At 32.0% G+C, this 115,288-nt stretch overlaps 5 protein-coding genes and 1 pseudogene across 20 annotated transcripts; 3 read left to right on the plus strand and 3 right to left on the minus strand.

The window, feature by feature from the left end:
- Positions 1-276: 276 nt before the first annotated feature.
- On the minus strand, positions 277-14,842 carry LOC130451504 (MAP kinase-activated protein kinase 2). 2 transcript variants are annotated; one of them, XM_056790545.1, is made up of 8 exons: positions 14,502-14,842; positions 14,170-14,351; positions 13,774-13,913; positions 13,657-13,721; positions 6,472-6,678; positions 6,334-6,409; positions 3,190-3,400; positions 277-813 (listed from the first exon to the last, which is right to left on the minus strand). In XM_056790545.1, exons 2-8 carry the CDS (start codon positions 14,317-14,319, stop codon positions 601-603), a joined length of 1,062 nt encoding a protein of 353 aa, XP_056646523.1. In that variant the 5' UTR covers positions 14,320-14,351; positions 14,502-14,842; the 3' UTR covers positions 277-600. The 2 variants fall into 2 exon arrangements, with proteins under 2 accessions (XP_056646523.1, XP_056646524.1); XM_056790546.1 differs by having other exon boundaries at positions 14,170-14,360.
- A 1,372-nt stretch (positions 14,843-16,214) lies between these two features.
- LOC130451505 (single-stranded DNA-binding protein 3) lies at positions 16,215-99,275 on the plus strand. Of its 4 annotated transcripts, none has more exons than XM_056790547.1 (12): positions 16,238-16,572; positions 16,931-17,003; positions 17,058-17,119; positions 17,177-17,261; positions 38,572-38,613; positions 38,720-38,806; positions 38,861-39,037; positions 45,353-45,398; positions 53,012-53,041; positions 64,931-65,121; positions 65,927-66,298; positions 80,978-82,791. In XM_056790547.1, exons 1-12 carry the CDS (start codon positions 16,517-16,519, stop codon positions 81,080-81,082), a joined length of 1,326 nt encoding a protein of 441 aa, XP_056646525.1. In that variant the 5' UTR covers positions 16,238-16,516; the 3' UTR covers positions 81,083-82,791. The 4 variants fall into 4 exon arrangements, with proteins under 4 accessions (XP_056646526.1, XP_056646528.1, XP_056646525.1 ...); XM_056790549.1 differs by having other exon boundaries at positions 16,250-16,572; positions 81,227-82,791; XM_056790548.1 differs by lacking the exon at positions 53,012-53,041 and having other exon boundaries at positions 16,215-16,572; positions 80,978-99,275.
- LOC130451039 (tigger transposable element-derived protein 6-like) lies at positions 84,108-88,463 on the minus strand. The gene is made up of 4 exons (XM_056789836.1): positions 88,374-88,463; positions 88,130-88,319; positions 84,411-85,346; positions 84,108-84,142 (listed from the first exon to the last, which is right to left on the minus strand). The coding sequence occupies exons 1-4, from the start codon at positions 88,461-88,463 to the stop codon at positions 84,108-84,110; spliced, it is 1,251 nt and encodes a 416-aa protein (XP_056645814.1).
- Positions 91,124-91,921, plus strand: LOC130451040 (uncharacterized). Its single transcript, XM_056789837.1, has one exon. The coding sequence runs from the start codon at positions 91,124-91,126 to the stop codon at positions 91,919-91,921; it is 798 nt and encodes a 265-aa protein (XP_056645815.1).
- A 2,132-nt stretch (positions 99,276-101,407) lies between the features above and the next one.
- On the minus strand, positions 101,408-111,506 carry LOC130451506 (uncharacterized). Of its 12 annotated transcripts, XM_056790559.1 has the most exons (8): positions 111,068-111,506; positions 110,720-111,000; positions 110,585-110,637; positions 110,278-110,476; positions 107,578-107,769; positions 107,487-107,506; positions 106,914-107,381; positions 101,408-105,896 (listed from the first exon to the last, which is right to left on the minus strand). In XM_056790559.1, exons 2-7 carry the CDS (start codon positions 110,795-110,797, stop codon positions 107,318-107,320), a joined length of 606 nt encoding a protein of 201 aa, XP_056646537.1. In that variant the 5' UTR covers positions 110,798-111,000; positions 111,068-111,506; the 3' UTR covers positions 101,408-105,896; positions 106,914-107,317. The 12 variants fall into 12 exon arrangements, 9 of the variants coding, with proteins under 9 accessions (XP_056646537.1, XP_056646530.1, XP_056646536.1 ...); XM_056790552.1 differs by lacking the exon at positions 101,408-105,896 and having other exon boundaries at positions 106,918-107,506; positions 107,578-109,713; positions 111,068-111,129; positions 111,206-111,506; XM_056790558.1 differs by lacking the exon at positions 101,408-105,896 and adding an exon at positions 108,875-109,713 and having other exon boundaries at positions 106,918-107,506.
- Positions 104,276-106,912, plus strand: LOC130451041 (uncharacterized; annotated as a pseudogene).
- Positions 111,507-115,288: the final 3,782 nt, after the last annotated feature.

Consider the following 115,288-nt stretch of genomic DNA (forward strand, 5'->3'; position numbering starts at 1 on the left):
GGATCAATGAATCCGCTAGATCATAAAGCATACCAAACAATAGCTTCTTTTCATGTAATTGTTTTTTAATAACGGACGGCAGATTATATTCAACACAAATGCGGCAATTTACTAACGCACCCATTTAACTAAACCTTTTACATAACATTTCTCAAAAATCGGATTACACATCTCCGGTTTCTAAGAAGAACGCTGACGTCAGATTAATTAATTCGGGTCTTTCTAAATTTATTCTCAGTAGTGTACTTTTAGATCCATACCAGTAAAAAAAACACATTTTACTAAAAATAGTTTTATTAAGCATTAACCTGATTATCCCAAGAAATTTGAGGTAAATTTATCTAAATAATGACAGCATAAGGACACTTGTGCTAAATAAATTCATAACGCAAAAAGTTATGAAAGTTGTTCAAATGAATTTTTCTACATATATTTAAAATACTTGAAGATAATTGAAATAATTCATAAAAGATAATTTTCTTTTCAAAATAATACAATTTCTTGTAAATGCACTCAAGCTTATTATTAAAATTCAAGGTAATACATTAAACACTATGGCATACCATGGCAACGTTTTCAAGTAAAAATTAACCACAATATTCACATTTTTTCAGAAGTTAAAATTTTCTTGCGTCTCTTGTTGAGAAGGGGGTTGTTGGAATTTTCCAATGTTTTAATTTGTACTTGGTCATAGTCTACTCTCATGGTTGCTAGCGAACGGGTCATTTCTTCTTGCACTTCTGGCCAAATTTCCACACTTTCTTTCAACATTTTATTTGTATGTAATGGAGTTTGGGGAACCGCAGTGTATTGCTGAAAAACAAGCATTCATTAATTTTAAGAGTATTTCAAGCAAAAACTGTTTTCATGTTATAGCCTAAATCTACGACTGTGATATATAAGGATTCATTGTTGCTATCTTTTGTATTTCACATTATCTAATTAAACAGGTGTTTCAAAATTCAGGAGGTGATCCCTCCTATGAAATTAAGATGGGTCTTTCCTAGAACAAAATTTCCTCAACCCACCCCTTTCCGAGATCTATAAAAATTGAGTTTTTTCTAAAATTTCAGTAATGCTAGAAACTTAAAATTATGTAATTTTCGTGCACTCGCACCAATAGCTGCAAAGAAAAAAATAACACTATAATTTATAAATTAAGTGGATTCATAATAAATGCTGGAAATTAAAATTGTGGTAGTAATCACCAATCGAAGTTTGTAGGTTGTTATTTTTGCGTTATATGTGTATTGTAACATGTATACAAACGCTGAAATGGCCGACATACATTTTGTGTATGGTATGGCAAATGGCATTTCTCGAAAAGCTAAATGTCTTTATGTTTAAAAATATCGCAACGAATGACTCATTATTCCGTATTTGCAAGTGTTCACTAACGCTTATCCGAAACTGAAATGAAATTCAACCAACAATAGTCATTTCTGGATAGCTAGAAATGTAATGGTAGAACAAGCAATTGATGTACACCCGGAAACAAGCACTAGAAAAATTGCTATCAGCCATTCATCTGTGTGGTGAGTTTTAAAAAAGCAGCAGTTATATCCTTACCACATCCAACGGGTTCTAGCTCTTTTACCTAGAGATTTTCCTCCAAGAGTTAGACTTTGTGAATTTCAGAAGTTTACAGCATTACTGACATTTTAGAAAAAAATAAAAACTCAATTTTAGTCACCATCTTTCAAGGGTGATATCTCGGAAAAGGATGGGCCGAGGAAATTTTATTATAGGAAAGACCCATCTTAACTGATTATGAACACCTCCTGAATTTTGTTGCATGAATTTAGCTCTGTATATAGCATGAACATTTTTTTCAGTAATAATACAATATGACTACATCATATACCATAATTATGTAGTTCCAAAAGTAAGGTATTTTCTTAACAATCTGTTCTAGATCACTTCATAGCAAAATGATAAATTCAAAAATCCATTTCATTGGTCTATATCACTGCTAATTACACAAACTCTTTGACAAGTTATATTGAATAAATAGCAATACATTTTTTCATAATTTAGTAACTTATAAATACAACAAAAATGTTACACAACATGTGAATAAACACAGACAAATATAAATACTTGTTGCGAATAAAAGGTCTAATAACTGATAACAAAATTACGCAGATATACAGTCATAATTTAAAATACGTGCACTTAATTCAGTAACAGAACTGTTACATCTAAAAGAATAATTTATCAACTTTGATTTTCTGTTAATGCGATAGCCTTAAGAATGGTTATATTTTAATAACAATTATTTAGAAAAACAATGATGTTTGTAGGACATCATCAATATAACGCCCAGTTGTCTTACTGCGTCAAATAAACACAAGTGAAGATCGGATACCATCAGCAATAGACCACAAACCATTACTCCGACAGACCTGTGCATATGCCTTCTAACAACAAATCCGATATTACGTTGATCTACATGGTGGCATATTATCCTTTGACGGCAGTGATGCAAAGGCTCTAATGCTAGGGGATTCTTAAAGATAAGAGAAATAAAAGAAACATTTATTTTTGTAAAAATGGTCGAAAATGAAACGTTGATTTTGTTATCACAGCCAGCTCTAAATATGGTCATTATTTTACTAAAAAAATCAAGGTTAGAAAATTATTACTTCCGATATCACTGAGGATATAAACACGTCTGTTATTTTCTTCCTCTAATCTCAGATAATATTTTGAGCACCCCAAAATAGTACCATCAATTGAACAGGTTGCTGGTGAAATTTCAATGAATTTTGGTATCAGCAGAATGGTGCATCACACAATTTCAGTACTAAAGTTTTAAATGAGTTTAATGGAAAGGAATTATTTGGATTGAAATAAGTACCATCCTAAATTTACTAGTTTCGGACTTTAAAAATTGATTTCATGTTACTGGGATTCTAATTTCAGTTGACTTACTCTTATCTTGTTATATCAATGAACAATTTCTCTTTGTTTTTGTAAGAGCATAATTAAACCAATCATATAGAAATATTTATCCTTATCAGTTAATAATAAAAAAGACTAATATTAACTGATCTGAACAGAATGGAAGTATCACTAGTTTATCTTACAAATCACTATCGTTTACAACTAATTAAATAATACAAAATATAATTAATAGCAATACAATTTAAGTATGAATTGTAAAGTTCATGACTTATGTAAACTTACTGCAATCCATCTATTGCCCATAACTTGATCTATGGTCATTCTCTTAGAGGGATCAACATTTAGCATCCCACTGATAAGGTCTTTAGCATCTTGGCTAACATTCTGCCATTCTGGATTGGGAAAAGTATACTGTCCCATTCGAATTCGTTTTTTCATTCCTGGTGAAATTGCCAGTCCGTGATTGCTGTAGAAAGGAGGAAATCCACATAACCTGGAAAATAACTTTTAATGATAAACAATATTTTTAAAGTGACTACCTACAGAAGAGATACAGGGTGTTTTTATATTCGACCGACAACGCTCTACCACAGAGAGATCTCAATAAATGATTTCATATCGATATAGGAATACGAACCCTTACGGGGCCTAGTTGTTCAAATATAGGGTGTTCAAAATTTTAAATCAAAATCAAAAATTTGCCATAAATCAAGAACGCTTTTAATTTTTTTTTTCAAATAAAGTGACCAACATGCTAATAAAGTAATATTTTGACATGAACAAACTTTGGAAAAATTTAACCAGTGGGGCGCTGTCAGAGTTAGTTGTCATTTTTATCCTCCTATTTTTTACGCCACGGGAGCAAATTTTTTTTAAATTTTGTTTTAAATTGCCTGATTATTTTTAGTTACAAAACTAATAACCTTTTATGGAACTAAAATGAACGGTGTTGTAGAAATTTGTCTCACTTGCAAAAGTCTGCAACCATGTAAGTATTTTACAAATTAATTAATTACTCATTTAATTTCGAATAATGATTAAGAGTAAGTAGTTCAAAACAAATAAAAATTATTCATAATCTCAATTACAAATTAAATTTAAACAACACTTTATTACAACAATAACATAATTGAGAAAGTTACAGTCAAACTGTTGGCCGCTTATTTCAATACACTTATTAAACCGTTTTGTCATTGAAAAACGTGAAATTGAAAGTATTAATAATTTTTAATTGTTTTGAACTACTTACACTTAAACATTATTCGAAATTAAATGAATAATTAATTTGTAAACTACTTACGTGCTTGCAGACTTTTGTTTATAGGCAAATTTCTACATCATTTTAGCTCCATAAAAGGTGGTTTTTGTAACTAAAAATAATCAGGTAATTTAAAACAAAATTTAAAAAAAATTGCTCCAGTGGCCTAACAAATTGGGGGATAAGATTGACAACTAACGCTGATAGCGCGCCACTAGTTAAATTTTTCCAAAGTTTGTTTATGTCAAATTATTACTTTATTAAGGACCATATTGGTCACCAAATTTGAAAACAAAATTTAAAGGCGTTCTTGATTTATGACAAATTTTTAATTTCGATTTAAAATTTTGAACACCCTATATCTCAGCAACTCGTTCCCGTTATGGTTCGTATTCCTATATCAAAATGAATCATTTATTGAGATCTCTCTGTGGTAGAACGTTATCTATCGAATATAGAACCACCCTGTATAACAGAGATATAGTACGCATGCTATAGATGCCCATGCAAGTGGGAATGTTCGGCTTTAGAAAAAGAGAGTAAATGATTTATATATCCCAGTCTTTTTCTAGATAGGCATATCTAACAGCAAATGTTCAATAATCTTCAAGTTACTGTTTTATGTTCATTGAATAAGTCTGATATTCATTTACAGACGGATAAGTTAGGTACGCTTTTTTACCATTGAATTTGAGTCACATATACACAGTACGCAAAGAATAAGTTGATTTGTGTGCTTTGAACACCTTCGTGCTTGTGGAAATCGACACCTGGGCAGGTACATGTGAGAGTTAATTAAAACTAAAGGTTGTTGTGTGACCGATTTTTATACATAGTTTGTAGAATATTATTTGAAGTCGTATCCAGTGTCACACATTTATTATGGACTAGAACTTTTGTCAGACGCTATACAGCTCCACAAAAAAAATCAGAATTATATGACACTTAAGCAATTCAATAGGTTCAGACATAGGACTAGATGGGCTTGAGTTTGATACTACATTTGAATACAGAATTATTCTGTTGACTTGGGGTAGATATTGTACATGTTAACAAAATTACTTGGTATGCTTGATGTCAATACAACTTTGAAATAGTTACTTAGATAACATATTTCAAAATCAGACATCTAAAAATAAGTAAGTTCATTGATTTTTTTGTGAAGCTTTGAAGAGTCTGACAGAAGTTCTAGTCCATAATAAGTGTCTGATACTTTGGATACGAGTAGACGAGATTAATATTCTACAAACTATGTATAAAAATCGACCATACAACCTCAAATTAAACAAACCTTATTTCAAATAAATTTTCTCAACTGGTGCCTACCCAGGTGTCACAAGGCGAGCTTCACAAGCACGCAGGTATTCGAAGCACATGAAACTCTACTGAGAACAAAGGTTTCATGTATGTGAAAATAAGTTATGTATTATCGCTTCTGGGATCTTGATGAATGACATTCAATACTAAAATAATTTTTCTATTAAAATCTGTGAATTCTGAAAATAGTACGTTCAATTGAAACAATCTCTTCAGCTTTATAAAATAAGTATAAATTGAAAGAATAACAAAAAATAAAACATAATGATTGTCTTGGATAATCAATTGACTTTTTTCGTCTATATGTTTATGTCATCATTTCCATTTTATCGGTATAGCATGTTCCACTAAATAATGTGCTTTATAACGTTTTTCATAGTATCTATTAATTCAAAAGATATATATTCCACACGAATGGATAATTCGTGCGGAATATGTATATATGTATTTTATGTTTTGAGTAACGTCTAATAAGCCTCGATAAAAATCAAAAAAAGTATCGAGACGTTGACAATTTAAAAACAGTTTTATTTTGAATCCTCAACCCGTAGCACCATTCGTAATTTCGTATCAAGAAGGACAATAACATCAAAAATATCTAATTAACTTTTGATAATATATTTCATAGTAATAACTTTACTGTTACTGTTTTCCATGTTAGCACAATGATAATTACTTTCAATGTGTCTAGTATTAGTAAGTTATATGTAATTTTATACTATTTATAAAATTGTTTAATCACCTATTACTATAAAGAAATGAAATTGTCATCTGTTAAAATCAATAATATCATTAATTCATTTACAATTGATAATTTGATAATAATGCAACTAATGTTATTAAATACTTACAATATGTACATAATTACACCTAATGACCATATATCACAGCTTTTATCATATTTTTCAGGTCCTAATACTTCAGGAGCTACAAAATATAGAATATGGAAAAATAAATACAATTGGGCAACTAAAAGAAAAATAACATACCAACATAATAAGGTGTATAGCATGGAGTCTGAAGTGTGTCCTTGGTTAAAGTTTCTTTAGCGAATCCAAAGTCAGTAAGTTTAAGTACACCAAAAGCCCCTTTCTTTGAATAAAGTAAGTTTTCAGGTTTTAAATCTCTGTGAGCTATATTATTATCATGTAGATACTTGACAGCTATACATATTTCATGCATAACTTGGGCGGCCTCTGTCAAAAAATAGTAATTCACTAAATACTTGGTTGATCACTATTAAAATATTTTACGAAGTGTGTGAAACAATACGGGTTCATATATATAGGGGAAGTCGGGTCAAAGTTGCTTTTAATAATTTTTTCTATTTCCCAGCGACATCTATGAGCAGTATGCCATGCAACGGTTCTCTTTAGCGTCCTAAACTAACCAGTATGTAGTCAGCAGTCGTTAAGTGAATATGTTTGTTTATTTGACCTTTCAAAGTTTTTTAGCACGTGATTGTAATATTTAGATTTAAGTTCGTAAGCATTTTAGCCTAATCTAAAATTAATTTTCTAAATATTTTATTTTCTTATACGGCATAATGTATTGTATATTAAAGTTAACCTTGGGGGCAAAGTGGTTTTTTAGTTGTGGGGTAAAGTGGCCATAACTTTGCCGCAAAGAATCAAAAATATTTTAGTTTATAAATTGTTCCTTCTAGCCATTGTTAAACAATGGTGAGAAAAAATATGGGTTTCCTTTGACAACACTTCGGGAAAGAATCAATTCAAATAAGGATCCCCACAAAGCCTAAAAAAAGATATTAGGCCGATTTAAACCATTTTTTTGTAATGAACAAGAGAAAGAACATGTCGATTTTGGCTTACACATGGAGAGTAGGCCTTTTGGGCTCGGAACTAGAGAACTAACGACACCTTTTATTCCAGTTCGCCGAAAAAAATAAAATCCCTCATAATTTTAACCAGGAAAAAAGTCTTGCTGGGCGTGACTGGATCTACTACTTTTTAAAAAGAAATCAAAACATTCCTCTGAGATTGCCAGAATACACTTCAATAGCAAGAGCCTCGTCTTTTAATAAATATAATACACAATCATTTTTTAAGCTATTGGGGGAATTACTTGAAAAACATAAATTTCCACCCAGTAGGATATTTAACTGCGACGAAACAGGGGTTTCAACGGTTCCCAATAAGCCCTCCCGAATCTTTTCATATAAAGGGAAAAAAACAAGGTGGCTTATCTTCGGATGAAAGAGGAATATTAACCACTGCAGAAATTTGCTTTAATGCTTCCGGATATAATATTCCCTCTCTATTGATATTTTCTCGAGTAAGGAAATGTCCAGCTCTTGAACAAGGAACCACTACATACATCTTACCGAATACAACCTTTGGATGCAGCCTTTATGTTCCACTCAATACTTATTAAGACCAAAAAAAAATAGCTTATTAATAACCCTGGAAAAGATATAACAATATATCAAGTCGGAGAACTTTTTGGTATTGCAACTGCACAAAATGCTATTAATGGCTTTAAAGCTGGAATTTATCCCTATAACCCCGATATTTTTCCAGAAAGTTTATTTGAACGTTACAGAGAAACCACCAATTGAAGAACGTTCAGAAACTTCTCAAGAGATTAATACTTTGTACTTTATAGTTTATTTTGTTATTAAGAAGTTTAGAGGTTATGTTCCTTATTAAAATTTGACAATAACTTTTGTGTTTTGCGTATTGAATTTGTCATTTATTCCGCCCCAACCTATGTGCCACTTTGCCCCTAACTATAATACCGCTTTGCCCCACATATGGGGTGGATAATTAAGTTAAAAGTTTTTTTTATCTCTATTTCTGAATTGTTTACCTAGAAAAGCCAAAATATATTTCAAAACTGTTACTTGTTCTTCAAGTAAGCATTATGTGCAACTGAATAGAATTTTCTTTTGTTTAGACATGATTTGGAGCAGATGTCTGCTATGGTGGCCACTTTGCCTCGACTTCCCCTATATATATATATATATATATATATATATATATATATATATATATATATATATATATATATATATATATATATATATATATATATATATATATATATATATATATATATATATATATATATGTTTATATATATATATATATATATATATATACCAGGTGGATAGTATTTTCCGACATTAATTGATTTTTAAAACAGGTGAAAATATTGACATTTTCACCTTCATTTTAGGTCTATTTTTATAAAAAATTTAGTTTAAAATAACAGGAAAAAATTGGCGTGTCGATTTATTTCAGTTTCAGTATTCATCAAGGGATGAAGTGATATTTAATGACTTTTGTTGAAATAACATAAAAAACAGAAAACTTTTGATAAAAAACAGATATATACGATTTTAAGTCTAATTCCACAAGAGGAGATTATTATTAGATTTATTAAAAAAATGACAAAAAATGGTTGCCAGGAAAATGAATTTCTGGCTATCTGCAAATTGTTAGTCCAAGAAACGGTACCATTGAAAGTCCCGTCATAGCGGAATCAAAAAATTTTTATTCAAATAAATAGAACATAAGTATAGGAATAAATAAAGCTTGGTATGCGTGGATTCTTATTGCCGAAACGATGTAAAAAATGGAAAAATGATATAAATTTTTTTTATGTATTTGACAGTAAATTTTATTGGATTTTAGAAAAAAATCACGCAAACCACTTTTTCTTGCCGGAAGGGTCTGGCATACCTATTTGAAGTGTGTGATGAGACTAAAATTTCTCGATCATGTCTCCATCATTTTTTTTATTTCATTCATTTTTATGTAATTTTTATAAAATATCTTGGTATGCACACTCAAAACCTGCCGGAAAAATCCCGCACACCATCTTGAAGTGCATAAACTATATTAGCATCTACTCCAAAATGTACGATTTTGGGGTAGATTTTTCCGGTAGGTTTTGAGCGCACCTACCAAGATATTTTTAAAAATTACATAAAAATGAATAAAATGAAAAAATTTCCGGCATGATAGAAAAATTTTAGCCCTCATCACACACCTCAAATATGTATGCCAGACCCTTCCGGCAAGAAAAAGTGGTTTGCGTGATTTTTTTCTAAAAGACAATAAAATTTACAGTCGAATACATAAAAAAAATTAATATCCGCTATGACGGTAAAACATTTTTCCATTTTTTTAATAATTTTTTTTTACATTGTTTCGGCAATAGGACTCCACGCATACCGAGCTTAATTTATTCCTATACTTATGTTCTATTTATTTGAATAAAAATTTTTTGATTCCGCTATCACGGGACTATCAGTGTTACCAGCTCCCCGCCTATGTGCTAGTATTTGATAGAGATTCCTTATCATAATGCTCAAAAAGATGTAGCATTAAATTAGTTTAACAAGTAACAAGTTATAATATCCATCTAAAACAATTTACAGTGATCCTAGCTTGTTATAGTTTCTGAAACCTTTCATAGACGTAATAACTTGCACTGTCTATATCGATAATAATGACATTGAATAGGCTATTTATTTTTTAAATAATTTATGACAACAACTTATCATATAAATACTGCACATATTATTTAAAGTTGTTTTTACCAAAATAGTATATTTTTTAATATTAAAATGGTAAATAATCAAATCAGTTCCCCCACCGGCCAAGTTTTGTTCTGTTAGTTGTAGACATAGAATATAAAAATTGAAAACATTTACAACCAAAAATATACTGAATCTTCATAAAAGTTGAAATAAATAATTCTATGAGATAATACGATGAGATTTGTTTTATAATAGTAAGGTTGTGAATTAATATTAAATTACTCATTGATAAAATAATAATTCATTACATTGATACCATAAAAAGCTTTGTCAAATATGATTTACTACTATTTGAATTGAAACAAAATGTAAACTGTCATCAAGACATACTACCTAGTACTGATTTGGGATGTAATCTTGGATATAACCTGCTTTATTTACAATAAGGAAGGAATATAGCAAACCAGTAAACATATCAATAATCTTCAAGCTTTCATCAATAGGCAATATTTATTGTATAATTTTCTTCAACTTTTTACTATTTATATGTTTTTCGTGATGAATCTTGATTTTAGGAATCTTCTGATAGAACATCAGTTTAAAATAACATGTAAAAATTAACGTTTCCACATATGTTGAAGTTGAGAGTTTGTGTAGTTATATGTATGAATATATCACCACCTACAACATCAATATCAAAATAAAATCTGTTTTTACCAAAATAATAAATTTTTTCTTGGTTGTTCATATCAAAATATATAGCAGCCGTTAATTGAATTACTTGTAGTTGTATTAAATATATATATATATATATATATATATATATATATATATATATATATATATATATATATATATATATATATATATATATATATATATACGTAACTAACATTTTTACTCAAATTGTTCAGGTCTTTTTTATCACAGATAGCTTTCTCGTTTCTACGTATGTGAAGCATTTCTAAAGTTTTTTTTCTTGTATTTGATTACGTTTCAATAGTTCACATTCATAGGAATGAGAAAGCTGTCAATGATGAAAATGACACAAAAATTTTGAGTAAAATTTATAGTTCTATTTTTTAAATTTTAATGCAACTGCAAATATTGATGAATTGATGCCTACTCCATATTTTTGAATTGTAACAACCAAGGAAAAAATAATTTTTCTGGTTTAAACAAATTTTTATTTCAGTATTCATGATGTAGGTCTACTTATTAATATAATCATGCAAATCGTCAATGACAATTCATATTTTGATAAAGACCAAAATAGGTCAAAATGTCAATTTTTTCCTATCATTTTAAACTGATTTTCTATCAAAAAAGTTCTACAACTAATAAGATTCTTCACGAAAAACATTAACCATTTTTATACCAAAGTAAAATCAAGTGGAATTAATATTTCATATTCTTTCCTCAAAAAATATATAATTGTTGCATATGTATTTTAGATCTAGTTGTCAACTAAAAACTTAGATTCTGATAGTGTAAAGAATTAACGTCGTCTCTAGTAGAATTCCTAGAAGTAATCTACCCAATTCGAGTCATTGAAAAAACTAGAAATCATTAGAATACTTTTCTCTGAAAAGATATTGTCAAAAAATTTTTACTACAATCTTTCCTCAAAAAAAATATATTTGTTTGCAATTTATTAGCCAGGCGGTTGAAAAACAGTACAGACAATCCCGTAGTCGAGATTTAGTTAAAATTAATATTAATTAGTAGTTAGTAGAGTTGTTCGAATAAATGAGAGACTTTTTTATAATAAATACATTACAACATACTAAAATGACATAGGTATTTTCAAATAAAATATAATTTTGGTATAATTGGTAAGATACTTAATTTAAACCCTAAAGAATTTTTTAGGGTACATTTTGATTATAGATTTTTTCAAAAACAATGTTAACTACAATTATTAATTAATGGTTTTTCATGTATATGTCATTTGAAATTAGTTTATTAATAATAAAAAATAATAAGTAATGATTAAGTATTTTTTATTCCTTTTGACGACAATTGAAGAAAATTAAATATAGTATTAAAAATTTTTATATCTGTATTGTATAATCCAAGCAACTCCTTTGAAAAAAGTAAAAGCTACATAATAAAGCATAAGCCTTAGATAAAAGTACAGGGGATATTGCAATCAGATGAGTCATCATGAATGTTGATTATTACTCTGTTAAAATATTTTCAGTATCTGAAAGGGAATACACACTTGATTTTTCAAACATGCATTGTATTTTTAGAAACTAACATAAATTCAATGTAATTTGCTTTGAAGCGTCATATGTCCAATGGTTCCAGATTTCAGCATTATGTTTCATTGCTTTCAAATAGTAGCCCCATTTGTTTTCAACATCATTGTATTCTATGCTTGAAGCCTAGGGTTTCATTTTGATATATCTAAATTGTAGAAAGTTGGACGAAGTAAATTTAATAACAAAAATTATTACATTTGTTAAGCAATTATGGGAAATTAATGTGACAGGTTATTAAAAGAGCATGCAATAACTTCCTATCGCAATACTCAGAAGTCATACACCATTGAAAACATTTTAATTGAAATGAGATAAAATATTAGTAATTTCCAATATACTTCATATAGATTCAGATCATTAAGTAAACCATGTTTATTAAAAATAAATTAACTAAGATATGAAAATATAGGACAATTAGAAAGCATAATTGCTTGATGTTGAGAACATAGTAATTTTCAGCTTGCAACTTCATTTGATATGGTTTTCTATGATAGCTCATGATTGAGAAGAAATTGCTCAGCCATACACAGAAATATAGTTTAATTATTTTTGAGATGTTTCAGAAATGTTCAAATGTTCAAATATTTTGATAATTCAGATGAATTTTCATACATATGAATCAAATCACAATAAGCATTACATGACTCCAATTAATTTTTCTGTAGTAAACTTTTAAACTCAAGCCTCGCTTCAATTCAATGTATAATTATGTATTCAATGTAAAATACAATTAACTTTTGTGGCATATATACATATATAAGTAATTTTCCCACATATCAGAACTCACTTCAAGTAGATGTCTACTACCTAGTACACAATTGCTAAATATGTATTCAATTCAAAATTCTAATATGCCTTTTGTTGTAGATTCAAGGCATTTAACACTAAAAGAACTTTGGCTTAATTTCTGCTAGTGCAAACTGTTAATATGTTATTAATGCATCAAAAATAATCAATTGAAATCAATTCACACTAAATTCTGGAAATTATTTAATGGCTAAACTTTTATGGACCGAAAGAACGCTATAACTAATTTACAGCAAGCTTGTAATGGGCTCAATAGCTGTTAACATTAATACATACCAACAAAAATGCTATGAACTTTTTGTGTTACAGTGATTGCAGGTATATATGGTGTTAGCTGAAATTGAAAGATTAATAAAGAAATAATAAAGAAATTTTACAAACAGGAAATTGGTTACATTGAATAAGTAGTTTACATCACAAACACACAGAGTTTCAAATAAGTAAAATGCTAAAGACCTGTTAAAACATTTTAGTATAGAGAATATTCCAGTGAGTACATAAATAAAATCTTTGATACAAACAATTACTCCAAGTTCACTGTTATTAACAGTAGTAAACATTTTTGTAAAAAGTTTATGACCATAACTACATACCTCTTTCAGTAAAAGCACCATCTGTCCGATCTTGAATTCTTTGGAAAAGCTCTCCTCCTTCCATACTAAAGAAATTTTAATTATAAATATAATATAATATTGTATTTTAATATTTACCATTCCATTACTACAAGCAAACATGTGCTGTTATTATACTTATTTTCATAAACATCAATAATGTTCACAATATGACGACAGCCACTAGCTCTCCAATGTAAGTCAACTTCTCTTTTTGCTTTTACACTATCAACTAAAATCTGGAATTAAAATCAAGTCTGTAATAGTTATAGTAACTGATCATAGATTATAGGAAATTTTTTATAAAAATATGCATCATACTTTCAACACATGTTTAGTTGAAAAAAATAGATTGTAAATTAAAATAAATATTGTGCAATATTGATATGTACAATTTACATTTTTAAAAAAGTATTAATGTTAAAATAACACAAATCTAAGGTGATTGGAAATAAGTTCAATCAACTTTTGAACAAATTAATATTATTTACTTACCTTCAATGCATATTTTTCTTTCGATTTTTTACAGAAACATTCTACAACTTTTCCATTTATTCCTAACCCAAGCACTTGTTTAGTAATTTCATAATCATCTGTTATTGGTGTACGTTTGGGAATACGTATAACTTTTGTGTCTTTACTCATGATAATTGGAAGCTTTTCTTATATTCAATAATCTAAAATAACTATTATATTCAGGTTTGTATTGCACAAGTTGGCCAATACTATTAGTTTGATAAAATATATATTTAACATATAAATAGTTTCAGATATTTAATTGTACCCTAAAATTAATATATAAAATGTTTATAAAATCCAAAATTTACCTTAACTGATAAGTAGTCATACACCTGAAATACTTGACGTACTGTTTATCTCTCGTTCAACTTGCTAAAATATTTAACCTGAAATTATTGCAGATCCATTCAATAGCTTGTATGAAAATGAGAATATACAAAAAGTTATACAATAATTTATTATTGTTCCCAAATATTCACAAAAATATCATCCCTTATTACATTTTCTGTGAGTTACTTTTAGAGCAATAGCACTAAACAAGAGTAACTTAATGTCAATAGTTAAAAGACAAAAAAAGCATTCTATTGTAAATCAAATTGATGAAATACCATTAACTTTTTATGATCCTTGTCTGATACAGCTCATAAACAGTAAAAGTGAGTGATAAAACTGAAACTATCATAGATTTATTTGATTGGAGAATGATTTTTGTGGTGGCACTTATCACCATAGAATAACCTTTACATTTGCTAGATAGTACTATCTTCATATATATCATATGTCATAAGATAAATCGTATTTTAGGAGAAACTCCGAAAAGTTTATGTCATCAGTATGCCAAAAAATGCTAAAAACCGCTATCCAGAAAAATAATTTATTTATCACAATTGCAAATTTACATGACATGACATGAAAAAATTGAGCAGTGACGTTATAGTTTCAGTAAAGCTCACGTCAGGTTAGGGATTTAAATAATCTTCAAATCCAGCTCTGTAGCAAATACTATATTGAATTTCACTTAATATTTAGATAAACTATAAATTTATTGAAATTATGTAAAAGTATAGTCTTCATTGTTAATAATCTGACAAGACAAAATTAAAATGCTTTTCTTTGCATATTTGTTTATCTCCTTATATATAAAAAAGATTTCATAACATTAATGTTAAGAACGGAGTAATATTGATTTACGTTCAACTTTGACGGTAGTTAGTGTACTGGTGACATTAAACTGGACTGATTGTTATTAATTTTTTATTCCAAAATACTTTGACAAAACGACTTATCAAAAATGTTCTACAAACACTTATACAAGTATTGAACAATCTATGGCAATAATTGAATTGAAATGTCTCTTCACTCATTTTTGAGATTGACAAACAGGCTCGTTGCCATTACATGCTTTACGAAACATACCATATTGATTCGTATAAATTAGTCAATTCTTCATTTAGAAGATTATGATTTAATATGATAGTGAAAACGTTTCACGATTTTCTCAAAACTCCGTTAAGTACACATACTAACAATGGAGGCAATGAAGCGTAGCAAAAGCAAAATATAATCATAACGGGACTACGTGCTAGGTAGAGAGAGGTAAATACATACACATAGACAAATGAAAATAGATATTTGGTTCTATAAAATAAATTTATTTTTCACTAGTGCCTCTCCATCTTAACGGAATTTTTAGAAACTATTTTTCTTGGCGGCGTATTCAAAGCACTAGTATTCATTTTAAATATTAGTAATACTTCAGTATCAAATTAATAGTCATGTAATGAAATTAATTTTATGATATACGTTATATAAAAAAGATTTTACTGATTTGTTATTTGATGACAATAATATAAATACACCAAATTTAGGTAAGTGAACCCATAAAAATATAGTTTATACATTGGACGTTTTGGTCAAGAGGCGCTGCCATGTTTTACACGGAATGAAAAAGACGTTTCTTATTTATCTATGAGATAACTAGAAAGAGGTAGTTGTTTCAACGCTTGCGTACTGGGAATTGTAGATAATTACTAGTGATAACTTCGTGTAGCGGCGTCGAAAACGTTTTGATTTGACGTGTTGTGATGTGAATCTAAAGATTATTATAAGTGTTTTCAACATGCTATTTACAAGTTTCTTACAAGTCGAACAATGAATATTGCAGACAGTGATGTGAATTTAATAGTGTATTTGTGTATAGGTAATACAATGAACAGCATCTTTTATGATGTAGAAGCAGCGTGTTCCATCAACTAAAAGAATTCCGAACATTACATTATTTCAATGTATGTAGGTTACGTTCATTAAATAAGATAATTAAAAAATGTATGCAAAAGGAAAAGGATCATCTGTGCCGTCCGATGCACAAGCGAGAGAAAAGTAAGTACATTCATTTTTATCTTGAATTTCTTTTACTGTCATGAACTCACTCCATGTTTTAAAAATAATTGAAGCAACTAGTTAACGTCTGTAATAAATTTGATAGTTCTACGTAATGTCGTCTAAAATAATGTATAAAAATAGGATAGTTAATCTCGAAACGTCTGTATTTACATTTATTATTAGTAATATGGGTACATGCTGTTGCTATTTTGAAATTTTTTTAGGCCTTGATAGCTAATATTTGTACCTGTTTTGTTTACATTTATTCTTTATATCAATAACTGATGTTTATATATTACGTGAACCATTAAAGAGACTCCAAAATTAGTCTAAAAATGGAAAAAAATTGTTGCAGATTAGCACTGTACGTGTATGAATATTTATTGCACGTTGGTGCACAGAAAGCTGCACAAACGTTTTTATCAGAGGTGAGTTTCACCTTAGTAATAATATGCTCTATTTAATTAATAACTTTATTTTAGATACGATGGGAGAAAAATATTACTTTAGGAGAACCTCCAGGATTTTTACATTCTTGGTGGTGGTATGTTGACATTTTTGTTGAAAATTTCCATGATGTACTAATTTGTTTATATTTTAGCGTATTTTGGGATTTATATTGTGCTGCTCCTGAAAGGAGAGATACTTGTGAACATTCATCAGAAGCAAAAGCCTTTCATGATTACGTGAGTATTTTTTACTTCTGTTAGTATTTAGTGCGATCAATACTTCATAGTTGAAAATGTGGCAACATTGTACGGGTATACGCGTTTGACCAGGTACAATCACACAATTCGTTATTGTAAGCAGTTTTTTCTGTTAGGTTTCTTTATTATTAATTCTTGTTTGTTTTTGATATTAAATATGTAGAAATATGACGTAAAATTTATCATAATACACGAAAAGTTATCTTACAAAACGTATTATGTTGATTTGATACTTGATTTACTTGTGATTGCAGGATTAAAGAACCTTGAATATTTATCTCTCCCCACTTCAATTTAATGTACCTGTTTTGACCTAATTAATTGAAATCTTTCAAGTAATTATGAATTTTATTTATACCATTATTAAAAATTTTTCCATCTACTTAATTGCTTGACTTTTTTAGAAACTTCAAAATAATCTGTCAGAAACTACTACACTGCACTTAAATTTATCAATTAATCCTATGAATTAAGAACAAATAACTATTTTTGAAATCTTTTTATGTTGATTTTTTTCTGTTTTTGATGTAGTAACAATAATAGTAAAATTGCGAAAATTCAATTGAAGTATTAGACATTTTGAAGATAGGTGTTCCAAAAGTGATAAATATTTCCTGTTTAAAACAGATAAACCATTGATAATCACTTTGTACTAATCAGGTTATCTGAAAATACCTCAGATATAAATATTTAGTGACTGTTTCCAAGCCTTTATTCAGCTTATTTCAATTTTATGCATTCCTTAATTGTTTCTGTTACAATGTATTATTACAGTATTTGAAGGATCCAGCCAATTCTCAAGTATCTGGCACTAATTTTGAAGGATTACTTTATTTCTTGATATTCCAGTTTAAGTAATTTAGAATAAATTCTTAAAATTTTCAATGATTTTTTCATTCTATCTATGAAAAACTAGAATGGGTTAGATTTATGAGAGGCCAAAAATTGCTTTATCAGATAGTCAATATATTAGGAGGTAAAGTACCCACTGTAATCTTTGCCTTATTTATTTATTTCTGGATATGAGTTATAGTATTTGGTAATAAACAATGTAACCTCTGTTCCAATTATTGTCTGTTCACAAGTTCATATATTTTTACAAATATGATGTTTCAATACAACTTATTTCTATATAGTTGTATTTATAAGTGTAGTACTCAAACAAATTGTAATCATCTATTTTAAGACATGTGTTATGAAGTGAAGTTATTGATTTTAATTTCTTCACTCTATATAATTTCACACCTCATAAAAATTCATAATTAACTCCTTCCTCACCCAATATTAATGTGATAAAAATGAAAATCTAAAACTCAAACTGTGAACTTGATTGCTAACAAAGTCAGGTCAAAATATTAACTATGCGGATATAAAGAAGATATTTTTGCAACTTCCATCATTATTAGATACATATCATTTTATAAGGTCATTTATATTAAATACTACATTATACTTCTAATCTAGAGAAAGCATTCACAAATTGGGAGTATATGTACACCTAGTATATAATATCAGTGCTACAGCTAAAGGATGTGCACTAAAATATTTGAATTAACGGCAACCTAATTTATGATAAGATATATTGGAAAAAATTACCTTAAATGAGTAATTTATATAACATATAATATAAAACTCCATCCTACAATTAATCTTGCAAACATTATACATTTTCTTGAAATAGAACTGCAGAAACAAGTCAAATACTTCTAGTTACATAGACATCCACTCATTTTCAAAAATATATAATTCATAGATTATTTGAAAGAAGTAGCTAACATTTCTTTAGGTCTTAAAGAATTCAATGTGATTTTATAGAAAATTTTTTTTAATATCGAAAATATACTATCGAAGGTGATACAAATTATTAGATAAAAGTGTAAGTAATAGCTTCAAACATTCTACATTGTATTCACGTTTTTCAAATGACTGTTTTCTAAGCTCTATCTAAATGGAGTTTGTTCCTAAATTGATAGAGCACATTATGATACATAATACATTCAAAAATTACTCAGCCATTGAATCGGAAGAGGTAGAACTATACTATGGCATTCCAGATCACTTAAATTTTTTTCTTCGATTATTGTTGATGTAGTAACTAGTATTCGTTGTGTTATTTATAGATGAGAACATGCTATGAATTAATTTCTCTTTTTATAGTAATTATTCGTTTTAAATTAAGTTTGGAGATTATTTTTTATAAATGAATCAAGAACCAAGGATGAAACATTAAAATTTTATTTTTACAATTGAATAATAATAGAGATGTCTTTTACAAATTATTTTGTACAGATTTTCCTTCCACATTCCTCTTCATCATTTATCAATTTCATTTATTTATGGAAACTTTTTTAAAAATAGATTTTGAATATTTTGATCTTTGGTTGACCATCCAGTTAGACATAATATTGTCTTGTAGTAAGGCTTAAAATTTCAAACTTGTTTATATCTCTAGAACACCAAATACATTTTTGTTTTCAATAAAAAGTATATACAACTATTGATTTTTGACAGAAAATTCTTATGGTATAAACCACAAAATAAAGAATTATATTGATGTAGAGTTTCAAAGGTTTATAGCACTTTGACAAATTTTAAAAACTATCAACTTTCAATCATTCAGTTTTCGAAAATCTATAGAAACTTTAAAAAGTAGCTGTATGAATTTTAATTCAAAAAACTTTTAACATGTTCAAAATGATTTTGGAATAAGAAAAATTGAAAGTAGATTTGACATTATATAAAAAATGTGACAATCCTTTTCTAAACAAACTCCAATAATAATATAGGACATACCGAAATTAGGTAATTGAGTTGTGTGATTGGTTTAAGTTGTTATAAGAAATCACAGGCTTGCATTTTTTTGAATGTTAATTGCTTTCTAGCAATTAAGTAGCGCTTAATTCAAACTTGCTTTTAGTTTTTTTGTATCACTGGAGGTTATTTTTCAAAAAAAACTGAAATCCAAAAAAATAGGGAAACCTCTTTATTTCATATATAATCTAGTTTCATAATATATTACAAAGAAAAATACAAATATATACAAAATATCCACCAGGGACTAATAGAAATATTTATTTAATCTTGATGCTTATTAAAATAGAGTTCTCTTTGTTAAACGAAACTTTTCTTTGGTTGTTTTATATTATATTTAGCTAAAGAAAGATCTCTGTTGGTATGTATTTTTCATCTCTTGAATACCTTTCACCTTGCTCTTCACTCACGTCACCAATATACTCTGCGAATTAGTCCAAATGGGAATGTAAAAAGTTAATTTCTATGCTCATATTGCAACCAAGAAATCGAATTATCAACGATCTCATTATAGTTTGGGTTCTATTAATTTCCTTATATTTAAATGTACAACTCCTTTAAAAGCACTTCATGCATCTTGCTTCTCATCTTTCATTACACTCGCAAATTCGGTATCTTACAAATCATGTTATTAATCTGTGGCACTAAAAAGATTCTCTCCTTTAATTTTGCTTCTATTAGAGCAGGAAATATTCAACACAAATATTTCAAACAATTTCCTTGTATGTTTAACGCCTTGATGTGAAGTGGTGAAAGTAAAATTTTTTAATGGTCAATAAGGCTTTTGCAAATTATAGTTTTGGTTACAGGTGTTAAAATTGCTCTTTGTTGGCAGTCTCTTTTTTTAATGTTGTTTTCGGTTTAACTATTCTACTTACACAGGAAACATGCAAATTTTGTAATTCCAAACTACCGACCCACAATTTTCAGCACTCTACAAATTTCTCAGTTTTGATTTTCATACCTTAAAGTAATTCCTATAAATATGCATATTTTTCCATTACGTAAACTGAATGGATGACCGGAACAGAAGCAAAAATACTGCAATTATGTAAAAGAACATCTTTAAGACTCTGTTTTGAAGAGTCGATGCAAAGTAAGAATTTTGTTTGAACCTAGACGCCAGTAATAAGGAAAGGTCTTTTTGAAGTCCCACATCCCTTACTAAATCATTTAGTTTGGCTGGTGAAAATAGTTGTGGCTGGTTTTGACATGTGGTTGATGGTTCAAAATCACTACCCATAGAATATAGAGAGCCGGCAGTTGAGCCGGAAATCAGTATCTTCTTTTAGTATTTTGGGGATTAAAGTATAGATATATCAAAATTATGAGGAACTGATCTGATAGGATCTGAAGGGAGAGATATACAATTAAGTATTTATCTCATGTAAAATGACTTAACAAATTTATTGAAAAGCACAACAGGAAATTGTTTTTTGGTCAATTCCTATAATTCAAAGGACTATCTTGGCGGACAGAGGAGTGGTGAGACAATTATTGGGTGGTCAAGGGGTATAGTCATTTTAATCGTTATTTAACCAACAAGTACATTAATGAAAGGGGTTAATGTTCGACATCATTAATCACATTATAATGTAAGAGTTTGTTACAATTTTTTTTCGTAAACCATATATTTTTTTAAAGTCAAGAAAAACAGTTACAACTTTTATTTATTACAATTATTCAAACTAAATGGAAACACATTAGAACTTGTGTGATTTTGTGAGTGTTAAACTTCGCTACTTTGGATATTTGTCACAGAATTTCTTTCAGCGGCGGTAAAACGAGCGGGATGACAAGCATGTGTTGCTGTTTCACAAAGAATTTTTTATTATTAACTTTATTTTGTAACGGACTCTCACTATATCCTTCGGTCACGGCAGTAGATTTCCAACCAGCAAGTCGTTTAATGGCTGAAAAATCTGCACCCCTGTCTGAAAGTATCGAGGCACGAGAACGCCGGAAACTATGTCCCGTATACAGATGCGGCTGCTCCAATTTCAAAAAAGTATCTATTATGGACGATATCTGCAAAAATGTATTTACACCAATTGGCTGCGTAGAACATTTACCATTTTAATAAAAAATAAAAAAGCGTTTGTGTTGGGTATGTACTGGCCTCAATGAGATATAGGGTTTAATTAAACTGAGGAGGGTTTTTTGTTCATTGTCTATTATGGTAAATATCCTGTTTGTGTGTGTTTTAGATGCTTTAACTGTTACAAAATAATTTGATACTAATCCTTTGACGTCATCCTTTTTTAATTTCCATAATTTATTTTTTCTCATTGCTCCAGATGCCGAAAATTTCTTTGTCACTAAAAACAGGTTACCAGAAGCATTAGAAATAAATGCTTGTACATGTTGCTGAATTAGCACTTTCTGCCAGTTCCGACGGAGTTGATGTAAAATTTTCATTCACCTTCGTTTCTTGGGAGAATTAAACATTAATCACCACCAAATTCCACAATTATAAACACAAACTAAACATAAAACACTAATAACGGCAGCCAACAGCGTTTTAGCTTGACGTAGTTTTATTAATTTTGTTGATTTCCCTGGTTACCATGGAAACCATCAAAATCTTTCAAAATCAATTGAAAATCATGACTTACTTAATAAGGTTTATTAATGTAAGATTTTGAGAATGTTAATAACGGATGTTATAACACGATCTACGGAAAGATATATTAAAAAGCCTGTTATACGATTTTTTTGTATTTTTCCTTTTCTTATAAAAAATCTGTGGGTAATGGTGTAACTGACCTTAACCATCTAAAATTACCTCATCACAAATTTCGTGCAGGCCTGTGTTACCATTTTTTTTTTGTTGAGAATTCGTAATGGTTGTGTTATTACGAGGTGGATTGTCAGCACTACGCTTAACCTGATCGAGGATTGAGAGGAAGAACGCTGGTTGGAGGACGTTGAGGTGGACCTGATCTGGCTAGGGGTTCGACGTTGGAGGTACCATGATTAGGACAGAAAGGATTGGCAGTCGACTGTCGAGAGGGACCTGGTTCTCAAAGGGACGCTAAAGAAGAACTGTGTTACTATTGAACAGTTATAAGCGATTTGCCAGTATATGCATAATTCAAAAGAGTTTTCTAAATTAATAAGCTGTTATGTCTAAAGCAAAAAAGAACAATATTCGCAAGTCCCCAATAACCAATCAATTATGCTGCTCATAAACATTAATCATGACTAATTAACTGTTTCGTGTTTACCCACAATATACTAGTTAACGATGAACGACGGCGAAAAGGATTCGGATTACTTTCCGAGCATTCAGGTAATGATCGGTTAAGCCAATCATAATTTCAGAAAACCCCTTATGTTATTAAAGTGTCCATATTGAAAGTATAGTTTAATGAACCCACAGATATGGTAATATTTTTAGAGAGGAAGGTGTTACAAAGTCAAAAGCAATTATTTGTAACGTACAATCTTCATTGCCATTTTTTTAGATGATTTACCATGATTTATGATAAACCAAAGTATAATTTTGAATTCAATATGAAAGTAACATTAATCTGAACATCTAGGAGTTACCGTTACTTATAAACAATATTATAATAAATAATTATCGATTATTTTAAATTTACGTTCAGAGCTTTCGCCAATTTTATTGTTTGTGTTTCATAATGATTGCCGACATCTTACGCCTCTGAGCCAGTGTAATCATAATACCATATTATAGTCCTTCAACACCTTGACCTTGACCACAATAGGAACTTTATATCTTTACAATTACCACTTATATGAGTTTAAAAAAATACCAACCTTACCGTTTAGTGTAGATATTGCAACTGCGCTACTTCGGACACGTTTGTGATCGTGACTGTGAAGTATAGCAGTTTGTAGTGTTTACAGTTTAAACAAAATGTATGCGTAGATATAATAATAATCGCGACGTCTAAATAAAATTGAATATAGTCAGTTGTTCAGTGTCTCCGCAATACAGGGAAATTCATTCCTGTAGTAGAGTTTGCAGATATAGTACAAGTTTCATTGAATAAATTTGCGAAGAATATCATTTATGGTTGCCATCATTATAATTATAGAAATAATAGGTCATTGGTATAGGATTTGATTTTGAAAAAACCACAAAAAATTTGAACAAATTGATGAAATCTTTATTTGAATCGATAGAACTATCAGTATAATTTAATGTTTAAAGATGATTTCATACAAATGCTGACCGCGGCTCCGCTTTAAGTAGCCCATGCGCAAGCTCCAATTTTAGCACCCTCTCTCCAACTTATTGGCCGGTATTTCACGAATAAATGCTTCAATATTGGCTTCCAGTGCGTCAATCGTTGCACAAGAAATAGTCTAAAGGCGTTAAATGATACGATCTAAGCGGCCAATTGATGTGAGATGAACTGTTCACCAAAGACGGCTCTCAATGTGGCCATTGTTTCGCGTGCTGTGTGACATGTGGCACCGTCTTGTAGAAACCATATGTCAGGCATGTCCAATACCTTTTTGGTTTCATGACAATGATTACTCCCACTCCTGATGCTGCATCATAGTTTACTTTATAAGAGTGTTTGCTCCAGGCTCCATCAGCTATAACGGTGATGTATGGAATGGAATCTTTACCTATGTGTCCCTTTTCGATAGAAATTCTGCGTTCTTGTACGCCAGCTTATTCTATTATTTCCCAAGCTAACTCGTGGATACTGTCGGCCAATTCATTTTGTATTTTTTGGTACAAATGTGAACTCATTACAGGCAAATCGCAAAACCCCAATTGTTCCTCTATTTGTGCTAAACCACCACCAGTGGATATTGCACCTAAGACAATTGCTTGATTCACATTTAACATAGTAGGATCGGGATCAGTGTCCACCTTCTTAGATTCAAGACAGTTAGTGCACTTAATTGTAAAAATACTTCGAAATCCCTGACGATATTCACTCACTATTTCTAAATTCTCATTTCTACAATTGAAGATGTCTACATGTTTAAAGTTTATAATGTCATTGAAAAAATGTTTCATTTCTTGAGGTCCTTGCAGTAGGGTGGGGGTATGTAAACTTTCTCGCTGATTTGGAACACCATCTTCTATCTGCAAATACGTGGAGCTTGTTGCCGCAACTTCGACTCGTACGTCCTCTCTAAAAGGTAGTGGTGTAGCACTACTACTACTAGCCGAAACTTCTTCTCGTACATCCTGGTGTGGTGGTTGTAGCACTACTACTAGTACTTGGAATGTTTATTTCTTCTGTGGCCACGTTTATCGGTATGGGAGTTACATTTTCGTCACAAAGTAGTGCCTTGTTCTGCAAGTAAGTGAGTGGAATGTACTCACTGTATTGTTTTTAATCAGTTAAAATACATTGAAGAAATTTTTTCGGAATCATTTCCGTAATCACATTATAACAAGAAAAGTGGTATTATATGTATAACTGAAAAAATAAACTTATAAAACAGGTGTTATACCAAATCTGACATATGTATCAAACTTGGCGTTAAATTTTTTTTGTGAAAGTATTAAATTTACAGTCAAGGTGCTAACAAGTACCATAAATAAAAGAGTACAATTCCAAATCATTTGGAATCTGATTTTATTCGTACCAATTCAAATGCAATTTTCAGAATTCAGATTCAATTCTTACCAACTCAAAGTCAATCTTTACCACTTCAAATGAAATCTTTACTAATTTTAATTCAATGTTTAACAATTCGAAAAAATTCCACCGTTGCATAAAAATTTACTTCATTTCAATTCTTTGTAATCTAATTCAAAGCAGTTCATTACAATGCAATAATAATTCTTTTCTGAAGTGATAATGAATTAATCTCTTTGTGACTGTACCAACCAATTCTTCAGTTCTTAGACCCCCGTTTACAGTTTTTCGGAAATGATTACGAAAACTCATATTCAAAAGTTGATAAACAAGTGCACCTTCAAACCTCGCCTTCTGCTCGCTCGGCTTTTGACACTGCGCTCGGTTTGCAAGAGAGATCACTTTTTTATTTTGGTTTGAAGCACTTTCACCTACCTTTTGCACGAATTTTTTTCATTCTCTGACGTATACTTTGCTTGCGTCCACTGGCAGGAGTTAAATTGGTCTTGTATTTTGGCATATTTGCTTGAATAAGTCTCGCCACACAAATATAGTCAAATTCACTTTTGTGTTTTTTGCACTGCACTGAACTGTAAGATAATTTCGTGAAAATGCGAGAATGAAAAGACGTGTTTTCAAGACAAAGTTCACTAAACGACTGTCCCTTATAATACAAGTTCAAAATCTCTCCACTTTATGTGGGAAGTTTGTTTATATTACGTAAAACACTTCATCTCTTATCATTATAGCTTTGGTTCTCACCCAAGTGCTCAGCTAAGGGTGGTTTACCACCAAAATCGTGCATTCAGACTAAACAACCGGCCACGCTTCCCTTCGCGTTGATTTTACAAACATTCAACGACCACTTTTATTCGCAATTTATCGGGTTTATATTGTTAATAGTAACGGACACCGATGGGAAATAAAAAACTGTTTAATAGTATTAAATTTACCAAAAGGTGTATAACAGAAAATTTTAAACGTTAAACATATTATTGAGAAACTATATGTACCTAGATAATTAGAAATATAATATTTTTAAACTAAGTAAATATGAATTTTTGTTTTCTGTCCAGTCTGTTTAGGCACCACCCTGATATTTCTAGTATATTTAAGGAGTAATCTTCAGCATTTCTAAATTACTCAATTCTGTGAGTAATTATCAATAACAGTGTAAGGGACAGTTGCGCGCAACAAAAGTGAGTCGAACATCTGTATTTCAGTTAAAAGTGTCTCTACGTCGTCTCATGTCTTTAGCTACACAACGCTCATTTACACTTTAGAGCGGTATTTCTTTCCGAACTTTCGTTGTGCAGTCGACGAAAATATTCGTCGGCCGCACATTACCGCCTTAACGCAAGTCCTTTCTTAAATTTTCCACGTAGTGGAGTAACAGAGGCTCAAATGGCTGTGAACAGCGGCAAATCGACATTTCACGATCTTCAGTGACACTGGCGGATACAGCCGTAATATTTTCTTCGGTCCTCACTGTACGTTTGCGTGTTAGTGGTTTACTGTCCAATAGTCGAAACTGGGTTCGAAATTTAGTCTTAACCGAGCTTGAATTTTAATATTAAAATTCAATAATTTGCAACCGTTGTTCGTTCGTAAGTCGATTTATGATGAAATTATAGACCAAATAGAACAAGTTTGACAACGACACAAGACACGATTCACGCGTGGTCTGTCAACAACAGCAAAAAATCGCTCGTTACTTAAGTGAACACAAAATAACTTGAAATTGAATTTAATTATCAATATACTTGGGTATTTTAAAATATCTGCATTTGCATTTTATAAAACGGAGTCTTCTTTTACGTTTCTCAGGATAAGCTCTAAAACTAACAAACCAATTTTCATAAGGTTGTCACATAGAGTGATTCATAAAGAATGTTTAGGTATATACGTGGTTTATCTGAAAAGTTTCCAACCTTACAAATAAACAAAACGTCGTGAATTTTAACAATGACTATTACCGCCTTTTGCAATCCACTGTCTTCACTGTTTTTACGTTTCAGAAGTACATTGGTGTATCCAGTTTTCATCTACAGTTTTGATACGACGCCGCACATAGATCGGTTTTCGGGATTTAGGCGGCCAAAATTATTTTATGTTATATTTATATTAAAAAATAGTTACATAAAAAGAATTCTGTGTTTGGAATAACTTATCGAAATTATTTGTTGGTGCACAATGATTAGGCGCACCTACTTGTGTTTTTTTATCAAAAAATATTTTATTCGAGATCATAGTTGATTTCAAAGTGTTTTTCAATATTATATTGAAAATACATATGACATACTCACGGCTTTCCCCAAGAAGGGACAGCTGTCTACGTTTTAGTAATACTTTCAGGCATGTATTATTAAATAAAACAAAGTTTATTTTGTTCTAATAAGTAAGTAAATATATTATATTATTAAAAGGATCTTTACATTCGTTATACAATATTAAAGTTACATAAGCTAAATAGATAATCACTAAAAATAATCAATCATACATTGGAGACTTATTCATCTACATTTAAATTTTCGCCGCTTTCATCAATTTCCATTGGTCGGTTTGGCTCAGCAGGAATTAACAGCTGCATTGTCTCAGGCAAAAATAATTTTGAAGCAGTTTTTTTAGTCTTTCTCATGGAACTAGTAAATGGGTCGGATGTTAATAGTAACCTATGATAAATATCTAAGTTGCATTCTTCCCTCGAAAACTTGTGAGCAAAGTTTAGGCGATAAGACCTAAAATGTTTATTGCGGGCCTCAGCAGCTTCTTCCGAAAGTTGCCCTATCGGCAACAACGAATTTTCTATCATTGAAGCTCCATGAATTAAGACCTTATGCATCGTTGGAGTCATAGGATGCCAGCCATATAACTCAACAAATAGTTTCGCAGTTTCCATGGCGTATTTATCATATTTTGCTACGCCAATCTTATGGCCGCTTGATATGGCTTCTAATATCACTTTTAATATAATAATCAAGTCATAACTTATCCCAATGATTTCTGCAGCCAATTCAGGGTTCTCGAAGAATCTTCTGCTGGTATTTCCATCGTTTGTGTTTCCGAAGTTACTTTTTGGCATATCGACTAAGAGACCTGTCTCCTCTCTAAATCTTTGCTGAATATCAAGTTTCTTCTGCTTTTCTAGATTTTTTTCTTCTTCGGTTCGTCTCTCGCGATATTTTTTCACGGGCAATTTATATGCTAAATGCAGCACACTTTCGAATATCCGGATTCTTGCATGTAATACGGAAAGGCCAAATTCAAGAGCTTCAGGGCATACATCATTTTTTTTTGTTAAATCATTAAAATATTTTTGATGTAGCTCCACATATATAACATCTGCTGGTCGATTTGGCGTCTGTAGCTGCATTGCAAACCCTTCCGTCAACCATAGTCATTTTAAAACTATGTTGAAAAAAAATTCTCTCCATTGAGGTCAAGTTTACACTATTCTTTACATAATTGATTTCTTCTTTTGTGATGTCCGTAGATTCTTTTACGAATCTAAATCTTATTGGACGGCAATATCTAGGTGAAGATGAAGTTGGATTTTGCCACACGATTTTACTTTTATCCTCACCACAAACAATTAGTAGAGGCACAAATGAGCTTTTAAAAATATTAGCATCAGATTCATCTTCGTTTGAGAGTCTTTGTTTAAACTGGGCTTGTTGAGAGCCGTCACAACCCCATTTACAGATTAACAGTAACGAGTTCTTTTCAACGGCATCAAGTGTGAGTAAGACTTCTTCTAAGAAGAGGGATAATCTGGTTACAGTACAGAATTCAGTTTCAATTTTGTATTCTGTTCTTCGGGAAAATACTTCTCAAAAGATGCGCGCATCGAAGTGATATATTGGACCAATTCTTCAAATACATCATCTTGAACTCATTTCTGAGTTGTTATCGCTAACAAACTCACTGAGTAACGTGAAGCTTTCTATTTCTCTCTTACTAACGCAAATAATCCAAAAATCTAATTTTCTTTTAAAGGCAGTTATTTTGTCACAGGCCTGGAACACTGTTGTCTGTTTACCTTGCAATGATAAATTTAATTCGTTCAGTTTTTGAAAGATATCCGCCATGAAAGACAGTCAGAACAACCAAGTTTTATCATACAAACGGTCTTTCAAATTAAAAAAAGTATCTGAAAGAAACATTTGTAACTCGGTTTTAAGTTCAAATAGCCTTGTTAAAGTTTTACCCCGAGACAGCCATCGCACTTCTGTATGGAGCAGCAGTGTTTTATGTTTGCTACCATAATCTTCACACAATAATGAGAACAATCGGGATTGTAGTGGGCGTGATTTGATAAAATTAATAATTTTTACCGCTTCATCCATTACTAATTTTAGGTTTGACGGCATTTGCTTCATTGCTAGTGTTTGTCTATGCAGGAGACAATGACTGGAACTGAGATTATTTTCTTCAAAAAATATATTTATTTTAGTAAAAATTTCTTCTCCGGTAGTGTTTGTGGGCAACGGTGAACACATAAGCATGTCTTCTTCAAAAGAACTTTCATATGGATATCTCACGATAACCAGCAAGATAGCCAGACCAGCGACATCAGTAGACTCATCCATTTGCAAGACGAATCGTGTTTTTTGTAGACGTGTAACTAGTTCTTGTATGACGTAGCTTGCCAGATCATGAATTCGACGTGAAACAGTATCGTTTGATAGTGGCACAGTAGAAAGATGCTTTACAGATTTTTCATCGAACATACATTTTGTTATGTCTAACACACATAGTTTTATTAAAATCTCAGCGATAGTGTGCGCTTCACCTTCTTGTGCAATGCGATAGCTAACTGTGCCTTTGTGACCTTTTCATTGATAGTTTGGGTTACTTGCATCATAGTTTTTTGACTTTCCAATAACTGTTCTTTTTTACGTACAAAAAATTCTCTATTCTTGTCTTTAGACTCGGGGTGTACAGTTTCTAAATGTCGGCGCAACTTGGCAGGTGCCATGGAACTATTAGGAAGCAGTTTACTACATAACATGCAGAGAGGTGAGCCGTTAGAATCAACAAATCCGAAACTGATATATGATTCATCATACTTCCTTTTTTTCGCCTTTGAAACCGTGGAACTTGACGTCGTTGCATCATTATCATCGATAATAGCTGTACACTCCGCGCGTACTGCTTTTGAACATTCGGCTTCGGTAGAAGATGTAGTTGCAACACGTTTAACGCCTTTAAGCCAACGTTCCATTCTTCTTTATTAATAATTACTTGTCAGGGTGGTGGGATCAAATTAACGCACGATAGAGTAGAAGAGCTTAGTCCAAAGAAGATATGTACAAAACTGATACAATCAAAATACAGCAGTAGAACAAAAATACTTCGTTTCTAGCAAATAGGTACTTATCGCTCCGAACGCTAATCGTCGACTGACTCAAGTGTCGAAGCGCGGTCGTCGCTTTTACAGTCCTAGCCTCGATCTCGAACATTCTTAAAAATACTCGAGTCGGCGCCTTTGATAAATAAAAAGCCGAAATAAAAATAGAAATACAAAAAATGCGGTGTAAACAATCTCGATTTGTTTTGAAGTTATATAGCCGAAAGTTGCTTATTTACAACTATAGCGTCTATTCTCAGCGGCGGCTTTTATCAAAGTGACTGCGCGCTCACAAGTAGATATCGGCAGTCGGTTTTCATCAAGACAAAGGCTAAAGCGGCGTGCGGATCTCATTGGTGAGACATAAAGCATCATTTTTCTCTAGGTCTTGTGTTATTTCGTAAGGATTTTGGGATTCATCTAAATTATATAATTCTTCTGATACAAAGTTTTATTGAGGTGAATATTGGTTTTTAGGAGGTTGAAGTTTGAAATTCCGCTCATAGGAATAGACATATATTTAATACTCCTACATTGCTGATCCCTGTAAATGGTCCACTAAGAGATACAGCAATTATATTCTTATATCTCACACATTCAGACTTGATCCGTTGTGCACAAGCGTTGCTACTGTAGCAGGGAAATAATCTAGTGCAGCGTTTCTCAAAGTGTGCTCCGCGAAAAATGCGGAAGGGCTCCACGAGTGGCTCCTACCAGCGTAGTGTAAAAATCCCTATTCCTAGTTGCCATCAAAAATTCCTTAAAAAGGGTGGAAATTTTAGAAATTTTATTTAAGGTGACAACAGTGGTTATGCCAACTGTCACCGCCCCACACAGCAGTTCGGCTGATACCGTTGGGGTTGGTTTGCCGATCACAAGGGTCAATCGCTGGCTTACATATAATTCTTTATCATTATATCCATATTTTAAAGTCATTTGATACGCGTCGCCAAAACTCAAGTTACTGCGGATTGAGCAGGATAATAAGTTGTGCTTTGTAAATCGTATTTACAATTACTCACTTATTCGTAAAAGTTTAATTATCTGCAATGGACCATTGGTTACAAACAGGAACATGCAAAACATAGCGTACAACGACTTTGGAGGCACCAATAGAACCAACGCCTTGGCCCTCCAATGCAGGTATTGTTTTATAATCAAATTTTGTAAAGTAATATAAGCTCACGTTTCTTCTCTCTCTCTCTCCAGAGTAATTTGAAGTCGATAAGTCAGGTGGGCATAAAAGTAAATACATCAAAGAACACCATACAAATGAGCCATGCACAACGCACAAAACAAGGCGATATGAAAAAGTTATATATCCTTTGGATTTATGGAAGTAGACGACTATCACCCTCAATGTGTTCTATGTAATAAAATTTTACCGAACAGCTCCATGTATACTGCCAAACTGCTTCGCCATTTCCAAACTTTGCATCCAGAATACAAAAGACAAAAAGGTAAACTTTTTTGAACGAAAGCGAGAACAATTGTTAAAGTCAAAAACATTCATGCGTCAGCATCACAGACTGTTAATGAAAATGCAACTTAGGCATCCTATATTGTTTCATACAAAATTGCAATGGCTGGTGAAGCTCATACCATAGCAGAGAAGCTCATAAAGCCGTGTGCAATTGAAATGGTGATATGTATGTATGATGAAAAAGCTGCAAAAGAGTTGTCAAAGATTCCACTTTCAAATGATACAGTTGCTCGCCGTATAAGAGACTTATAGAGAGTTATTTTCCCGTCTTAAAAATCGTGATTTTGCTTTACAAATGGACGAGTCCACTGACGTAGCGGGGCTGGCAGTATTGCTTGTATTTGTACGGTATGAGTTCGAGCGTTCTATAGAGGATCTTTTAGTTTGTGACGCGTTAGAAAGTAACACTACTGGGGCTGAAATTTTTAATTTAGTTGATAAGTATTTTATTAAAAATGATATTTCATGGGACAACTGTATTAATGTTTGCACTGATGGGCGAAAGCTATGGTTAGAAAAACTGCCGATGTCGTTTCAAGGATTAAAAATATAGCTAAAAATTGCAGCAGTAGTCACTATAATTCATCGTCAGGCATTAGCCGTTAAAAATTTGCCAGTTTCATTAAAAAGTGTCCTCGAAGAGTCTGTTCGAATAATAAACTTTATAAAGTCTCGACCGTTGAACATGAGACTGTTTAATATCTTGTGCGATGATATTTGAAGCCTTCATACTTCTCCACTACTTCACACAGAAGTTCGATGAATATCTCGGGGTAAAATACTACTTCGATTGTTTGAGTTACGAGCTGAAGTTCACGATTTTCTTGTGGAACATCCTTTTGATTTACAAAGCAGATTAATTGATAAACACTGGTTGTTTAGACTTGCCTATTTAACAAAAATATTTTCTGAACTCAATGAAGTTAATTTGTCACTTCAAGGAAAACAGATCACAGTGTTTACAGCGAATGATAAAATAAGATCTTTTAAAAGGAAATTACAATTTTGGCTAAGTAGCGTGGAAAGTGAGAAACTTGACTGTTTTCCGATATTAAAGGAATTTTGTGAGGAGATGAATACAGAAGAATTACCTCAAGAAATAGTTACTGATATTGCTAATTATCTTGAAACATGGGAAGCTCGGTAACACATTAGTTTCCTAATGAATTGGGTACCAATCTGGAAAAGTATTTATGGGTTAAAAATCCTTTTCTTATAAATGAAAAGCCTCCAACTTTATGCTGTCAAGAATACGAAAAACTTATAGAATTGACTTCCGATTCTTTACTAAAACTAAAGTTGGAGAATCAACCACTAGCAGAATTTTAGTGCAGCCTTAAAGAGGAGTATCCAGAGTTGACAAAAAAAGCTATTTCTGTCCTTTTACCATTTGTAAGCACATACCTTTGCGAAACGGAATTTTCTTCATATATTTTCACCAAAAGCAACTACCGCAATCGCTTGGATGCCGAACCAGATATTAGGTTACAGCTATCTTTAATAAAGCCAAATATTAAAGATCATTCATCACATTAGTCTTGTTACATACACACTAAAAGTAAAAATGCATTTTTTACTTGGTTTTATTATTTTAATTTTCCTTCTACTTATTTTTATATTTCTTCAACTAAATACCATACGGGGCTTCGTCAAATTTGATCAGACTATATAGGGGCTCCGCCATCAAAAAAGTTTGAGAAATGCTGATCTAGTGTAATGGGAGAAGCTCCATCCTTCTGAAGTTTATAACGCAGCTGTAGTGACCGTTTATGATATACTCTGTAGCTCAGCGGCAAAGCTCTAGGCTTTGGATGATAGTCATGAGTTCAGTTATTTTTTTTTCCATTTATTATGAAATGTTTATATGTATGTAGGTATATGAATATTATTTTAAATAATTAAAAATTCCTATTATACATTTAAAATGTTTAATTATTACATTCAATATTTAACATCCAAAGGATATAGATATAAAAGAAAAAGCGAATTAAATATTGTTTGCAAATAATAATGTATTGTATACATATATACATTCTTAAAAATCATAATTTATATTGTTGGTTTTTGAATAATATGAGTTGAGAATGAGTGTTATAATGGAGAAAAAAGTTATTAAACTTATTTGTGTAATCATATTCTTGAATTAACAGAATTAGAAATAATTTGTTTAATCCAACATACCCTAATATTTCATTACTATTTTTTTTTTAGAATTTGTCGAGTTAGCTAAGACCTCATCCGATATAATTTGTTTATTCTAATGTAAATACTGATACATTGTATGTAGTCTATCTTAAAGAGGTTCATAACTTCTCCTCTGGGGAAGTTTTGTAAGGGACGAACAAAACTTTGCTGTTCTCTTCGTCTTTTTCATTTATTTGGATTTCTTACGTTCTTTTTTCTTTTGTTGTTTATTTTTCAGTTTGGCCGAAAATGATCTTTTGGCATCTATGGTTTGGTTTTGTAACTGGTGTGTGGAGCTCCTTTAAGGCTGCTCTATCTATCTCAGATGATTTGAATTTTGTACATTTTTTAATGTTGTTTTTCTGGCCGTATTGTAGTTCTTTTTGGTATTGATTAAATAGTTTTGATTTCTTCTCTTCTAGATTGTAGTTCAGAAAATGTATGTGTTACATATCTTTGCTTGTCTCCGGTTTTGAATTAATCTTTCTTTCGTGTATCTTTTTATGTTTTTCTTATGTACAGTACCTGTCGCAGTGTCTGTTATAGTATTATCTGTTAGTACTGTCTTTGGTATAAATATTGACAATAGCTTATTTTTTTTTAGTGTAAATCTTAGTAGAGGGTTTCTATGAAATAGGAGTTAATCTCCTTTTATTTCTATTTCCTATAATGGTCTTTTTACTTTCGGAAAGTTGCTCGTTAATCTCTTTACAAATTTCCTTCGTTTGACTACGACGAAAATGCCTCCGGCAATCTTAAGTCCTGCTAATTGTGAAGTATGGGCTGTTATACGATTTCTTAGTGCTAAAGGCGTAAAACCGATCGAGAACTTTAAGTACCGTGAATTGTGTTCACGTTGGGTTCCAAAAATGTTGACGGATTTGCACAAAACTCAACGTTTAGGCAGTGCTTTGACTTTCTTTGAGCGGTACCACAATGAAGGTGAAGATTTTTTAGACCAAATTGTTGCTGGTGACGAAACATGGGTGGCCTACGTCACACCAGAATCGAAACAACAATCCATGGAATGGCGACATTCATCATCACCCAAAAAAGTGAAGTTTAAGCAAACAATTTCTGTCCACATGTGGCTAATCGGACCAAAGATCTCATCAAATCTTTACAATGGGAAACTCTAGATCATCCTCCCTACAGCCCCGATGTGGCGCCCAGTGACTACCATTTGTTTCTGCACTTGAAGAAACACCTGGGCGGTTAGCGTCTTCAAGACCATAACGAAGTCAAAACAGTTGTTATACAGTGGTTAACAAGTCAGGCGGCAGAATTTAATGAGGAGGGTATTCAAAAACTGGTGTCACGTTATGACAAGTGCCTCAATATTCACGGAAAATATGTAGAAAAGTAGATTAAGGTACAGGCTTTCATGTAAAAATAAAATTATTGCGAAATATACCTCGTATTACTGTTAAGAACTTCTGTCCATTAGTTTAAAATAGATCAATATGAACGATTTACATGGGTTTGGTATGTGTGGGAGTGACCATCAATATTGGATTGGGCGATAATATTTATTTTCTTGACAGACTCCGCAAAAATTGATGATGTCTTCAAATTAGGACAATAATAACGTTTCTTATTTGAAGCTCTGTTTCAGTTATTCCTCTATGATTAGTTATACTTGGATGGCATCTTTCTATAAATTCTTTCGCATCTTCTAACTAAGTCGCTTTCAAAAAGACATACATATTTCTTTTTTGGCTAGAAATGGTTTTTGAATAAAACTATAATACTGGATTCTAGATTATTCCTTGAAAGTTGGACGTACATGTATTAATTATTTGGAAACATATGTGATGTTCCGGGAAGTCTGTTCTAAAGACAATCTGGTTGTTGAAGTGGTTTCTCGGATATAGGGATACCAAGGATTGGATTCTCATGTTCATTATCAGAATCTTCGCCTACGATTTGGTTCTTCATTGGAAATTTGGTTTGTCGCGTCTAATAGGATTTCGTCGATATATTCATGGGAGTGGACCCTCGGTCGGGATGACCAGACGTTCGGTTGATTAGATGTTTTAAACGGTTGTTATATTTCGTGTCTTGGTTGGTTGAATATAGGCCTTTAAAAATTTTCGAACGATTGTCTTGGCGGAAATTGTCCAGTTTATTGCCATTGGGAATTGGAAAACACAGATTGTTGTTGGACCTGGAATTGAAGATTGAGCTGAATAATTACCCTTTTGTAAATATCGGAAGTTGTTTCCTTGAAAGTTTTGCATCACGTTTGCTAAATTATTCGGTCTCATTGCCCTTATAGTTGAGCCTAAAGGTTCTCGTAATCCTGTTAGGAATGATGTGCCTGTGGTCTGAAGAATTTTATTTTGATTCGTCTTATTTCTGGGTTCTGACTGTGAACTTTAATATACTTGGTAATAAAATTTAGAGGTTCTATTACTTTCTCATTTAACTGCACAGGTGATTCTTGTGGCCCCTGCCGAAGGTTAACTAAATCCCTAGTGAGGGAATTTTCAGTTATCTGATCTCCGCAATTTTGAATCAATTCTTTTACAGTTTCCCATATTTCCATAAATAGAAATTACTTCTTTGACTCCACCAGTTAATTTTCTTAAAATACAATGAAAAAGAATTTGGTTCTGAATATTCGCTGGATTATTTTGGTTATTATAATGTTTCAGTAGTAGTTCAAAAGTCGATATCTTGATGAATACAAATAGTTCATTCGGATTTTCATCAAAACAAGGGATGATGCATAAATTCTTCTCGTCAAATAGATTCATTATAGTGTTATCTCTGGGTTATGCCTTGTTATTAAGGTTTAAATCGTCATTTGATCATTCTAAATCTTTTCTAAATGCTACTACGCTAGGTAGCGTGTCGTTATTACTAATCTCTGAGAAAGACGATTCTGTGGCAGAGTAGTCTGACATAATTAAAATGGCTCACAAGATACACATGATACTAAGGTGCATTCTTGAATCTTTATGTTCCGGAATGTAATATCATGATGGTTACCCCTGGACCTGGTTTTTCCTGTGATAGTGGATAAACGCTTGAAAACAACGGGGATATCTAAGGACTCTTCCACTATTCTACTAACAGCTATTCGAATATGAAGCCACGTTTAATAAAAATGGTTGTGTTAACAGGCAAAACTTTCACTATTATTCATCAACTAATTCATATTACATAGTGACACACAGTATAACTGAATAGTCATTCAATATGTGGGGATGCAATTGTTGGTGAAAGGACCATATTTTTTGAGGAAAATTTACATGCTGAGATGTATTTACCTTTTCTAGTGAACCAATATCATCTTTTTGGAATAATTCCGTTAATCAATTAATTAATGGTGAACTGAATGAACTATTTTCTGGAAGATGGATTGGAAGAAATGTCAATACAATGGACTCATTTTTTGGGGTTATATTAAGAATGTAGTGTACAAAATACCAACAACAAGGGAACAAATTCGCAATCCACTTTCTTGTTTTCTTTCCTTGTTTTTTTATTCAGAAGTGTAGTGGTGGATCCAGGTTTCATTTACAGTTATGAATAAACGCAAAATATCGGATTCATTTTGCTTGAGCAGCTTAGAAAAGGCGAATGCGATTTTGGTCCAAAGTGCGGTTACCTTACGCATGCATAATTCTTTAGTCAGTATGCCGATAACCTTTCTTATCTGTATATCCAATGATGCCTAATACTTACATACATTTTTTTACTCGAAAAAATTTTTTTTTATTTTAAAATGTGCCCTGTTATGTCGTCTTTGGGGGTGTTTCACATAAAAAAGTTGATTATTGCAGTGAAACTATTTTAATTATACTATATTTAAATAAACAGTGTTGCCATATTAACTTTTTTTGAAGACATTGTTTACATTGGAATTTTTGTTTTTAGGGTTTCGTAAATTCAGGTTATGGAGTAAATGGAATTGCTCACGTAAGTTTATAGTTGCAGTTATAAGTTTTCTTATTTAGTTATACTTTGAACTATTATTATATAACCAACAAAAGTTATACTCAGAATTACTTTTTTCTAATTTTAGAATACAGGACCTGCACCCAGCCCCTTGGGACAGATGCCCCCTTCAGATGGCATGCCTAGCGGTCCATTGCCCCCAGGATTTTTTCCAGTGAGTGAAATTGAATTTAATCAAATCTTGAATAATGAACAACGTTTGTTACAGAATTCTACGTTACGTCCGTCACCGCCAACTCATCCTTCAAGTCAGCCTTCACCACATTCGCAACCACCACCTCCACATTCTCAAATTATGACATCCCAGCCTTTTATGGGTCCACGATATCCAGCTGGACCCAGACCTGGTGTCAGAATGCCCCAAATTGGCAGTGACTTCAATGGAGTAAGTATAATATTTCAGTTTTTTCTGAATTTCAATATTAGATTCTAGGAAAAAGTTGTTTGGATGGACAATTAGTATCATACAGGCCTATTTTTCAAATTATCCTTGTTATTATTGACAACTACATAATTTCTCTATTTTTCTAATGTAATTTTTCCCATGTATTGCTTGTGAAAAATTTTCTTTCATATATGTTTCATCTCCAATTTTTCACCATTATCTTTCAATTCTATGATCTTCACTAAATTTCGCTTTGCAGCTTGAACATGAAATGCTTGCGTGGTATTCATAAAATTTAAATAGACATTGTTCTATGAAACTAATTTTTAGTATCAGTAATTTTTTGCCATTTAGTGTGTATAATTGAACAACACTTGAAAAATGTTGGAGCATTCAGACAATATCTCCCATTTTAAGTGATTAATACTCATATTCTGTTGTGCAGTGCTCTCTTCTATAATCATGTTTGCTGTATTATTTTTTGACAAGTACTAAGCAATTCAAAATGAAGAATTCTATTAAAGAACAAAATGCCTGTTAACGCGTACAAATTTGGCGTAACTGTACTCGTAGCAATTTATTTTAAAAAAATCCCAGTAGACTTTCCATTCCAGCAAGAGTTCCAAATTCCTAGGAACAAATCCTGGAATGACCTTCTGTTACGAGTCTATTCAGGCTTGTATTCACATTATTTTTTTATAGAAAAATTGTTAAAACTATATGTTAGGGAAATTTCACCATAGCGAGGTGGTTTGTTGGCAGCACTGATTCATGATTGACACTTACGTTTTGACATATTTGAATTTAAACGTTTGCTTGAGTCAGAAAAAACTCATCCTGTAAGCGGAATGTCGGGTGAAGAACTTCAATTTACACCGTCAGAATTGCGGGATGTGGCCTCTATCGCCATAAGTAATTTACCTCTTTAGAGAGTGACACAATGTCAAAATGGAACTTTTACTCAGGGGCACCAACCCACTACAGAAAATTACCAAAAATCGTTTAAGAATGCGGTCCATTCTTACATGAAAATGCGTGCGAGAATAACGTCGTTTCGAAACTGAAAAAGTACCCATAGAGGAAAGTTCCAAAGGCCCAAGCTTGGCCCAATCATGTAGAACTCTGGACCAAGCTTGTAAGCCAGGTTTGGCCCAGTCTTGGTAAAACTCTGGAGTGATAACGATGGGCCAAGCTTGGTCGCCAAGACTGGGCCAAGCTTGGTCACTAAGACTGAGCCATGCTTAAATGCCAGGGCTGGGCCAAGCTTAAATGCCAGGGCTGGGCCAACCTTAACTGCTAGGACTGGGCCAAGATTAAATACCAAGACTTATTCATTACATAACTTTTTCTTCTTTATCTTTATTTCATTTCGTTGTTTATTTTTTAATCAATATGATTTTTTTTATTTTAAAAATAAGCAAACATAAATTTTTGTATTTAATCTTACTCTTACTGTAATTAACAATATAAAAATATTAGTTAATTAGTTAAATAAAAATATTAAACACTTGTAGATTGCACAAGTCCGTACCACTACCGTTAACCTCACTCACAGAGCTGATGTTCACAATTAAATTATTTAAGCTTTACGCGTTCACAATTGAGTTTTTTTTCTCTATTCAACGTACGCCATATTTGAACTCGAAAATAGGCATCAGACATAGTTACTTTTAGTAGTAATAAATAATAAAAAACACACACTGAATAAACCTAGAGATCGGAATGATCAGACACATACTAAAAAAAAGTATGGCTGCCGACGGACGAAAATATTCGAACCACGCCGTATGTGACTGAACAACCAAAGCTTGGGTCCCCTGTGAATGGCCAAGGCTGGGTTAACCAGGATTGGCCCAACCTTGGGTATTCATTGGTATGGCCAAGGCTGGGTCAATCAACCTTGGCCCAAGCCTGTGTGGCCAATGAATTCCCAATGCTGCTTGGGTATTTATTGGTATGGCCGAAGCTGAGTTAAGTAGCCTTAACTACGCATGGGCCAACACAGGTACGCCGAAGCTAGGCTTCCCAAAACTGGCCCAGGCTTGGCCCCTTTGTCAACTCTGGGGTTTCCTGAATGGATAGCATTCTGGATTTTGTCGTCAGTATAAAAGTTAAATGTGGTGAATTGATTAGTTTCTTTTCTATGCTTCCCCATGTTCTAAAAATATTTTTGAATGGTCGGTTAAATGTGCTTCAATTATTTGACATGGGTTTGATTTACTACCACCTTCAACATGAAATTTATTTGTCTTCCTTATGTGTATAAGTAGGATAATCAAAAGCTGTCTTTGATATTCATAAACGTCTAATGCATTCTGACAAACATTTTAAGCGGCAATTGTTGGGAAATTCAAAAACTTATTTATTTTGGCACTATATGGTCATGCATTGTCATGGATCAGATTCACGCCAGATGAGAGCGTGCATCTTTGTTTTCTGATACTTTTTAGAGGCGACTCCGTTTGATTTGAGAGTGAGTTTGCACCCATTGCTTTGATTATTCTTTCGTATTGTTGTATGCTAAGTAACAATAACTGTCCCTTATTGTTATAACGTGTAAGAAACGTTAGGGTTGACACCACGCATATATAATCAAGTGCAAAAGCTACATTACATTCCGGTTTTCCTTGGTATTATGATTTTTTTCTTTATCTGTATGTAGATTTATAGTGAATCACATAGTAACATTAGAAATCCGGTAACTTAATTAAACAATCCAAAAACTTCTTTGTCTAAAATGGCAATAAAGAAGGATTAACAATTCGAAGCTAATTTTTCGTAGTTAATATTGTTTCTTGTTATAGAATCAAGTTCATGAATGTTAAATTTGCAATTATTTACCTATTTTGTACTTAAAAAAGCTGCTATGAACTAATATCTGTTGGCGATTGCAAAGCTGAATTTAATTTATTAGTGAGTTCATATTTTTATTAAAAGGTACTCTAAAATATTACAGACTTAAGTTAGATTGTTCCTCCTTGAAGCTTATAAGAAGTGGCTTGCACATTTAAGAAAATTTGTGATTAAAAATTCATTAAAATCTATTTTCATACACACTGACTAAAATCTTAAGTTTATTTGCCCGTAAATTATTAATGTTATTTTCTTTATGAATAGATTAAAGATAATTTTCCATTCTTAATCATCTTTTCTAATTTTAATGCGTTATTTTTATTATTGTCATATAAAGGGTGTCCCACAAAGTTTTGACAGTCCAATTTCTCGGAAACTGTCCACATGAGAATTCTAAAATTTGGCTGCCTCAAACACTTGAAACTGATGCTCATTTGTATTATAAAGAGACTATCCAAGACCCTTATAGAATTTATTTCAATTGAAAGACTAGCATAATTTTTTTATATGTCTACCAAACATACGATCATTGATACCACACTTGTCACCATTCAGTAGTTTAGTTATAATAACCGGAGAAATTTTTTATAATTATTGAAGCAACAAGTAGGAATTCAATGTAAAGTGTATTAAAAAAATCATAAGTACCTACTGTATATATATCAAATACGAGAATATATTGAAAAATTCTTAGCCTACTATAGAATCAAACAAAATTTCAATGTCAAAATACTTTATTACTCAACATATTCTCTCCTTAATTGGATACATTTATTACAGCGAATCTGCAATGTCTCTAGACCTTTCAAAAAAAAATTTTCTTCTTGCTCTGCAAACCAGACCTTCACAGCTTTTATTACCCCTCGTTGGAAGAAAATTTACGACCTTTTAAACTTTTTTTCAGTTGAGGAAAGAGATGATAGTCGGACGGAGCCAAATCTGGTGAATAAAGGGGGTATTCTAGTAATTCAAACTCTAAATCAAGAATTTTTTGCATGGAAACATGAGATTTATGTGAGGGGCATTGTCCTGCAAAACAAAACACTTTTGGATAGCTTTCCGCCTCTTTTCTCTTTAATTTTTTCCTGTAGAGTGGTCAGTAATGCTGAATAGTAATCTCCAGTTATTATTCTACCCTTATCTAAAAAATCAATCATGATTACTCCATGGCAATCCCAAAAAACTGAAGCAAAATGTACCCAAGTCTCATCCATAGTAACAATTCGGTTTAAGAAGTCTACATCGTTTCAAATCAATGACAGATCGAATGCGATGCTTCTACCCTTGCACGCTTTTGGCCAATATACAAACATTTGTAGCAATTTTCTCATGTCCAAATTGACGTGAACTATATGATGAACGCGTTCGTATGAAATATTCAGTGCTTCAGATATCCGTTTTAGCCCAATTCGACGGTCTAATAAAATCATGTCATGAACTCCATCGATATTTTCGGGGGATGATACAGAAACTATCATTCCCGATCGGTGATCATCTTCAAAGGAAAATTTATTTCTTTTGAAGCTTACGGTCCAATTTTTCACGGTCGCATACTAAGGACATTGATCACCAAGGATATTAAGCATATCTTCGTAAATCTGCTTACCCCTTAACCCTTTTAAATAAAGGTACTTGATGATGTCTCGATACTCCAATTTTTCGATTTTCACAATTTCGGTGGAGATCATTTTTCTTTAAATTATTGCGTAACTCTGGTTTTCTTTTTTAACGTCAAACTTTACACTGACTCTTCTAATAATTTATCGTTCGTTGCTATGGTAACGTCATATTTTGCTTATGCATGGAACTGGTCTAGGCTAACTAGATATCAATACATCCTCGTATGTTTAACACAGTGGTGTTTATTAATCACCAAAATTCTCATTAACGGTCATAGGAAGATCTAAAGTATACACAAAAACTCAATTTTTATATATGTAGGGATTTCTTGGTTGTCTAGGGTTCTTTTATTCGCCAGTTAGAAAGAAAACACATTTACGACAGAATTTAAACAATGAAAACACTTTACTTATGTACAATGTAAGTAAGAGAACTAAGGTTGATAGTAAAAATATTCGTGTATGTGGTTTATACGCTAAATGAGCGGGAGACCGTCTTGATCACGCGGGAAGCCGTCTTAGTTGCGTGATCTTTACCCTCTACTTTTTACTCCCGACTAACTCGAATGTTATTGTCGGCTTTAGGCTGCTGAAGAGAACTCGTGTTTCGTGCGTGGTTGTAGGATGGAGTAGAGCAATAATCTCGATCCTACATATATTATTGGAAATTACTGTCTGGTGCGCTTTTTTTAAGTTGATTGGCCCCTTTTTTATGAAAATCAACTGGACAGATATTTATCTCAAAAGACTCTACTAAATATTACTTTAAATGAGAAGGAAAGCAATATGATGACAGCGCAATGAAGCATATTTTCACATTTTGGACAAGTTAAAGAATACCTTAAGAGCACTTTTCTTTGGTTACCTTATTTTCTGAGTACCTATTTCACCTTTAAATTTCTTGGATAACTTATTCTGCCTGATTTAGTGGATTTAAAGGATAAAATAAGAGTGGTATGGGATTGCAGGGACATGCACAAGAATTCTTCTAACAACGTTCAAATATTGTGTCAATGTTCATGGTCGCATTTTAGAATATTTTATTATTTTTTTGCACAATAGAATAACAAATGTGGTATCGTTCAATTTAAATTCAATTTTGACTGTTTATAACCGCCAAATTTTATACAGTTTTTGAATAACTAGAGACTATACGTCGCGATACATCCTGTATACCTGCTTTGTGGTTTAACAAGCAAAAAAAGGCGAATTTGATTAATAATTAGATTTCTGTGGAATATTATGAATGGCAGTTAATAAAAACATTACATTCCATTGCACTACCTCCTCGTATCGGTTATAGACTTTCACATACACAAGGTGATCTATTTATATTGTCCAATCTCTCTAAATCATAGAATCTAGGGAATATGATTTGGATTTATATGTTCTATACAAATATTGCAGGCTTCTTCGTAAAGTATGCTTCTTATTTTGGTAGCTTCTTGATTGAAAACAGGTATTTCTATCTTCAGGTTTTTTTGCAACGGATTATGAATTTAAATTGTAATTCAACATTATCAAAAGAGAGCAAGTTACACCTTGTTGCATTAGTAACACTTATGCATTTGGTCAGTGGTAGCGAGCTTACCAAGTCTTGGTTATAATTTTACAGTTCGGTCACGAATTGAGAACATAGTTTACGAAGAAAAACTTTCAAGCAAAAAAAAACATGAAACCTGTACAATTTTCAAGTAGAAACACTATAGTGATATTCAAAATTATATTTGAGACACATCGGGCCCAGTCCTATACAATGTAGAGATTAGATACTATTAGTGAATTCTTTTGCAAAAATTTCACATCTACTGAATTTCATGCAACTATTGATATTTTTTTCAAGCCTCCCGGTCAACCAATAATGAATAATATGGATCCCACTAGACAAGGTGAGTTTAATTTATATATATATATCATTAATCAAAACCCGTTATTAATATTTTTCCATAATAGAAATTAATTTTTCAAAGACGGTTTTCAAAACGTCCAATCAAAATCAAATCCCTATAAAATTTATTGGATTACTTACATTCAACCATAGTTAATGTGTTTTGGGAGTTTGCATGCTTTGACGAAGTTGATTAATTCATATTTATCGATGTGTATTTTTAAATTTTTATAATTTAAGCCGAATTATAGGAGAAAGTTCCTAAACAATAATTGATTAAAGTTAGCGTTTTTTCACATATTGTTATTAAAACTTTCTCCTATTATTAGTCGCTACACGATGCGTGGAAGCAGTTAAAAAATAATTTCCCCGTGAAATTCATAATAAGTTTTGTATCTCAAGCCAATTAACGAAGTAGGTAATAGGTATCATTAGTTGAACATTGATGGCTTAATCATCTTTAACTATCTAACCTGAAAAACAATAGTTAGCCTGGACTACTATTTAAAGACTAGATCCTTTTATACTTTACCATTTTTAAAAATTTAAAAAGTATATAATAGGTATATAAATTCTGACTGAATATTAGAACACCTTTTAATGGCAACTTTTGAACATACTATAGAAACCATATTCAACGATTTATTATTACATTTTATTCCGACTATCAATATCAGTTAGATCCCAATTGGGTCTGCCTTACTTATTCTTGGAAAACAGTATAATAGGTGTCGACCAGGTTACCAAACCTTGGTTAAAAGTATACGACAAACAACCCAATAATATTCGGGAATTGAAAGAGAGGATTTATGAGAAAATCATATCATTCGACCTGATAATAATGGTTCATTTAGCGCATATTTAACTAGTTAGTAGTGGCGGCTCGTAACTTCAAAGAAACTGGTGCCAAAAATATAATAATATTCAAAACTCTATTTTTTATCATCTCTAAAAGATGTTTAGATGTTTAGTCTGCAAGGACTGTGGGTTTTTTACCGAACAGTCACAATTGAAAAAAAAATTTAAATACCAATTATTAAATGACAATAGCTTGGTTCGTAGGTGTGGAAGTCAAGACAAAAAATAGTTCACAATTTTCAATGTAACTCTACTATAGTAAATAGCTTTACTTTTTACTTTTTAATCGAAAAAACGTCAATTACTCGTTTATTGAAATTGTCAATATTATTGGTATATTGTTTTCGTCAGATAACATTCTCAAAGCAGGAAATATTTCTCAAGAAAATTTTAATTCTTTACACCGTCGGTCTATTATGTCGACATAGGTGTGTTGACTAAGGTGTATGAGTTCCAATGTCTCTTGAAAAATAATCATGAAAAAGCAAAGATAAAAACTAAATGGCACCAGAAACAGCTCTGAACTCTTCTCTTTGAAAAATAACTTAAAGTTTTGTTTAACTTATTTTTATCAAGAGACTGATAACATTTTACTATTTCATATGAAAATTTACGAGAACGGTCGTTCATACGTCTTGACAAGACGACTGTATCGTTCAGAATATGGATTAAGACATATTAATGAAGCTCCGAGTCCAAAGTTAATTAAAATATGGGTTAAACGTTTTGAAGAGACCGGTTCCACGTTTAAACCATCAGCAAAAGGTCGTCCAAGAATGTCTAGGACCACTGACAATATTGATAGGGTGAAGGAGTCAGTTCAAAAGAATCTGCATGTGTCTACTCGGAAGCGATCGGCGGCTTTAAACTTGTCGCGAAGAAGTTTACAGCGAATTTTGAAGTTGGAGCTTAAACAGCATCCTTATAAGCTCTAGTAACACAGGAATTAAAAGATACCGACTTTGGAGCAAGATTGGCATTTGCTGAAGAAATGCTTAGTCGATTTTCCACTTTTGAGAAGATCCTTTTTCAATTTAAACGGTTTCGACAAAAATTATTGGCCCTTTTTTCTTTGAATATTCACGAGGACGAAAACTGCAATTAATTACCTAATCATCATATCTTTTATTTCAACAATACCTTATGCATTTATTTTTTTAGCCTATACTTAATAAATACACGTTCTATTGCGCCACCCTGTAGTATTGCAAACGTTCCATGCTTCTCTTTTTTTGTTTGAGGAGATACTATCATTTAGACGTTTTTTGCGACTCCAATCTTTAATTATATTATCAATTTGGTTGTGAATTCTTTATATATGTTTTTCAAAACTTTCTAAACCCTGTTTACCCTTGATTAAATTTGCCTTGTAAATTGTATTTGTTCAATTGTAGATGTCATTTTAATTTCATCGTCATTTTCAATAGTTTCCATAACGTTAATCAATTATTTTCTATATTTATAAACACTACTCTTTAATGAAAATTCCTTCTAGTTGTGAATTTTTTGTGTATGTTTTTCAAAACTTTCTAAACCCTATTTAACCTTAATTAAATTTATTGGTTGCAACTGTGAGAAAGTTATGTCTACACAAGGCATAATTTTGTGAAAACTTGTCGATCAAAAGATTAAATTTTTGTCTATTTTTTAAATTGTAGATGTCATTTTAATTTCATCGTCATTTTCAATAGCTTCCATAACGTTAATCAATTCTTTTCTATATTTGTAAACACTACTATTTAATGAAAATTCCTCCTAGTCTCTGACAATCGTGGTAATCTCTTGTGGACGATTTCATTTAGTATCTGAGTTCTTTAATAGGATGTTCAAAAGAAAGTACCATCGTTTTAATATTGAACTATTAATTTGTGGGGGTTTCAATAATCAGGGTATCATTAAAAAACATTACGACCATCTGGATTTACGAAGTTCCAAAACCTCTCGAGAACGAGCTAAAATTTGTTGATTACATCATTACATTTAATTCGCAATTTCTTCGGGGTGGGCGTGAGGAAGGTCATTTTGGTTTTCTTGTTCCTTTAAACAATATCGCTTTATTAAAATGTTCTTTCAGTTCCCGTATCTAGTCCTGAACTAAGTTTTTATAAACTATAAACTTCTTAGTTTTGTCAAGATCTATCAAAGCTCAATCATTTACCACAAAAGCGAATATAATTAATTATTATGTATTAAAATTTATCTATTCTTATCAACTTTATCATTATGCGATGTTAACTAAAAACATTATCCATGTGTTGTTTCGATTTTTCAGTTTTTATTTTTTTCGTAAATATGATCTAAATCTTTCATGCCAATTTTATTCCACATAACTTCGCTACCAAACAAAACTCAAGTTAAACTTTGGGTTTGGTTTCACTGTTCTTGAAGTATATATTACACTTTTAATTTTGTCCTCCCTAAATCTTCAATGTTTTTCAATACGTGGAAAATGTTTGAAACTTTATTCATGATCGATATACTTTACAATTCGCAATTAAACACTGGCTCCAATAATTATCAATCGACACGCGAGACTCATTTTCTGTCCTTAAATTGAACCCATGTCGTCTTACTGGCACCGATCAGCATACTTCGAAGCTACATTAAAACACCCCCTAGTTTCCCGTAGAGAGAAACTCGTTCTAAATCGTGCCAACTCCGAGCTGACCCTAAGGTAATGTATTAATGAGAAAAACTCAATGATATGTTCACAAGTTGAAAATGTCCAAAAATATTTTAATTTTTGGGATAATTGTACGGCGACACTTAATGACAAGCCGCTACTGCTAGTTAGTACTTTTATTTCTGTTAGTAAAAACTCAACCAGTTATTTTTTTGTATGAAAGTTCCACATTGCTCAATTGGTGGTTGATTTACTTATCATCTATAGTGATAGTACTAATCTTGTGTACACGTGTTATTCAGTATACAATTTTTTTAAATTATTTATAATTATAATTAGTTTTGAATTGAACGTTGTTTAGTTGATCTTGATAGACAATTGGAGAATAATGCTCCTTTGAGGCCTGAATATTAACTTGATTACATTTCAGTACTGAAATGCGGGAATAATGGTTTGATAGTTACTTCAGTTTCTAAATATGTGGCGATTGATGACTACAGTGCAAAATATCAACATTATTTATTTCTTTGTTCATATATATCGGGTGATCCAGTCCAAATTTGCACCTTCAAATTTTTCGAGTTCTCTTTAATTTTGAAAAAAATTTAAAATAATTTAGTTTTTATTTACAAGAGGCTGAATTTTAATTCAATTTCCAAACTTCTTTTTTTTATTCATCTAGCGGCCAGTACCACCACTCGAGAAACTTCAGACGGCAATTACTTTCAAGCTGTTTTTATTGTTTATGTAAACCTTATTATTTTTTTAGAAATTCTCTTTTGGAAAATACGAAATTTCTCGGAGATCTTTCTCATTCAAATTTTATGGATGATGTAAAATACGTTTTTTTCTACAATGAAGAGATTAATTAGTAAAACTGAACCGTCAAATGATTAACGTGTTAGTGTTGCTGCTGGATTCTTTAACTAACACTCTTTAGTTATTGGAGTTATACCAATCCACATTTTTCAGAGAAGATCATGCACAGACGCACCAAACATTGAATTGTTGGACTACTTCTTATTGTTGGGAATTTGACTCGTGAAATTTACTTGTTCGAAGACTTTATTGATCCTTTAACGACCCAATACTAAGAGATGAAAACTAACTATTTTTTCCAATAGGGTAAAGAGCTTCCAGGCTATGACAGCACTTAAATATTTTCTACAGTGTTCCAAAAAGACCTCACAACATGTTCAATTGAATAAAACTTGGAGGGGGACACATTAGCAAATTTGGCATAATATTTTGTAAAAAGTCTAAATAGACTTCTTAAAGGACCATAAGAAAAGTGATGACCTATCAATTGGTTATTTATCTAACCAATCCACACGCTAACTGAAAACATTAACTGGGAATGACATTTTCGAATAGCATGGGGATTTGGCTTCATCTGTGAATAGTGTCCTGTACAACGTTGGTCGCTGATTGTTGATCTATCTACGAACTTCCAACCAATGGATTTAATCTCCAGGATGTAGTCGCCGAACCATTTGAATATGATGTGGGTATAGATGATTTTTTTGTAAGAATTTATTTACTTTTGATTAAGTAAAATTAAATTCTCGATTTACTTGTCCAGTGCTTATTGAAGGGTTTATATCACAAGGTGTTGGACAATTTTGATTCTTTTATACCCACAAATGTAATTATTTCCAATATTTGCGATAATAGTAGGATTAGTTCTAATGTCCTAAATTGTATTTGCGAATCACATTATTCCTCTCACATGTTTATTTCTACTGACGCTTATAAAGGCTTTCTGAGAGTGGGAACTGCTTTTTGTGCTCTATATACAAATGTTTCCAAAAATTCAAATTTTGTAGAGATCTTTCCATATATCATGCGGAGGCGCTAGTTATTATTCAGGCTCTTAACTTTATATAATAGAATCCAATTTCAAACAGTGAGTGCCGACTTTTTGTCCGTCTTATAAGCAATTGAAAATATATAGAAACTAATACTTATTTTATCAAAAAGAGGTATTCAAATTACATTTTGAAGGGTCAAGGCTCATGTTGGTCTAACTTTCAATAAAGTAGTGACTAAATTGGCGAAATCTGCGGTCACTATATCAACTGTAGAATAAGTGTCTCCGACTTTGTTTCTCGCACCAAATCCAAACAAACCCAACTATTGTAGGCAGTACTGGGAATGTTATACAAACAACTCATCACAAACTGCTATCCTGTACAAATCAAGACCAACCATTGCGATGCGATTACTGTGATGATAAGGGCACTTTGGAGCATTACCTTTTTGAGTGCTATTCAAAAGATTGAGAAATTCTTTCATCAGCACCTTAAACATAATTTGTATTTTTCTTTCCATTCCGTGGTCTAGTATTTATCGTACAATTAAAATTCCTCGATGGGCTCCTAGATGAGAAGAGTGTGTCCTTGCTATACTTTTTTGTTAGATTCAGTGGATAAATAATTGATTGAAAGAAATGCACATATTACAGTTGAAACGATGATATAAGATGATATGGAACAATATAATGTGAGAAGAAAGAGATGTAGTAAAAATGTAAAACGGGCGAGAAGGTAGAACTAAATAGTGTAGAACACCGTAAACTTTGCGGTAACGTCAGATTTAAGACTAAAATAAATTGTGTAAATAGAAAATATTATGAGAAGAATGGAATTATAAGGCAGAATACTAACAGTTAGAGAAATAAAAATCTGTCACAACAAAGCAATTTGGAACTAAGTAGAGCGGTGTCCGACCTCGATAAGATAAGAGAGATAGAAGAGGCTATCAGTACATCAAATGAACGCATTTGCCATCTAAGTATTGAATAGAATTATGCATGTGTTAGATGTTGTTCTCACATGTCTGTTTCTTAACCTTCCAGCTTCACTTGTAGAAGAGAGATTTTCACTAGACGAGGAGCTAATCGCATACGCAGATGCCTATTTTGAGGAGAAAGGCGAAAACTATTATGTGAAGGGTTAGAAAGGTTAGAAAATCGCTGGACTAAGTGTACAGATTTCAAAAGAGACTATGTTGAGAAATAAAAATTAGTATGGAAACAAAAGTTTTTGTTTCTTTGTTAGGTCGAAAACTTTTTAGACAACCCTATACTACTGGGCGACAAAATATCCCTCTAACCAGCGAAATTATCCTTTTTCACGTCAACTTTAGATTATACAACGAATTTTTGACCCTACAGCAAATCGAGGTGTGTCTGACAGAATGATAATCAATTATTAAGTTGGAATTTCTGAAACAGTTGGTGATATTTATACTGAAAATACTGTTTAGTGCTACCACTATATCAACGCCCACAATTACACTGTCTAACGCGTGTTTTCAATTTATTGTCGTCAGAAACCGAAAGTAAACAGTGTGTTCACAATAAAAGCAATGTTATAAAGCATATGAAAATGGGAATGGTGAGATCCAGGTGCGAATAGGAAGCTGGTTGATTGCCATGAAAAATGTAATGTAGTAATGTTTCGCTTATTTATTCACACTCTTTCTATTCGTGGGGTGAATTTATAAACACTTCACTAACTTATAAAATAATTAACTTATCACTAATACTTAACCAACTTATATAATTTATTTAAATTCTTCGGTTACTTTTCTATTTCGTTCCGTTCCCTATGAGTATTTATTATAAACTATTTAACTCCGCTAAAGAAACTCGTTTATATACTCAAAAAGAAATTCTCAAAAATTATAGAAAATAAACCACAATAGTGTAATTGTAATCAGTGATCCACAGGGATAATTTTTTTTAGAGAATAGCATAATATAACCATTTTTTTTTCAGTTTATAGTAAAAAAGAGACTATTTATGATCACATTGTATATTTACTGCTACCTACCTACCTTACAACTTTACAGCATATGTTTGTGTTATCAAGGATAAATTTCCTTTTAACTGAGAATATCAGAAATATGACTAGGGTTTTAGTATAGTTGAAAGAAATTAGTTTTTCACAGTACATGGTTGTTCCTGTACACACCACGTTCCACCTAATTTCTATCGCGTATTTTTTGGGTGTGACGAAGACCACACTATTCGCAAGAAAATTATTACATTGTAACGTTTTGTAATGGTTTCTTATTATTTAAAATATTCAAATTTAAGCCTCATGTAATGCATATATTTCTGTCTCCAGGTGAAGGCGGAGAATTTGTAAGTTGGCAAGGTAGGCAATTGCGCTCCTTCACCATCACACATATATCATAGCCATTTTACACTTTTTTATTGCTTTGCTTTAAAATTATTTATATTTATTAGAGCTAGACCAGCTGCCACTAAGGCAATAATATGAGCTCTTACTTTGTATTTCATTTAGGGATGGAATACTCACTTTAATTGGTTGGTCAAGCCCTGGTGAATGTAAAAAATCGCGGTAGGCATTACTCAAATCGTGGTGCGGATAGGAACAACCAGTATCGCAAAGGAAATAAAAGCAAACCCCTTAAGAGTACCTAATTATTGCATCTATTTTATTTGTAAATATATTGGTAGTATGTGCGATGCAATTGGTATTTGTCTGTACTTTTTAGTGTTTGAGGTGTTTGTCAACATTATGTTCACTGTGTAGATACGTGAGTCAGGTACTCTTAGGGTTGTTTTGTTTTATTCTTCACCACTGAAGGGTTTTGCCACTAGTACCGTCGCTCCATATATATTTCTTAAATAATGGTAAATTTATTATCTGTTTTACAATAACTGAATTCGTTTAATTCCATTCTTCGGAAACATCATTCGAGTTTAATTTTCATAAATTCAATTGAATTATGAAATTAGGGTAACATTATCGTCTTTACTTTTCGTAGTATAATTTAAAAAGCAAATAGAAATTTTTAACTATAAAAAATTAGTTTGTCTTATTGTTGCGATACTAGCTATCTAAATGCACCACAATTTTAGTAGACTTTTTCTATGAATAAAAATGTTGGTTATTAGGTCTATATTAATATTTAAAATATCCGTACTCATAGTTCGAATATACATAAAGAACCAGTCTTGGTTCAAAAGTATAAATATATATTCCTTGGGAAAGGACTGAATTCGCTGTTTTCCACAACTATTTTCCAAATATATTGAGATGGGTGATATTATTTAAAATGACATTGATGTCCGTTTGACATTTAAATGCGAATTTTGTCGTAAATAGGCATGTTCCAAAACCCACGTTCACATTCGACACTTCTGTCACGACATGAATGTAGACTATCAGATACAAAATCTTACTGACTGTTTATATACGAGGCATATTTTTTAAGTAAGTACAGTTTTGGAATTAAAAAAAGAAGTGCAAAGATATCGCAATAATTTTATTTTTACATGAAAACCTGTACCTTAATCTACTTTTCTACATAATTTCCGTGAATATTGAGGCACTTCTCATAACGTGGCACCAGTTTTTGAATACCCTCCTCATAAAATTCTGCCGCCTGACTTGTTAACAACCACTGTATCAAAACTGTTTTGACTTCGTCATCGTCTTGAAGACGCTGACCGCCCAGGTGTTTCTTCAAGTGCAGGAACAAATGGTAGTCGCTGGGCGCCAGATCAGGGCTGTAGGGAGGATGATCTAGAGTTTATCATTGAAAAGATTTGATGAGATCTTTGGTCCGATTAGCCACATGTGGACAGAAATTGTTTGCTTAAATGGATGATGATGAATGTCGCCATTCCATGGATTGTTGTTTCGATTCTGGTGTGACGTAGGCCACCCATGTTTCGTCACCAGTAACAATTTGGTCTAAAAAATCTTCACCTTCATCGTGGTATCGCTCAAGGAAAGTCAAAGCACTGCCTAAACGTTGAGTTTTGTGCAAATCCGTCAACATTTTTGGAACCCAACGTGAACACAATTCACGGTACTTCAAGTTCTCGGTCACAATGCGATACAAAACACTACGAGAATATTGAGGGAAGTAGTCGCAGTGATGAAATTGTAAAGCGTCTGTTTTCTCTCACCTTTTCGTCCACTTTTTGCACCAAATCTTCATTAACGACCGAAGGACGCCCACTCCGGTCTTCATCATGCACATTTGTGAGGCCATCTTCAAATGCTCTCACCCATTTCTTTACCATTCCATTACTCATAATGTTTTATCCGTAAACTTCACAGATCTCACGATGAATATCGATCGGTTTTACGCCTTTAGCACTAAGAAATCGTATAACAGCCCATACTTCACAATCGGCTGGACTCGCGATTGTCGGAGGCATCTTAAACACTCAGTAAACAACGTACACAATGAAGAATCAAACTGTAATGGCGTTAGTGCGTAGACAAGAGATGTAGGTAACCAGCGCGCATGTGCGGAACGCTGACCTTGGGGTTGCGGTGGCGTAATCGCAAAACGGTACTTACTTAAAAAATATGCCTCGTATTATCATAGAAATTACGTTTACTTTACCTTCAATATACGCGAGCGGTTTGACCGAAGAGTGATTTTTTTCCGCCATGTTTCTCATGTCATCAAAATTTTATATCAATCTGGTTAGATAAGTTTTAATACTCATATAAAGAAAATTATTTCTGTTGCTAGGTAAATATGGAGGAAACAACTCCGGATGTTGATTAAATATTATTTTTCATGTGGAATAACAAAGAATCCAAAAAAAATATGCTAACCTCAAAGTGCTCCATCCCATGGATGATTTGTAAGTGGCTTTTTGCTTTCAAAATGGATGATGCTGAACATCCGAGACATTGTTTGATGCTGAATAAAAGCTTGTTCTTGCTAAAAATTTAATGACTGTATGAATATCTTCAAACGTAATAGCCATAGTGTTTTGAGATTTCAAAAATATAATTTTTATTGGTTTATTGGAAGAAGTGATGACAGATACAAACGCTCATTGCGTAAGGTGATTCTTTTAATATGAAATAATTGAAAATATATGCGGATACCACAAAAAAAGCAATTTCAACTACGTTTTCAACATATGCCTCATGAACTGATTGCACAAATGACGTTGAAGGTCGTATACTATGCGTTTCTGTTCCCATAAAATTCAAGCATGACACTTATTCATGGTTGACCTTGCATTATAATACGTATGGTTGAGCGCAAACAAAACAAAACGATAGTTTTATTAGTCTTTTGAGAAGGTCTCGAGAGTTACGCATGTGAATATTTATACGTGCGGACTTTGAAACTGACCATGCAGAAGTGAGAAGATTCTGGACTAGAGAAGTTGTTTTTTTTGCAGTAAATTCTTCGACTTCCAAAGGAGAATATATGCAGAAGCTTCACAAATATAATTATTTGCCTCGTTGCAATAAAGACACAGGTTACATTGGTTTAAAATTCATCCTTCTCAATTTTCTATTTTAGTTTAGTGGCAAAGAGATCTAAGCGTACTGGAGGAAATATTCTCACGTGCTGTGTTAACTATAAGACAATATCGTAATTGCCTTGATGATAAATCTTCACAATGTATACCTAAACTTTACTTCGATTTTGTACTTATTTTTTTTTATTTTGTTTAGATGTACGAGATCGATTTGAAGGAAAAGGAAAATATATTTAATTTTCTCAAATTTCGCATCATAATCAGTGATCGTTTTCCTTTTTTTTTCTAAATAATGTCCGTCCTTGACTGTGACCATAACCTCATTAGCCGAAAAAATGTTTACTTACTTGGAAGCACTTTCTCGAACGTTTCGAGGGTTATTCTGTTTCTGGGGTGTAATGATAATGATAGAGTTTTATCTTCTGCAACATATCGATGGACAAATTCACTTGGACTACGTTTGAAGATATCCAAAAATTCATTCGAATATTTCAATGCGAACTAGCTTTTGACTAGCATTAATAATCCAATAACAGGAGAAATCAAATTACCATACAAAAGGTATTTTCAATAGTTGATTTTAGCGTACATATAAAAGAATGATAGTTAAAAAATTTCATTTGGAGGTAAAAATAATGTTTCGAAGGACTGAATAAATTTCGATCGTTTTTTGCGAATATCTTGTTTGCAAATACATGGATTCGAGACGCTTTTATAGTTTTTCTCTTACTATTTAAGCTTTTGAGATTTTTCTAAAAAAATGATGTTTGGAGTAGTTTTCAATCACTTTGTCTCCCCGAATGAAATTCAATATTTTGTAAGCTTTGAATTTTTTAAATGTATGCTAAAATAAACTTTAGAAAAATGCAGGCTTGCTTTTTAGATAGCAATTTGTCCCTTTATTTTCTGGGGCTATAACCAATTGCGACATCCATCTTGTAGGCATATGTAACATTTCACGAAAAATATTGCAAACCCGTTCGACTAAAATATTTATCTGTCTCACATACTTTTATTCGACGATCGCTAAGTTCATAATTTTATTAACTATTAATTTAGTAGCTACAGTAAATGACGGCCCAAACGTTTAAAATCATTCGTGTTTATATGGAGCACTTTCAGGTTAATATATAAAAAACTTTTTCTGGGTTTATTTTTAATACGTTTAATCAACACTCGAAATTCTGTTTTCTTCGCATCTATGCCATAACGAATACAATTTTCTTTATGAGCATCAAAACTAATTTGGCAGATTAAACTAAGCCGCAGTGATAAGTCGCTCTTACGCCAAATTACCTTAGTATTTCTGTCAATTACATGGGTTATATTTATATATATATAGTTATTGCTTTATCATACGATTCTTATATTCTAATGAGTATCAATTAAATGCATCGAAATAAAAAGGTTATGTCTGACGAGATTTCGAAACTTTTACGAGAAAGGAGACAACATTTAACCGGCCAGGCAAGACTATGAAAAACAATTATCAGACATAAATGTCAGACGCAAACGTATATTAAATCATTATAATTCCATTTGAAATGTGTAGAATACAGCTAACAACATAGACAACTGGTAGATAAATACACGCGATGTGAAGATACATTTCAGTATATCAATCACATGAAAGTTATTTTGAATAATCACATTTTGGTTCTCTTAAGATTTCATAACTATTTCAAGTATGTTTCAATAAAATCTTGCCGTGTTTTTGAAAATCCGCATATTGAATCTATTTTGATCAAGTTTCATCTTAGTGATGTCTTGATTTTACACATAGCATATGTTTATTTAGAAACAGTTAATAGACTCTATAAATGATATTTCTTGTGGACTTGCATCAAATATCGCTGTAATTTCGATTTTCAATCGTGTGGATAAAATGAGAAATGAAAAATATGAATGAACTTTTATAAAAAATAGTTTATCACCATTGATAAATGAATAAATTCAAAATTCATATCAATCGGAGCCGCCGACAAGTAAATTTCTATTATTGAATACAAACTATTTGCAACATCACCTGAATAGTTGACTTGAGACGATCACTTAAATTTATAATCGGTATATCGATACATTGTTGATCGTGTTGGAAACAATTGAAGCCATTGATCAATAGATTTGCAGCGATTAGAGTACGATTGACGCTAGCAATTTATAGTCTGATCGAGCGATTGCCAATCGCTCGGTTAGTTTCTTGACGGCCACGATAATGAAGATCTTGTAAGTCCCGTGGGCTCCGAAAATATCGCTGATAAAGACTTACAAAAGTGTAAACCAAAGTTTACCGAGGACAAGTTAAAGAAGACAATCAATATCCTACGAACAAATTTTAATAGACTTTTCCAAAAGATAAAGGTAAAAAGAGATCAGGTGCATCTGGTGATGTTAATTCCAAAAAGCCCAAATCGATCTTAGAAACCATAACGTTCACAAACAATAAACGGACTGAAGAGTTTCACTGAGCAACTGACAGTTGATAGAAAATTTGTTCATTGAAGTCCCATTCATCGTGATTGTCAATGTGATTAGTCTACTTTGAGTTTTGTACCAAAAGTATGAAGTCCATCTATATCTCCGAGTTAAAACGAGCGACCTCTATGGGGCATAAGTATCACCAGTAAGATTTCACGAACTTATTGTAGTGCACAGCTACCGACTGGAAGTGTTCGGAATCATTGTGCACTGGCTTTCAGTGTCTTCTTTTTGTTCATGGCATTGTATTATTCTGCAAAATTGCAACAAATTAGATTGATTCAATCTTGGGAAATTTACCTTTATTATTACTGGTGATGGATCGTCTATAATGTAGAAATAAAAACCCAGTTCTCTCAATCGCCAAGGCTAAATAAACAACGTCAGAGTCGGAATCAAAAAATTATGCAGCAATAATTAATAAACCAACAAATCGTACAACGTTCTCACTCTTCGTACAGGCGTAAAGTAGCTTCCTATGGCATTCGATTTTTTTCTAGATTAAAAATTTCAATTAAAGGACACCCGTTGGCAAGGGGATGTTGAAACTAATGTACTAAATAAAGGCTGTTTTCTTTGAATATTGTCCGAGAGATCTCACGATCATCAAAGAGTTCGACGAAGCAGATGAAAACTGCATTGGACAAATGATGATTGACTTAATCATCACGACAATGCACCAGAGCATTCATCGAACTTTGTGCAGCAATATTTAACAAATCACCCTCTCCTAAAGTCTTCCCACTCTGTACAGTGATGTAGAACATCTTTTTGTAGAAAATACAAAGAAAATATTTATAACTGTTATAAACTAAAGAATAAAATAACCTCTACTAGCTTTAAACGTTGTGGAATAAAACATTTTTTCGTAGAATCGTTGGTCCTTGTTTTCGAAATAGAATTCAGTTTCCACAATTACTGAATCAAATTCTTCCCTGGAATATTCTTTGGAGATCAGTTATTGCTAACCAGATCTGAATTTAAGGATGATGCATATATAATTCGAAGTTAAAATTGTTCAGTTTGACACACTTTCCATTAATTTGTTGAGCTTGGACCATTCTTTCATTACTTCTACATTTAAGAACTTTTTTTCTTAATTTTCATCGGTCGATTCCAATTGTACAATCCAATATTTAAATAAAGAATTGCAAAAACCACTTATTACATCATTCAAAAAGTCGTGTCATCGACAGACAGATGGCACTGCCATTGCTAAATTCATTCAAGCTACTTTTATTATTTTCAAAACAATTTCGTGTGTTAATTTATCATTGCTTCTTGATAAGAAAAATAATGTATAAGCTCATCAATGGCTTTAAATATGTTTTCCAGACTCTGCTCTATCGAAAAGAACCATTTGATATTGGTTCGCTGAATTTAAACGTGGTCGTACAGTCGCCGATGATGGTAAATTTTCTGGTCGTCCAATTGAGGGGTTACTCCAGAAAACATAAAAAAAGTTCAAAAATTTTTATAACCAATCGAAAATTGAAATTGCGTGAGATAGCTGAAGCCGTAAAGATATTAAAAGGCAGTGTGTTTACAATTATGCTTGATCATCATTTGACGATGAGAAAGCTTTTTCAAACTGGGTGCCGCGTTTACTCACCGTCGATCAAAAAAACAAAGTGTTGATGATTCAGAGTAGTGTTTGGCCATGTTTACATTAATAAATCAGATTATCTGCTTTGGTATGGGACGATGGATAGAATATGGTTCTATCACTTCACTCCGGAATCAAAACGATCATCATCTGAACGAACTGCAACCGGCTTCAGTATGTTGGGATGCGCATGGAATATTTAGTCCGAGAGCCGGCTGTATAAAAGTCCTATGGATCAGATGCATCAATCATTTATGAACAATAAAACCATAGGTCTAGAGGTCGACACCCCTGAAGTTGCTTGATTTTGTCCGTATGCAAAATTGCGACGTCACTTCCGGTTTTTATTTTAGGTGTAATTGTAATTTATGAAATACACCAAGAAAATTTATGTCAAACGAAAGTTTTTGATGAGTAGAATAGAAATGTCAAGGGTCGACAAGCTCTATTTATTCGCTACTCTGAGTCGACCTCCGTTAAAAATTATTTTTTTAAAATTTATCTTAAGCCATCGAATACATGGATTTGCTTACGATTTTCTGAAACTAGAACTTCTTCAATAACTGAAAAAAATTGGTCGACACCTTTTATTTGCCCGGATCTAACTGTCGACTTAGTTTGAAGAATTAAAGAGCCTATGCTTATACATTTCACCTCTATGTATGTTTAATTATTTAATTATCTATATATCTTTTTCAAATACATTAATCATTTTTTTTTAATTAATTCTGTAACTCTAACATTACTAAAAAATTGGTCGACACCTTTTATTTGTCCGGATTTGACTGTCTACTTAGTTTAAAGAATTAAAGAGCCTATGCTTATACAATTCTTCTCTATGTATGTTTAATTATTTAATTATCTGTATATCTTTTGCAAATACATTAATATTTTTTTTTAATTAATTCTGTAACTCTAACATTACTAAAAAAAATTGGTTGACACCTTTTATTTACTCACACCCAACTGTCGACTTAGTTTAAAAAATCAATGAGCTCTAACTCATACGTTCCATGTCTATGCATGTTCAATTATCTACATATTTTTTCTAAATACATTGATAATTTTTTTTAATTAATTCTGTAATACATTTCATCTCTATGTATGTTCAATTATTTAATTATCTGTATATCTTTTTCAAATACATTAATAACTTTTTTTTCATCAATTGTTGAAAATTTCATTTCCTTGAAATACTTACTGTACATTTCTCCATTCTTTACCACATATATTGTGAGTTTTGGTGTTATTCATTAATTCCTGTGAGATGGAACGAAAGAAATTAAAATCTTAGATAGTGGAGTTAACACATGAATGAGTTTTATTACATACAAAAATGATATACAATCATTAACTATTAATTTTACATATAACTATCGTCATTAAAATCTACATCATTTTTACATCATCGCTATAATTCGGAATATTAACATTATCGTCATTGTTGTTTACAATGCTATTTCTATCATTATTGAAGTCGTCAGTATTATTGTTATTACAGAATTCATTGCTACTATTAGTTAAAATGATTTCTTCTATTTGAAGTGGTGTAGGGCTACCATTAAACATATTCGGCGTTATGGTAATATTATCATGATCATATATCCAACCACAATCTTCGTCATTCATTACAATACATTGTTTATACAAATAATTTTACCACATCGCATTAACATAAATTGTTCTAATAATTTTTTGTTTTAGCGGTTCCCAGAAAGGTGGCATTAGGCTGGAATCATAATTCCTTACTTCATGCAAAAACGCCTCTTGAGTAGAAACAGCAGAAAAATTATTTTGAAAAATGATTAATTGTGATAAATTAACATCCGTGCAATTTTTTATACCATAAATTTCGCATGTATACTTTTGAATTGTTTCCTTCATCTCCTTATCTTCGATCTTACCAAGATTATTAAGTAAAGCAAAAATTTCTTGATATTTTACATTATTCATTAAAATATTGAAAGGTCTGGCTTTACCTTTTTTGAAGAAACTACAGGTATAGTCACAACCTGTATACGCGTGAAACCCGGGCAATGCGTTGCACATTTTTTCACCTAAAAAGTTCGCTAATTTGGTACAATTAATACATTCATCACCGTCTTTACTGTTTGTTAAACTTAAGAGCCAAATTTCAAAACTCAGTAATTTAAAAATATTTCCTAATAAAATTATTAAAACATCTGTATCTGATGATTTTATCATTATTTTAGAGTTATCAGCGCACTTATTTATATGGTAAATTATTCGAGTGTCAGCTTCTTCATGCAGACATTCTAATCGTTTTTCTTCTGTTTTAATAATTATATTATTACTTACAGAATACGAATAGCATTTAATCCCGACAGTAAGAAAAATTGTTTTTTTTTTTTTATTTATAACGGATGCTAAGCTTGAATTTTCCCAATATTGGCCTATAACTTCTACTAAAGCTTCTTTAAATTTTTTATTTCTTAAAGCTTTATAAAAATCATTTGGTCGACTTTGAGATGGCCCAACAATCGTATATAGAATATCTGTTTCAAAGGTGTCGACCAATTTTTTTTAGTAATGTTAGAGTTACAGAATTAATTAAAAAAAAATATTAATGTATTTGCAAAAGATATACAGATAATTAAATAATTAAACATACATAGAGATGAAATGTATAAGCATAGGCTCTTTAATTCTTCAAACAAGTCGACAGTTAGATCCGGGCAAATAAAAGGTGTCGACCAATTTTTTTCAGTCATTGAAGAGGTTCTAGTTTCAGAAAATCGTAAGCAAATCCATGTATTCGATGGCTTACGGTAAATTTCATTTCATTTCATTTCATCAAAAACTTTCGTTTGACATAAATTTTCTTGATGTATTTCATAAATTACAATTACACCTACAATAAAAACCGGAAGTGACGTCGGAATTTTGCATGCGGGCAAAATCAAGCAACATCAGGGGTGTCGACCTCTAGACCTATGGTTTTATTGTTCATACCTCAAAAATGATTGATGCATCTGATCCATAGGACTTTTATACAGCCGGCTCTCCGACTAATTGTTATCGACTATCTCCAAAAGTGAAAAACAATCATTAGCGATACTACATAGAATTTTTGGATCGTTTGAATGCAAGGAAAAACAGCCTCATATGTCGAAAAAAAAAACACTGATCTCAAAAACTGCTCGCAGGTAAGAAATTCAGCTCAATTGAAGAAGCAATTGCTAATACTAAAGCCGATTTTGAGGCAAAAGACAAATCCTTCTACAAGCACATCATCGAGAAGTTAAAGAAGCGTTGTAATGATTGTATTGCTCTTGAAGGAGATTACATTGATGAACAAAATCGATTTTTGACAAAAAAATGTCTTTATCTTAGTTAGTCACACGACTTATTGAGTCATTTTGGAACTATATTTGCATAATAATCACCTGTAACAGTACCTGCGTGTTTCTGTTAATGTAATAAAATTATGCCTTTAGTATCCTCAAATGAGATTAGCCATGTTTTCGGTGAGGATAAACCTCAATGTTTCAACTCCTTACAAAGCAATTTAGGTTATCATATTATAGTGTTGGATCTATTGTTACCGATGTTGCAAGAAAATTTTGTTTTTCTATGTTATCTTGCAAAAAAAAAGATTATGGACTCTTTCAGCTACTCAACGACTATCTACTATATTTAAAATTACGATACCACATTTTCACTTCGTCATATGATGCTGCAGATTCCCCCAATGTATCCACAGAAACTTTATGAAATTGCGTTATACTTCTTTAAACGCAAATATTTAATCATCGTGCGTTGCTCACACGATCCATTATGGTACTTAACAATGACTTTCCAATTCGGGCTTCCATTGTAGATACAAATGTTTCAAACTTGTTAGTTGCATGTCTGAATCTCAACACTCTAGGTTAATATTCGACGTGATAATATATAATAGTTTTTTTGGCGTAGGGAAGGAACTCTCTGGGTCTGCTATGGTATAACAATTTTCAAAAGTGAATGTTGATAATACAAATAGAATTATCCTCTTTCATTTGTACACATTAAAAAAATAAATTATGTAAATCTGCATCTCTATCCTTATCGCAAGAAATATATTTAAAATGTAAAACTAATGGGTGTTACTTATTCCAACAGTTCTAACTGTACTCACTAAAATCCAAAAAATTTTGTTCCAATATCCGTATAATTAGCAACAAAACTGGATGAAATCTATGACAGCAAAGAACGTGAATAATCAAAGTCACAACAAATTTCTTTTTTTCATATGAAAGATCCTTTAAATATAAACCTCTACATTCTAAAATTTGTAAACAGTTAATTATTATCAACAATAACCTTACTCCATTTGAATTTAAAAGTTTATAAATATTGCTCGAATTGGTTAAGCCTGTTATTTTCATTGTCGGTGTATTGGTGTATTTCGCTTCGGTTGTTAAAGGTTTCCAAAAATTATCAAAACGCAATAACTGGCAACTCTCTTATTTAGTTAAGAATAAAACTCTATATACAACCTATAATTAATTTTTAGATATACAATTAGAATTATACTGTTTTTTAACACTATGCTTGTCACTTTCACACAATAAATGTTTACAATATGTTGTGGAAAGTAAATTTTTCATTTCTGTAGTGCTGGGCATGTGTGTTTGTGACGTTATAAATTACTTGTTTTGTGGAATATTAATTATTTGTTGTATTTAGGTCCTCCAACAGCAATGAATCGAATGAATCCACCAAGGGGGCCTTCTATGGGTCCATTGGGGCCAGGTACTTATGGTCCAGGGTTACGAGGACCACCCCCTAATAGCAGTCTGGGTCCTGGAGGTCCTATGCCACCTATGACTATGACAGGACCAGGAGGGAGGCCTCAGTGGCAACCCAATACGTCAACAGTAAGTTCATTATTTATTTTCTTTATCCATTTTATTACTATAGTTTATTCAATTTAATTCCTTAAGGTTACCAAGTACGTCAATTTGAGTTTAACGATTAAAAATATTTAAGATTTAATATTCAAAATTTAACTAGTGATATACATCAAACGCTCCTTATAAATTGCAGTGCACCGGAACTGCATTTTGTTTAAATACTTGAAACAGAAATTTTCCAATAATGCACCAACATCAAAGATAGGTATTCGTAAAATTTTATTAAATATAGTTATATTACTATCAATAAATTGTAATATTTGTTAGGTTTGTTTCAACTCAATGAGTACACTTCTAATACTCCTACACACGCCCACACCTGTATTTCTGAAATAATAAGCTTCCTAGGATACAATAATTTTTTTCTAGTTAAAATGCGTTAATCTTTACCCAGATCGAGGGAATTTGAAATATAGCCATAAAATAATTCATATCAGCATAGCTTATTTTTGGGCAAAAAAAATGGAATCTAAAAAGTGTATGCAAACGATTTATGAAGAATAACTAAGGAAATTAGACCTTATAATGGTTTTACTCTATGTCGTTAATAACTTGAAATGTATTAAATTATTAATGTTATTAACTAAAAAATAATAGTGTTGTTTATAAAATTTTTTTATCTAAATTATTTTATATAGTCCATATTTGAAGATTCACCTGTAATAGATAGAAATGGAAATATAAGTTTTACATATAACTTCTGAACGAGCTTTGTTTTTTTGTTGAACGGAAATAGATTTTTAATTTTTGAATTGAATTAATTTTTCAGCCCATGAATTATTCCTCTTCATCGCCGGGTAATTATGGAGGTCCCCCGGGATCTGCAGGACCCGCCGGACCTGGTACTCCAATAATGCCCAGTCCCCAAGACTCGAGCAATTCGGGTGGGGAAAATATGTACACATTAATGAAACCAGCAGTAGGAGGTAATATGCCAGGAGACTTTCAGATGGGGGGAGGACCAGATGGTTCAGGGCCTATGGGACCGATGGGACCCAATTCAATGGGTCCAGTATTAAATGGTGATGGTATGGATGGTATGAAAAATTCACCTGCGAATGGAGGTCCCGGAACGCCGAGAGAGGATAGTGGTAGTGGAATGGGGGAGTACAATATAGGCTTTGGCGGTCCGGGTGAAAATGTAAGTAATGAAAGGTGATTGGTGCTTATGCTTACAGGAGTCCCACTAAAATTCATGGTGAATGTATTACAAAAATATTTTTTATGGTTAGAATACAGCTTATTTTGTTTCTAACTCGTGGATCATAAATAAATATACATTTATTTGTATGTCTAGTGGAATTACATTAACGTTGATCATAATTTGAATAAGTATTTCATCTTTAGTCTGAAAAACCTGAAAATGAAATTAGTCAGCTACTTTATCAATACCGAAAAACAATAGAATCACTAATTAAACTAATTACGGAGGGATTATTTATAATTTACTAATTATAATTTCAATTATTGGTTATGATTTGTTTTCTGCATCTTTGCTGTATTTGGTATTTTACAAAATTTCTATAGTAAAGTAACAGCTCTTAAAATTTTATTCACATGATTTAATCTACTTTTATTGATATGAAACTGCCACTATTTTTGGTCCTAAAATAAATAACAACTTATTTGATAAATGTATCCCTATTTCCCCTTCCAATGACTAACTTTTTCCTATTCAGTATATAGAAGACGCTCATCTTCTGCAATTTTCAATTCCAATTAGTGTTACGCTATGTAATCTGTCTGTACCCAGAGTGAAGCTCGCTACGATAATGGCCGACATAAAACTGTAACACCGCGTTCATGAGACATTTCATTAACAACATATTCTGTGTAATTGACTTGATATAGCCACATAATTGTCGTTAACTCTGCCTAAATTGCAGTATCATCATATCCAATCTCCTTTTTGCATAGCCACTGTTGCATTTCCAGTTTTACTACTGTTTGAAATGGTAATATGTTCTCTGGTAACTATGTTATCCATGACAATAATATACTGATCTTCGACACTTGCAGAAAAGACTTAAACCTCTGCGTTCATGTCATGATAGTCGCAATTTCGAAGGATACGAATTTTATGGTACTTTCCTCCAGAAATTAAATCTCAATTCCAATATGATTGTTTCCAGTAAGCCATTGTCCTCTCAATATGACTGTTGGTACTTGGAAATGTGTCAATAAATCTTCATGAACAACTTTCTGACTGCTTGTGATGGTTATGTCAACCCATACTTTTCCAACCGTTTGTCCGGCGTTTACCCATGCCTCGTCCAATCCTACTAAAAATACTCAGTAATTATTAATGTATTACAAGAATATTTTGTATACCTGTGTCTTAGGGTTAGACAAGTAATCGATCAAAACTTGAGAAAAATCCAACTGTAGAAAAAAAAGGAGACATTAATGTGTTGGACCTTCACAATGTCTTATGCGCTCAGACACACAAAGGCATACTTTTAATAAGGTGGTCGATTTCTTCTGAAAATATCTCATACCAGGCAATACAGTTCCAAACAGCAATGATAAAATGTCAGTTTTTTACAAATAAATCATAATCAACTCACAATCAATTGTTGAATCATTAGATATAGGTACAATATCATTGTTTTGACAAAATATCTCTAGAACTAACAATTTTAGGTATAGGGAATGCTTGATCAAAGATTAAGTATGTTGGTAGTACTTTTCGATATTCATTTGAAAAAATGGAGAAAGTAATGTAATAGGATTTTAATTCGCCCTGTATCAGATTCAATGGATAATAACGAAATAAATAATTATCCATAATTTTTACTACCATTTGAATGCCTTTACCGCAACAGATCTTCATTTTTCCACATTGTACAGGGTATTGAACTAATAAACATGCATAATTGGATATAACATTTGTATACCCCGAAGAACAAATCACAACCTTTCATTATTGTTATGGGAAAGGCAAGCTGATTCCAAGTATGCAATAGGATATAGGGAGTTTCTTTTAAAAAAATGTTACTTTGATATGGCACAGCATTCTGGAACACCATGTAAGAAAAATTTAAAAGGTGAAGATTGATGATCACTATAATACTTCAAATTTTGAAATTGATATCTCAAAAGACATAGGAGACACTAATCAATCACCCTGCATGCAAGTTAAAAAATATTAAAGCTAGACAACATAAATTTCGCGTAGTTACTTTTTTTGTGAGAACAGAATACAAAAACAATTTTGTATATATGGTTCAAAAACTGATGGTTTCATATCTATAGAAAATTTTTCTACTAAAATTTATTAATCTGTTTTCTATGTTAGTATAGTTGTTTTGCTTATCAACGGTAAAGTTAGAAATTACATAGACGCATAGACATCTTTGATCACAGTAATTATTTTGCTTTCTTTATTAACCTTCCATTAGACGCGTTGCATCTGTGAGGTGCACGCCCTTATATAATCATGTGCTGAAAACAAATGAGTGAGAGTGGTGGGACGAGCTTTTCGCGATTCTCCTAACTTTCTACGGTCTATCGAACAGTGATTGAGTTGCAACTATATGATAGATACATTTTTGTCAGTGAACGAAAAACAGGTGACCGCGACAATCGATGTAAGTTTTTTACTTTTATCATATATTAATTTTGCGTTTCTTAATGTTATTGTTTTTTAACTACTGAAACCGCCTGTCGATTTTTAGTTGTCAAAATTTGTTATTTATACCAAAAACTTCCGTCACCTGTGAGGTGCGCGCGACTATAATTGTTATAATGTTGTTTTAGACTCGGTATAAGTTCCAAGAAAGAGTCTTTTAATTTGGAAAATAAAAATGATATCGCAAAGATTCATCAAATACTCTTTGATAGTGAATCAGAGGACAAACACGACGAGTTTACGGAATCAGACGGGTCGATATTGAAGAGGAAGACCAGATTGAGGAAAGAGAAGAAAATTCAGATACTGACCAAAGTGATGCAGAATGTCACTTTGAAGAGTCACACAATGATAATTACATAGCAAGTCGGCGAAAAAAAGGACAAAGTAATTGACTCTATGGCTTGGAGAAAAATACCATTTTCCACAAGAAAAAAGTTGGGGAAACAAAATCCATTAGTTCATCTTCCCAGAGTAATAGGTGCCGCCAAACATGCAAAAACAATCATTAATAACTGGCATTGCCTAATGAATGATGCAATATTGAATCAAATAGTTGAGTGCACCAATCAATGCATAAAACTTATAGCACCGGAATATGCTAGGAGTCGAGATGCCCATTAGATAGACCTAATTGAGATCAAGGCATTTATTGGTCTATTATATTTATCCGGTGTGTATAGAAATTCCCGATTGAACCTTGAGGATTTATGGGGATCAAATGGGGATGGTATTGAGATTTTTAGGATAACAATGAGCTTATCCCGATTTAGATTTATAATGAGATGCCTTAGATTCGACCACAAACAAACTAGAGTAGAATGAAACAGCTCGATAGGCTTTGCCCTGTAAGAGAGATGTTCGAGAAATTTAATGAGAATTGTAGAAAGTCCTATTCCGTCGGTGAGAATGTTGTAATAGATGAAAAGTTAAAAGCCTTTCGTGGCAAATGCATATTTCGCCAGTATCTGCCATCCAAACTTGCAAAATACGAATTAAAGATTTTTGCGTTAATTGACTCACGAATATTTTATACATCCAATATGGAGATATATGCAGGTGCATTTTTGCTTTTAGACAGGAGGGTACAATGGTCTCTTATATTCCCAAGAAAGGAAAAATGTCATTTTAATTCCTAGCCTTCATTTCGACACTTCAATTGATGATAAAAAACCCGAAATTATAACATTTTACAACCAGACTAAAGGCGGCGTAGACACTGTTGATAAGCTATGTGCATCGTACAATGTTTCTAGAAGTACCAGACGATGGCCAATGGTGATCTTCTCTATGTTAAACTTTGCTGGAATAAACATACAAATCATATTTACAGGAAATGGCGGTGTTCTAAAGTATCGACGATTGTTTTTACGCCAGCTTTCAAAAGATATAGTGCATGAATATATGGTTCGGCGTACCTCAAATAATCAACTTCCTCAATCTATGCGTACCGGATTATCAGAAGTCACATTTCTTCCGAAAGAATCTCCCTCTACATCCGAGGTTCCTGAAAATGTCGAAAATAGTAGGAAAAGAAAATTGTGTAGCCCGTGCCAAAAGAACAAGCAAAGAAAAAACACTAAGTATTGCTGTAGAAAATGTGGTACATACGTATGTTTAGGGCATGTTGTTATTACGTGCATCTCCTGCTACGTATCGATGAGTAAAGTAAATTTTGAAAATGAGGACAGTCTTTAAAATGTTAAACATTTTAAAAGATATTTTTATTTTATTTGTTCTTAATGTAATTGATTTTTTTACTTTGAATTTAACTTTATTTTGAAATCAATGAATTCGTGCGTTTTGTTTATCTTAAAAGTAAAATATGATTTCTTCCTTTTTCTTAGTGTAACTTGTTTGTATTTTAAATTTATCAATAAATACATTTGTATTGCAATTCGTACTTGTGCTTTCGACTTACAATCTATAGAAAACATACATTTAAGATTATATAACAAAATCCACGTTCTAAAATGGAGCGCGTCTATTGGAAGGTTAAAATAAGAATTATATACTGTGCGATCTTGTTAATATTATCAAATTTAATAACTTTCCGTCTTCGTAAATGTGTTCGTGGTAGTTGAACCTCGCCATGTAATTTTAGACGTACGATTTTATAAATAGTGGGCGACAGTAGTAATTCCTGTAATACTTTTACAACGACTTAATTCCGTTGCCTATGAATTTTTTTTTCTGATATTCAACAGCTTTTGTATTGAACTTATTAATTGCGATCACATTTTAATGTATTTTCATAGTCATAGTCACTGCTAACAGGGACTTGGAGTTCCATCTTTATTGGATAGGTCCTGCGAAATATTTGTATTTACTGTTATAATCACGCTGTTAATATTAATATTCACCTCTTATTTTTCACAAAGACAAAATTAAAATATAATTATACCAACGAACATACCACAATATAATCATGAACAAAACAGTACCTATCTCTTTTACTTTACAACACACTAATAGTCGCGATCACTTTGTCGTTGGCGGTTGAATTATAATTTTTTTATGACCAAGTGATGTAGTGAACTAATTTCATTTGTAGTTTGTTACGAAACTTTATATATATTCTTTCGATCTTGTTAAGAATCACTTTAAGTCTCTTAACTACTTGAATAGAATTGGGCCAAATTTTAAAATATAATTCTGATAGTTACAAAAACAACAATTCCATCGACTATTGTGAAAATGTTAACTCGTAATAGTTTTCAAGAATATATAAAGAATGGTTATTAAAAATGAAACGTTTATATACAAACCAGGGTTCCTAAAAATTAAAAAAATCAAACGTAAGTAAAAAGAATTGAAAATATGCGTTACAATTCTGTTATAATGTTATGTTCAATCTTTTGGGATGTTAAGGTTTTCAAAGGTGTCCAAAAACTCAATTTATGACACATTTTAGTTATAATGTCGTTGATTGAATAACCGCAAATATTCAAAATATGAAAAAGTGATTTTATGTTAAATATATTTCTATTTACAAACTAAAATTTATGAAACCAATTTCCAAATTCCATTGTGTCTATTATACACAAGTTAAATTGAATCTTTTGGCTTATGACCAATTCATCAACAGTGTAGAGAAAAAACTAGGTTCATTCGTATTATTCTGAACTATAAATTTTGTTTTCATATTCTTATTTGTGTAAACATTTTCATTTTATAGTCTTGTTTTTTTTATTATATCCCTATTTGTTTTGGACTTTTATCATAAAATTAATTACTTCAAATTACACTCCAACTTTAATTAACTACGTTTCCAATTTTTGTTACATACAAGTATGAAGCTTTTGGTTGCAAAGAAGTTTTAGATCATGAATAATTTGAAATTATTTTGTAATATGGGTTTCAATTTGATAGGACAGTTTTTGGGCACTTTTTGTTTGAGACAAGTAGTAATTTTGGTAATTAGTTCTAATGTATTAGATATCTATCCACATTAACCTAGTGCTTCAATCATATTGTTATTTACATTGCATATGTCATTACAATATTAAAATGCGAGTTTTCATGTTAGGGTACATTAACATTGATAGTAATTTTGTACAGGTTTTTTGGTAGTTAGTTATTTATGTAATAAAACTTTGTAACAGTTGTGAAAAATTCTTTATCTCGTTAGATAGATCCAAGTAATGACATCATATATTCGTAAAAAATCAGTATTGTCCGGTACGACGCGATTCAGTTTCTGCATCTACATTGATCATTCATATTATTGTATACATATCATATCCGAAAATGTTTCGCTCCTAAATCTACTCCATCGACTACTATATTGTCGGACAAATAAGAAATGGTATATTTATGTTACATTAAAAACAGGCTTAATTGATTATTATACAATATCCAACCAAACTATAATATAACTTTTTTTGATATTGTACAATGACACACTGAAGTACTATCGAAATCTGACTGTGCTGGCTGCAAATTCACATAATCTGACACGTTCTACCTCAGCGTTCTTTCTTTCTAACAATTCTTGATTGAAACGTTCGTTGCTTCAACCAATATGCCCTTTATCATAAATGCTTACATTTAAAATAAGTAGTACAATATTTTATGGTGCTGAAACGCTTTGAATTGTGTATCAAGTTATATGAATAAACCTTTACATTTCTATCTGGAGAGGGTAATGAAATGTGAAATTTCAATAATAAATCAAAGGGAGTGAACAAATAGGTATTCAAGTTCTAAACACCTCGAATTGATTCTAAATTAGTCACTTCAATTTGCATGTATCTCAAAGACAAGTTTGGTGAATGAAAGTAATTTTATTATAGTATATATTAATTTTTCTTCTTCTCATGTCGTCTTCTCATTAAAGGTTGCCGACCACGTTTTTAAATGCGTGTCTGTCCCTAGTAACATGAAACAATTATCCAACGCTGGGATTTGTCAATTCAGTCATGTTACGCAGTCAGGATTCTTTTTCCTGCCGATGCCTTTATTTGGCGACCAATGCGTCTTAGTTCTTCGCTCGCCGTTGGTCATTCTGTCAGTCCAGGATGCGTCTATAGAGTCACATCTCAAATGTTTCACGTTTGAGCTTTCAGGGTCCAAGTTTACACACCGTACAGCAGTACTGACCACACATTAATATTTTGGTTTTTACTTATAAATTTAGATTTTTCAATATTTATGAGTCCTAAATTTTCACATTCTCGGTTGATTCTCTCTAATAGGATTTGAAAATCTTCACTCTCAGCCAGTATAGAACTATAATAGGCGAATCTTAAATTGTTGAGTAATGTTCCTCCGATGTTTACCCCCTCATGTCTCTCCTTCAGCACTTTCTGAAATACAAACTGAGAATATAGATTAAATAGTTGTGGAGAAAGAACGCAGCCTTGGCGAACTCCCTTTTGAATTTCGACTGCCGTTTGATTGTAATAGATATTTTTGATTAATCGTATATCGTTTGAATCTAAGTTAGTAGTTGTTATATTCTCTATAAGTTTATCGTGTTAGACTTTATCAAAGTTTTGTTGTATTCTCTGCACTTCTTTAGTAGTACTGTGATAGCAAATAATGCTTTTCTAGTTCCTAATCCTTCTCTAAAGCCAAAATGCGTTGCATCTAGTTGTTTTTCACATATTCGATATATTCTCGGCAGGATTATTTTCAAGAGTACTTTTAGTGCATGGCTCATCAAACTGATCATCCGATATTCGTCACAGGACTTAGGGATTAATTATTCACATAATATTAAATCAAAACAATTATTTATCATATTGTAACCTATTACAAGTCTGAACCTACAGTAGAGGCCGAATTTGAAAGAGTCACATCTCGTTATCAAAATGATTATGTCGAGTAAAGAAGAGTCAATTAATAGTGGCGTTAAAAGAGTTGCTCCTAAGCTAATTTACAAAGGATTGGTGGATACATTAGAAACATCTGCAGCGTCATTTGACATAGTGAAAAGATGGTGTAGTAAATTCAAATGTGCAAGATCCACGAGTGAATATTTAAAAAATAGTTGAAGATACCAAGTGGTGTAAAAAATGCTTACAGCCGAAATGAACATGAAAAAATGGTTTACACGATGGGTAACCACAAATGTTAACAGAGTATTTTAACACGTTGACCGCCGTAATGACAATCATTTTTAACATTTCTGGGGCCGGAGCTTTTTTTGTTTTAAACCTAATTACCAGGCTTTATTTGGTCTGTAAGTATATTTTTTAAGTGCGAAGCAAGTGTGCATCGCGCGGCCCTAAAGATAAAATTTCCATGCTGGCGCCACGCGATTCATCCGTGCTTCGCGGCGAACAGGAATAGACCTGCAAGACTTAAATTCGTGTTATAAAATTTACGTCGTCAAGTTACGTTTATCTTGATCATTCGCGAAAATAACTTCGATTGTGTAAAAAAGTAAATAGATAGTGATATTAGTGAGATGGATGATTATGATAATGAACAGTTACGTTTACAAGAAATGATGGACGATATTTTATCAGATGAAGAACCGTTTGAATATTCGTCTGAAAGTTACAAGGCAAGCACAAGTTATTCTGAGTCTTCTGATTCATCTTATTCTCCTGTACAGACAAAAATTGTCAAGAAACATAAGTACTAATCCTGCTGGGATACCTAGTACATCGTCCGATCAACTGTCTACCGAAAATGTACCAGAAAGTGAAAGACCTATCAGCTTAGTTCACATATTGGTGGCGTAACACGTGTTGAAGAAACCATCGAATCTCTTATAAGACGCTTTCAGCGGAGTAGCGATTCCTCGTCTGACGAAATTCTAGTACAGCCTACTGATCTTCAATGAAACGAAGTGCCAGGAGACCATCTGAAATATTTTGCTGCTTATGCACAAGATTTGAATATAAATATCGATATTCAAAATCTACAAAACAAAAACCCTATTGATTTTTTTTATTGTTTGTAGACGACGATCTTCTAAATCTGATAGTACAAGAAACTAATATATATGCTTCTCAACAGGTTAAAAAATTTACTTTACCCAAGGCTAGAATTAGAAGTTGGAAAGGTACTAATACTGAAGAAATAAAAAATTTTTTTGGGACTTCAAATCTGGATAGGCTTAGTTCAGATGCCTAGGCTTGTTCGCTATTGGTCGAATAATGTTCTTTATTGCAATGAACTAATGTCTCGTAACCGATTTGAACTTCTTTTGAGCAATTGGCATTTCTCTAACACTGAAAATACGGATACTTCGGATAGACAAAATCAAACCACTTTTGGATGGCATAAGCCAAAAATTTAAAGATGCTGTGCCTCCCTCATGTAATGTGTGCATGGATGAAACTTTAGTGCTCTTTCAAGAACGACTCGCTTTTTTAAAGTTTATAAAAAAACAAATTTGGCGTTAAAAATTTTAAAGTTTGTATCGAAGAAGGCTATACATATGACTTCAAAATTTATTGTGGAACAGAAAAAAATATTGCTTCTGGCAGTGTGCCCACGTCTATTGTGATGGAGCTTTGTAAAAGTTTATTGGATAGCGGGCGTACAATATATGTAGATAATTACTACACAAGCCTTGAACTTACTCATAAGTTATTAGATAGGCAAACTCATTTAGTCGGAACCCTAAGAAGAAACCGAAAAGGAAATCCAAAACAAATTGTAGACAAAAACTGAAAAAGGGAGAAAGTATTGCCAAGGAAAGTGACTGCAGTGGTAATAATAAAATGATGTGATAAATGTTCTGATGTTGACAACTAAGCATAGCAACAATATGGTCTTAGTAAGGTCACGCAAAAACCCGAAGCCATCAAAGACTACAATGAATAAGAATTTCATCGATCTATCCGACCAAATAAAAGCATATGCTTCTTGTCTTAGACGCAGTATCAAATGGTACCGTAAAATGGCCATCGAAATTCTCTTGGGCTCAATAATCGTAAATGCATTTATTTTGTACAAACGAGTTACAGGCAAAAATATTAGTATAACAGAGTTTAGGGAAGAAATTGTTAAAGATTTGCTTCAAATTACACCAAAGGAAAAGCCCTCTCCAACAGAAAGACATTTTATTGAAGAAGTAGGTACAAGTAATCGTCGTAGATGTGTAGTTTTTACAAAAACTTAACTGAACTGCATGGTAGAAAATATGTAACTTCAAAAGCTCCTCCGTCTCGTTATAAGTGTGTTCAGTGTGATAAGTTTTATTGCATACCTTGTTTCACTTCTGCCCATACTTGTATATTATGAATGGATTTACACTCTCACAAAGTAAAATATTATTGTTAAAAAAATTGAAAAAAACCAATAAAAACGCATATATTCAATACCAGGTATAATATTATGTATTTTAACCTTTGAGGCCAGGCCAATAATTTTTTTTTTCAGTGGGCCGTATAATTTTATCCTTCATAAGATTTCTATTATATTGCGATGCAAACTTGAGCAGCGCGGCCTCAAGTGAAATACTACGTGCGGAGCATATGTGAGTGGCACGGCTCATAGTGTTAAGGGCCATGCGAGTCACACGTGCATCACATGGCGGTCAACGTGTTAACACAATATAGACAATACTAAGAAAATTTACTTGCAATATTAATAATAATGAATTATTCATGAACCCTATCGCCATAATTAAGGTATCGAAAGGAGGTTTATCAACGCCGATAAAGTTCAAGATGCAACCTTCAACAGGGATGGTCATGCTAACCGTATCTTGTGATGCTGAAGGCGTAATTTTAGTAAATTATGTGCAAAGCTCTTAAGGTTTCAATTTTTTTTTTAATTCAATCACACAGTTGCTATACTTTATTTATTGCAATCTAAATTTTCATTTTATCTTACAATCTTAACCGTAGTTCACTCAAATGTCAATATGGCTTTTCAGTTTTAATACATGTAATACTTTTTTCGAAAAATTGTTCTATGTTTCCTTTTTCATCCTCTCTGTATTCTCTTGGTTGTTCTCGAATGCCATGGATTCTGATTAGGTACATCATTTTCCATTCTGGTGACATATCCAACTCATTTCAACTGTTACCTCTATATCTGAATTAAGATTTTTTTTACTTGCATCTTCAGTAATTCCATAAGCAGTAGCTCTTTTTTTGTCTTTGATAAAATTTCTGATTTAAAGTAATTCAGGAATAAATCGTTGCTATTCTAGGATTTCTTTGAGTAGTAGCGTATATATCCGTAACTATAACAAACTAATGAAGAACTCAAAACTACATTTTGCTATACCTATTCTTGGACGTCAGGGTTTATACCTTGATGAAATTTTATGAAACATATCACTTTGTGCGGCATTACCTGAGCATTTCATAGTTTTCATAGAGTTCCCCATGTAAAACAAAAATTTACCGTATTAATATATCTGAATTTATCTGAATAATATGGACAATCTACAGAGTTTTAGATATGTCTCATTTGTATGACCTATTACCCATTTGTAGATTACTTTTCTAGTTTAGCATATGTTGGTTATGTTAGGGGATATATTCTTTGTCGCATTAGGAAGTAGACTATGTTACATGTTCTGCCCACATCTTTTTTTCAAGCTAAATTAGATTAATCCATATTTATCTCACTATTTACACCACCATACTACATATTCGTTAGGTAAACTAAAACTTACTTAACTTAACCTACAGTATGGTGTAAATGAAAGGAATAAATTCGTTATTTCGTAAGCCGGCGACTTTTAGGAAAAATCCCGAAATCCGTCGATTTTTATTTTGGACGTCATCTAAGCGATCGAGATGACGTCATTGTTAAAATTTTTTAATGAAAATGTGGTTGTTGTAATACATTATTTGAAAGGTCTTTTAAATACTCATTCAACTATATTAATATGTCTGAATAATTGATATTTGTATTTGTTTAAAAAATGAATAAATTTTTATTATTACAATATACAATAGTATCATAGTTATATTGTGGATGGCCAAGGGCCGTTGAAGACATAGGCTTTTAGATAGTCCCGTCATGCCCAATAAATGTTGTCATTCATTAAATACAACGAAACATAAATTAGGTGCTCGAATTGTTTATCTATCTAAAATACAATGAGAAAGACGTGCCGCGAATTCTACTCGAACCTTCTCTTTAACTTCCGTAGTTAGTTGTGCAACTTCAATATGTCACCCAATGTGTCTTTGAGTTCAATGATATTTTGTGTTCTATTTTGGTACACTTTACTCTGCAAGTATCCTCTTGAAAAGAAATTAAAAGCAGTCAAATCATGTGACCTAGGCGGTTATTCTATTGTTTGCTCACCGACCTATCCACCGATTTGAAAAGAAGTGGTGCATAGTTTGGAGTCGCTGCAATCATAAATCATTTCTCTTTGAAAACAACCGGATCAATTCTGAGAGCAAGAAATTTCGAAGAAATTCTAAATATCGAGGACCTGTTAAGGTTTCTTGGAACTTATATGATCCAACAAGTCTATTATCTATTATTCCCGCCCAAACAATAACTTTCACTGGGTATTGAGTACGGTATTCTGGAGCCAGTGTGGATTTTTCGTAGGCCTCTACCGATAAGTTTGACAATTGACATGACCGTTTGGTAGAAATGTAGCTTCATCAGAGAAAAGAATCTTTTTGAAAAACATCGGATATCAGTCATTATGTTCCATAATAATTTCACAAAATTCAAATCGTCTATCAAAATCATTTTCCACTAGTTTTTGTACTAACCTAACCTAAATGGTCTATGTATTTGTGTAATGCTACTTGCTGTGAACTGTTATTAGAATTATGGATTATTTGCTAACAGAATATCTAGATTGTTGTTTTCTGATATTAGTTTTTCACTACCTTTAGGTTCTTAGACGTGATCCGTTTCTCTGGATTTTTTCTCAATTTTGCTTACAGTTGATTGTAGAATTGGTTCTTTCTGTATACGTGTTTTTATCTCCACAAACCATTACTATTGGGATTCAATTTTTTGCGTTTCAGTCAGCTTCATGTTGATAGATACAAATACTTTTTGAATTCGTCTACTACAATAATACTATTAATCACTTGACAGAAAGTCAAGTTTGTTCAAGTATCAATATTGATGTTAAGGTAACTACATTTTTAAAAAAGGTAAAAAATAGGTAGATAAGACATTTCATTACCAGAGACGGCCTTTACAAAATTTATTTTTGTGTGTCAATAAATACATCTTAGCAAGACTTAATACATTTTATTAATAAATCTGTTGTAATTTCATCAATAATATTTGTGACAAATTGAAAATCAATTACTGGAAATATTGATATGGTTAAATGAGTATTTAAAAGACCTTTCAAATAATGTATTACAACCCCACATTTCCATTGAAAAATCACGTTCACCTAGATAACGTCAAAAATAAAAAGGTATCCTTAAGAATAGCCCGTATAAAAATAAAAATCGACGGGTTTCAGGATTTTCCCTTAAAGTCGCTGGTTTACAACATAACGAATTTATTAATTTCATTTGCACCATACTGTATATTACGAAAGTTTTAGCTTACTTCTTATTTAAATGTACCAAATCAATTAAAATTAAAATATTATTTTTGTTTCCAATACTATGCAGTACTTCCAGAGAATATATCCATCAAATAAGTTTCACAAACATGGAGTAAATTGTAGATATTTCAACTATACAAAATAAATGAAATGCTGGATGGAATTAAAAATGTGAATTGATTCTGTACCTCCCCTTTTCTCCATATTAGGCACCAGCAAATATCGGCTGTTAGTAGATCGAAAAACTTCTTGCAGAAAACTACTTGGCTTGAATAGAGAAAATGGAGGCTAAAACGAGCCCATATTTTGAGCCAACAAATAAATTGTTTGCTAGCAAAGGTATAGAAATGCTAAAATAATTGTACCTCTGTGACACTTGCATGAATAAAATTGAATTTTATCCAAAAAGTTTCATTCTTCCTATTAGATAACTTATATGTTGAGTTATATTAGACACACTCATTTATTTTTATTTTTTTCATTTTATATGATTCAGTTATAATTCTTGATCTGGGCACAAAGTGAATGTTCCAATTAATTTTTCTGATACATAATGTATATTGTATAATTGCTTAATACTCATCTCAAAATACAGTGATTTTATAATTTTAAACTAATACCGATCTATTTGCTGTAATCTAGTTTAAAATTTGAAAAAAGATTGGCCCTTTTCTCAAGTATTACATTTGAGAGACAGTAATTATTTTAAACATGCACCAAAACCTGAATTTTTTTCAAACTGATATAACTTGGCTATTCTCCTTGAGAATGGTTTGACAAATACAGAAAAACTGGTAGTACCATTTTTATTAAAGTACCGATAGCTTTTCAACTAGTTCAAAAAATGAAAATTTCTAGATAATAAAATGTCTAAAAACCATTGATAATTGAATTACATTTATTACTATAAATGACACAGTTCCAATTTCATTTCAAATATATAGTCCACAATAAAAATCTTACTTGTCAAATGTGTTTTGATTAGACATGAAAGATTTCATAATGAAGATTACATAATTTAATTCAAAATTATCCTGTTTTCTTCATTTTATTTTGCTTAAGTAACTGGCTTAATTGAATGTTTTACCACAGTAAATTGGTAGCATTTTTGGTGTTATAGTATTAGTTGATGGCATTTCTAGATTAGTTTGTATTAGGTAGTAATTTGTGGTGGGACCCCTGTGCTTTGTAGGTTGACACTTACCCACTAAAGGTCGCTTTCCTTGCAGGACCAAACGGAATCAGCTGCTATTTTGAAAATAAAAGAGAGCATGCAAGAGGAGGCCAAGAGGTTTGAGAAAGACTCGGACCATCCTGAGTATTTCATGCAATAAATTGCCTCGCCTCTTTGGCTGGTGGACGCCTGTTTTTTCTACTTAACCTGTACTAACACGGGCGGTGGTGTGCTCAATACTCAGCTCTTCCATGCGCCAGGGCCACCGACTTCACTAGTCATGAGTGTTCTGTTCTGTTTGCAGATATTCCTTTGAGGCTGAGCTGAGATAGAGCAAACCGGCCCCACCCCTGGACTGACCATCATTCGAATACATGTGCATCTCAACGTTATGGTTCTTCAATTTTCCGCCACTTTTGTACACCATAGTCACAAGACATGAAACATTCTAATGTCCACCAGCCTAGGCAAGGTTGGATATAGTCATTAGGGATGCATCTAATATTCGATTTGATGTCCAGTTGGATACCCAGTGCGGATATCGGATGACAATGTATTATAAGTTCAAATTTTTAATTTGTGAGTACTCTGTTCCTTTATAATAGGAGTAACTGATATATGTAAATTTTACTGATGATGATAAAACAAAAAATTCTCTATCATTAAATTTATTATTATATTTCGCAATTTTTCCCAGTCGTATTATTCATTAGCTATATTTTATGAAATATTTTTGGAATTAGTGAAAACTGCATTATAACACAACCAGTTTATAGACCCAATGTATATAATATATGTAATATTTTATAAAAATATTCGTATAAATCATAGATGTACTTATGACTCATTAGATGAATGTATATTATTTGATTGTTGATAGAGTTCAACAAATTATATAAGCTTATCCCTTCAGATATCTCATTTTGCAACGGAATCTACACATGTTTACTAACTAATTTTTAGAGTTTATAAACTCACTTAAAGATCATATTCTGCGTCAATCCAAGCACTTATATATAATGTCTTGTCCGAAAGCTGAAAACATATAAAAACGTTTCCTCATTAATAAGTGTCATTAAATAAAAAATATTGAGTTTTAGATTACTAAAGATTATCATATCTAGACAATTCTAGTTTTTTATATAACCTCTAGAATTCAATAAGATCATAATTTCTCGAGTTTTTTTGGAAATAGTTACTTACCAATTTTCTGTAAATGGGGTTTTAACGATGTAGGAATTTCTGCATTAATTGAATGGAATTAACAGTTCGTTAAAGTTTCAAAATGATTTATGATGATCATCAGGACATTATAGTCAAAATTTTTGCCAGATATGAATATCTAATAAGTCCTCTTATGATACTCCATAGAAAAGTTTATTTATTTAACTAAAATAAAGTATATACATGCAGATAAGGCATCAATGCAGAACTGGAAGAAAGTGCTATCTCTCTGTAAAATGTCAAAGTAAAGTTAGAGACATTTTGCTCGATTAACAAAATTTTACTTCTGTAAGTCAATCGTTTTGAAATGTCTCTAATTGAATATTTCTTAACCAGAAAGAGCGCCACATCTTTGTTGTCATCCGATATCCATTTTCTTACATTAGAAACAGTCTCCCAAATATATACAAATTTTATAAAAAATATTGTGGGTTTGTGTTATTTGCTAAACATTTATTATGTATCGCATTTTCAAAAAAAACAGCAGCGCATTGGAGCATAGTTTATAAATTCTATGGTAAATCAAAAGACATATATGTGTTAACTTATATCTAGTTATTAATTGAAACAATTATACATATATATTATTTTGTTTATGGTTGACTTGGTGTTTGTAATATTCCGGAAATATAATATACATATATATATATATATATATATATATATATATATATATATATATATATATATATATATATATATATATATATATATATATATATATGTCTCTGACGCTAGATTTGAAACATGTTTGAATTATTTATTTTCGAGTTTTTTTTTTAAATAGGAAATGTTAAAATAATTTAGTTGGTAAGTCATTAATTGTTTTACTTATAACAGTGAAATAAATACACATAAACCAGTAAAAAAATGATATCCCAATACGTACAAGATTTATATATATATATATATATATATATATATATATATATATATAATATCACCCTAATTTTTCATTTCTTCATTTGGGTGATTGTTTCCAATATTTATTTTATGTTGTATCCTGATTTAACTGAATAATTGGTTAGCTTCGGGAGTAAAGATGAGATATACAGTTCTTAAAGGTTTTAGATTTTATGTAAGTGAAAATTACTGGAATCATTTATGGATATTGGTGGTTATTTTAGGTATGAGGGCTTATCTCATTTTTGCTACATTACTTATTGTACGATTGTAATTTTATATAAATTTGATAAAGCTCCTATTAAATAGGAACAAGGTTGTTACAATTAATGTAGGAGAAGTATAAAATTTAACAAATAGAATTGTTAAAATCCGGGATACATTTTTAATCACATCCGTAATTTTAAAATCCTTTATGGGGATGTTTATTTCCAATTATCCTATTTATGATACAAATTTTCTTATGAACGCTCCCAAAATTAGAACTTAAGTTTAAAAATTTTCCTATTGCAGTATTTTGGAATTATTTGTGTTGTCCTGCATATTACTTAAGTTTCAATCACTCATAAAACTTTTTTATTATTACTTTAAGAGAAAATCGTTATTTATAAGAAGTTATACACGACTAATAACCATAGAATTTGTTGGCTACATAATAGCGAACAAATAATACTCGTCCTTTTGAAAAAGTAGCCTTATTGAGTAGTAGTAGCCTTGGTTGAGAGAGCAAAATTCCAATCGTGGTATAAGTTTTTTCGGAAAGTAAATTTCGGTTTGACATAAAAAGAAAAAAGCAAATATATGTATTAGTTTTTGACATAGCTTCCTTGATTTTCTAGGCATTTGTAACCTAACCTAACCTCTCTATTTTGTATTGACCACCAGTGACTTCCACAGTTGAAAATATAAATCATTATAGCTAAGGACGAGATTGTGGCTGTACGGAGGATAGTTCCCATCAAAATCGGGTCTTTCCTTGAAAAGCTTATTGCCGTTTTTACGTACATACACTGGATATCGTTTATAACGACCTTCAATGGACCAGGCACATTTGGTCGCTATAGCCGATCGTCGTTATAACCGATCATGACATCTACATTAAGCAAATGTGAAATAGGAATTTTGTTAAATCAATTACACATTGTCAACATAATAATAATAGAATTTTTTATTGATAATGATATAAAACTTAATTTTTTAAAATAATTAACATAAATAAAAGGAAAATCAATTTCGAGCTGAAAAGTAATCGGTAATAACTTTTTGTTTTTTACATTTTTTTAGATAAAACTCGCGCGAAATTTTTTTTTCGATTTCATCAAGTCCAGATTTTATATTCTGAGTACAAAATTGATTGTCACACATCACAAATTTCTTCAAAAGTTGTGCCGCCCTCAATGCGTCGGTTAACGGTGGGATGTCAAGTTGTTGTTCTTCTTCATCCTCTTCTCCATTGTCGGTTTCAATATCGGCGTCAAGTTCATTGATAAGGTCCTCATCACTAATATCTTGTTCCGTGTGGAGACCCTCGTCAATTTTTGCATAGTCTGCTAAGACATCTTTATTTATTAAGGTTGGCAGTTCTAAGGATTCGGACCACGGCAAAAACTCAGGTTCATCCAGTGCGTTAGTTTCGGCTGGTTCTGACGGTTGTTCCTCATTTTGATTTCCCAGCACACCAGAATGTTTGAAACAATTTGTGATTGTTGTCGCAGGTACATCTTCCCAAGCTTGGTGGACCATTATAATAGCATCAAGGATGCTAATTTTTGTTTCCCGATTTTCCTCCACATCTTGAAGAAACCGTAAAACAAGCTGCTTTCTGAAATTGGTTTTAATCTTCTGTATTATCCCTTGGTCCATTGGCTGGAGAACGGACGTTGTGTTAGGTGGTAAAAATACAACCTTTATAAATTCAAAATCTCTCAAATTAATATGAGAAGGGCAATTATCGATGAGTAGCAAAATCTTTCTGCGCTTTTTCTTCAATTCCTTGTCCCAGTCTAAAAGGAATTTATTGAACAGATCGGTTGTCATCCAGGCTTTCTGGTTATTGTAATAATCGACTGGCAAATTTTTTACATTTTTGAAGCAATGCGGGTTCTTAGACTTTCCTATCACGAAATGCTTACGTTTTTCTGATCCACTCATGTTTGCAGCAACTAAAACAGTTATCCTTTCTTTCGAAAGTTTCCCGTTTGAACATTTTTCTCCTTTGAAGTGAAGGGTACGGTCAGGCGTAAGTTTATAAAATAAACCTGTCTCATCAGCGTTGAATACGTCACTATCACTGTAGCCTTCTCGAATAGTAGGCCAAACTTTGGATAGCCAATCATCAGATGTTGCCTATGGGACTCCCGCGGCTTCCCCACTAAGTTTTTTAAAAACAATGGCATGCCTAACGCAAAACCGTTGGACCCAACTTCTGGAAATAATTTCTTCCGATTCCCTGGAACTACGGGGGATAGATTTTAAAAAATCATTCGCTTTTGCTAGCAGAATTGGGCCAGAGATCGGAATATTACGACTGCGTTGGATTTTGAACCATTTCAAAAGTAACTGATCCACATTCTCGTTAGTGGAATTACGGAGTGTCTTTTTTTTTAATGAATCCCCTTTTTGAACAATGTCTTTTATCTCATCTCTTTTTTTCCAAATGGATGATATTGTAGAGTGACTCACCTTTAATTCTTTTGCTAGGCTGACGTTCGTTTCTCCATTCTCTAGACGGCAGCAAATGAGATATTTCTCCTCCAACGTAAAAGTTTTTCTTTTAAACATGATGTTCGCAAGTTACCACACAGAGTTGAATGTTAAAGTTAAACTACATAAGCAAAGAGTGAACAGTCAGAAAAGTCCCCACCACTTCAAAACCCGATCGAAAAAGGTTTCCTAGAAAAATTAGGGATTTTTGTACGCAATTTTCTCCTTATGAATTACTGGTAAACACCCAGAAAAGTCCTCACCAGTTTAAAACCTGATTTTCTATCAAAAGGGGTTTCCTAGAAAAATAAAGGCTTTTGTAGACAATGTCTCCTTATGAATTACAGGAACGGCGTCGCTAAAACCGATCTTTTAATTTGGTGTGTCTTACCAAAATGAGTTGTTATAACCGATCAGTCGTTATAACCGAGGTCGTTATTTCCGATCAAAAATGCGTTGCTAAGGCTTGTAGAATCACGGGTCCGGAAAATATGGTCGCTATAACCGATACGTCGTTATAACCGATGTTGTTATAAACGATATCCAGTGTATTATTAATTTGTCGATGAATTTCATTTGGTTTGACGGTTCTCGCATTCAAAAAAGTTATTACCGATTCAATTCTACAAGCAGTAGGTTTATGAACGAGCGTACAATACACAACAACTTCATAATTATCATGATCGTACCGCTACCGCGGAGTATAATGGAAATGGAACTTCACGAATTCACCGTATATTATTCCCTTGCTTGTGAAGTGTGTATGAAACGCAGATACTGCTTATTTATTTACCACTATATATGTACTTCTGATATAGATTTCCACCCCTTTTCACCAATGTTTTTAACCCAGTTCTTCACTGTCGACCAACTTCCGCAGTTTATTAAAATTTTAAATAGTTGCATTAGTGTGAATTTATTTACTATTTTTGTAACTATTGATTAACCAACATTCCTTTGTGATTATTAAAAATGATTATGGGTTTTATAGTTGCCTCCAACAACTTCGTCTTCACTTGGTAATAACGATATTTTTTTTATTTATTTATATTTATGTATTTTATATGATAAATTTTTATAATTTACCATCCCAAGTAGTACTTATAATTATGGACAACATTTTATGAGAAACAACTTTTTTCCTGAAATTAATAATAACAAATTTTGGGTTTTTACATACATCTCTGTGCAATTAGAAAGAAGTTCCTATTTTGGGTGCTTATCTCTTTTGAAATGAAGACCTTTTAATATAACTCTATATTTATTAATTCTTCTATCCTGGATATGTTCCAAATTTTACAATATTTAATTTTATATGATTTTTATTTTCCCAGTGTTTTAAAAGTATTGTGTACAAAGAGGATTTATTGTCAGAAATGGTACCATAAATGATTTCAATATTCTTGTTCTAAAGAATTGAATAACATTTTATTATATTTAAAGTTGAAATCACAAATATGAGCCGCTTAGTGCACACATTGATTAACTCCATAAAACGAAAAGTTGACTAACGCGATGATGTAATTGTTTTCAAAAAATTCCTCTGATAATATGAATTCAACTATATAATGTAGAATCTGTAATTGCAGATATAGCTTTCATCTAACGGTATATAAAATTAATAAGAAAAAATAGCCAACAAACAATCGTCAGTAATGTTACAGTTTTTATGTGACTGGTGGCAACTGAAAAAAGTAATGAAGTTAAATTTTATCTTTACATTTTAGAGTTTTTTATTACAGAAAAAGTTAGTTATTATACATTTTTATCACAGCTTTTCCATAAAAATGAATGTTGGCAGTTCGGTTATAATATATTTTTTTTAATTAATTCATAGCAGCTTTATGTTAGCGGCATTATTGTTTGGGATGATTCAGCAATAATATAAATAATGTCTTCATCAGCTGTATGCGAGGATTCGTCATTTCTATTTGTTGACAAGTTGTTATAGTAATTGTGTTTAACAGGATGAATGAATTTTAGTAGGTCCATCATGTCTTTCCATTTCTCCTTTGTCACAGTTCTACCTTCAGGATATAATAAAGGCTGATCTATATTTTTTAAACTTTGCGATCTACCCACTAAAGATTTTCTTTTATTAACCCATTAACGCCGAGAATAAAAAAATTTGTTTTTCATTTTTTTTCCCAAAAAATATTAGATTTCATAATTTTGGGACTAAAAAAATATCAACATTAATATTGTCCCTCTAGAAGTAATTGTACAAAAGGCCGTACCCATATGGGACCGCTAGGCGCTTTCCGTAAATTTTTATATTAAATTCAAAATTCTTTAAAAAAAGTTCAACTCTTATTTATTCATTTATTTTACATGAAAAATTCTAAAACACTCTAACATAGCCCCACATCACATTTACTGCACATTTTTGTTCCTTTGCTCGAACAACCAGTACTGGCACACCTTCTTCTTTTGCCTCCAGGAACATGTTGGATATAATGGTGTAAGCCATCATATCTCACGTCGCTACCAACTCTTGAGTCGCTTGCAGCTGCCGTGGCTACTTTTCCTATGGATTTCGGTGGTTTCTTATATTTTGTAAGATATGTCTGTAAAAATCAAATTTTATCATGATATTTTCTAAAAGACTAAGACAGATCTACCTGCACTATACTTCTAAAATCGAGTTGGCTGATGTTTCTCCCAGTTTTTCTGTACAGCGTCCATGCGTTCTGTATTGTAACATCCACCATATAAGTAAAGATGGGCCAGTACCACTTCTTTCCACGGAGCCGATGCGGTAACTGAAATTAGTATGAAGTCGATTCTAAGTTTTATCCATCAAATCGGTTCCACCCATATTTTTGTTGTATTGTAGAGCAAGGTCTGGTCTAGATACATATATGTTTTTTCGATCTTTCCTAGAAAATCTTTCGACAGATTTTATTGGTGCCACACAGAAATTAGTGCTGACCAATGTAACAACGCTGTTGTCCATCCACCTTATGTATAAAATCCCGCATGTTCTTTCCAAAGCGGAGTTAATAGCGCCTCTAGCTCTTTTTGAAAATGTCTTCTTGTCTTCAATTGGACAGTCTCGTGGAATTCTATTTTCCCTAATTGTTCCCGTTCCACTATAGCCGTTGTTCTTCAAAGTATTCAAAAGATTGGTACCAGAAAAAAGATTGTCGAAAAAAAAATTATAACGACGAAATTTTCTCTCGCCTAATTCGTCAATCATTAGAACAAGTGGTGCTGCAGCTTTGCCAAAGAGTTCTTCGTACTTTTTAATGGCTCTTGGATTCTTTCCTTGATAAATTTCGAAATTTATCAGGTAACCACTAGGTGTGTTGAGGCTCTTATAAATTGTTTGCACCCGTGCGGGCCGTAGTACTTTATCATTGACTCGTCGTAACAAAGATTTTGCTCTGGTACAAAATGTTGAATAAATTTTTGTTTTAAAGCGTCTGTCAATAAACCTAACTTATACATTTTGTCTATAGTATTATTATCTGCGAAATGTATAAAACGACAAATTTGCAAAAATCTGTCCCTCCGCAAACAAGCTCGTTCCTCATATCTTTGGCTGTTTTCCAATAGCTTCTCTTTTGGAAGGTAAAGGATTATATCCACTGATTATAAGAATTCCAATGAAAACTTTAAATTCTTCAATAGAGATATTTGGATCAGGATTGGTTTTTGAAAAGGGAGTAATTTTTTGTTTGAAGTTCTATTGCTGCTAGCGACTCATTTGAGAAAAAGAGCTCAAACATTTCAACGCAAGTCAAAGAAGTGTATGCACTGTAGTCACCTGGTAAAAATTCTTCTGAAGAAGGTGTCAAATCTCCAATAGTAAATTCAAAATTTGTTGGGCGCGGGGTCAGAGCAATATTATCAGGAAAATCGGGACTTGAGCTAGTGCTGGGTTTTTGAAAATCGGTTGCTTCTGCTGCAGGAAAATTCTCCTTAGTACCTCCAATTCTCGTATTATCCGCAAGAACAATTTCTGCACCAGCATTTAGTTGTCTCCTATTAAGATTGTCAATAAGACCACCTTCATCTTCATTTCCCGAATCTTCGTCAGATAATACATTGGATTCGGGAGGTTCTATGTAAACTGCGGAAACTACTTCGGCTATCAGACTCATTATAAGCAATGTATAATGCCTCTTTCAATGTAATTCCACTAAAAGAAGAAGAAAATATGTTTTGAATCATTTTGTCTTGCAAAACGCCTATGGGACCACTCACGTTTACAACTAATTTAAAAAAAAATTGGAAAAGAAATTTACTAAATATGGTGCCGCTAGGTGCTAATGGGGCTAAGGGCTTGAAATTCTGTATCTTCACTCTAGTCACATTTAAATTGTATGAAATAGCGTTTGGACCTTTCTAACTTTATCCAGCGTATTTTAAGCCAATAATTAATAATTATAAATAAAATATATTTAATTTTTTTAAACAATACCAGCTTCGAGAAAAAATTGTATTCTTGGAAGTAATACATCACGCCGAGAACGTGGATTCGGTGTGGAAGTTAAATTTTATAAATTTCCTGAGAGCGTGTTAGGAGCCTCATGGAAAATATTAAAACGTAAACAGTGGATGAATGCAGTGAAAAATTACGTGTAAGTACAATATTAATTATAATTTATAAAAACGAACTGCACCATTCAGTAAAATTATAACCTTTAAATACGACGTATGTAAAAATTGATCATTTTTAATTGATGAAATTTCAAATATTAGTGCCATTTATCTTATAGTCATGACTTAACCTTTTAATAATTCTTTTCTTTGATTTCAGAGAAAATCCAAAAGACTGAGTACCAAATAAATATACGAGAATTTGTAGTACCCATTTTGTAAATAATGAAAAATCGGAGCATCCTTTTCACCTATCTTATGTTCTTTCGATTTTTCCTGAACGTGAAAATATAAAAAGAAATATTCAATCCTTAGAACGTTTCCAACAAGTCAGGAATCGTGAAACAAACACAATTCACATCAATAAATATATTGTGAGTGAAAAAAAAAAGAAATAACATAAACATTGAAAATACGATAGACACAGTAATGGAGCAAGGTAATGAAGAACATACAAGTAGTGTTGAGGAACATCCGATTGATATTCATGTTGAAACTGTTACGGTGAAGCCTGTGCAACGGAGCATAAGCTGTCAAACAGAAATAGTCACACATATTTTTTTGCAATCTTAACTATTTTAACGATTTAAACACTGCAGCAGTACAGGTAAATATTCCAATAAAAAAAACACAAAATAAATTTTGTGAAGCTAAAATACCAATTATAAAAAATGCTAAAGATTCGAGTTGTGATCCAATAAATATAGACCTTAGTAAATCTTGTCAAGGTTTTCATGAACTCTCTTCAATTACTACCGACGAAGCAATGAGCAGTTTAACAGGTGTGACATTAGCAATTTTTTCATGGCCTTTAACTATGTTACCAGACTGTAAAGCCTCTAAAGTAGACAAAAAAACTAGTTTCCTGATAACATTAGTCAAATTGAAGACGGGTTTATCATTTACTGCATTGGCAGTAATTTTCAATATTCATAGAACAACTGCACATAGGATATTTGTGAAACACATACAGCAGTTAAATATTTTGCTACAGAATTTCATCGTTTGGCCATCAAAATCAACAATACGTGCATCTCTACCTGAATCTTTTAAGCGGCATTACCCAGATACGCGTGTGATAATTGATTGTACTGAAGTTTACACTGAAGTACCACCAGAAGTTAATCAAAAAGTATTAATGTATTCTGAATATAAACATCATCATACTGTCAAGTTTATGGTGGGTTATGCACCAGATGGATTTATAACTTATGTTTCCAAATGTTATGGTGGCCGTGCTGGTGATTGCTTCATTACAAGCGATTGTGGTTTGGTTGATTTAATTGAACCCGGTGACGTTGTTCTTGCTGACAAAGGATTTCCCCAAATTAAAACTCAAGTCGAAAACAAAAATGCTATTTTTATTATGCCTCATTTTGGCCACAAAGATCAATTCACCCCTGAAGAAGTTGACGAAACATACAACATTGCTTCTGTGAGGATACATATAGAACGAGTAAATCAACGAATTAAGGACTTTAGAATTCTGTCAAAAGTACCTAATTCATTATTTCTTCATATTGATGAAATTGTTTTTATTATTTGTGCTTTGGTAAATGTATAGAAGCCATTGTTTAAAGAAAAAGAAGTTGACAAATAAGCCTTTTTCAAATAATTGTAAAAACTGAATTAAATTTCTAATTATATAAAATAAAAACAAATTAATTTTAACTTTAAATTCTCAGTCTTAGAAATAACAACTACAATAACATTTTTTCAATACTGCACATTTGGTCGATTGCAAAATTATTTTTAAGTCATTTTATAATTTATATCTAAAAAGTAATGCACTAATGATAATCATAAATGTATTGTTACTTAGTTAAGTCTTTGGCGTATAATTTTTGTATGTATTGGATAAAATAAAACTTTTTAAGATGAGGTATTAAGTTATTCAACAATTGATTGTTGAACGGTAAGTAACACACTACCTTTTGGCGAGTACACGTACAGATCACAAAACTTTATATTAGTCACATATATCTGCAGGTGGACCTGAATGTTAATTAAATGTGTTGTACTCAAATGTAATCCATTTTCATCAACTTTTAGATATGGAACATTTGACTGGCTTAAACCAGCATCCCAAACAGGAATATCGCGGCAAGTATATGGACATTTAATTTCTATGAGCCGCTTTTGCCATACTTCATTCCCATAAACGAGGATTGCGTCCGGAGAACAGCTTAGCCACGGTTGTTGCAGACTAATTATTACACCAACTTTAACAATCTCTCACTTTGGATCAACTAACTGTTTATATTCTTTCAATGGAAAATCCTCATTGTTTTTTCCGTACGTCATCGCTGCATTTTTTGTTAGTTTTGGGTATAATATATCTGCCACAACTTTTTCAATATTAAAACGTTGACGTTTCAACCTGTATCCATAACTTCTTGACTAAATATTACATTACAATTTTGCAATATAAATATATCATTTACTACTTTTTTCGCCTTCTCCTGGAGGACTTCTTTAGCCTTAGTTTGTATTATTTGTAACATTGATTCTGCTGGTGTTATTACAATATCTTCTTTCTCTTCAAGCTCTAAGATTTTTAGAAGCGGTGTATTTTCCAAAGATTCCGGCATACTTGCTACTGTAAGTTTGATAGGTTTCAACTTAGTCATTTCAGCAGACAAAACTGGGGGAGGAAAGAGTTTGGACATCCTTTCACCTTTGTCGTATCCTAGTAATTGCTTTTGAGTAGGCTTACCCCATTGCTGAGAATGACTCCTTTTCGATGACGATGTTTCGGGAGAATTAACGTAATGAATTAACGCACATATATGCTTACACTTGCCTCTAAGACCAGCTTTACAGGTGCAAACAGCGTTACTAACGTGTCGGTTTGTATCAACCTGAAAATAATAATTCTATAATTTTTCTTATAAATTAATAGAAAAATTTCGCAGTTTTATAATTTAAGTGCAATAAATAATTTTTTATTTTACTTTTATACTTACAGAAATTGTCACTTTATAAAGATTTGATACACTTGTCTGTGGTACAACTTTACCGGTTATGACAGTTCTAATTTTACACATGCTTTGATTTGAATAATTTTTTGCCTTTTTCATCGTTCTCGCCATGTATTATATTATTAACTACAGGTTGAAATCCATATTTTATAATTTTTTCCATTGTTATAACTTTTTTTAATGTTATCAAATATTTGTTTTGATCCCACTACGTTCACCAATGAAACACCAGAGAGCGCTCACTCCGACACTAGTGCTGCCTCTATATTTCACGCACGATCCCTATTTACTGGAAGCTCTGTGACAGTTATTTTCCTGTTAATGATAGACTAAAGGTTTCGTTGACAAAAAATTTTGGTGAGTCATTTGGATTAGATGAAATGGCGCTTTCTTTTTACATGTTTTGATTATATGGTACAAATCATCTGGTGAAAAAATATTTTGATTTTTTTTCGCACATGACTCAATAATGGCAAAATCTGAGTCATTGGACAAATAGCTGTGTCCACTTACCAAAAATTTCATGTCAATTAACTTAAGACAACTTAAGACGGTTTTAATATTTCTGTTTTGCCCGGTAGGGGAGGGTGGGGCAAGTTGACGACCTTAAGGGAAATGACGTATAAATAATTGGGAAAATTATACTATTTATTTTAATTAGGGGAAATTAAACACCTTAATGTGCTAAGAATCAAACATATATTTCAAAAATTAAATCAAAATGCGCATATAAAATTGTAGAACATAACAAAAAAAAGTATAATTTCTTACAACTTGCCCCATAGTGGGGTAACATGACGAACATATAGGGGCAAGACAATTAATTATTACAGAAGTCACAAATAAATTCAATTTCCCCATCAAATTGACTACATAACTCATGCCACCACTTTTTACATTTACTACACATTATCCAGTCGTCAATAGGGGGATCTTATATTGTTCCATACATCCAGGGCAGAAAATCTTAGACTCTGGTTCTACCGTTTTTGATGTTTTCGCACTATCCATAAAAACCGAACGCTTAACTTGTTTCTTTTCTTTAATATTTTTGACCAATTGTCTGTAGTTTTCTTCGAGCTCCTCTTTATTGGGAGTGTTATATTATTATGTATTATGTTGTCAAAATACCACTTTTTCTTTCTCTGGGCACTCCAGATGGACCAGCTATGGCTTCTACGATAGTTTCTTTTACCATTGTTGATGTGTTTTCTTTCTGTGATTCACTGCTTCCATCCTCAAATCCTATAATACACAGTCTAATTTTTTTTGTTAATAAGGGCTCATTATCGCTTGAGTCATCGGCATGATTTTCAGGAATTTGGCGTTCACTGAAATTGGAAGTTGCAAAATCAACATCAGTAAAGACTTGAGGGTTGAATGGCTCTATTCCACACTTTTCAAAACTGTTTACTGCTGTCCCAACTCTGGCTGCTTTTAAATAGGCCACACCAAACAATTTAGCTACCTCTTTATCTGTTATTGCTTTTCCTGGATTGTTGAACCATAAAATTCTCACAAGCTTGACTATAATAGGTTTTCATAGGGCCAAAAAAACTCACATCTAATGGTTGGAGTCGGTGAGTTGAGTGGGGTGGAAAGCTCACCATTATAATGCCGTTCTCTCTGCACAAATTTACCGCTTGAAGTGATCGATGAGAGGCATGATTGTCAAGTAACAGTAAAACTGGACTTGCTGGTGAAGGGTTTGCATACTTAATAAAATGGTGAAGACATAAAATAAAAGTTTCATTTGTCATCCACCCGCTTTGTTGGGCAATCCCGTCGCTGTTGGGAGGACTACCGTTCAGCAATTCCGGCCTCATTCTCACTCTTGGGAAGATAAACCAAGGTGGAAGATATGATCCTTGAGCATTTAAGCAACAAACTATTGTTATATTTTTACCACGTTCGGCGCTGGCAACTTTTGCTACTCTTCGGCAGCCGGTAGGAGACAAAATTTTTGGTTGTTTGGTTGGAACCGTTGAAAACCCGCTTTCATCAGCGTTGTAAATTTTGTCCGGGGAAAAATTGTATTTAAGTCTAACTTCTCTCAGCAAGTCGAAAAACCTGGTTACTTCCACTCTATTGAAGCTCATTAGTCGGCCTAAAGATGTTGACTCGGGACTTCTAAGACTTAAATTGTGTCTTTTCATAAATGAAATTAGCCAATCTTTACCGGCTAATTTAAGATCATTGTTAAACTGGTGCTTGATATTATTTACTTCCGCAAATTCGTAAGCTAGTTTTCGACATTCTTTTGATGTGAGACCAAATGCCGTCACATTAAATTCCTTTAAATAGTTAGCCAATTCGCGTTCTTGTTCATTACTAAATGTTCTTTTAAACCGACCACCAGATGTTGGAAGATCTTCCACATTATTTTGTTTCTTAACAAATCTTCTTAAGGTTGCTTCTGGAATACCATATTGGATACTTGCAATATTGACGGATTGATTGTCATGTTGGACATCATGTAATGCTGCGATTAGGCTGTCTTCTGACCAACTGCGCCGCTCAGTTTTTCTAATGTAGGTTCTCACCATCTGAAAAGAGCAAAACATTTTAAATATTACAATATTACATATTATGTACATATTAGGGGGCAAGTTGACGAATTCGTCATCTTGCCCGCGCCAACTTGCCCCTTTATAACCTAAAAGTTATTTTAGGAAACAAAACAAAACACAAACACATATTATGTTTTATATATTGAAAGGTTTACACCTTACGGCCTATAAATACGATATAAGTATGTATCTAAATGAACTTACCTTTCTTTTTGTTGCTAAACCTTATTTAAACTACGAAATATTAGAACCACAATAGCGTAATTTGTCAACATGCTCTTAAGCGCCAACGAACAATACTGACAGATTCAGCTTGGAAATATTACAAGGGCGCCGGGTTATAGACCTTCTGCACCCATGGTTAAAATTTAAAATATTTTTTCTTAGGAGATAAACGGAATTCGTCATCTTACCCCGTCCGTTAACTTGCCCCACTCTCCCCTACACAAATCCGAATATGTTTTTATTTTTTCGAAGTTTGCAGCGTAAGTCTTTATGTACTTTATTAGACAAGATGAAATTTCTTTAGATCCACGAAATCTTTCAGTTTCTGGCCAAACAAACATGTGGTTTATATTTTTATTGAATTCATGACATCCAAAATTATAAACATATAAATTTCGCTTATAATAAGCTACGGATGTGGTCAACTTGGGAAAAGCTAAAGCTTTTCGATAAACGCCTTCTTGGATCAGACTTTCTGTTGATAAATTGTATTGAAGAATCATCACTGCTTTCCTCACTCACATTATTATTCTCACTCATATTGATTATAACGGTATAATATTTATTTCTTAGAAACAATATGGGAGTGATGTTGAAAAGACTAAGAAGTACACAATAACATTCAGCATGCGGGATCACTGCTATACTAACTACAGTTTGCATTGTGCTTCTTTTGATTTGTTTATCGATGCTATTATATTACGAATATTATTGAGAGAGAGAGAGAGAGAGAGCATTTTCGGCTGTTTAAAAACAAATAAGCGTCGATGCACGGCCATAACAGATACGGCGTTACTGAAACGATTTACATTAGAGTATGGAGTTAATCGAAATGGCTTCTGAAATAAATTACTTACTATTCAATGGCCAAAAAAATTTGCCATTTAACGGTGCTAATCTTTATTATTCAGAAAAGTTATTATAAATATAAAAAGTTATGACTATACCAAGGGCTTTGGCACTTAAATTTAAGATTTTTCTAAAAGTGGAGTTAATCGGTGTGTGCACTCAGCGGCTCATATGTTACTTTTTGTGAACCTTGAAAACTGTCTCAACTCAGGAGTTTATTATATTTTCACCGCTTGCTTAAAAATTACTGGTCAAAATATCATTTTGTATATAACTTTATTCGGTATTTCTAGTTTTTTAGATGCTTTACAAAATGGATAAAATGGACACAAATATAAAATGTAGGTAATGATGCCCAAGCAAGTACTTAATTCCAATTAACAATCTTTTCAAGATGTTATACTAAACTTGCATAACAATAAATAATTAATGTTTTTCAGATGATTATATACATAATAGGTTTTGGTCCATATTTCGTCATCGTGTGATATATACTTCGCAGTGGTATTAATATTCTTCATATACGTGGCAAAATTATAAGGAAAATATTTCCTTAGAATTGAACATGCCAGTATTCGATGTAGTTTTATTATATTAGGAGAACAAACCTAGTACCGTTCAAGTTGCAACATAGAAAAAAAGCTTAGTTAATCTGTGATAAATTTTAATACTAACGTTAAATTGGCTTTGATTTAACTAATAATTCAAATTATCCCTACTGAATGAGTTTCTATGAGCATAAAAAGTTATATTTTTGTATTGACACAGTGGTATTTTGTAACTTGGATATCAGATTTAAAAGATGGGAATGGGGTGAACCCTATTGATTATCTGTATATTAACCTATTAAGGGAAAAAGTCACATAATGTCAATCATGGGAGTGAATCCTTCTGAGTGCACTTATTCTAAGAAACAATAAGTGTTCAAAATTTCATATTCTATACATATTTCTCAACTTACTATCATGAAATTCAGTGGGATTTTTTACTATTTAGTAAATGATTTAAAAATAATTTCGAATTATTTAACATAAATCCATGATTTATGATTTATAATTTTATAAAAGTATATTTTTTCTATTCTCAAAATAATGTAGTATTGCTGTTTTAGGATTTTTTTTTATAATTATATTTCATTCATTACACTTATATATTATTTTATGTCAAGTTCTTAGATAATATTTAGAAACTACATTCCTCATATTCTCTAATTTGGCAACTAACTCTCTAAATATTCACTTAGTTCCCATGTTTCAGTTACATTTATGAGAGTATTCTCAAAAATTAAATGTATTTTCGGATTTCACACATCTAAATATACACTTAGCTCCCAATTTTCGTCTAAAACACTATCTATATAACTATATGACAACTGTTAACGCTATTTAATCATCCAAATTCAATTACTTCTAAGATATATTATTTACAAGAACTAAGAATTTGCAGGATAAATTTCAGTAATATTTATATTGAACAGCTTTAATACACTTAATTGCCACTTATATACAAACTCTAAAAAGTACACCATAACGTTATATGGATCTTAATAAAAATAATTGTTCATTCTTCATTTGATAAGATTGAGTGTTGGGTATATTTAAATAATTGGTACATCACAAAATCAAAGTTTTATTTTGTACAATCCAATATGGTCTAAAATACCAATTTTAATCTCCACAAAATTCCATTTTTTTTTATTTTCAATATTAGATTGATAGAACTGCTTCCTATCTCCCATTTCATTTTCACCTTTTGTGTAAATGCAATAGATGCAAATGCAAACAGGAGTTCACTCACCTCTCCCTCCTGCAACTCAGTGAAAAGATCTTACGTATTTTCTTAATGATTTGTGTTGAGATGTTGTAGTATTAGATCTTTATCTTAAGATTTATAATTTAATTATTTTGAATATATTAAAAATATACCACCTAGTGTATTTTAAATATATTGAAAATGTACAACCTGGTGTAGCTTGTACTGAGTAAACCACTATAACATCTCAACTAATACATATTTTTGTTATCAATTTTTTCTACCATCAACCTGATAATTCCACTATTTATTTCCTACTTAATTTTATTTCACGATCTTGGTCCTTTATTAGCATAAGAAAAATCTTATTTATAAAATTTTCTTTTAAAAATATATACTTAAATCAGTTGTTAGACTATTAATTTGATGAATGTGTGTATGAATGTGCAGATTGACATGTGATAAGAAATTTTTTGTGAAAATGTATGGATTCAATTACATTGTTTTCTTTTTTGTATGGATAATAAAATTCAAAGTTTCATTGTGTTTTTCATTGATATTCTCTTTATTACCTTAATTACTTTTAAACTCCATTTTTGTTTAGATCTGTTACATAAACAACCGTAGCAAAACAATATTAATTAAACCAAATTTTCTAGCAAATACTTAACCGACATATATGAAGAAGAGTTACATCTAAATATATTTAGATCTTTTCTTTTTAGAGGTGCAACGTATACAGGAAGATTGCGTGTAACTCCAGTATCAAAACTATCATTGAAAGCATTCATTTTCGAAATTTGTCGCAGCCTCTTACAAGGTTTTTCAAAATTGTTTGTAAAACATTTTTGCTACGTTGGAATAAAGTGGACGTTGTGTCTCAATGAGTGAAAGCATTTAAGAACAGAATATAGTGTTCGCACTATAAAGTAATACTGTTTCCAAGCACTTAGAAGAGTAGTCTTTTGCCGTTCGATGGTTATTGAAAATAAATTTCTTGATGTATTGATAATACTGCATTCATTAAAACTAAAGCATCCACATCCTCGGGCACTACAACAATGTATTCGGTTCGCAAAATAATCGCGGTTTTAATTATCAATCTATTGGCGTTATCTGCTTGGCAAGAAAATATTCTATTTTCTAAGATTGTTTCCCGGAGCTACGTTCGCTAAAAATTTATCTTACCTTATTTTAAATGGCATGGTCTTATCAAATATGTTATTATCTGACTTCTCTTTACTACGAGGCGTTCTTTCCATCGATTTTGTGGTGTTTTTTTCTATGGCCATCAATTACGGCATTGTCATACGACATAAATAATTGTTATTCAAATATCTGACAGAGTGTTCAGAAATAGTGCCGAAATTTTCATTCGGTTGCCACTTGCAACGGTATAGTAACATTCCTCCATCAATTGTATATGAAATTTTATGTACATCGTTTACAATCGCCGTAACTTCTGGGAATAGGTCATAAAATGAAGATTTTGTTGATTTTCGTATTTCACTATTTTCAAAAACAGAAAGAGGAAAGGAGTTAATTAAAATGTCATGAAGGTTTTGAGTTCTTCATCTGAATTTTTTAGTACGCAAATACGCTGGAATAACAGGAGTGAATCAGTTGGAATATCATTCACTTTAATTTTTTTAGAGAAAGTCAATAAATGAACAATATAGTCGCGAATATTTAAATATCGAGACGATACATCTGTTTTTTTCTACAGAAGCAGCGTTCAGCGTTGATATTCCTCTTGTAACTTTTACATTAACTTCTAAATCGGAGGTAGATTGTGAACTAGAGTAAATGTTGTCACAAATCGAGTAACCATTATTGCCATTATTATATTTCAATATAGTATGGAGTGTAGAGAAGGAGGAACATCTCTGGGTTAAAAATGTGAGCTGATTTTTGATGGGAAAATAGGTGGCGCTGATTATAGAGGGTATTCGCTTGAATTTTACGCACTGATTTGAAAATAACTGTATAGTAATGCTTTAAATAATGCACCGTGATAATGAAATTAGTAGTATTAAAATAATGAAACGATTAACAAAACAGAATCTCGTTAAATTAACTTTATTATTTAGCTGTTCAGCTAACTTCAGATTTCAATCCCATAGTACAATCAGCGCTACGTATTATCCCTACAGAATTCAGACCATATTTTAAACGTACCGTCCATAAGAGATGTTCCTCCTTCTCTACACTCCATACAATATAGGCTGCATACGATATTGTGTATTTTTTAAATGTTTTCTGGTATAACCACCATATTTAAATATAGTAAATGATTGTGCAGAATCCAAATAACACATATCAAGCCCAGCCTTAATTTCTTATTTTCGTTTTTTTTTCAAAAAAGATTACACATGAAATTCTGTTTTCGCGATTGTTTTGCAAATAAAGTTTCGCCAAACTCACCAACTTTTAACTTCAGATTCAGGTCATCACAAAGTTTTCTCAATTATATTTTGTTACATCCTTTACTTTGCGTAGTCAAAAAACAAGAATTGATATTGTCCCCAATGTTTTCCGTTGAAAATTACATGGCGGGTTCAACTTTTTAAACATGCTGAGAACTCTATTCGTGGCCCAGAGTGAATTGTATATAATAACCTATTATATAAAACGCTTCGCTATGTAATATATAAACAAGGCTAATAGATAAGAACCGAATTCTTCTGGTCGTTTTTCCTAAACTTTGGCTCATAATGACCTAATTTGGATAACTAGTTCATTCTACATTGAATATAGGATTATCGAAACCTAGACTTCTCATATATGACAGAGTACTTACTAAACACACTGTTCACACTACCACAAACCTTGGGGTGTACGAAGCCCCGACAGGGCGATACTAGCGCCATCTATTGAGCAGTAATGACAAGGCGTCGGCCATGTTGTTGACGCGTTTCGAGGAGAAAGGACATGCCGGAGCATTGCTAGTGATAATTGTTTTGATGTAGTATACTTTTTGAGCGTTATTAGAAGAAAGTTCAGGAGTGTTGTTGTGACCCATTTGAGCTGCGGTAGGAAGTTAGGCACCAGTGGCCACGCGTGACCGAATTAGACAGACTAGAGTACCTAGTTTTCCGCACGAAATTTACGACCAAAGAAGCTATGAAGAATTACAAGAGTTTAGAAGCACACTTCTAGCCTTGTATTTCGCCCTGGTGTGAATGTGCTGCCAGAGGAACGTGTGATAGTGCATTGAAAGGTTTATATTCCACTTGTTGTGCATGCGGCACCATAGTGTTCTTATTTCCTCTTGTTCGTCTGGAATCAGCATTTAACTCATCACATTTTTTTAATGTAACAACTTTTCTTCTCATTTTCATTGCTTTCAATTCTCCTAAATAACCATGTGTGTCCCTACATCTTTCTTACCACTTGATATCAATTTCCCTGCTGAAATTTATGTCTTGCGTCCCTAGGAGTAATTGAGATTTTTTTCAGATATTTAGATATTAAACTAATAAAATCAGGGTCTAAGATCATCTTTGACATATCGATATTTCCAGACTTTTACGGAGTCGTATTCAGTCTCATTATTTCCTGTGCGAAAAATCAAAAATTTTCTCCTTTATATGTATATAATGTTTTCATCGGAAATAAGGATTGATGATTCGTGAAAAGTAGATGTAAAAAAGGCAATATGGGTAATTAGGCCTTGGTACTATCCTTCACACGTCTTTCCATCAATCTAGGCTTTTGAAAAGATTAAACAACGAAATTTGACGTCATGATAACTAGCAGTAATATATATGAGCGGTCGGATTGTTGATAGAAATTTCACGCGCCCCACGACTCATTTTTTAGACTGACGAGCTATTTATCTGTCCTATAAATACAGTTCACCATTTTAATTCTTTAAAAGAATTGAAAGAGAAAGGTATGGAGTGTAGAGAAGGAGGAACATCTCTGGGTTAAAAAATGTGAGCTGATTTTTGATGGGAAAATAGGTGGCACTGATTATAGAGGGTATTCGCTTGAATTTTACGCGCTGATTTGAAAATAACTGTATAGTAATGCTTTAAATAATGCACCGTGATAATGAAATTAGTAGTATTAAAATAATAAAACGATTAACAAAACAGAATCTCGTTAAATTAAATATTCTAATATGAAAAAAAATAGAATCATGTAACAATAATGAAATAGTATAAAAAAAAACATTTTGGTTGATTAAAATAAAATATTGAATTTTATCCGTAACTAATATAATAATTATAGCGATATAATTAGATCAATAAAAATAATAGAATAATAAAAAAAATATTTCGGTTTATAAAAATAAAATATTGAACTTCATTAGCAACTAATATAATAGTTATAGTCATATAAAAATATCAATAAGAATAAAATAATTGAAAATAAAACATTTTGGTTCATAGAAATAAAATATTGAACTCTATCCGCAACAAATATAATAATTATAGTTTTGTTAAAATATCATTGGTAATTAGCTTATGCAAGCAGGTACAGAAATATATCAAGTTCTTAATAAAAAATAAAAATCTAATAAGATATTAAGGATTGTACAGCTTTTCACATGAATATAATCAAACGTCAGTCACAACTTTGATAATTTCTTATACATTTTACTTTTATTTTTTTTTCTATATACTCCTTGTTCAATGTTTTGGCCAAGAAATGTCCTCTCATGGTTAAATAATAATCTCTCTTGTTAACAATAGAGAATGTTCGTAGCAACCAATTTTGGGCAATTGAATTTGAGAATTCGATCAAAAATCATTTGTATAGTATTCCCTTCAATTCCCTTTTTCCCAACAACATCCAAAACTGTATTTTCTAACCGGCGAGTTAATTCAAACAATCCCTGACTCGGATATGCTAGGCCGCCATACAAGGACAGTTCGTTGATTAATTCATTTTGTTGATTCTCTTCTACCAATCCAGCCGAAGATAAAGAATCAAAACAATTTTTGCAGAATTCGTATTTTTTTTCATTTTACGGGACACTTAGCCAGCCAAATATGCTAATACTTGTTCACTAGTATAAGTTACATTATAGTTATGATCTATGAGCTTGTCTTCATGCTCTCGAACAGTCTTAGGTAAATCAATTTGGTTCAAATCTTTAGAGTTATCATTATCACTTGCTTCTTTTTGACCCTGTTCATTTCCATATATAAGAACCTGGTCACCTGGCAAAGCACAATTTTCCATAGCTTCATCGAGTTTAAGAATCCACTTTTATAGTGTCTTTATTCTGAATAAAACTTTGAAGTAATTCAACCCCTGTCACATTGCTACCTTTAGGTGGTCGAATTAGCGAAAACAGACAGAATAATCTGAAAACTTGCAAAAAGAATTTCGCGTCTGGGTGCTCGTTAAGCCGCATCCACACTATGCCGAACGACATAGGCGACATTCGACTCGTCCACACATAAACTGCTGTGTGGACGTATTTCATCAGTCGACTGTGAGTAGTTGAGTGCTGTGCTTTAGTGAATGATGCAGATGCTCTTGTTGCTGCTGCTACTGCCATATTTATGTCCGCGCTTGTAGACCAACATGTGCATCGTTCAACAAGGTAAGTCGCTACCTTTTTACAACTACTTAACTTCTGTACTGTTATTTTTATAGATGAGGAAACCATTGTCTCCAATAAAATTTGTTAATAAAAATGGATTTCGACATTATTTATCAACACCCTAATTGATAACTTTTGAATTCCAGGAGGCTTTGGATTCGACCTAGTCTCGTTAATGGGAGAAAAAAGTACAGCGCAACCGAATTTATAAAAGATTTATTGTTGGATGAAGTGGATCCGTTAAATTTAGAATATAGATGCAACGCTGGATTCAAAAATTTTTTCCGGATGAAGAGTTCTGATTTTGAAAAATTACTGGGAATGATAGGACCCATAATTTCAAAAAAAAAACACAACTTTCAGAGAAGCCATTCCTCCAAGTGAGCGCTTTGCAGTAACCATGCGCTTTTTAGCAAGTAGAGATTCATATTCGTCCTTGAGCTACCTGCTGAAGATGTCCAAAACAAACAATTTCCTCCATCATACCAGATGTTTGTGCTGCACTCATCTCTGTACTTCAAGATGAAGTAAAAGTAAGTTAAAATAATATATAATAAATAATTACTGTTTCTTTGTGGTAATATGTCATAATTTTTGGTGCAAGCCTAGTGCAGTGACCACTGAGTCAAGGAGCTGGTAAATAAAATAATAAATGGTTTCTATTTGGCTCCTATTGGAATAGCAATAATTCCTAATAATTCTAGGTCCCGATTCGCCGGCCACCTTGGCGCAGTGGTCAACTGTATTGACTAGTGACCAAAATCTTCATTAAAAAAAGTTCCTGTACTTAGAGCATTCAAAACTAATCGTATATTTGATAATAGGTACAAAGGTATAAGGAAAAATTTGAAAATGAACTTATTTTATTAGATTTTTTCCCTCATAATAGTAATATTGTAATATAAAAGTATAAGAATTGTAATACAAAGGTATAAGAAAAATTTTTTTCTCTCTCATAATCATATTGTTATATAAAAGTAATTAGTTAGGGTGTTTACAATGAAAACATGTCTTCTAAACCAGGAATGTTCGACTGACTTCAGCTTGAACATGGGTAGGAGTTGGAGTAAGTGAAGGAGAGTATTCAGATTGGAAAGTGCTACATTCGGAACCAGATGATGACAATGGCGGGGTTGCAGTATTCTGTGGTCGATGGTGAGAGTAGCTATAGGGAACTTGCGAATAAAATGCCGTGATAGGACCACTATAGCTAGCTTGAGGGATACCAGGGTTGTACATGCCAATTTCTGCCTCATACAAGACATGATTTATAGCATTTTGAACAGCAAATCTTGCTTGGGGTGAATTAAGTTTTCGTATTTTTATTGCAATCTGCTCACCAAAAAGAGAATACTCATCCTTTGCATCTTCTTTTTTGTTTTGAATAGATTTCATAACATTCAGAGCTTCATTCAACAATGGTGTCGTGATAGGAGGAGCTGCAAGAGGTCCGCGTTTTCTTTTAAATCCCAATTTAGGAGACCTGAATTCTCTTTCCTTGGGTGACTTTGTTACCGACGACACATCCTCTCTTTCCTTGTCTTCATCACCAGCAGTGGCCTTGTTGACTTCACTGTCTCCAATTTGTTGATTTTGTGAAACCTGTAAAAAAGAGAAAAAGAATATCTAGGTTATTAGTAATAATTAAATAAATATATTTAACACTTATTACATAAATATATTTATTTTCATTTTCAGAAACCAGAAAATGCATCTGATTGGAACATCATTGCGAAACAATTTCATGACCTATGGCAATACCCGAATTGCATCGGAGCGATCGACGGCAAGCATATAACTCTACAAGCCCCAATTCACTCTGGATCTAAATTTTTTAACTACAAGTCTTTCCACAGTATCGTTTTACTCGCTATAGTGGACGCCTCTTACAATTTCATCTATGCAAACGTTGGTTGTCAGGGAAGAATTTCTGATGGTGGAGTGTTTAATAATACATCTTTCAAAGAACAACTTGATACTAACGCTTTACATCTTCCTCCACCATGTCCTTTACCAGGACGACAATTACCAATGCAGTATTGTCTTGTGGGAGATGAAGCGTTTCAATTAACTGTAAATTTAATGAAGCCATTTTCTGGTACATAAGCAAGAGGAGATAAGGAAAGAATATTCAACTACAGACTAAGTCGAGCCCGCAGAGTTTCCGAAAACGCTTTCGGTATTCTTTCATCTAGTTTTCGTGTGTTAAGGAAGCCGATGTTATTAGACCAGATAAAGTGACTTTGGCTACAGTTTACTTGCATAATTATTTAAGGAAAACCTCATCACGATCTATCTATTTTCCAAATGAAATGTTTGACAAAGAATGCCCAGACAATGGAGAAGTAGATCCAGGTTTGTGGAGACGAGATTTATCATCATCTCAGCTTTCTAGCGGTCGAGTAGTCTCTAGAAGAAGTAATACCGCAGCACAGAATGCAAGACATGAATTTGCAGCATATTTTTGTTTGCCACAGGGTGAACTGCATTACCAATACAACAAATAAATTCGACATCTGATTTTCATTAGTACATTGTAAACATTTAAATTTTGTTTAACTTGGGAAACTATTGTAAATTATTATACTTTAATGAATAAATAAAAACATTATTACTTACCTCAGTGTCCAATGTTTTTCTTGGTTTGTTTTTGTCAGCAAGGAATAACAATCGGCCATAGGCGAACCACTTGCTTTGGTAAATCTAATCTGTTCCACTGCCTGTTTTTTGAGAGTCCTTTTCTCTTTTCCTTTCGCGAGAAAACTGTGATTGGAGGTTTTTAATTTTTTTCTCTACCTCTGACTTTTCGATTCCAAAAGAAACTGCGATTTCTGTAAGTAAATCGTGCCTTTTGTTTTTGTACTCTTCATGTGTAGAGTCCCAGAGTTGAGGGTGATCTCTGTACATATCAATAAAATTTAATGTTTGTTCTTCTGTGAAATTCATTTTGATAAAACAATTAACTTTGGTAAAACACAATTATAGAACCACTTCTCCCGTTGCGCACACAGGTTTTAACAAAACTAATGATTTAAAACTTTATTATCACGCTCAACAGGTCCAAACTTGCCAATTATTTCCATTCGACTGAAAATAAAAATGCACTTCATTCGGGTTACATTCGACTCGACAAATGTCGATCGACACGTCTACACGTCTAGTGTGGACGCGGCTTTAGATCCACAGCTGTACCTCATTATTGAAAAAAGTTGCTGAAATTGAAATAGATACAAATATAATAAATGCTTACAATATTTCTAAGTAATTATAAAATCTTTATTACCTCCAGATAATCCTGTGATAGACGAGATGTCATAAAGTACTCAAAGCCATACTCATTATGCATCATATCAGTTATTTCAAGTGTTGAAGCTAGTGTTACTTTAAAACCCACTAATGTACTTTCAGAAAAAGGCATAGAATCCCCTAAAATTTCCATACCAGACTCCCATTCTTCCAAAAAATCTGTTATAGCCTGCGAATTAATAATATGTATTAGTTTATATTCACGAAATGTATGAGTTTCTTCAAGTATATATATTTTCGATTTAGTAAAATTCAATAATAAATATGTTATAACATATGTAACTACCAAAAAAAACCAGAAAAAAAAATACTACTGAAACCAAAGAATAATGAAACCCAACCATTGTTAATTATCAAACTATATTCATTAAGTTTACTTATTTTTGTTATTTCTCTTACGACAAGTGCAGGGAAGTAATTCATTTCACGGCAGTAGTTTCAAAATTTTTCCATTGAGGACATGAAAATTCAGAAACAATATAACGTTGAGTACTGAGATAATAATTTCATGGCTGGAGTACCAAAGCATTTTCATTGAGCACATGAGGAGAATTCAGAAATAATTGAATGTTGAATTCATTGAGGCGCTGGGTGAGCTAAAAATTTTTCGTTATCCATAAGAAATGTATAAATCAAATCTACAAAACCTTAATTTGTGCTTTATAGAATATTAAGTATTGGAAAAAAAATTATATTAAGTTTCATATCAAAATATTACAATATTGTTTGTTTCCACAAAAAAAATATTTGAACTTTAATCCAAATACCTTTCTATTTTTACAAGATTCATTGCTGTGTGGTGAATTAGATTTATCTCTTGCAGTCATTGCTTTTATTAAGTTATGAACTAGCATTATAAACTTATAAGTCGGTTCATAATCTTTCAAATCTTCGTTTTCATAATTTTTTTCATTGCAATTGCCACGCGATCTGAAAATAACTAAACAAAGATTTTTTGATTTATAATACACATACACTCAAATTCAGTAAATGATAATGAATAAAAAAAATTTATAATAAACCTCATATGCTAAGGAAACTCTCATTTTTTGGTATCCAACGGGATCTAAATGGGTTGGAGTTAATTTATGAGCAATTTTTAGATTCGCACCCTGATAATTTTCACCATTTAGTACTGCTTTCCAATGACTCTTTTTAACTGTACCATAAGGCGTCTATAAACCATGTAATAATAAATTAATACATTTTAAAATTCGTTGCTGTTGAGTAAGCATGGTTTCTATAAATAAATCTACTAATTTTATTTATCTTACCACAAAAGCTTCCTTCTCCATCAAGCTATTATGGAAGCATTTAATGAGATGCGCAAAATCAGAAATCATCCATAACTTTTTTTTTCATCACATGGATGAGGACAACTGAGCTTCTTCTCGTCAATTCCAAAAATCTTCCACACAGCACGATTCCATTGTGCTCCATCACTTGTAACAGCATCCACATGGAATCCAGCATTACTCAAAAGAATAATACATTCTAAAATTAATTTTTGCAGAATTTGACTGGTCACCGCATTTTTACTGATAAAACAAGCTAGAGCTTGAGATTTTCCTCCTTTGAATGGCACAAATTGAAAAACTAGCGCATGATCTCTTACTGTATTTTTTAAATTATCAGGTGTGTGATCACAAAGGTTCACCAATCCTATAAAATCTTTAGTATTTGTATTGAAAGAAACGCCCGAAGCTAATTGCATCTCATCAATAACTAATTCTCCTCTTCGATCAGATAACGGCATATTCTCGCCCCTTTTTTTCATACACTCAAATAAAACAGGTTGAAATCCATATGCTGAACTATTTAACCTCCTTATGTATTTATCAAGCGTGGATTTTGTTGGCAACGGTAGTATCTTTCTTTTCCTCAACATTTCATACAAGCTACTGCTTTTGAATCGTATTAATAAACATTCGTATATCCATTCAAGCTTATATCGACGACCTTTAGAATTACTTTTTTTAGCCATCTCAAAAAAAGTAGTAACCACAAGTCGCTCAGATTCATCTAATGATTGAATTCTTCTTTGGAAAGATTTATCACTTATCTGTGTGTATTTATCCTTTATAGTTTTTACAATAGAACGCAATTTTTTGGTCTGAAAAAAATGTTAACCGCGATAAATAAATAAATAACTTAATTTTGAATTGTCAAAAATCTTGTCATTTTTTTTAAAGATTGTAACTTAAATTGGCTGTTTGTTATTATACTTATACCTTGTTATGCTATTTACAGAAGCTTGACAAGTTCCCAAATGCATGCACCAATGAAAAGAAATTTATGAAAAACAAATTTAATCTCATCAATCAATAACCGATTGATGGGATACATAAATTCATCTTCATTGAAAATTTAAAATATACTTAAAAATTATTAGAGTATCCTGTGATTTAAAATTTGCAGGCTCAAATAAAGCATACACTTTGCGTTGTAAGCTAACATTTATATTTGTGGAAATTCCGATTGCATATTTAATTATGCAATTTAATTCATATGAACAATTGATACACCTACATATATGTGCTATATATAGCTTTAGCGTAGAGAAATAATATTATGTACAATTTTAAAAAACATTTTTTTGCTTGAAGTTTTAAAGATAAAGTTTTTGGGATAAATTTGCATTGTTCTGAAATTAATAAGACGTTCGATGATAGTTCACCTTTTTCTGTAAGAGATTACATTTGTTTTTAAGTCGTTTCAGTGGTATTTGAGATTTGTATTTTTTATTTGCAGCAGTACGCTGTCTAGCTGCTTTAGTGAAGAGTCGATCACGAAGAGTGCGGCATGCAAAACATCTCGGATTTTGTGGTAGCCGTTTATAATTGTTCAGAATGAGACCAGGACAATTTCCAGATATGCTACAAAAATATTGCATTAATATTATTTGTTTTTACTATTTACAATGAAACATTAGAGTGTTGATATTTATTGGTTGAGCAGCTAAAAATTTCAAGTCTATACTTTACCTCGTTTCTTCAATTCTTGTTCCTTCACAAACTTCCTTAATATTCTTAGGAGTCTGGAAAAAAATTAAGGATCTGTAGAAAATTTTGGTATATACTTAAATCATGAACCTACTGATATTTCAAGCTTTAACTAACATTGTTTGAATCGATTTCATTTAAAAAAACTTGTTCTGCATCAAATCTTGTCTCTACATTGTTCACAGCAATTTGCATCTTGTCTACTGGTTGATCAGGTATACTATTTAATGATGTTTTATGTGAAATAAATTGTGGATATTTATCGTCAGAACTTGCAGTTTTTCGGATTTTTATCAGCGAAGGCGAGATCTTTTCAATTGATGTTGACGCTGGTTTTTTTTAATGTTAATACGATTGTCCAGCTGTTGAAAAGGCTTTCGCACATTGATGGTTGGCTTCTACGAAATATTTATTAAAATTAATTAAAATTAAATTACTGCTTAGTTTTTACTTTAAACCTTTTACCTTTGAAAATTTATTGTCATTTATTATTTTAACCGTTTGATAGTGCAGGTTTTCTTGATTTTCTGAAAGTTACATTTAAAGTTAGTACAAATTTTGTAATATCTTTGAAAGTCAATGAAATTTTCTATAAAACTTTACTTCAATATCATATTGTCTTGGCTGTAGGTTAACTGGTACAGCATTTGGCAATATGGTCCATCGTTTCAATTCATATTTTTTGATTATTCCACCTGAATAATCAATTTTCCGCGATTTCACAATATCTTCTTCTTTATGATAATGATAATCGCAGATACAATGATGTTTCGTTAAAGTCATGTTCAAAATAGAAGACCATTGTGCTAGCAGCGTAGCGTCCTATAAAATAAATTTAATGATTTTGAATTAACGTCACTGTGTTACTTATTATTTTTCAAATTTAATGAGAAATCAATGTTAATCAACAAATATTTTGGGAACATGGATAAATAATTATTGATTTTCCTCTAATGAATTTTGCTTTCTAACAGATTCAAACATGCCTTTGTTGAGATTTTATAAATTATAGAGTTGGCAACAATGCAGTTTGTCAATGATCCATTCATTGGCACTTTTGGCGCAACATGATGTATTAATTGTAAGGTTAGCTAGTAGTTTTTCACTCACCACGTTGTGTTATGTTTTTGACCAAAAATCAATAAACCTTTTATTTGGAGGATGTTTTAATCTAGTGACAACCTAAAACCGTAACGGGTTCTTAACAGGTTATGGGCCCAGAAGGCGAATAAGAAAGAAATAAATTTTTTAAGACATTAGAAGTTAAATAAGTTAATAAAATGGCCAATACCATAATAAACCTTCCTCAACTCACAACTGCGACAAATTTCAATAACTGGAAGTTCAGAGTTACCATATTATTAGATGAAAGACAAATATCTGAAGTTTTGGAGAAAACAGAAGAAAATTACAGCGAAGAAAGACAAAAAGCAGAATTCAGAGCCAAGGACTCGAAAGGCAAAAGCATAATAGTACAATGTCTAACTGACAAGCATTTAGATCTGGTTAAAGATGCCAAGACTACCCAAGAAATGATTAAAGCACTAGAAAATATATTTGAAAGAAAAAGTGTGTTCACAAAGCTAACTCTTAAACGTAAGCTGCTGACATTGAAGCTAAGGCGAGGCGAAAACTAGAAGATCACTTTTTAGTATTTGACACCCTTATAAGAGATTTAGAAAACTCAGGATCTAAACTGGAGGAGGAAGACAAGGTATGCCACTTACTATTATCGTTAAATGAACAATATGAATCAGTAATCACAGCTATAGAAGCAATGAATACAAGTATTAAAATGGACTTTGTAAAATCAAGATTACTGGATGAAGAAATGAAGCTTAAGTCGAGGCAGGAGAAATTATCTACTAATGAAATGTCGTTTCAAACTAGTCTACAGCTACAAGTGTCACAAACCAGGACACAAAATGTCTGAATGTCGACAAAAAAGGAGAGTGGATTATAGAGGCCATCCCAGAGGAAATTTTCGAGGTGGTTTCTCTTCTCGAGAAAAATTTTTAGCTGGAAATTCCAACACATATAATGGGCAAAATCAAGGTAGTAGTCAATCACAAGCAAATTCAGCAAGTGACATAGCCTTCATTGCTTTAAGTGGCACTGAAGCTAGCTGCAATATAGTAACATCTGATGTGCAAACTTTTATTTTGGAGTCTGGATGCACACAGCACATGGTTATGGGAGAAATGGTAAAATATATGACTGAAATAGAAGATATCCACACAATAAAAATTGGAACTGCAAAGAATGGTGAAGCTTTGTTTGCAAACAAAAAAGGGACATTAAATGGCAAATGTCAAGGTAAAGGTATAAAAATTGAAGCGCTCATTGTATCAGGTATGTCACACAACCTTATTTCTGTATCAAAACTACTAGAAAAGAATTTTAAGGTAACATTTGTTAATGGGATTGATGGGACAAGACAAGCAATTTTAGATAAAGAACATTCTAAGTTTAAATGTGAAATGTCAAATAATTTATTTGGTCTTTATGTTGATTTTAATAATAAACCAGATGATGTAGCATACATGAGTAATAGTAATACTGATGTAAATTTATGGCACAGGCGATTAGGGCACATAAATAGGAATAATTTGAAAAGATTAGGTTTACCCTATAGTTTAGAAATATGTAAAGCTTGTATGGAGGGAAAAAGTACACGTAAACCATTTTTTTTATGTAACAAAACCAGTACAAAGATTGGTCAATTGATACATTCAGATATTGCAGGTCCAGTTACACTAGCTACACCAGAAGGGTACAAATATTTCCAAGTTTTGATTGATGATTATTCACATTTTCTGATAGTAAAGCTACTAAGAAATATCATCATACCAGAATATCATTGACTTTATTAAATTGATTAAGACGCAACATAATTCAAAAACGCAAAGAATTCGTATTGACAATGGCGGGGAGTTCATATCAAATGATTTTAAAAATTTTTGTTGAAGTAAAGGTATTGAGCTGGAATATACTATGCCACATTCTCCACAAGAAAATGGAGTAGCCGAGCGAATGAATCGAAGCCTACTGGACAAGGTACGCACCAAATTTGCCGAAACAAACTTGCCAAGAGAATTATGGGGAGAAGCTATTTTATGCTCAGCATATGAATTAAATTGAACGCCAACCCAAGCCAACAATGGGGAAACACCAGCAACCAGATGGTACAAGAAGAATGATTTAGGAAAATTGAAAATATTCGGAAGTCAAGCATGGGCAGTAATTTTACCAAGACAAAGTAAATTAGAAAGAAGAGCACAACCTTGCATCATGATGGGATATACCAAAGCTGGATATAGACTTTGGAATTATGAGGACAACAAAATTTTTCTCTCAAGAGATGTCAGATTTGATGAAACAACAACAGATTACAATGAAATTATTAAGGCTAGTGGGAAGAAAAGTATAAATGAAAAGGTCATAGAGATACAATACGAAAATGAATTACAAGAAGAACCAAATGCCATAGAGGAAGAAGCAATAGAAGAGACTGACTTCAGCAATAATAATGATGAAACAGAAAGCACAAGGTCAGAGGATGTAGATGAAAGCTTACCCAAAGTAGAGAGTACCCAGAGAGGAAGAAAAACTAGACAGCCAAAATATCTGAATGAATATGAAGTCTACACAGCTTATTGTCTAATATCAGCAGAAGATGACCCTATAAGCTATAAAGATGCCGTAAAGGACCAAGATTGGATAAATGCTATGAAAAAGGAACTAGATGCGCACGAGAGATTGAATACGTGGACAGAAACGGAGCTACCAACAAATGGAAATGTTATTCAAACAAGATAGGTTTTCAGAACAAAGGAAGATGGAACGAAAAAGGCAAGAATAGTTTCAAAGGGGTTCCAAATTAAGGAGGAGGATCAGTTTGAACCCAACTACTCACCAGTTGCAAGGATTTCAACGATTAACTAATAATAATAATAATAATAATAATCTTTATTAATAGCACTTGGCTAGAACATATACATATACAAAATTCCATATTCACACAGAAAGAAGATAAATAAATCAAATACAGTACTTCAAGATAAATAGCTACCACTTATATAACAATATTCTCTCTTATAAATGTTTTGCACAAATTCTTGAACTGCGATAGACTACCCGAATGCCTGACGCTTTCAGGCAGTTTATTGTATTGCTTTAAACCTTTGTAAAATAAGCTATTCTGGCTGAAATTAGTAGATACCCTATTTATATAAAAATTATTTTGTGACCGTGTATCATATTTATGTATATCTCTTACAAATTTACAGTTTTGGAGTAGGTGTTTAGGTACTAAATCATTCAACATCTTGTAAATAAATATCATAGTATTATAAGTTATAATTTGCCTTACACTTAAAAGATTTGTTGTTTTTAGCATATCAGTTATTCTAGCATATCTGTCACAGTTCAAAATCATACGTAATGCCTTATTTTGTTTTCTCTGTAAAATATAAAATATATAAAATATAACAATGTGGAACAAAAATAAAAATGTGGAGCAATGATAGTTTTATAAATAGTTAACTTAGACCAGCAACTCAAGTTTTGTGACGTACGTCCTAATACATTACTTTTTTTAGCAATTTTATTTGTTATAAATTTATAATGCTCAGAAAACGATAAATTTTCGTCTATTATACAACCTAGGTACTTATACTGTACTAC

Source organism: Diorhabda sublineata, chromosome X (genome assembly GCF_026230105.1).
Source record: "Diorhabda sublineata isolate icDioSubl1.1 chromosome X, icDioSubl1.1, whole genome shotgun sequence".
Classification (NCBI taxonomy): Eukaryota; Metazoa; Arthropoda; class Insecta; order Coleoptera; family Chrysomelidae; genus Diorhabda; species Diorhabda sublineata.

What these genes read in the sequence shown, in the direction of transcription:
- LOC130451506 (XM_056790552.1), bottom strand. Translation starts at nt 110,797, where the DNA reads ATGCAAATTGCTGTGAACAATGTAGAGACAAGATTTGATGCAGAACAA. An exon ending in ATGAAATCGATTCAAACAAT is followed by an intron (nt 110,638 to 110,719) that starts GTTAGTTAAAGC and finishes ATTTTTTTCCAG; the next exon opens with ACTCCTAAGAATATTAAGGA. An exon ending in GTAATCTCTTACAGAAAAAG is followed by an intron (nt 109,714 to 110,277) that starts GTGAACTATCAT and finishes CATTTTTTTCAG; the next exon opens with ACCAAAAAATTGCGTTCTAT.
- LOC130451505 (XM_056790547.1), top strand. Translation starts at nt 16,517, where the DNA reads ATGTATGCAAAAGGAAAAGGATCATCTGTGCCGTCCGATGCACAAGCG. An exon ending in GATGCACAAGCGAGAGAAAA is followed by an intron (nt 16,573 to 16,930) that starts GTAAGTACATTC and finishes AAATTGTTGCAG; the next exon opens with ATTAGCACTGTACGTGTATG. An exon ending in TGCCCCCAGGATTTTTTCCA is followed by an intron (nt 38,807 to 38,860) that starts GTGAGTGAAATT and finishes CGTTTGTTACAG; the next exon opens with AATTCTACGTTACGTCCGTC.
- LOC130451504 (XM_056790545.1), bottom strand. Translation starts at nt 14,319, where the DNA reads ATGAGTAAAGACACAAAAGTTATACGTATTCCCAAACGTACACCAATA. An exon ending in AAGAAAAATATGCATTGAAG is followed by an intron (nt 13,914 to 14,169) that starts GTAAGTAAATAA and finishes TTTTAATTCCAG; the next exon opens with ATTTTAGTTGATAGTGTAAA. An exon ending in TGGGCAATAGATGGATTGCA is followed by an intron (nt 814 to 3,189) that starts GTAAGTTTACAT and finishes CTTGTTTTTCAG; the next exon opens with CAATACACTGCGGTTCCCCA.
- LOC130451040 (XM_056789837.1), top strand. Translation starts at nt 91,124, where the DNA reads ATGAGCAGTTTAACAGGTGTGACATTAGCAATTTTTTCATGGCCTTTA.
- LOC130451039 (XM_056789836.1), bottom strand. Translation starts at nt 88,463, where the DNA reads ATGGTGGATGTTACAATACAGAACGCATGGACGCTGTACAGAAAAACT. An exon ending in ATTTTAGAAGTATAGTGCAG is followed by an intron (nt 88,320 to 88,373) that starts GTAGATCTGTCT and finishes TGATTTTTACAG; the next exon opens with ACATATCTTACAAAATATAA. An exon ending in TTTGAAGAAATTTGTGATGT is followed by an intron (nt 84,143 to 84,410) that starts GTGACAATCAAT and finishes TGCTTAATGTAG; the next exon opens with ATGTCATGATCGGTTATAAC.